Here is a 121,896-nt window from a genome sequence, read left to right as displayed (position 1 = left end):
CCTAAAGCTAAAATTTTCCTCTGGCATTCAGTTTTTGAGTACATAATAATTATTCTACTCTTCATTTTGACCCTTATTGAAAGCTGCACAGTTAAAAGGGGCTAAGTGGACGATGAGTGAAGTCTGGCCAGCAGATATGTCACACACCTGCCTCGGGCCATATGATAAAAAACACTGCTCTGTATTTAGCATCCTACATTATTAACTCAGCTGATGTTATGACATCTGTGACATGTCCATCCTGTCAGCAAGCAGAGCTAAGCGGACACGTTGAGCTACGTTGGGATTTTTAGTTTATTCACTGGTTCATTTGTCGCTCTCTCTTCTCTTCTCTCTTTTTTTTAATTGGGGAGAAAACTCGAATCTCGAGTTGAAAAGCGCGGTTGAACATGAATACCACGACGGCCAAAATGCAGGGTTCAAACCAAACCTTGAAAATCGAACTTTGTTCAAATACTGGGGAGCACGAAGCTATAACAATACTGAAATATGTGATTCTCAGCGCGATTTTCATTACCAGTCTATGTGGTAACTGCTTTGTTTGCTGGGTTGTTTGGAAACGACTTCGAATGCGGACAGTAATGAATTTTTACCTGGTGAATTTGGCCGTGGCGGACTTGGCCTTCACCGTGATATGTATACCATTCGATATACCCGTGCAAGAGAATTCCTGTGTTTGGCCGTACTTTGCGGCACTGTGTAAGGCGCTCTTCCCTTTGCAAACCATGTGTGCTTATGCCTCGGTCTTCACGCTAACTGCGATCGGCTTCAGCCGATATCGCGCCATTGTGCACCCTCTAAAACCTCAGATGGGTCTAGCTGCTACAAAGAGAAGTATCGTCGCAATATGGATCATCTCTTTTGTCTTGGTTCTGCCTTATGTGTTGGTTTTACAGGTCGATCTTGAGACCGGACACTGCGCCGAGAGCTGGCCTGAACCCAAGGACACATACAGCCGCGTATACTCGGTTACCATATTCATCACAGAATACGCAGTGCCTTTGACGGTGGTTTTTGGTTCATATGTGAAGATCTGCGCCGAACTTCGCAAAAACGGCGCATCGAGAGAGGATTCTCCCACACAACCATATCATGCGCACGACGCGGAAAAAGTGTTGAAGATGTCGATCGTCGTCACAGTGGTTTTCGCTTTATGTTCGTTGCCTAACCATATCGTTTGGCTGGCTCTAGACTTCAGTGAAAACAATTGCCCGCAGTGCAATACTTGGGTCATTGTAGCCAATACGTTTGTGTTCGTTAATAGCGCAGCGGATCCGGTAGTGTATACCATATTCAACGAAAAATACCGCGAGGAGTTTAAAAGAGTTATACGCCGAGTAAAACGTCGCAAAACTACAAGAGAACGACACGGAACAATTCTCGAGTTGCTATAAACTATTGTATCACCTGCAAATTTCCGGGTTTTTTTTATTTTTTAATACGTGGTATGGCTCGCCATTCGAGAGGAAAATAAAGGTTCATTCGCCTTTTGAGGAGCTACAAACTACACTCGATTTTGTATTGAAATAATCAGGGCAAGATCCTTTTTGTCACACTAGGGGACATTGTTTCAAGAAGCTGGCACTGGGTAATGTGTTAATAGCTAGAAGTATTTTCTTTTCACTTGTATAAGTTTTTACTTTCGATCATACCCAAAACACACATTTCAATAACAAACGTTTCACAACAGAACAAAAATAACAATTTTACGGTGAAAAAATGAGGATAAGACAGTTTTTAACAGTTTGTCAGCCAGTGAGAAAATTACACTTTTGTCCTCTACTAAGAACAGTAAGCGTGTTTAATGTTTAAGACACACTATAAATTATACATGTAAAAGAGCAGCCGTACTTAACGCTGAATATAATTGGACTTTCTTAGTTATAATAATACAAATTTACCGTGGTTAGTTTCACTGAGTTCAAAAAAAAAATTCTGTAACGGTGACAAGTTCGACAAAGAACCTGACAACTTGATCAGTTATGTAGGCTTTGAATGCGGAGGAGGAAGTCTTTGATTGTTTTGAGCTTCACTCACATACAAGATACATGCTTGCCGATTAATGGTCTTACAGTTGATGTGTTTGTTTTCTCGAAAAAAAGAGAGAGAGAGAGAGATCAAAAATTTAATTCCCGTCCGTCCATTTCTTTCACATTTGACTTTTCATTTTGTTGCAATGATCTACTGTTTTCCTCAAAGGACATAAAGAAGATTCAGGCAATTTCGTCTGGTGAACTACTCTGGCGCCAGAAGTCGATTTCTGTGCTTCTTATGTTGACAAACTCATTATTGATTTAATTCTGCGGAAAAATTAGAGATAAGGAAGTGACTGAGTGCGGAAGGCAATCGAGTCTGAGTATTCATGAACAAAGTTAACGACACCTTTAATTCACCGTGGGTGAAATTATCAACACATAAAACAAATTTATGGACAGTTGACAGTCAAACTATCGCCTTTGAAGGAAAGCCTTATTTAATTTAAGTCATAATAATTAAAATAAAAATCAAGACCATTTAATGGATTTTTTTTATTTCTACAGGGTTCGAACTCTCTTCAAATTCCATGACTATTTCCATGATCTTTTCTACTTATACTACCATTCTTGAAAAATTTCAAACTATCCTTTTTCTAGGACATTTTTGACAAAACTCAGTTCAACAGACATAACATTTAGTGTCCACCAAATAGCGTGCTGTTCGCTCTGTTCGACTGCTTGAAAAATGTTTAAATAATTTGAAACGCAGATGAAAGTAGACTGATTTAAAACAGTGTAGGTATAATTCAACTGAACGTTTTAAAAACCTAAACCTACTTTTTGTAACGGAGAATTCTCGCTTAACACGAAAAACTTCTTCAATAACAAAGTCTGTCACCTTTGCATGCGGTGGCAGCGAGTTGTCAAAAGGAGAAGTATCCATTCAAATGAGTGACAATATATGTCTTTTACTTAACACGACAGAATGTTTTAAGCCTGTTTGAGTACTGTTTTCCAGCGATAAAACACGAAATGTAAAAACATATTTACGTTACTGATCATACCCATCAATACTGAGCAAATTTCTCTTGATCCGAACACCGACTTATCCTGACCACAGATTATCGAGGTTTTTATTTAATAATTCTTCATTATCACAGTATCATCGGCTGCATTTTACACGAAGATTCACAACGGCTCTTGAACTTGCATAAGAGACATCCAAGGCGTTGACTAATTTTCAGTTTAATTTTAATATGAAAACTTTTTCTATTATAGATAAATAAAAATTATCCTCAGCCTTTTAATATTGCTATCTATATCAAAACTAGACTAGAAGAAAGAGCATCTCTCCAGTTTATGAAATGATTTTTTTAAAGCCGACGATCTCTTGGAGCTTTGAGACAATACTGATGAATTTATAACAAGCAAATTTTCGAAATGTCCTCATTGTCCTGCAAGTAGTTTATAATTTAAAGCTTTACACACAACGGGAAACCCCCCAGGCTATTTCACGTTTTTATTGCTTTTTGTCTTTTTCACTGACTCATTCTCCCGAGTACTATTCCGCTCAGTTTAAGACAATCACGAAATTACATACAGACGTCCAAACACTATTCAATAATTATCGTATTCGCATCATTCGCGGAGGGCAAACAACTCGAATCTACCGGATAGCTTTCCCCCGGGGGGGGCGGGTACTCGATATATCCCTGGGTGGTGAGGTGCGGCGCGGCCTCTCATACCCTGACCCTGTTTAAGACAAATATCGCTGATTTTCCTACCCTGTTTAAGACAGAATTCCGATTTTTGATACCCTGTTTAAGACATTTATCCTGTTTAAGACAAAAACTGATAAATCGATACCTTGATTAAGACAAAAAATGATAAATTCGATACCCTGTTTAAGACAAAAATCCCGAAAAACATACCCTGGCTGGCCGCACGTCCCCATTAAGCCCTTATAAGGGAGTACCTCCCCCCCCCGGGGCTTTTCCGCGGCCGCCACGGTTATCCTACCGAATAGGGCTTCTGTTCACACACAAGACGGTTGTGGCGGCGCGATTTCCGTGACGGAGCGAAGATGCGCTGCGCCGTTCTCTGAGGTCACATATTGGATAGGTTTTCAGTCACACTATACCGCCACGAAAAGCTCAGTATCCGGTATAGTATGAACATAGCCTAAAGTTGAATCCGGATGATGTGGAGTTTTCCGCCCACTTTACGGTCTTGAGAAACAGAAAAACTCAATGAAGATGATTGTTTTTAGTTTGATTATGGTTTGGTACTACAGTCGAAACGGCCACCTCTCTTCGAAAGCCACATTTTTTTGGCAGACAGTCCACACAATTGACTCTAGTTAAACCTCCCTAAAATGGCCACCTCTTAGACTGCGAGCAGTCTCTCTTTTTCTTCAGATTTAGTAAGGGGAGTGCACGCGCGCTAGCGTTGAGCGGCGAAGCCGCGAGACGCGAGAAACGAGGGCGGCAGCCCGAGAAGAAAAAAGAGAGACTGCTGGCATAGCCACACCCGCACGTGGTCATTTGCGTGTCTCGGGCGTTTTACTCGATGGACCAAGAAAAAGGAGAGACTGCTCGCAGTCTAGCTACCTCTCTATAAAGGCCATTTTCTTCTGTCCCCAAGATGGTCGTTGGAGGGAGGTTCAACTGTTAAAAGTATTGTTAAAAACAGAATCGGCTCCTGGTTAAAAATAATTCCGCTCAGTAGCTTGTCCTACGACATTCGAACCATTTTGCTAAAAATACAAAACTTAACACCAGCAGTCTCTATTCCAATGTAGCTGGCAGACTTATGGTGGCGGACACGTAACTAGCGGGCGGCAAACAAATACAAAAAAAGCACTCGTCGCTCTTGTTTAAACCTCTCTAAAACGGCCACTTTTGTGGCGGACAGTCCATACTTTGACTCCTCTCTACCGGCAACAGCTACTTTCTTCCGTTCCCAAAATGGCCGCTATGGAGAGATTCATTCAGTTGTATTCCTATCATTTACAGTAATAAGTATAATAACACTAGAAATCCCCTCAGATAATTCTCTCACCTCGCCTCATAGCTCCTCATCCCCAAGTAATATAGAAAAATGCTCTCGGTGTCTCGCTCGAAAGCAGGAACGCCTCAACACAGGCTACTCGCCCCATGTATGAGATATCCCGATTCCTGGGCTTTGGAATCCAGAATTCAGCTCCAGGAATCCAAAATAAAAATTCCCCTGACAAGGAACCCGCAATCCAGTATCTGGACTTCTAATTCACAGATTTTCTTCGATTATCTTACATGACGCAAGGCCAGACTAGATCCTTTTGTAAATGCCAATGGTATAAATCATTTTTCTATGCTATCTAACGCAACAATCGAGTGTTATTTGTCTGCATGTTCTTCGCGTTTTCAAATAACGATAGGTAGGTCTAAAGTTCACCAACACAAAAGCAAGGCCAGCAATGATGTAGACCGCAATGACTGTACTCTCCCGGGGTATAAAACACTTAGACAAGGCGTACCTCTCTGGTGTGATGACACTCTGAAAAGAAACGAGAACACTGAGTGAAAAGCGGGTCCTGATTTACAGTGACGGAGCTTTAATCCTTTCGCTCCTAGAAATGGGCAAAGTCAAAATTCAACAAATTTCAAAATCTCACTCTCAGTTACCAAAAAGAAGGGAAATTATGTTGGAGCTCAAGAGAGGGGGCCAGGCTGAGTTCAGACAGAGATGGTAGAATTTATCGCCTTGCCGTTCCCGTGCTAAAAAAAAAAAATTAAAATTTGGTCATTTCACGTCGTAGTCGTGCAGGGACGGCAAAGAAATGCACAAAAAAGCGTGATGCACGTGCAAAGTTGTTGTTTTGCTATCTAAACTTATTGCTTTTTGACGCTGCCGTATAGTTTCGTAGGGTGCCCTATATTTCTCCAGTCTAAGTAGGGATTGGGGAACTCGCGAGCACGCGAGATAAGCGAGAAGCGCGAGAGAGGGATGATGGGAACGAGCGTAGAACGCATCACTCCCTTCGTTCCCGCTTTCCCTAATAACTAACTCAATTTTCCCCTAGTGATCTCGAGCGACTGGGGACGAGGCAGTTCCCATACCCCTAACTACGACGGGAGGCAGGAAGCGGCGACTTACAGTAATAATCAGGGGCGTAGCCAGCTTTTCGACTTGTTGTAGGCCTGGCTGACTGCAGGTGGGAATTTCATTTTCACATATCCTGAAAAATGCTTGTTCAGTTTATAATTCTATTGACTACACGCATGACTAGTACGCACTGACATAACCAATACAAGCTCTTTAACTCGCACCAACAACGCATAATTTATTACAAGTGGTAGAGTGATCAAACCAAAAAATTGTAGGCCTTACGCCCCTGATAATCATTTTGATCTTGGCCCATTTCCCAAGGTGAGGGTTACCTTGTGACATTAGCTTTGTTCACAGCGGGCAAGGCGATCCCGTAAACACGAAAAGGCAGATTAGCTGTAGAAAATTGGGGAATGGCGTTGTCGATTTTCCCTTTCTATTGCTACCAAGAATCTTGATTTATGTACTAGTTCTCAAAAACTCTGTCGTTCGATCGTTTTCAAAGCGCTGCTTTGAGCTCCAGATATGCATGCTTATTCAAAACGTTTTTTAAATTAAATGCCTTTAGTATGAGGGACTTCTAGCGAACGAAAAAACTAAGTGTATCGCTAGAGTCATAACACAAATTGGCTGATCAATATCCCCTGAAGGAACCTCTTCTTGTCATGTCAAACTGACATGAAATGTTTGGAACTCAAGCCTAAATTTCATGATCACAAAAGTGAAAAAAGATCTCGACAGCTCTTGCTAAAAAGCGAATATTTTCTACAAGCAACATTTGGACAACAATCTATCGTATCGTCATAGAAGTCAAAACATTCACATGGGATTGGGGAACTTGGTAACAGGTCTTTTCGCCCGAAAGTTGATTCGCCTGTCGTCAGTTCGCCCGGACTTAAATCGATTCGCCCGATGTTTATGATAAAACTTTTAACCATTAATAACTTGTTTCCACTTATTGGCATTCTTGCTAAAGCCCCTGGTAGAATGACAACGCCTATCACTTTTCCCCGCCAAAATGACGCTGGTTCACGTGCGCGCACTAGTAAGAAAAATATTGCCCTCGTAATTATCCTTGCCATTGAATCCAAAGGCCTCTAATCAATGCTGCAGTCTCATGTGCACTGCTGATATTGCTAACCACTAAAGTACTTCCTTCACTTACTAGCACAAAACTAGGGTTGTTCCTGTTTCTCCAACTGAACGATGGTATAGTCATTTCTGGGGTCCCATCTTCATGCACCAGATAGCAGCCATGATGGGTGTGGCCACTGAGAACCAAGCGTGGCCTAATCAGTGTCAGCAGAGTATTTGACATCTCCTTAGAAACTACTTCCCATTTTTCTCGATTGGTGATTTGCTTTAGATCAGGGGGAGGAGCATCAACGCCTGTGCAGCTCATTTCTGTTTCACGGTACAATGGGAAATGCTACAGAGAAAAATAAGTGCATAGCCTTTTGAGACCCAATACCCACATACAAAATCTCCAGACTGATCTCTATACACTTCCTTAAAGAATCAGTTGAGAGAATCTAATTAAAGATCGAAGCATCTTCCCACTGGTAATCATTTTATTTATTTGATCGTAACATTCTCTCCTGATTATGAATTGATATTGCTTGGAGAAATTTAATGTTGGTTACCCTAGGGATTTAAATAGTGAGTTTACCTTTGTGTGTTGGAAACAATTACAGTTAATTGTACACATGAAATACATGAAACTGATTATTTGAAAAATGAAAAAATTAAGAAATACAGCCGATCAACCTGACTCTCAAACCCTCAGTTTTCTGAAACTCTCAATAATTGAACCAGCTTCCTTTTCCACAGAATGTTGAGAATTCCACTGTACAGTGCTATGAAAGTAAGGAAGTATTGTACCTTAGGGTACATAAGATTCACGGACTCAAAGGGTGTGCAGGGCTGTCCCCCGAAACAATTTAAATTTGAAGTAAATTTGCAGTAAAGGCACATTGTTTGATGGCTGTGCCCATAAAAAGTCAATTTCTGATTTGCAGTCTAGCTAGACTGCCAAGACGTAGGGATGGTGCTCGATATACCAAGTCAATATATGCACTGTTATGTCGTTCTATTGTGTGAAGTTTATTGTGTTATATTTGTGAAAGGGCTAGGGATCATTGTTGTGTTCTTTGTGATGTAACTCAAGACTTGTTATTCACTTAGTATATGGTGCAGCAGCAGCCAGACTTGGATTATACCTGTATAAGTATTGGTGGTGGAGAATCTTTAGGAAGTTCACAGAAAGTTCTGTCTTGTTTCACAATATCTTCAAAGATTTCTTTCTTGGACCTCCGATAACAGTTGAGCTTATCAGCTACAGCATGAAGTTGACTCATGGCTTCAGAACACATGGAACAATCATCACCTTGCAATGCTATGGAATTCACTAGGACAAATCTAAATTGAAAGAGCAAATTGTTAACCTTTTTAATTAAGCATTTCATGTCCGTAAGAGAGCTGGGGTAAAGCAAGTGCGCTCGGTGCTCTTGGTGTATCAATTTTTCAAGTTGGTGAAATGCTCATTTATCTGTGATGAGTGACTCATTGAATGCTGAGTGACTGGTCACTGAGGTGCAGATTTCTGGTTGATTCAATCAAGCCATATTGGTCAACAGAGGATTAGGCTTGTCATCTCAACCAGATAAAAATACTGCCAGACACACTGCATGACATTAAACTAGGAGAGAAAGCTGTGGGTGGGGTTGGGGGGATTTCTGTAAGTAATTAGCAATGACTAACGGAAGGCTAATAATTTGGAAAATGCTATCCTTTTTCTAGGTCAAGGGTGACAGAAACTTTCAATGAAGTATTTAGAAGGAAATTAAGTACATTAACTCACATGTTTCTTTTGATGTTGATCAGTTTAACTGATGGTGAGTCGAACACAGATGAAAATCTTTCAAACAAGTGACTGTCTCTAGCGGCCCTGAGGAAAGAAAAATTTTGCAACTGGTTAACAAAAGGATCCACGATAATTTATTGAAACAGATTATTATTCATTCAACATATTTACCCGATTCTGATTGGCTAAAAGCCATGCATAATTCAATTAACCAGTTACTGATGACCAAATTTGGAAGAATTTTGTGTTTAACCCGTTCGCTCCTGGAGATTTTGCCGAAAAACGCGTTTTGAAGCTAGTCGAGTGGTTTTCTGGTCACTGTCGTGCTATAAAGAGCTAAAACTTACCACAAACCGGTTTACAGGTCGTACACTTCGCAGCCTTCTGATCCAGATGCAAATTATCAGCTTGCGAAGTTCGGGCATGCGCAGAAAGCAAAATTTCGGGTTTAAAAGTGACACAGCAGTCTTGACTTTTACTTTTCGCTTTCTCTCCTCCCTTCTTTTTTCGCTTTTCTTGCCTCATTTTTTTTTTCTCTTGCTGGGCATTTAGCAGGCTTCATTTTGGTAGGAATAGTTTTTAGGAAAGCTTTTAGGATCTTAGGATTAGGTGAAAGGAAAGGTAGGTGGGCAATGGAACAAGATTTTCATGGAGATTTTCAGGTCCATGTCACGTGGTTTTTTGCTTCTTTCTCCGGTGTCCTTGATTGAATTTTGCTCATTCTGGTATGGTTCGAAAGATCTTTTCACTCTGCACAAGTTAGCGAAGAAAGTTGTCCTTGACCGTTAAAACTGATGACGTCACAAAGGGTAGAAAGGACCTGGATCCGCACGGGCGGTTACGGGCGGTTCAGGGGCGAATGGGTTAACGAGGAAATGACGTCAAAAATGCAGCGTTCTTGCAGGTTAATGCACCGTTAACCGAGAAGACCTGGGGACGAGGTTGAGTTATTTTGGTTGTGAAAACAAAAAATGGCAGACATTTCACTTGTTTCAAGAGTAAGAACTAGGCGAAATTATAGTTAAAAACATGGCAATTAGAACAGCAAGAACACAACTGGAAGGGCAACATCTGCTATTTGGAGAATATTTGCGGAGCTGAACAACCCTAAACGTGCTCTATCGAAGGTGAACTTAACATCGATGGAGGTAAGCATGTTTTATCTTTGTTTTTAAACTAGGAATTATTTTGAATGAATAATAAAACAATTATAGAATTCGGCTTTCGTATCATATGAAGAATAATTCTTCATAATTATTATGGAGATCTCGGAGGGTGTTATAACATCTTCCTCAATCTCCATAATTCTTCATAAGATACTCAGCCTCATTCATTAATATTATTGTTAATTATTGTTAAAATAGACAAATCTCTTTTCTCATAGTAATTATGGTTACACAATAAAAAAAACTTGCGGCCAGTTGCGGTGTATCAATGTGCTTTGTGGACCTTTGTGGTGCCTTGAATTCTTTGCTCACACAGGCAAAGGGGATCACAATTTGTAGTCTAACTGACTGAAACATGAAATAAGAACATCTTGGGGGTAGTGCTCACATATAACTTAGAGATAAGTTACAGTGTTGCATGGTTCCAAAAAATATCCATGCTCACCCTCGCTAAGGATGGCGACTGGAAATTTCAAAGGGAGGGGGACTAAAAGACCAAAACTTTTAAAGGGATATCAGGGAGAGCAGAGTTAAGGAGGGGGGAGGGGGCTGGGTGGCTTCATCCCCCAGAGTTTTCCTGAAAAAAATAAAGACTTGCAAGGAGTCTAGTCTCCTAAGTATTCCCATTTCAAGTCACTTACCAACCCTCCCCCCCCTCCCCCCCCCCCCCCCTTCGCTTGGAAAAATGTTCTGTTCTCCCTGGATGCACACTGTTTGAATCTGAACTGGAATTTTCAGGGGGGTAGGAAATTTTAATAAGACAAGTTTTAAATCAAACCCTTAACACTGGAACCACTCAGCTACTTTAAGCTGCAAGTGGGACGTTTCCCACTGTTTCATGACTGTGACTAAAATATTTCTATCAATCTTCAGTCTATTTTTCTCATAAAGGATTACAGTATATACAAACTAAGCTGTTATAGCCCCATAAAGTAGTCACGCGTTAACTTTGTTTGGTTTTTATCATATTATGATTCAACTTACTCGGGGTGGAATCCAATGTCATGATTTCCTACCACTACATGGAATTCAGTATTTTCAGAATGATCAAACATCTTGTGAAAACGTTGTACATAGAAATCCCATTCCTGATTAATAAATAGGAATAAAAGCATAAAAAATCACTACAATATCTTACTCAAATGAGAAGTGGCCTTAATTTATACACAACTTTTCTCCTTAGAGAACTACTGTTTCCTGATTTCTCACTTAAAACCATTTCCCAGATTTCCATTTCACTACAAAAATCCATGTATACAGAGAGAGGGATGACATTCAGAGAGTTTTTGTATGCAGTACTATGATGTGTAAGAACCTACATGTACAGTCATGTACATTTTACCAAGTTAGCCAAAGGAGGTCCTTATCAAAGTGGTAATAAATAAGCCCAATTTAGGCTACTGGTATTTAGGTTCTTGGATAGGTCCTTATTTTTCTGAAGAAAAAAAATCAAATTGTAGTTAACCCTTTAAGCCCCAATATCCACGAGCAAATTCTCCAAACTGATCTCTATACATTTCTTTAAAGAATAAGTTGAGAGAGTTTGATAAAAGATCAAAGCGTTTTCTCTTAGGTGATCATTTAATTAATTCTCATAACCTCATCTCTTGACATTGTATGGATATTGTTAGGAGAAAATTGATGTTGGTCACCATTGGGACTTAAAGGGTTAAGAGAATGTTGCTGTCTATTAAAAATGACTACAACAAGACAAATAATTTGAAGTACTGATTACATGGATTTTAAAGAGCCCTTTTTCAGAGTAGAGATTATTTTCAATAGAATTTAAAAAATGAGAGCCTGTTACAAACTTAAGGTTAACTAGCTTCTTGTATAGAGGGGGTCTAACTGGCAAATCTTTACCTGTGTAACAGGTTTTTAAAAACTAGTTTCATACTTGTGGGGCAGTACTTTACTTCAGGACATTTAATCCTAAGACAGTATTTGCTGTATTAACCTAAGGCCTACACCAAATGTTGAACTTTTCCTGAGACGAAGCAATCTCTAATTTGGGTCTACATAAATTAAGTTAAGATCATCTGTTGGGTCAGACATCGAACTTAGGACACGTTGAACCAATCAACAGAATGAGACCAAAAAGCAATTTTTGCTGGCCAGTGGATATTCAGTAATAAATTTTCTCCTGAATGAGGCTAAATATACATTATCATACATATTTTTAATTTATTAGTTTAGTTCGTCCCATGTCAAGATCAATGTTTGTCCTGGAGACGATCCTCAGACGCTCTATCCATCTGAACTAGATGGATAGAATGTGTTGGATGATCCAAACTCATTCAGACAAGCTTGACTGACCCAGACATCACACTTTTCATGAACTTAACACACTAAGGGCCTGCTTACAAGGAGAGAGGGTTACCCTTGTGCTAGGGTTACCCAGGTTACCAAGCAGGTTAAAGTTAGCTCTGGTTTACAGGCAAATTTCACAGGTAGGGTTACCCCATCACCTGGGTCAACTTTACCAGTTTTGCTGACGTGTTTCTTCATGCATTACATTCTTTGTAACGGTCCAAGATTTGAATAGCCTGAAATTCATCCGATTGCTTCGAGTCGTTTTCTCCTCTCAACAACGTCTGAATCAACCGGCCGTTAATACCATTCAGTGACGTAACTCACTACCCGAAAACCGGGTAGTGATTTTGATTGGTTGATTGTCTAAACATTCGCATAATAATGTATAATTATGAAAAATTTTAGAGGGATTGTTGCTTGATAATCAGCGGATTGCATCCCTCGCATTCTTTCGTTTAGTTCAAACATTTCGATAAGCTTAATCTGTATTCTTAAACAGCAAAATTGCCCTTGTCTTTGAAACTGAAATGCGAAATTGAACTGTGAATGAAGAATCATTGCAGAAAGTTGGTAGGTTTTTCATTTAGAGCCGCTTTGTGGTTTCAGCCGCCGATGATTTTGTTTACGCGAAGTTTTCGGAGATCAATGTCATAATTTGACCTTCATGCTATTTTTACCGTCAAGTGTAATGATTCTGTTAGCTTTTCTTTCTTGTCTCCTTCCTTTTTTTCTTCGTTAAGGACCAAATAGCTTCTTTTCAATTAAAGCAAATCATCGTGTTTTTGAACTAAGAGTTCTGTGTGTGTGTTTATTTCATTCCGTGACTGCGACCGAGTTTGAATATAGAATTTAGTACAACTGGTTCAGAGTTGTACTGCATGCAGTTGATAGTTTGAACGTTAAACATGAATTACAGTCAAAAAAGATAAAGCAATTCTGTATCATGCAGACATTTCCAAACGATATTTCTCGGTTTGCTACTTGAAAATCGTGTTTTACTTTTTGCATGAATTAAAGCAAAGGTCAAAATATTATCATTTTAGAAAGAAAATAACTTTTTATTTTTCAGATGTTTATGATTAAGCTCAGAAATTGGATAATACCGTTCAAATTTGCATGATTACTGGTCACGAATGACGGTGGAAAGTTGTCCCGGGTCGGTGAGTTATCCCTAGCAGAGTGTTTACAAGGCAGGTAGGGTAACCCTCTTGCTAGGGTAACCCTAGCACTCAGGTAGGGTCAGGTCACCCTAGCGCTAGGGTAACCCTACCTGCCTTGTAAACACGTGGTGTACAAAAAGAAGAAATGTGCAAGTGCTAGGGTAGCCCTCTTGCTAGGGTAACCCTAGCACCAGGGTTACCCTCCCTCCTTGTACACAGGGCCTAAGTTTAGTTTGTCTCATGGAAAGTTCGACATTTGGTCCAGGTGTATTGCCTTAGTACCTCACCTCATCATTACTGTATAAACCCTCATCAAACAGATCCCCAAGTAAAAACACAACATCAGGTTTGAAATGTGCAACAGCTGTCTGAAAGGCTCTCTCCATCTGCCATTCTCGCCTGAGTTTGTCGAACCAGTGGCCATGTTTTGGTCCTAACAAATGTGTATCAGTCAACAACATTATCCTAAGAGGATCGAAGCGCCCTTCTCTTCCCTCTGAGTGAAGTTCAGGCCAGGAGCACTGATAAATGACCAAGTAATAAATCAACCATTCGCAGAACACGAACAGACATAAAGCGACAATCGCCGCCCGCTTTAACTGAGTGAACAGAACATTACTAGAAGTCTTCACCATTTCAAACAAGAATCCTTTCACTGGGCACCTTGACATGAAATTGACCGCCAATGAAAGAAACTATATATTTTCAATATCAATTTCAAAGCTGTTCGATCCATGCCCCCAAAAGAGGACGATATTACAACTCAATATTTCCAGTCAGTGACCACATATAAAAGCAAATGAATCCTCGAAGATCTCCTCGACAACATGAATTGTAAAATGCTTTGTTGGACGTTCACATTGCAGAAAATAACGCAAAAACAGCGGGTTGTTTACAAACGCCGCAGGAATTTTGAGGTAGGCTTTCCTCTAACTTGAAGGAATGCGAATGGACTAGGCTCTAACTATACAGCCCGCTGACCAAAAAATGAGTACGCTATTGTCTGTTGTCAAAGGAAAACCATGTGCTAAGTAAAATTAGGCGTCTGTTGTTGCTTTTTTTCTGATTGCACAATCTCCTCTATCTTTTTCCTCTCCTCCCACACTCAAGAGGTGTGCGCACCGAGATCTCATTGCCGAGTCTTTTTGCACTGTCGAATTACCCCTGCGAATTCTGGCCATCCTCTTTTTTTCTCCGTTTACAGTCGTCCGACCGACAAAAATTTTTGGCACTTTCAAAAAAAAACGTAACGACTTAGTTAGACCATTTTTCACTTGAAATAATTCTTTTAATCTGAAAAATGAGCTTAGTAACAGCATAGAGAAAAACAGGAACAAAAACATGAACATTTTTCACAGTATATTGTACATTTTGTTAATCCAAATATGTGAATGTTAACTTTTAACGTCGTCCTGGGGTACCAGGGCCTACTATTCCGAGACTTCTTGTGATTTTTGTGACATCCAAAAACCGGCTCAAGGGAGATTATCGAAAGGTGTGTCACCTGCAGGATCCCATGGGATCCTCGCATCAGGCTTTTTGAAAACGCTAACACTTTTTTTTAAGTTTTAGCCTCGTGTCCTCTCCAGAACGATCAAAAACGGACGTTTTCGAAAACGCTCCTATAAGTGGAGCCATGGAGGTTTTCGAGTACGTTGACGTCATAGCAACTCTAGCAAGGCGGCATGAACCCTCACAAGCAACCATGCTTCATCCCTCAGCCTCTCGCCTTTTCTACTCCGAGAGGAAGGAAGAGGAAAGACCTTGATATTGTATCGTTGCAGCCGGCCCCAGCGTCTTCTAGTCGTCTAGACCATAATTGGTATAGTCTGACGCTCTATACAGGCGGTTTAGAGTATCTGCGACGCAGGTTATGAGAATGAGGTTGGCTGTAAAGACGCAAGTATGGCTCCAATTTATGGTGAGGAACGTTGTCCAATGTACTAAGGACTAACGGAAACTAATTTTCATAGACGGTCAAAAATGATGGAGATAGACCAGTATGGAGCGACCTTAGAAGCCTCCTTTTTTTCCTCTGTAGTCCCGATATTCACGTGTATGTTCCGGAGCAAATGAGTAAGTGGGAATTTGCTAGCTTCCTATGTAGTCGTGCTTAGGGCTTGAAACGAGCTAGCCTGTTCCATGCTACCCTGATAGCAAAGTCGCTTCGATCTTTTCTAGATAAGTCGGGAAAGGGAAAGCGAATCTGCCGACATTCCTCTTCCCGACTTATCTAAGAAGGTGGAAGGAGACTCTATTCGCAGGGTAGTTCCATGCTCTCTAAGTAGGGATTACGCGCAAGTGTAAGGCACGCAAAAATACAAGGGCGTGATCTCGGAAAAGTGGACCAAGGCTAGGCTCTAGATCAGCGACTTGTAATCGAGCTTATCTTCCATTTTAGCCCGGTCCTACCTATCACATATCACGACGTTTTCTTTTCTGGTGATCATTTCTAGACATTCTTTGCTCTTATAAAATGGCCACTCAAGGGGTTTCCTAGAAAGATGTTTTGAGATGAAATAATTCAATATGGGAATCAAGTATAGTTTCCGTTGTCTGACGAACGAATAACGTAGAAAACGTTTTTCTCAGACACTTACACAGTTGGGAGTATGGGCCTGGGCCTCCAGTGCGGAGTCTTTAGGTCTTTCGTTACATGGTCGTTCAAAGTTCAGTTTTTTTGTTGCTATCATATCCGCTGTTTTAGTTAGTGGAAAGTGGCACCAAATAACGAGAAGAGAGACAGAAAAACCGGGAAAGAAACCCTTGCTGTTTTTTCCTTTCACTTCTCTCCACCGTCTACACCCTCTGAACGCCTGAAATGGGCTCTTAGTTATAAGTGAGGAACAGACATTCACATAAATTGCTAGACTTTGCACTGTGTTTATATGGTTGTTTATTACAAAAACTATAATAAATAGCATAAAGCTAGTGTCTGCGACGTACATGTTCGTCTCCACAAGTACGGAGATAAAAGCAAGTCAATTTGTTGTCAATAATTGATAAGTTATAGCATCATTTTGGTAATGTGACTCTAGCCAAGTATTTAATAGCGGTAGTGCTCTGGCTTGTAAGGGCCGTCAGCAGGGATACCAAGATAATTCGCCTGCTTGTCTGTGAGCTTGGTAATCTTGACACCAAGATGATCGAGATGCAGTCTTGCGACTTCCTCGTCGAGCTTGCGGAGGAAAGAAAAATAATTCAGTGTTGGAAATAACAAATGATCTGTCGCCTGTATTAAAGTATTCAGAACTCTCTCTTATAAAACAGACACCACCACAATTGCGAAACGGTTTATAAAACGTTAGCGAAATGACCTAAGACGTAAGCGAACGGGACATAGGCGAAACGATTCGGTGGTGAAATGACCAGTGGGTCACCAGACAAGAAGCGAAAGCGGTGTAAATCGCACAAAGAGGGTGGAGCAGTAGGTATGTTGAATAGTCACCTAGAGCATCCATGTGCTAGCAAACAATCTCCCTTTAACAGGCAGACAAAGTAAAACAAATCTTTACCGGGGTAACATTTTTGGGAGAGTTAACCATCAAGCAGTGTCATAATGTGTAACCTAATACTAGATCTTACAACAATAAATTTATTATTTATCTTCCTTGACCTACCTTTTTGGGAAGCATGTAAACACCAATTGGATATTCCTTAGTCTTTGTCCAGAGTTCAATCTGAGCCAAGACCTGGTTGGTGAAGGAGTTGCTCATGACAAAAGAAGGGTGTCCCATGGCACAGCCAAGGTTCACAAGACGTCCCTCAGCAAGGAGGATGACATGGCGTCCATTGGGAAGCTCAAAGCGGTCGACCTATGGTTACATTTTAATACAATCACTTTATGAATAAATTTATGAATTTAAAAATTTAAAAATTTACAATAACAAATTAATTCTTGCAAGGAGACCAGAACTAGTGCATAATAATGTCATTTTCCAACCAGCAGAATCTTTTGGACTGCTGCTTTTCTTTTTGTAAAATAATAAGGGTAATAATATTGTTAAATCTAGATACTGAAGCAAAAACAAATGAATAGAAAAGAGAAGTGACGGCATCACAAAATTTAATTTTGTGAAAGTATGGGACAGGTTGGCATATCCAAAAAACACGAGCTGAAAATTTTCGACCTGCCAAAAAGCAGCCTGCTAGTGTATACAGTCGAACCTCACTATTTCGAACTCGGTTCATTTGAAGTCCCCGCTATTTCGAAGGAAGATCGAATGCCCTTGGATTTACCCTTCCCCTTTATGCTTCCCCGCTATTTCGAACTTGTTTTCATTTCCCTTGGACTTCGAAATAGCGGGGTTCGACTGTAGTTGGTGTGGAGATAATAAGCACTGTTATGCTCCGATGACTCCAATGTATTGTAAAAAAAAGTCATCAGAGTGTAACGGTGCTTACATATCCTTGCCAGTTTGCACTAGCAGGCAGAGTTTTAGCAAGGGGGCTTTTTTTTTGGATGCCAGCCAATCCCATAATTTAAAAAATTTAAATTTCTGCCATGAAACACTTTTATATTCAAAAGGCATCATTGCAAAAATGGCCTTGTGAGGGGGTGGCAATAAATTAAGAGTTCAAAACTTAGGCACGTTACAATTTTACAATATGCACTGTATTATGTCACTACAGAATATTAACTGACTGGCAATATCACAATATTATATATCGAGATACATGTAAGTATTTTTAAGACTTACCTGAGGCTTGATGTTATCTTTTTTACAATTGTCATTAAGCCAAGCAACATCAATCTCGCAATCAAAATGACCAACATTACAGATGATGGCATCTTCCTTCATCTGCATGAAGTGTTCTTTGTTGATGATTCCACTGCAACCAGTTGATGTAACAAAGATCTGTCCCTGGGACGCAGCTTCTTCCATGGTAACAACTTCATATCCTATGAAAAGAAGAGGAAAATACATCATCATCAGTCACTTTAAAGTACAAAAAGTTACACAACCAAACTTCTCCCCACAGACAGCTCCATCATATGGACACCTCTTTACAAAGACATTTCTTTCAGTTTCACAATCCCTACCTCTATTATGGATGACTCTCTGATAAGAACAGTTCTCTTAGTCCCCTAAAATTATGCCAAACTTCATGCAACCCCTACCTCTACAATAACAATGCCTCTCTATAATTACAGACTGTTCCACTGATCCCAAGTATCCTATCATTCATACTATCCCTACTTCTATAATGCTAACTCTTGTCTTTATCCCTTTGGTGTTGACCCTATTAAAGAGTTAACTGTAAATTATCAACAACATGCTCTCATTTCGAGAAGTAGTTTCTTGGTGTTATATTCAAATCAGGTAAAACCAAAGATGGTATCTCACCTTCCATGGCAGCTTGTAAAGCATTGATAGGATCAACCTCGGTGACCAAGACGCGGGCGCCAAATCCCCTCAGGGACTGCACTGAGCCCTTACCAACATCACCATATCCAGCTACAACACAGACTTTGCCGGCAAGCATGATGTCAGTAGCTCTCTTCAGACCATCAACAAGAGACTCACGGATTCCATAAAGGTTGTCAAACTTGCTCTTGGTGACAGAATCGTTCACATTGATGGCAGGACACTTCAACTGCTTTTTCTCCATCATCTTATACAAGTTATGGACTCCAGTTGTGGTCTCCTCTGAAAGACCTTTGATACCTGAACAGGGGGTTAGCACAAATTTATTACTCAAGACAATAAAATTATGGTGACATGCTAAAGAGAATTAACCAAAATGACAGACAGGACCGTATTGTCTAAGGCTGTCATTAATTTATCACAAGGGCCTTAGACCCTGCCTGGCTGATACAAATGCACTTGTCTTGGCTTCTTTAGTAGAAACACAATAGAAAATGTCAAAACTTTGGCTTAGTACCTTTCCCATTTTCCTGCCTACTTCAAATGTGATGACAAATGCTAACTAAACAGCTTTAGGCCAGCTAGTCATGCCCTTCTGGCAAACTTTATTTAACTTTGTCTCATTCTGGTAAGATACCGTATTTATTCGATTAACTGCCCTGGGCGCTTATTAAATTTTTGGACCTTGAGAGTGGGCGCTTATTTGAGGTGGGCGCTTATTCGAGGCTGGGCACTTATTAAATTTTCACCATTTTCAGCAAGTGTAGTATGTTTATTTTGCAACAAAACAATAAATGCTAAAAACAAAACACGAAGAAGTAACAAAGGAAGATTTCTGTAAAATACTCTGAAGAAAAGTCCGTCCTCGGGAAGTCTCTTATTAGAATTTATTCACTCAAGTGGGTGGGGTGGGGGTGAGCACTTATTTGAGTTTGATTGGGAGGAGGAGGGGGTGGGCGCTTATTCGAGGCTAGGCACTTATTAACTTTTTCTGTCTTTAGGATGGGCGCTTATTCGAGGTGGGCGCTAATTCGAGGTTGGGCGCTTATTCGAATAAATACGGTAACTCTGCAGTTTAGGACTTTTAAATCTCTGAATGCAGCAAGTTTAGTACCAAGTGCCTACAACTTTTGCAAATCCCCCAACATGAATTCAAACGTAAGATCTTTACTATCAGCTAATCTCCTATAGTTCAGCTCATTCATAAAGTGAGAGTGAAGCTTAGAATTCTTCAAGGATGTTAGCTCCACCAACCTTCCATGTACTGGGGGTACTTCTCGTGAACGAGGTTGGTGAGGTCACCCCCATCGTCAAGGATCATGTTAAGGGGCTGCCCATCAGGGAACACAAGCGTCTGGTCAATGCACCAGATGTACTCCTCATCAGTCTCTCCTTTCCAGGCATAAACAGGGACACCAGTCTTCGCAATGGCTGCGGCAGCGTGGTCTTGGGTTGAGAAGATGTTGCATGATGACCACTGAACCTGTGAGGGAAAACACACAAGCTTACATTAAATAAAGAGCCAACTGGGTATCTCAATTTGTTAGGTGGCTTCAGAAGAGGTGCAGCTGCCTTTTTTGCCAATGGTTACTAAGGCACTTTTAGTCTTCTCAGATGAGGACACCAAACCATAGGCCTCAGCTGTCTCTCCTAGTCACAGCACCCCAATAGATGGTTTTCACAGTGACGTCATCAAATTGTAAAGTCAAAATAGCGAGGTTTTACGAATTCTTATTTACACTAGGTTGAAGATAAACAAAAAGTTAATCTTTGTACAAGTTTTCTGTCCCATAGCATGTTTCATTTCGAAAATACAGCAATTTGAACTTCCGAGTTTTCAGAGTGCGTGACACCAAAATAGGAATGCTGTCTCGTTGGAAAAAAAGTCTCTCCTCTTGATTTTCAGCAGTATAACCATTTCAAGTATTAGAAGATATGTTTATGCGCACGTAGGCTAGTTCTTGAGTGAAAAGAAGGAGCTTTTATAGAACAAGTGAACTCCAGATGTTTTTGTTGATTTTTGGCGGCCATATTGGTGCACCAAAACTGTGCACCAATATGGCGTCTCCATACAAAGCTCTACAAAGATGCGTGAAACGTTTCGGCAAATAACTCAGAAACTGTGGCTCCAAAAAGACCTGAGACTTGGACAAATTGTTTAAAAATTAGTCTTTTATAACATATCATTTTCTTGGCTTCTTTCACTGGACGGTTTTCAATTTATTTTTTTGTTGCGTGACAGTGAAAACGATCTATAGATCAGACTCCCACAGGACTTAGCTAACTCTAGCATAGCCTCCGTGACAGACACTTGGAAGTGATAGGCATAAGAAAAAACACAGTGTACAGGAGAGAGAGACACTAAGGGAGAAGGATTGCCTGCCTGAAAGGCCCATGGAAATAATTTTTTTCTGCTTTCTGAGAGTGCAGAAAGTTCATATTGGTCAAGAGTGTTCCGAGGTGATTAAGTGTTTGAGTTGTGCAAGGAGACTGTCAATCAAAGAAAACATGACATTGTTTATAACAATGTAGATCCTGGCAGTGAAAATCACCACTAAGAGGCATAATCAAAGGGCTGATCTTCGAGGTCAATGTAATAGAACTTTGTGCCTGTAATATGAAAGAAAATTTGGAGTGTTCAAATGGTATTCACAAAGAATGATTTGACATTCAATGAGCATTAATTAGTAGAAATGGTGAAGGAAATTAGAGATCACAAAAGATTTGTTGAATTGTTGAAATGAAGATCAGTGGAAAGATTCCTTGTTCAAAAAGAACTTGGCAGCTTTCATTGCTGATGGAACACATACCATTAAAACCTGGACAGGATTGATGGAGTGACAAACTTACTGAGCGCGATTGTTATTATTTGCTCGATGGTGACCTGATGTCTAGTATTAATGTTTTGTTGTAGTAGCTTATAAAAATCTTGGCTCCCTTCAAAGGTTTGGTGAGGCCATATCACTTCCTCATTTCCAACATACCAGGCATTTCATTCTCAGCAAGGGTGATCTCTGTTGATCTCCTTTAAGTATTTGGTGTGTTATTTATACCTTCTTTTTATGTTTTGCACACGGGTCTTTTAACCTTAGCTCAGACTCATAGTGCTTCCCACCGTTTGAAATGTGACAAGTTTTCTAACAGAGCTAGTTTCATTCCTGATTTATACATAAACCAGTTAAAAATCATGCTACCTACCTCAGCACCCAATTCCGTCAAAGTCTCAATGAGAACAGCTGTCTGAATGGTCATGTGAAGGCAACCTGCAATCTTAGCTCCCTTCAAAGGTTTGGTGGGGCCATATCGCGTCCTCATTTCCATCAAGCCAGGCATTTCATTTTCAGCAAGCTTGATCTCTTTGCGACCCCAGTCAGCAAGGCTGATATCAGCTAACAAGATGACAAGAAATAAGTGTAAGGACTTAAAAATTGTGGCCTGCAAAACGGCCATCTCTCCTCATTCCTCATCACTAGGGACAGTTTGCCAGGAGGTCTGTCCACGCCTCGGTTACAAAAATTCCACACTGATGATGTAAACTCTGTCCAGAATCTGGTCAGGAGTTCTGATTGGTTGATGTAGTGGCTATTTTGGTACAATTTAATTGTGAATTAGCTCTTACTTGAATTTATGTAAGGACTATAAGTATTACGTATTTTTAATCCTTCGCTCATCTCGATGGTGTCATTGAATTTCAGGATCTTCTCTCTATTATTGCGTGTATATGAGTTCTTCTGCTTGCCGATTTTTTAACTTGAGTGCTACATTTGTTCCATTTTCGCCTTTCTCCAAAAGTGAAAAAATCGTTTGTTTATCCTTTATCATGAGAACAGACTGCTTTCCTTGCGTAGATCTATATGGCTGTGATTTGAGTTTACAATCGATTGGTCTTGTGTTTACATAACCAATGCAGAATCTAACATGACATTCCCTTAGCAACATAACTGAGCCAATCAGAATTCGGCTGAATGTATCAGAATAATAGATCAATATATTATTGCTGCTCGCACTTTTTCAAAGCAAAACACAGATTAAAACAGTGTTTATACACATATTTGGAAGGATAGTTGAACTTTTAATCATTTCAGTTTTTCAAGATCACATCTTATTCATATTCATGAAAAAAAAACAGGACTAGAAAAGACCGGATAAACAAAAAGTTCCGATAACCGAGGTCCAGCTAATCGAGATTTGACTGTATTGTTAACCCCTTAAGCCCCAATATCCACTTACAAATTCTCCATACTGATCTCTATACATTTCCATTAAGAATTAGTTGAGAGAATTTGAAAAAAGATCAAGGCATTTTTGCTTTGGTGATCATTTTATTAATTCTCATAACCTTTTCTTTTTACAATGTATGGACATTCTTGGGAGAAAATTGATGTTGGTAACCATTGGGACTTGAAGGGTTAATAAACGGCAGACAAAAGAAAAGCGGTCACAAAGGTCAAATGTAAATGCAATAAACAACTACAAAACAGTCAATATTGGTAGAATATATTCTCCTTTAGAAGAAGCATTTGACTTTTGCTGGAGCTCATTCCCAGAAGAACTCAAAATTTTACCATAATCGACCAAGAGAAACGTATAACTAATAAATTTACATTTGGGACTCCATGACTACTGGATTAAACATTGATTTACGTCATCAGTATAAAATTTCCGTCACTGTGGCACAGACGTCCCTCCTGGCGAAATGTCACTAGCAGTGTGGAGCATGGAGAGTTGGCCTAAATGATGATATTCATTCCAAGGGTGCTTTTCTGGTCTTTGTGAACAATAGTGCATGACAATTCCAGGCAGCTATGCATCACACAACTCCCAGTTACATGAGAGGAATATCACTGGGGATTTTTTACTGAGAAGCATTTGACTCAGGGGAATTTGTCTTGTAAAGTTCCCCTACCCCTGGGGGAACTGTCAACTTCCCTGTCCATTTACAATCCCCCTGGTTGGACTGGGGTCTTACTCCTGGGGGAAGTAAATGAAAAAACAGGGATAGGGTATGAGGGTTGAAGGAAATAGTCAAGGCCTGGTTACCTCAATATTCCAGGCTTCCAAGGTGCTAGGTGTGAATTTCATTGTCCTTTAACTTTTGGAAATTTCAGTTGACAGAAAAATGGAATACTTTGGTATGCATGGATATTTTTCAGTGAAAGTGGTCCACCTCCTAGGTGTTCCTTTTTGAGCAGTCAGTCCAGTGCAAATGAAAATAAACTTTTCATTTGCAAAAAATCTTGTTTGCAGTCCCAGTTCGCTAAAATGTCATGAAAATTTGGGTTGAAAAATGAATGGATCACTTCGGTCTGGTTGCAATGTTTGTCTCATAATGAAAAGCAACCTGGGGATACAGTTTATGCTGACAGGAAGTATAAGTGACTTAGAAGTTCATCTCGTAGTTGTGATCAGTTATATAACAGGCAACCACGATGTGATAATGGCATCATCATTCTACCTGGTAGCCTAGGCCAGGGAGTTCTCTGGGGTAAGAGATGGTGTTCTGGTATTGACAGCAATGAGTATGGGTAAAATTAACCATACCCTTTGCAGCAAAATGGTGTACCTGAAGGTCTCTTCTGTGGATCTCTTTATGTGCATTTGCCTCATGCAAAATCATTTGTGAAAGACCGTGAATATTGATAATTAGGAGCATAATACCTCCGACCAAGCATAATTTTGAGCGCATAAATAAAACTTAAACTTCGTTTCAGCCAAATCTACAGAAGACATAAGCTTAGCCACATACTAGATTTAACCAGCACATAACTTTTCTGCGAATGACAAAACCGGTCTTTTAATGACCTGCAGAGGTTCAGGAATAGAAATTGCGCAATGGTTGGGACGATCAAATGCATGTTGCTACACGAGGTTCTACTACCATCGGAACGCCCACCGAACTACGTACATTTCCGTGAACTGTGATCAAAAAAGCTTCACTTACTCTTGTGAAAGGCGTACTGAAGTAAAGGAAGATAACCTACTATCCTCTATTTAAACACTTTCCATCTGACAAAGCAAAATCACTGAAATGTAATTCGAAGGCAAATTTCTTGACTTGACAAATTATAAAGTGATCAGGACATGATCAGTAAGCTTACTTACATCATCGAGCTAAACAAAGCAAGCTCGCACGATCAACAAACTGGGAATTCGCTACTCAGTTAAGCTTACACAAACCTACCACAATAGCTCTCAAGAAAAAACCTAAACCCTACCTATAAATTGCCACGCATTAATCTAGTAAAGTGGTGAAAGCGTTACGCAAGGCGCTTCGATCGAAGGTACCCACGTCGATTTTCTTATTTTGATTTCAACTGAACTCACCGACTTTGTAAGGAAGTTTTCCACCGTTCTGCATATTGTACTTGGATTGGGTGAGGTTATCACTACCACTTTAAACAGTAAAAATTTACTTTCTACCGATGTGGAGAAGAAAAGAGGTCGAAATTAGCGTGAAGCATGGCTTTATACCCAGTGACCGCCATATTTGGAAGGGTCGAACGTGATTGGTTCATGTTTCGAGAAGATGGTTTACTAATAATTTATTACACAATCTTTGTCGGGCCAAAACGCACCGTATTTTCACCTTTCATACAATTTTCAGGGTAAGACCTTCGTTTAAATAAATAAGCCTTGAAATTCTGGCCTTGTGATAGTTGAAAACCGCGAAGTTTTTGTTCTATACTCTGCGATCCGGGAACTAAGTTAATTAGGATGTCGAAAGGATTTCGTCGACGGGAAATAACGGATCACGTGAAATTGATCGCGTGTTGCGGCTCCGGGGCTGAAACACATGCAACTCCGGTGTACATTCTTGTTTTGTTGCGTTTAAAAAATTTAAAATTTTGAATAGTCATACTTAACCATTTTATTGTCCATTTACGGATCTGTTAGGAACACAATTTCAAAGTAAAGTAAGCTAGGAGAGTACTTAACTCTTTGTTTAAAAAAAAAGTTGTGGAAAATAACTATTCCACGGAAAATCCCTTGTGTTGCGTTACAACATACAACACCACAGGCCACCCAAGCTCAAAGATTGTGGTTCAATCCGGGGTTCTGCCCTTCCACTTGTTGGCCAATGTGGGTAGTTTAAGGCTATGTTCACTTTTCTTCCCAACACGGAAAGCTATATCCAGTATAGTATGAACAGCATACACACAGAACTTGAGCAAATCTTTCACACACATCGAACCAGCTGACCAGGGCCCAGTTGTTCGAAGGCCGATTAGTACTTAACCCAGGGTTAAATTTAACCCGGGATTCTTTTTCTTTTGTTCAAAAGCATTTTCGTGGGTAATTTTCTCCCTTACTTTGAAGAGCATCCAAACATCAACTTAATGACAGAAAGAATATAACTGAATCTACTTTTTAAGCTTTCAAATCTTAATTCAAATTTCGCACTAACCCTGGGCAAGAGCCATGAAGGCTGGTTTTCACTAGCGACGGAGTCGGAGTCGGAGTCGTAAGCGGAGTCGTAAGAGCGCTTATGACCTGGTGAAAATCAAAAATCGGAGTCGTAAGCGGAGTCATAAGCGCGACGGAATCGGAGTCAGAAGAATCAGAACGTTTCCATTTTCTTCCGACTCCGCTTACGACTCCGTCGCTTACGTTCCGCTTATGATCTGGTGAAAACTAGATCGCCGGAGTCGGAAGCAGAAGCGGAAGGATAAGCCAATCAAAATGCACGTTCCCACGCTTTGTGATTGGTTTGGTTCTTCTGCTTCTGCTCCCGACTCCGACAATCTGGTTTTCACTAGATCATAAGCGGAACGTAAGTTACGGAGTCGTAAGCGGAATCGGAACGCTGTTTTCACCAGATCATAAGTTCGTCGACGCTTCTGATTACGACTCCGACTCCGACTCCGTCGCTAGTGAAAACCAGCCTTAATGGCTCTTGCCCTGGGTTATCTAAACCCAGCTTTGAACAACCCGGCCCAGCTGTCCAGCTGTATACTTGGAGCAGCCGCCGTGAGCAGACTGATAAATCGCCTCCACGGGAGGCGGGGGGCGACTAAATAAAGTTTTATACGGGGAGGTTTAGCCTGTGTACAGATGTCCCCCCTCCCTCAGAAAAAAATCCCAATTTTTTTCTAAGGGAGGGGGGATGTCTGTACACAGGCTAGGGGAGGTTTCGCCCCGAGGTCGAAAGCCTTCACCCTTTTATGTACCACATATACAATTTTGGACAGAGAAGGTATCCCTTTTTTATCCCCTTTACTGGCATATGATACCTCTTTTGCATACCAAGTTTATGACCCTGCATCGCTTTCAAATAAATCACTCCCATGACTACACCAGGAAGCTTTCTTGATTACATCAATAATATACATCTATTAGCCCTTATGGGTATACAGGCAACCCAAATTACAGATTTCCCAATCCTTTCAAGGCTTCCGAAATCTGGTCTACCCTTTTAACATGTTTTTTATACCTGAAGCTTGTAAAAGTTACCCCTTTCGGGCACGGATCCTCCCCTTTAAATTAAGGCCACTCTAGGGAGAAACCCCCAGGGATAAATCATAAGCTATGGTTTCATTTTTAAAGAGAACTACAAAGTAGAAACGCCATTGCAGGGTTAACCTGATACCCCTTGGTGATGAGAGAGAAAAGGAGTAGTAATTTTTTTTGTCTAACAAAGCAGGGTTAACCTCTCGGCCACCGAATCCGTCAGTTTTGGTCTCTTTGAATTCCCCTAGCTTGGTGAAACGACACACACCATTAAATAAATTATAAATATAATTAACTATTAAGACCCTGACCGGAGGAAAAGCAAACTCTTATCCACTGTGACTCGGAAAGAGATAGAGAGGGGGAAATTTAAATCCCTTATGGGATCCCCCTCCCCGTTACAGTAGTCTGCGTAGCAGACGTCTAAAGGGGTAGGGGAAGGGGATTAGGAGGAAGGCCGGAAAAGAGAGGAGGGCGCTTTTCTCGCTTTTCACTCGATGTGTGCTGCAAGGTATCTCTGGGCAAAAGCTTAAGCCCCCCAGTTCCCCGGCTCCGCTGTCTTTGTACTGAAAGCAGCGTCAAAAGTCAATATGTATTAAACACGTATCACCTAGGTCCCCCCAAATCGTATTCCCCTCCTTTCGTCTTTCGAGACTCCATTTGTCAAATCCGGAACGCCTGTAAAGGAAATATCTTCAATGGTGGGGATTATTTTGACTACATATCACTAGGTCACTAGCATATACTGGGGCCACAACATGGGTTACCAAATTATCAACTCACAACAGGACTATTCCGTTTCGTAAAGCAAACTTTGCAATTGCATCGTCCTCTGGTGGAGGCCTTCAAATAAATTGACAAATTGACCTCCAAAGGGGGTTCGTTTGAACCCCTCGAACCCCCCTCCTACGCGCCTGTGGGCAAATTTTGCTTCTTCACCATGCTATCTGCATGAGCACAAATGAAATCGTGCAGCTTTGTCTTTTACAACTGCTAGGAGTTAAACCCCGGGGAGTTAAAGGGAGTCTGCATAGGGGTGCTGGAATTGCCGTTGGCTTTTCTCAGTCGTATCAATAATTCTTTGATCTTTAGTCTCAGCTGTCAGTTAATAATCCCTCATTTCTCAGCTGACAGTACTGAAAATGTTGACACTGATGCGCAGTGTATCAGTTTATGTCCTCCACGGGGCCTACTTTAGAAGGTCTTTTTCACTGCACAGAGTTTTTTTTTTTAACTCAAAATGGAACTCTGGTTATAAAATTTGACCAACTTATATTCGCTATATTATTATACGTGAAATGAATAAGCGTTTGGCAACAAACAGTTCCTGCGTAGGGTTCTTTATTTAAGTTCGGTAATTTAAATTGAGTTGCTCTCAGTGGTATACAAAAGTTAGTTTAAATTGAAATCTGTAATGTAGTCATTAGACAAGAAGATGCTCACACCTCCTTTACTTTCTACGTAATGTCTTTTATTAAACGAACAACTGTCTCTATCTTAGTACAATCCATGCTCTACTTTTACTTAGTGTCTGAGTACTTTCACATTTGTGCTGTAGTACTTGTACATCATTTGGTAGTTTCACAGATTTTAGCCATTATAGAACATAATTGTTACTATGGTAATCAGTACACTACAGTATCGTTTGGTACTTGATACAACTGTTGATACTTTGCCAATTCGCCTTAAGGTGGTTCGATACAGTTTTTCAGGGTCAATACCTCTCAAGTTCGAGCATAAACTACGTCGCCATAAACAAAGTTTTGGAAAAATTGCCACCACAGTTGTGTTAGATGAAGATGAAAATTTGTCATGATCAGTGTTGCGACGGCATCGGAGTTGTCATAGCAACGAAATGACGCTATTACCTATTTTACTTGCACCAGTATATCTCGGCACTGGGAACTGTTCTTCGAAAATCATTCATGGGAGCTTTTTCCTCCAATACCAGCCTCGATGCTCGTGAAGTTTAAGCGAAATCTGTAAGAGCGTTATCGAGACTTTTGCGATAATGTTTCTTATTGTTAGAAACACAGTAAAAAATGGACAATATTGTTGTTTGGCCGTTATCTGTAGAAAATGAAGCGCTTTTGACAGGCAATTTCACCTCATAGTAGTTTCAATCTTTTTAAAAGCGTGTGTGAAAGATCATGGGAGATAGCTCCAGCTGATTGCTAGAAAAAAGGGTTTGATTAGTATGTATCGAAGCCCTCTTGTTAGCGATTTCGTAAACATTTTGGTGTTCTTTAACAAACTTAAAGCGAATAATTTTTAAACCGCTCGATAGATTTTTTTTAAAAATTTAAGATTCTTGAGATTAACCTTTCTTTTATATGACCTTTTAGTTTCAAGATTATTGATATGTTGTAAGGCAGTAAAATAAGGGCTACAATTCGTTACTTTTTTATCGGAAGTTTCGTCATTACAAGTGAAAGCCTCTAATTATTCAAGGCATTGTCTCCAAGTTTTATTTTCACGTGAACAGCAGTAACTAACAATGCATTTGAAATATGCAAAAATGCTAGCTTTTGTTGTGCACGAAAATATGAAACTTGGACACCGTACCTTGAATAAGGAGAGGCTCACACTTGTAAACACAAAATTTCTGCCAAAATATTAGCGAATTGTAGCCCTTATTTCGCTGCCTTACAATATACCAATAATCTTGAAACTAAAAGGTCATATAAAAGGAAGGTTAATCTCAAGAATCTTAAATTTTTTAAAAAATCTATCGAGCGGTTTAGAAATTATTCGCTAATTTGTTAAAGTAGACCAAAATATTCAAAAAACCGCTAACAAGAGCTCCTCGATACATACTAATCAAATCCTTCTTTCTAGCAAACGGCTGGAGCTATCTCCTTGATCTTTCACACACGTTTTTAAAAAGATTGAAACTACTATGAGGTAAAATTGCATGTCAAAAGCGCTTCGTCTTCTACAGATAACAGCCGAACACCAAGATTGTCCATTTATTACAGTATTTCTAACCACAAAATATCTATCCCAAAATATCTCGATAACGCTCGTACAGATTTCGCTTAAACTTCACGAACATCGAGGCTGCTATTAGAGGAAAAAGCTCCCGTGAATGATTTTCGAAGAACAGTCCCCAGTGCCGAGATATACTGCTGCAAGTAAAATAGGTAGTAGCGTCATTTCGTTGCTATGACAACTCTGATGCCGTTACAACCCTGATCATAACAAATTTTCATCTTCATCTAATACAACTGTGGTGGCAATTTTTCCAAAACTTTGTTTATGGCGACGTAGTTTATACTCAAATTTGGGAGGTATTTGCCCTGAAAAACTGTATCGAGCCACCTTAAAGAAAGGAATATCTAATTCTTCGATATGGCCTACAACGCCTTAAACACCGTTTGTGCTCGAAGCAACTCACCAGCACTTCAGCATCGTGCGAAAAACGTTTCTGAATTCTTTATTTTCCATCGAAAGATAAGAGGGTTGAATATGGCATTGACAAACATAGCCACGTCGTAGACGATATTCTGCAGTAGCATTTGATGTTTGCAGCCTCCAAGTGATTTGCCAGAGAGGGCTCGGAGGGAAGTAACAACCAGCATAGGGATGATACTGAGCAGACACAGCGCTACAACAGTGATGAAAAGGCGGACAACTTTCTTGTCATGTATGATGATGGGCATTGCTAGAGTGTCGCGACCTCTGACATGTTGTCTCTGCTTGTAGGACACCGTGAAGATGTAGACATTTGTGCATAAAATGATCAACAGGGGGACAAGAAACATTAACGCAGCTGTGAATACAAGACGCCATCTGATGCGGAACACTTGGGAGGTAGTACTGAAAATTTTTCTCAAATCTTCGTGGCCTGATATCCTCTGAAGCACCTCTGGAAGAGCTACAACAACGACCATAGCCCACAGCCACATCATGATGGAAATGATCCGTGCCCGGCGTTTGGTCACGGTGTGGTATCTTGAGGGAAACTTGATGGCGATGAAACGTTCTACACTCATCAAGGTAAGATGAAGAGCAATGACCGAAAGGAGAAGCAAGGTGAAAGTTCCGCTTAAGTCTTTAAGAATATGTGAAGGATGCCCACTATTATACTCAAGGCTTAACTGAATGATATCAAGAATGCTGGGAATCGCTAGTAAGCCGTCGGCGATGGACAAACTCACCAGAATGTTGTTGGAAGCTGTTCGCAGTTTGCGAGATTTGTGAAACGCTCTTAGAACGAAATAGCTGCCAAGCAGGGCAGCAACTATGATAATTCCATAAACGGTCAACAGTAGGATAAATTTCCACTTCGGCAAAGGTGTTTGGTTCATTGCGGGAGGAAACTTGGGACACCTAGTTGATCTGAACAATTCGGAACAATGACTTATACCACTGTTGTTCCGTTTCTTATCATAATCAATCTATTTAAATAGTCAGTGGTCATTAGCCATGGCCAGGTGAACTCAACTGTGTTTATGAAAAGGATATTATATAACGGTATTAAACAACATTTTAAAAATAATATTAAAAAGGTGTTCCTTTTTTCTCAATATCGTCAAAACAAAATACAAATGCATCTGTCTGCAAAATCGAAATCAACCATTTTTACTAACTCATATCCAAATTAACGCGATTGCCCATAGATCCTACATAGAAGGTGATGGCCGATTGTGATGCCGATTGTGGACCAGTAATACTTTTCCCGTCACGTGTTAAAGTGATGTTTCTGCTTAAGATTATGCTAATTTATGACGACCCTCTAATCATTAAGAGGCCACCTGCCGGTACCCCCGTGGGTTGCCGTTTAATGGAGGTTCAACTGTATGCGGTTTATGTTAAGAAACTACCTTAATTACTGACTTCTAAAACGTCAAACTCTAAATTTCCTTGCAAATTCATTGATAATCCATGAAGAAAGTAAATAGCATGTCAAAATTGCATAGTGTAGTAGAGTCAAGGAAACAAAACTAGTTATCACTTATGGTGTGCTTAATTTTATTAAACAGCTGACTGCGTTCAATGGTGAAATGAATAAGTACAATGTCAACTAATTCATAAAGAATGAACCTTATATTTCGCCTAGAAATGAGAAAGACTAGTAAGGGTGTCTTATCAAGTCAAAACACAAGAAAAAGAGGAGTGTTTTTAGACTTGAAAAAAAAACTTAAGAATTGCAGGCTCATTAAAGATTTAAAAACCTCCCCTAAATATTCCTTTGAATTATTATTAATATTATTATTATTACTATTAAATATATTATTTTTATTATTATTATTACTATTATCATTATTATTATTAACGAGGCTTTTAAGTCAGTTTTTGTCATTATCGACATCAGAACCGGTATCAAACGTAATAAATGCATGGCGCGTCCTGTTTCTTTGCAAGCGTGGATAAGTTTCTGCTTATAATAGATTGTTAATTCTAGTTAATTGAAGTAAAGTGAAAGCGCGATTGTCAGCTGAATTGAAATTGTCATCGTTTATTTAAGGAAGTAGACACGCTGGCTCGATCAACGCCTTCGTTTTTGAGCATTACTTAAACTACTAGCAAACGTCAGTTTTGCTTCTAAACTTAACGATGGTGTTATTCATTTTAGGGAAACGTGTGAACAATTATGTAGGCAAATAATGAAATGAATTCATACTTGCTGGCGACTTTTAAAACAAATTAAACTTAGTAAAGAGCGGAAGAAGTTTGGAGCGGAATAGCGGAATAGAGACCGATGAAGAATGCCTATATTTCTACAGGTGTTCATGTAAGGAGACTGAGCGGCCAGACTAAACAAGAAAAATTTGCAAATATCCAAACCACTTTTCTCGTTCGAATTTTGGAACCTGTCTGAGCAAGTTTAGCTAAGTTTCTTTGATGTGGATATTTTACAGAGACTCAGTATAAAAGTAAAAAGGACTTTGCGATCTATTTTAGCTTAAAGAAGGTGCTTAAAACTACAATAGCAAGTTATACTACTTGATTTACTAGAGTTTATTGCGTCCAACGAAGATCGAGAACGGGGACATACTATTCGAGTCGGTTTTTTTCGTGCGTTTACGTATCTTTCTGGATGCATATGCCATATGTTTTCACAGTTGTCACGCCATCTTGGGCTGACTGGTTGGCACATTTGACCTCGATCTCATGTGATAGTTTTTCTCGGTCGGGAACTAGTATCTATTTTGTGCCTCGCTCGTTAAAACTACAGATAATTTGTGTTTTATAGGGGCGGTTTTCGTTTTTTCCTCACGGATTTTGTCGTTCCCTTTCACTTAAGTTTCTTTTCTAGTAAAGGCAGAGATAACTAGATATTGTGTTAACAAAGTGTTCGGCACACTGTATTTGTTTTTATGCATATGAGCTATATCAGCTTAATTTGATCGATCTGTTACAAATAACATCAGTGGTCGTTTTTAAAAACTATTTTCAGCGTTGTACTCGCTTCTGTTCCACATCATTTTTGAAAATGTGAAATATTACTTTGTCGGCCGCGTCTTCTCAGAAATTCTGAGTTTGCGTTGAAAAAGAAGACAAAGTGGTACTCGTTGCAAATCCAGGTTTTAAAATTTCCTCTCAGCCCTTCTTCAACGATAGTCATCCCTCGCAGCCGTTTCGGTGTCGTTACGCAACAATCCTCCGCGTCGCCTGACTACACTGAAACGGTTGCCAGGAAGACTACTTCAACGATTGACTATGAAAAATAAAAATTAAAAGAAAACCGCACTTTTGTAAGGCAATGTCATTTTATTTCTGCTAATAATGGTCTACAAAAATAAGCTTTTAGGTTAGCTAACAAATTCTTTTTCTCGTTTAAATTTTCTCCGAATAACAAAGGGAGGAGTGTTGGATTAGTTATTTTGCTTAATTTCGCTGCTACTAATTCTTCGTTTTCATCCGTAAATCCTGAACAAGAAATAGTCGATCTGATACATTTGAAACAGGAGGCAATTCCACCGAGGGGAGGGGTAGGGGTGGAGACTCCTAAGTAAGGCCTGCATACTGTTTCATTCTGTTTCATAGGTCCTGCTACTGCCGTTCCAAGCTAGCCCGTCTTCAGTACGACTCGAGTACGACTGTAGCACGCCTTGGTTTTAATTCAGTCGTATGGAATAGCTGTTTCAGAAAAAAAAAAACTTAAAACTAAAAAGCGGTTTCAGTGAACTTTTAAAATGTATTCTGATGTATTTTTAATTTATAAATTGAGTTCAGCACCGCACTACGTAGTACGATGTTTGAAACCAACTCCCCCACATGCTACTGGGGTGTAGGCAACGCTTGCCGTGCTACACGGCAGTGGCCCGACTTGGTTTCAAACGTCGTGCTACCACAGTGCTAGTTAAAGTCGAATTGAATTCGATCAGTTGAGGTCCGAACGGCAGTAGCACGGCGAAGTTCGTTTAATTCTCTTTTAAGACTAGACTGATTGAAGATGTCGGTTTGACTAAGTGTTCACGAAGGAACACTTCACTGACACTTACGTACAATTTTTTTACCCACAAGTGTCGCTTAGTAACAGTGCTGAGCTTGAAGAAACAAAGAAAGAAAAAGCCCAAAAGAGGAAGAAATTTGGAACATGAAAAATTGTCTAAAATTCGAAGGCTGTGATTGCCATGATTCAGTGGCTGTCCGCCTGTTTGAATGGTATTTTTACGAGTCGATTAAAGCTTGAGCAACGCCACTAAAACCTTAATAAGAGGGGAGCAGAGACCATGAACACTGTACATTAGACCATGATAAAAGTAACATCTAAATAGCTAAAATTGTCAATAACATAAGAATTAATCTAAATGAAATGATGTTTTTAGCTTGCCGGCTCAGGAGCCAGAAGTAATTCCGCTTCGGAAAGCCTTCTGGGAGATGCAGTTTACATTGTTCAAGCGCCGCACACTTAATTCATATTCTTTTAAATTGCAAATGTACATTTGGGCGCGGAGGAGTCAATGAGGAGTGGGCTACCGTCCCCGCTGTGCGCTTTTTTCTACGCGGTAACGCGGTTTGCCATATTATGAAGGAGCAATTTTTTCCAGCCCAAAAGCGCCTCTTCCTGATTTTTCTGTTTTGATCAGTCTGCCTGAACCGACTGGTTAACATGTCCATTAACACACGAGCTACTTTGCTCCAAGTCGAAAGATCTTGATCTTCCGAAATAGCAGCATCGTTCGCAGACTGTAGAAAGCGAGTCTCCGCTATTCTCAGATTCTGATCTTCTCTGCGCGACATAGTCTTTGATGGGAGGGTAAATTATGCAAACAACAGGAATCAAAACAAACAGCGTGTAGATGACGTAACCCCATGCAGGATATTGAAGGTACTTGATTTCCGCCTGGAACAAGTTAAATATACAATGAGTAGTTATCATGATTTAATTTAGCAAACCTATTTTAAAAATCCTCAATAATTATAATGATCTTACTCAAGCTTAATTAAAAGTTACGGAAAGCCGAGAAAAGAAACTTTTGCTGGCTATTAAGATCACGATTTATTTTCTATTTTGTTACGAGTAGACGTATTTAGTAAAATCCAACTAGTGGTCTATTATCAATGCTGCGTTCTGATTGGTTGAGCTACTACTAGGCAAAATGTTATAGCCCACACTAGTAGCGAAAAGGGCCGGCTTTGAAAACCAAAACAATGGCGGCTGAATCAGGTTTTGGTAGCTAAAGTTGTTTTGTCTCGATATTTTTGACCAACTATATTCTATAACTGAAATAATTATTCCTCTCGCCCTCATGGCCTCTGAGTCAATAGCCCATGAGGCCGAAGGCCGAATGGGCTATTGACTCCGAGCCCATTCGGGCTCGAGGAATAATTGTTAAATACAGCGAGTTAAGGAATGTCATTCGCTGAAAGCTATCAGCATGCAGAATCGAAGTCCCTATATATCGGACAATATTCGAGCATTCAAAATGAAACATACTCTTCATGAGAATAATTCTTTAAATGAAAATAAGAAACAGTTACATTGAAAGCTTGTGCGGTTTCTGGTCGTTTTTTCCATTCTGTGAACAACATAAAATTGCTTCATATTGTCCCTTTCCATGCAGGAAAAATGGGGTACCCCCGACTGCAACGGTGCGGGTCCTGGGGTGAGCTAGGTCTAACGTGGGGTGGAAAAATAATAGCCTTATATTTAGCGGCTTCTTGTAGCCTCTTGAAAACTGGCAGGCAAATAGTGTTCACGCCAGCTGATAGAATGCACAAAACCCTGAGTTCAATAATTAATTTTTTTAAAGAAAATTACCTTATTCCTATCCCAGGCTGTGTATGTATACTTTCCATCAGCCATGTCTCGGATCATCTGTACTAATCCTCCAATTATTACACTGAGTATGATCAGCGGTGAAATAAACTTCCAGCATATGTGCCATCTTCTTTTTACTCTCTTCCCAGTCATTAATGAAAGATCCTTTGAAAATCTATAGGTTCAAATGACATTTCAGAAATATTTTTATGTGAGACTTAAACATGTTAAAGAATTAATGAAATCCTTAATGAATCCTGAATGAATTTTTAGACACACTCAAATAAAATTTCAGTCTTCATCAAAGAAAAGTACAAAAATAATGGAAGGTTTGCAATAAAATACTGACGCTTCCGCGAAAGCGGGCAGATATGCAACCGTAAGATAGTTGGTTACAACAATAACCGGGCTTTTCGACAACTTGTCGGGATAACATCATCAGAGTCAAAATGGGTGTTACTACCTCTCACTGTAGTGGTTGGTTTCCACTATCGCGTAACTTTTCCGTACGAACGCGCGTAAAATTAACGTGCGTAAATGAAACAGTGGTAATGTATGAAAGGTCACTTGTAAACGTAAAAGCTGAGGGAGGTTTAACTTTTATGTTACGCGTGACCTTCCATACATTGCCTCTATTTTATGCACGAGCGTAAGAATAACGCGACAGCAGAAATCCACCTTAAAACAATAAATAACCTTAATTTCCTCAGTTCAGTTTCAAGAGCGGATTATGTAGTACCTGTCTACTCCGTAGATGTAAGTTACACCCACACACTCCACCAGGCCAGTTAGGAGCAGGGGAATGGAACTAGCGGAACTGATAATCTCTAACAAGTAAAAGCCAGTTGACTGTACGAATAATAGGTTGCTGATACACATGGCCAGACAGAATAAGCCTAAGAAGCATGAAATAAAGGAGAAATAATATACTTAAAGTTCGCCCTGTGTATGAGAATCCGAATTCTGGACTCCGGGAAACTTTTGCATGTGGAATGTGGAATGTGGAATCCTTGAATTTGGAATCCGGAATACAGCTCAAGGAATCCGGAATCCCACTAACGATTAGAATCCAGAATCCAAGTACCACTGACAAAGAATCCGGAATCCAGTGCCTCGAATCCGCATTCCAAGACTGTCTTGTCAAATTCCCTTACATGGGACGAGAGATCGAATATACACCGGCGCGGAGTCTCTCTTAGCGCCGATATTAAAAGCCTAGGTCTAGCCGCACGTACCCTCCCCCCGATCTTAAACAGTCCTTTCTCTAACCACTCGCCGTCCCCCATATCAAACTGAATTTGCACTGGTGGATTGGAAGCTTTCGTCCCCTAGCTTTGGTCGACAATGCGAGGGAAGTAAGTGGCGGTGGTCTGCAGACAAGAGAAGGATGGTAAAAGTTGGATGTGTACTTTTTTGCGCGAGATTGCAGGACTGAAGTGTTAACAATCAAGCCTCTCTAAGACTGACACCTTTGGGACCAACATAAGTGTCTGTCTTATAGAGAGTCAAATAGAGAGAGTAAAGAAAGGCAGGGTACGTAAAAAAACATGAAAAAATGAAGGGGGGTGGTCTATCTCTGTAAGTATGCAACGTATTGACAAGAAACTTACGTGAGAGCTTAAACGAGTTGTAAAGATTAAGTCTGAATGAAAGTTGTCAAGATAAGGATCACGTGACTCACTGAGTTATCCAATTACTATTTTGACTTGAGCCCATCTGCAGGAGAACTTATGCACACTTATCTTAACAAATAACGCGCGGAAAGTGTTTTGCGTATCGGACGTATCGGGATGTACACGAAACTAACTGGAAGGCATGTCCAGGTCACGTGGTCATTGAAATGTAATGATTTCTCAAACATTCATCAAGGGTAGGCATACGACCATTCCAGTTAAATTTGGAAAGTACGTTAGTTAGGTAAAAACAACACCTATAAAAATGCCTAGTAAAAGTTTTTTTTACACTGCCTGCAGAATCCTTAGAGAAAAAAATACGGAAGTGAAGCGTTACTTGGTCACGCAACACGTTACCATGGTGATGTCAATCTCAAAAATACTATCTTAACAGGGATAATGCAATGACCACTTCTCACTCTTGCCACAAATTTTTATTTTGAAGATAGACCACCCACTTACATTTCAGACCAAAAAAATAGCAGATTACCTGAGATAAGAGAGAGTCGACTGTAGTAATAATATTAAGTAAATTAAACATACCGCAAAGCAGTTCTTTTCTCCATTGTGACGTAAAAAGTTTTATTTCTTTAAAAGTGATAAGGACGATCTCAATCATACCCAGCATGCTTGAGGAACCAAGTAGAAAGAGAAGAAAATAGAAGAATGAGGACCACAACGATGGCGACCAAGGCATCTTAGGGAATGTTCCGCTTAATCCTGCAAACCCGAGGGATAACCCTGGTGGAAGCTGAAAGACATAACCACGGAGAAACAACTTTAATAATACGCATTGAGAACCCAAGTGTTAAACAGTCTGTCTATTAATACAGGCAAGCTAAAAAATCCTTTCAGAGCTGTCTCTAATATTTAAAGTTGCTGGATAAGAAGTTCTTTTGGTTCTGTTTTCCTCTCGTTTCCTTTGAAAGTAACCTGGAGGGTCATGCTTATATGTAGCCGCGCAGAAATCCCGGCCCCGGGCCCTAAGTGACACCCCTGTGTCTATTTTCCTTGCCGGCTACCCCTGAACCTTTCAGTTCGGGACACTCTCAAGCCGTATCTGAAATTTATTTTATAGATAATCAGAGGTTTACCTACCTGTTTAAATATTTCTTCTTTGCTACAGGAGCCGTTGTTGCCAACAGAAGCGTTTCGACTCATTTCTTTACATTCCTTGACTTCATAACTCGCTTTAAACCCAAATAAAGAGAACATGATGATGCTCGCCCATAGCGATGTCCCACAATTCCCCAGGGCGCTCATGACTGCGTCCATGTAGAAGTTGTTGTTGGGCTTGTGGCCAGTGGAGAAGAGAGTTAAAGTTCCAAAGCCCACCCCTAGAGAGTAGAAGATTTGTCCTGCAGCGTCCATCCATACGACTGGATCTTTGAGTCTTTCCCACTGCGGAAAATGATAAATTTGATTGAGCTCTATTGGTCATCATATGGGGTTGCGCGTCTTAACTGGTCGGTTCTGTGTTTGAATTGTATTATAGGAGAAAGAATACGCCTTCCCTCCTCTTACACCCGAAAGCTTGCCAGCAAGATTGGTTGAATTTTCCTCAAGAATACTTCACTGAAGGGTGAGTTGAGGTATTTTAATTCAGGATTAGATCTGAGCGTCTCTTTACGAATTGCTTTGTTAATGCTGAGGGAGATCTACTCTGCACTAAAAGTCCTTAGACTCTTTCCGATGCATTAGTTATGAATAACATGCTGCTTTGATCATCCTTACTTTTGAATGGTTATTCTAAATGACTGTGCTATTCAGACGACTAGATTGCATCTCAAAGCTTTTCTCTTTTATCAAGTAAATACATTAACTTATTTCAAACTAATGTAGCAGTCGTGTTGGCATGGTTTCATAAAACAAACCGTAAGATTACCACAAAGGATGCTCGCCCCTAAAGGGCAGTATTACTTTAGACCCTATCTTGTTAACCACTTAGCGTGCTGTCTCTATGAAGAAAGCTCGCTTATAAAGTCAGTAATGGCCGATCCCGACTTTGAGGTAAGGCGGGGCCTGCTCTCTGGCCAAAACGAAGCACCTCTGTGCTATGGCACCGCGGGCCTCGGTTTTCATGTAAATATGGGGAGTGGGCGTTATTCTTCTAATTCCGCCACAAATATTGAGAAGCAAACCTCTGGGATGAAAAGTCGAGCTAATCCTTCGGCCCAACCGTCCAGATGAACACCAAGAAAGAAAAAGATAATGAGGCTGATGATGATGAACGTTAGAGTCACGATTAAAATCTGTAAAATAACAAATATATCCGTGTTAATGGATTAATACAAACCCAGTTATGTAATGCGGCGATTCAGTTAATACTCGGTGATATGAAGGAAACGAATTCTGCTTTTGATTATTACTGGAGTCAGCGTGGCCAAATGGTCAGTGCGTCTCACTTGCAATAGAGAGATCGTGGTTTTCAATCCCACACTGATCACTATCTGGATCTGTTCCTTGGAAGTGACGAGCCGATCAACTGCTAGGCCTTTCAGAATAATTGTTTGTGATTATTTTCCTATGTCAGTTACATAATTAAACGTATGAGAAAATCTCCGGGATGAAAAGTAGATCTTGATCTGGTCCGTGTCGCCCGGCCTGTAGCATTAAGTGAATTAAGACCTGTCGCTAATTGTCCTACCCTAGTGCCGTTGATATTGTGGTGTGAGAAATACAATCAGGAAATATCCCTTAGTAACTAGTTGTAAGCTATAAATTGAATCAATACTAGCGAGGGTCCCCTTACACATGACATCTCGTAACATTAGATTTAGCCAAGGCCAAAAACAAAGCCCTCGAGGGATCTTTTAAGGAATGCTTTTCTCAAGCAATTAAACTTTTGCCGTAAGCAGAAAGCAAACTGAATTCCACCTGATTCCACCGTAAAAATGCTGAGCCCGCGATCAATTGAAAACCAAAAACTTATCAGCAAATAACTTCAAAAAAATACGTCACTTCAATGAGTTGTCTACTTGAGCCTGCCATACAATCATGTGACACTGGTCAGACAGCTGTCAATTGACCATAACATGGATGACCAATACCATCCATACCAAGTTAAACACACAGTATATGCCTTGGACTCCAAGCTAGTAACCTTGCCGTTTGACATCTGCTAACATGAAAGAGCGTTCCCACGGACGTACGTACCGCCGATTTCGTCAGAACCAAAATTTCTTGGATGCATAGATGGTGCTCTGCTGCGCGCACTTCGCGCGAGAGCTCTGCTATGAAGATGCATACATTACATGTACATGAAAACATCTTGGTTGTGCAAATTTCTTACTGGCATTTCAGTTCTCAGTCATCATATACACTAACCAGAGTGCCGGAGGTTTATTTTTGTCTTATCTGATTCCTGACAGTTCGCCGCGAAGACGCGACTGCGAGGCGCAAAGCGCCAAGAAAAAACTGTCTCGGAAACTTGATCAAACCGTGAGTACGGTTTACTTCATCCTAGGTATTTTGAGACCGACCTCTGGAGACATGGTACATATACAAACCTTTGAAACGCCTCGAGAGCCCCGCATTGTCAGAAGAAATGACACAGTCCATGACGCCACGACGAAAAGGTACATATACATGTTGATTCCTGTCAAAACAATGTTAAACATTCATAAACAAATAAATGGGAAAAAATGTCCTGATATTTTTTATCTCGTTAATAATCAAGTGACTAATCCAAGCAAATCTAAACATTACAATGGTTTTTCTCACCCTGAAGAAGGGTCATACACCCGAAACGTCTTTTTTTTGAAAAAAAAATTGACACATATTTTTCACGGAATATCTCCTCATCAGACATCTCAACATTATTTATTATGATAAGCGTCCAGAAGGCATATAGCGCAGAGTGGAAAAGGCTATTTACCCACCTAAAATAAACCATTTATAAACCAATTTAAGCTACGGTCTACGCTAAACATCGTCAAAATACTCTTTCCTTAGTTATTTCTGAAATCTAGGGCTATCCTAATCCTAATTTAAAACATCCTGGAGAGTTATACTCTCTGTAATAGTAACACTTAATGAGATGTCCGCCTCATCGCCCTGACTTAAAAACTGCAAGGATCATCCCTAGCTGGCCGTAATTAATTTTGTTGTTGTTGTTCAGGGAGAGTTATTAGTACTTAGCAGCTATACAGAGATCGCCCCATGTAAGAGATCCAGGACAGTCTTGGATTCTGGATTCCACGCCATGGATTCCGGATTCTTAGTCAGTGGAATTTGGAGTTGGATTCAGGATTTCAATCATTAGTGAGAATCCGGAGTCCTTTAGCTGTATCCCGGATTCTAAACTCCAGGATTCCTAATTTTACAAGCAAAGTTTCCCTGATTCCGAATTCCACAAGACAAAATTTCTCGCATTCCGGAATCCGGATTCCCTATTATGGGGTAATATAGAGACTAAGAAAGAACCGTAGATAAATCGAAAGCAGGAGCGAAGAGCAATATAGTGATACTATTACAATGATTTTCATGCAGCAAATCATTTGGTATGAAATAATGTGATGACGTCATCTTCTCACCCGTGCTATTGTCAATATCATCTGCAACGTCTAATGTATCTCTGTACCAGTAGTACTCGGCTGGACTGCTTTTTGCACACTCTATCACATCAGTTTTGGTTCCATTAAGGTCTACAGTAGGACATGTGCTCCAAAAAAGCGTTCTTCTTATTGAATGAACGAAGTAGTACAGACACCATGCTACAATGTAATTGTAATAAAAAATCGTCACCAGGCTCATCAACGCCGCAGAAATGCCAATCCCCCGGAGACTGGGACTGAGATCCTTCCATGATTCGACGACCGAGTTACGACCCAGTCTTTGACCGACCGCCATCTCCAAGCAGAGCAAGGGAATTCCCTCTATGATTAGCATAATGAAGTATGGGATGAAAAATGCTCCTTTAAAACAACACAGAATAAGCAACTTTAAATGACCAGACTAAAAATTAACACAAGTAGCAAGTTGACTGCCTATATTCGAACAGTTTCGGAGAAATGTTAGTCCTAAACAAATATTACGCCATCGTTCTGTTCCTTCCTCTCTCCCTCTTCCTTTCTTCCGCCTTTTTCCCTTCCATTCTTCCTTTAGGGCTCCTCCCCAAGACTGAACGCCTTTAACAGGCTACAATTCCATGGTCTATAATCTCCTTGACCATAACTCTCGACCAATCAGCCCACCAAAAAATGATTGCTCTGTTTAATGTCAAAAAAAAAAGGAAAAAAAAAAACTTTTAAAGCAATTTTGGCTTGGACGAATACGTCTTCTTGTCACCCCCATGTTTTCGTTTTTTTTTTCCGTTCAACAACTTTTAATACTTTTTTTTTCACACTTAAGTAACGAATACAAAACCTTCAAATTACTTCTTAAAACCGCTACAGAGCTACAAAGCACAATACATCCAAACAAATTTCATTATACACTACTTAGTTTCTCACAGCCGTTAAAAATATTTTCGGTTCCTTGGTACGTTTAATTTGTTCAAACCTTTCTTAACGTTTTCTCATGCTGTAAGTATTATTAATTCTAATGGGGCAGTTGGCCATTCCAAAGGGCGACTGTCCGAATCTGCTACCATTCTTACCGAGGCGTTAGCCTTGATAGAAAACTGCTTTAATTGTCCTTAGTAGAGAGACTTCTTACCTCCCCCGTGCTTGAAGCAAAGCTGCGGAAACCTGATGACATTTCCAACTCCCAGCAAATATGTGAGGACGGCCACAAAATAATCGCCTTTGCTTTTCCAAGGTTTCTCGGGGTCTCTTCCTTGAAACACACAGTTCAGAGAAGAACCACAACAGTTTAAATTTCCAGAATGAGATCGCCGTAGCAGTGATTTCACGCCGTTTACCCCAATTTGACCGTAAGGAGTCCCAGGCTTAGAGTTCGCACCGTTTGCTCTAATGTAATAATTATTTGCATATTTTCCGTTCAGTGGTAGGCTCATTCTACCCGCCTGGTACACAGCTCTGTTTTGTGATCCACTTGCACAGGTTTCATACACAGTTTTCGTTAAGTGGCTGCTGGCTAAGGTGCTACGATTTGGAGGTCTAGCATCTCCCCAGAATACTTTGCGATCTTGGCTCTGTTGGCTTGTCGAGGGAATGTTGTTGCGCTCTCTTTCGGGGGCGTTACTCTTTATTTCCGTTCTAGGTTGATTAAAGGTCTTGTACTCGCGAGTCTTCAACGGAAATACTTCACTCGTGCTGACACTGTCTTGAGGTGAAAGATTAGTCATCTTTCCTCAGTGTAATGTCTCAAAATGTTTTGTCTAAAAGAGAAAAAGAGCTCGTCAAAACAACGACGGCAACAGGAGCAACTAAACACAACCATTTGCGACAGAACTGATTTAAGTGTAAGATAACAAAACTATATTATAGTATAACACACCCTATTCTTTCAATCCAACCAAAGGATTTAATTGAAGGGAGTTGTTTACAGTTAAGCTTAGACTGTTACAAAGTTTCACATCTGACCAAGCGAAATATGCCATGAACAGACAAATTGTTAAGATATTCTGACTCATAACATATAGTTAAGGTGTTTCGATACAGTTTTTCGCAGGCCATACCGATACTTTTTAATCGCTTTAAAAGTGATTTATCCTTATACGATCGCTATAAAATTTTCTCCACTGACTGATTTTGGACTGAAGCTTGTCAAAATGAGTTTTAGGTAAAATCTATATCACTAGGACAACAATAAACAAAAAACTTTGAAATCGATAAAAGAATAATTTTGCTGAAAATGCGACACCAAGAACTTAAAGTGTAGTGCATAGCAAATAACCTCCGTGAGAAGTAAACAATTCTTATGTTTGAATTCAGATAAAACGTAAATATATTTCAAACCTTTCATTTTCAATAGCCATTAAAAATTGATTAGTAAAAAAGTTCTAAACGACTCAAATTAATCTTAAGTAGCCTCAGAATACTGCATAATATCTTTTTTTGCTGTTTGGAAATTCTGGTGTATTTTCTTTCTTGCGATCCTGAAATCTATAGTAACCTGTTTTCTCACCGTGCAGGCAGTGCAACTTTATTTAAATCCACGGTTGACTTTTCGTGCTTTTCTGTATATCTCTGAAACAGCTCGACAAAATTCTTTTCAAACCTCATCACATGTTAAATGTTGACGATGTACATGATAATGTCTGAAACTTTCATTAAGAAAATTTCAAGACAAACCTAGCATACGAACCGGCCAAAAATCTTCGATTTAACATTCGTTGTTTAGACGTTATGCTAATTTTTGAAATTAATGCTCGCCTTACATACCTCCATGACTCAACGAAATTTATTGCATTTTTGGAATGTAAAGCATTGAAAGTATTCACATTGAAATATACTAATCATGGAGGTATTTATGGTTGCGATATAATCTCACTGGAAAAATTAACAAAACGTCAAAACAGTGAAAGTTGTAAAGCGGATTTTTGGTAGGCTAGGTTCGTCTTTAAATTTCAAGTTAATCAATTCTAATGAAAGTTTCAGACATTATTATATACATCGTAAAGATTATGTGATGAGGTTCGAAAATAATTCTGTCGAGCTCTTTCAGAAAAATACAGAAAAGCGCTAAAAGTCAAAATTTAGAATAAAGTTGCACTTAGACAAGTGGTGAGAAAACTGGTAAGTTTTGAGGATCGCAAGAAAGAAAATACACTAGAATTTCCAAACAGCGAAAAATGATACTCAGCAGCATTAAAACGCCGTTTAAGATTAATTTGAGTCATTTAGAGCTTTTTTATTAATCAGTTTTTCACGGCTATTTAAATTACAAGGTTTAAAATATTTTTACGTTTTATTTGAATTCAAACGTACAGAATTATAGCAGGTCTAGATCGCGCAAAATTCGGCTTTTATCAATTTCAAAGTCTTTTTGTTTATTGTTGCCACAGTGATATCGATTTTAATTAAAACTGCATTTTCACAAACTTCAATTCATGGTCAATCACAGGTGAAAGTTTTATAGCGATCGGACAGCATTAAAATCAGTTTTAAAGCGATTGAAAAATATCTGTATGGCCTCCTAAAATATGTATCAAAACACCTTAAAATGAAGACATAATTTAACTTCCGTTCATAAATCAGCAGTCACTTCCCCTGCCAAATTTCGTCTTGATGCGAAATTTTTTAACCAAACATGTGTAGAGAATCGCTATTCCGACAATGGTCTGCCACACGCTGCAACTTCAGTGACAATGATACGCTTTCGCCCTCGAGTTTGACTGCTTTATGGAGCCAAGATAACGATGTACTGATTCTACCTCGTTTTAGCTCCTGCCGGTTAGAAACCATGTCTTGTTTCTGTGGGGTATCGATTTGTTAGATGGTATGTGAAACATAATTCCAGACTCATATGCAACGATAAACATACCAGTGGGTTTTGGTTTTCAGATCTAGAATTACTCAGTGGCTTACTGCCTTACTCATGAATTTCATGACATCCATTAATTAACAACTTCTCGTCAAAGACTTTTTCTCACCACATTGAATGCTCAAAGTATCATTTAAAACCACAATAAAATCCCTGTGACGCGATCCTTGGTTAATGGTTTGTGCGTAATGGTGTTGTTTTATTTTCGCAACATAGAAGAAAAAAATATTGCTAAAACAAACAGGGAATAGATTATTTATACCACAGGCATCCTTTGAATTCAGCTGCTAACTTGACCTAAACCACGCAACTTAACTGAAGGCTGGGCGATCGATCATTCATCGTTCATCTTGTTTTGCCTCGTGGAATTGATGTGTTGTTACGGTTAGACACACTAATTTTAAAATTTATTGCAAATGGGAAATTTTATAACACATAGAGCTAAAAGCACGTCAGTTTGTTTACCTAATGGTCCTCCGCACCCCCTTGGAACTCCTTTAATATATGTTTTGCTTGCAAGCTCAAATGTCACCTATACTGACGTGAGTTTAATTTCTTGGCAATGTTACCACGTAAATTAAATTGCGGGCATTATAAGAACGACTAAAGCAAATAATCAAGCGAACGACAGATCCCATTACAAATGATAAACTCAAACATTCGCTTGAATAACCGCGGATTTGAATAAGCGAAGAATCATTATCATCCGCTTTTGGCGAACTATCTATTCAGAGTACGCGTTGGAAGTGAGTTGGCTATAATGATCTCATATCCAACAAGCGCAAGTGGAATAATTGTTTTATTAAAAACGTCTACAAAATATCGAGAATTCTTCTCGACTTTATTTGTAAAAACAACCATATTTCAGCTTGTTTTTAATTTTGAGCAGGCGTGTACAGTCACCATATTTGGAGAGCATGGTATAATAGCTCATATACCATGACGGCTAAGCCAATCAGAGCTCTAGAATTACATTATCCAATGATTCAATTTTGTAATTTTTCTCAAAATCACCAAAACTATTGAGCGAGGACCTAATTGATCCTTTCTTGCCAAACGCCAAAGAGCCCACAAATGAAATGAGCGAAAAAACTGCATTACCAGTTTAATTTATCATAACAAAATTTTGTAACTTCTAGGTCGGTTCATTTTAATAATTGCCATTTACAGTAAACACAAAAAAATGCAAGTATATCGTCGAACTTTGTTGTCCAAGGAAAATGGGAAACCTACGTTGAGGACAGCTTGAAAAACTGAACGATTTGAGCCCGATCACTTCCACCGAAAAGAAAGCGACGAGTTTCATTATTTCAAAAGAGACACTCTTAATTTATCAAAAATAATGAAAACGACTTTTTATTAGTCGATGTAAAAATTGACAACAAAGGCGTTTTATACGTCGCTTGTTTGAGTGTCGTCACTTTTACGGCACACGCTAGGGTGTGATCTAATGCTGGCTCTTTGAAGAGTGAACTAACTCTACTTACTTTCCTTTCCTGGTGAGGAATGCCGACTTACTCGGGTGCCTATTACTCCGAAAAGCCCTCACTGCGTACTTTTCATTAGTTCACGTATACACGCTTTTAAAACATTATAAACAAATATGAGAGTATATACCCCTTGATTGATGTACCTATTTCTCGAAAGTTTTTCTTTTTTTTTTGTAATGCGAGTGATAAATAAATGTATCATTTACCTGGCTTTTACTACTGCAGGGAAAACTTTGCGACGAATCAGCTATTTTAAATTCTTTGGCCTTGTAATGACACATCCGGAGAGCGTTGATGTTCTTACTTTATTGCCGCCAAACGGGCGATTGCAAGGCTTATTGATCTCCCTGTATAACTTCTGGTTGGCTAGAAATAATTTAATACCAATTGGGTTTTTCCCATGCCCTTAATAACTTGCTTCAATCAACAAGCCGACAAGGTGGTAAATATCTTCAAATATATACTTTGTAAAGTAAATTCGGCCGTTTTGTGTCATGACGAAAAAATAAGGTCGGATGGTGTAAGTGTCATTTTTGGCAGTGTTTGGTGATCACTACTCACTGCCAGTGTGGTGACTTTTAATTTTGAAACTTACGAAAATACCCTCAAAAACAAGTCAATTGCCAAAACTTCATTTACAGGAAGGCTAAAATCATTTTTTTTAAATGATAGTCAACTCAGCTGGCTTTTTTATACTTTAGAGTTGATTCACTCATTTGCATGCAATTTTCTATTGATAATGATAATAATAATAATAATAAAATTCAGTGTTATGACTAAGAAAACCATTAGCTGTAATTAATGCGAAGACAAAAAAGGGTAAAAATATAATTGAGTTGATTTAAGGGCGACAATGTGGATTTCATGCAGTTAAATCACTTTAAAGTTGCCTACCCAAACATTCGTATCGAATAAATATCAAATTGTTTTAACAGAATTCACTTAAGATAATCTTTTTTAGATATCTCTACAAAAAGGCCCTGAAAAAATTAAGTGACCGTCCCTCAGTCAGATAGTTTTACTGCTCGGTTTAAGTGACATGTTCGTTTGGCAGGCTTTCATTGACTCTATAAAAAAAATCCTGCACCAATAACTGCAGAACGATTTAGTGTTGTCTAGACAGCTGACAACCGATGATTAAAAAACCTTTAATTTTAACATTTTTGAAAACCTATCTTGGAAAACTCATTTCGCCAAAAGTGCGTTAGTTATTTAAAAATAACTAAATTTATTATAATCGAAATTATATGTCGTTCTTCTCTATTTATAGGGAATGGATTACAGGCATAAAATGCAATCATTTGACTCTGTTAGTTAATGTTACAAACTCGCTTGGCAAGTTGCGACAAAAAAAAAATTACTGCAGAGAGAAGAGTAAAGCGGAAGCTTCTCATTAATTGGAAAATCAGCAGTAAAAAAGAATCACAGATTTCTTGTTTGGTGGTTCTACCAAGGGCTACTAGGGCACTAACGTACTCGCTGTTATACTACTCTACAACCAACATATTATGGTATTATCTGTTGATGCATGAGTACATTAGCTATGAAAGTTTTCTAATAAAACTCAGGAAAATCAAAGTTGTAGTACCGAGCAGCCAGAACAATAAAATAAGACACTTTGGAATGCGAAAAAGTTATTAAGGAACTCGAGAAGGCTCATGGAGTATCAGGAACCGTATAGAGATCGAAAGTAAGTGGATGAGATAGAGCATGCGCACTAATGAGTGTAAGATGGATGAGGTGTGGAATATATGTTATAAGGGACATGTTACATGTCTGACTTATCACTCGATCCAAGCTACTGTGGAGCTTCCATGCATATGCCATATACTACCAGTAAGCGTCAAAGCGGGGTGGAATATTTCGGTTTATTTTTAGATTCTTTTATCAAGGAACAGGAAATCTTCACGAGAAAAGGTTCTTTGATAGGTTCTGATGACTCTGAACCCAATGACGAAGTTGAACGACCATCTCAGAGATGAATAGGAAGAACCACCTTGCCTTTTTGACTCTTTTTGATTCGCCATCCGCCATTTATTTTTATTGGATGCTGAAAATTTTGCTTATCCTGACAAATTGGCTGAGACATTTTAGGCGCGGAAAACAAAGACTGCCTGAAAGGCTAGTACTTTGTAACCCAGTCCTTAAAAGAGATGAGAGATGTAACGAAAATTGTAATTGGACGAAAACAAGATAGAGGCGCATAAGGGGTGGACCATTTAGAAGATTAGGCACTCCGACTATAAGCTCCCTGACTCAGAACCAGCATTATGAATATATAAACCAGAGCAAACATACGCGCATATTGAAGTGCCTTGACTTACGCTAGCAGATAAACCACAGTACAAACAGTGGGTATGAAATAGTAGCCATCGTATGAACTACACAAGTAGTACAACCAGGAGATATAGAGGATCTATAAAGTGGTATAACCAAGAGATGAAATCCTCTATCGGCTACGGGGATAATGCTGTTTTAGGTCATATCTAGACTGTACATTCACAGTCCCCTATTTTTTCCTAAGGCGGTTACTGGTATGGACGGCAATCTTGGTTTCATATGTACCCAGGGGCGAGCGTCGGGGTTTAAAGCGCACGCCAAAAGGGAGGCGAGAAAAATATTTTTCTCGCTTCCTCCCAAACCATCCCCCGCCCCCTAAGTAGTTTTGACACTCATCCAAGATGGCTGCCAGTAACGCAAATCGCTCGATCTCAACGATCTTACAAAAAAATAGTGGACTGTGAACAGTCTAGGTCATATCTGCACTGAAGTCATTTCTTAGTGCCTCTACCTATACACAAAATGCGCCTGCAAGGTTATGAAGAAGGCATCAAACAAATTTCAGAAGGGAACACTAAACATAATTTTTTTTTTTTGGTGATTTTTGCAGGCATAGCTTCCCAATCTTTTCAAATTTCAATCTATTTCCATCCTTGCCATCTATAGCAACAGACGGCAGGAAACAGCTTCAATGCCTAAACTGATAGTCTTAAACAACAAAACTGGGCCACTATTTTTGCAATGCAATTAATGCAAAGATACATTTTAGGTATTTAAATTAGCATGACATAACCTCTTTAAGGTAATACGATGTTGTTTTTCCATCCGCACCACAGCTAATTACTTTTTTCACATCTAATTACGATAGTGTGTTCTGAGGGATCACGAATTGCTCGTGTAACCGTTTGGAAATAAGTGCAATCTTATCTCTTACTCATCAAAAAATGCCGTTTTAAGCCCATACAATTTTCCAAAACAAATTTCCAATATGCCTCCTTATTTACGCCCTCACCCACGATAAGGCAAAAAAGCTGCTCACTTTTATCTCTATGAGCTAAATTAGAGTTTACGGGGAAATACGCAAACACTTCTGTTTAACGTTCAAAAATAGGTGTGTCCAGAATTAATGAAAATGACGTTTCACTTTTTCCACTTGTTCTAAAGCAAATTGAAGACAAAATTAAGATATACTTACTGCTCAACTCCCGCAAATTATCGGATCTTTTTTTTCGTTACCATCCAATCAGTTTTATTTTTCATTAAAATCCTTTACTGTTTTAGATGAGCTTCTTGCGTATATGTTTTAGCCTAATCAACGGATAGGCTTTAGTCGGCAGTACTACTGTCGTTTTGTTATTGCTTCATTGCTTATGCCTCGATTGACACGATTCTACGCCTGGATTATTATTTCAGGAGATCTCGTTTTACGAATGGAAATTGTGCATTGTACTTAAACGTCAAATTATCTTAATTGAGGAAAGAGTGACCTCAGAAATACATTCTATTTCACTACATTTATACAAGCGATGCGTTAGTTTTTGGTTATATATTTTAGTCAAAAAATTATACACATAACGTTTAGTTGCAGCTCAATGACGAAAGTTTCCTATTTTGTTTTGGAGGTTTACATGATTAAATCTTCATACTTTTAGTTTGCAACTGTTGGTTTTTGCATTAACTCAGTCAAATGCTTTGTTTCTAAAGATTTCTTCGAACTAGCTGTTAATAAGTATTTAATGTAACTACGAGGAAAAGAGGCGTACCTTGTAACATTGTAGATTTGCTAAGTAAGGTCTTTAAAGCTGCCGAATTGGCTTTCCAGTATCATGAACTGGGTTGTTTTTCAGTAACAACTCACAGCTGTTTTGACTCCTCGTAGATTAATTTGCATGTGAAATTTATATTATATCGAAGTGTGCTGTGTGTCTCAGCAAGATATGGATTGTATGGAAAGCGATTAACATTTCCGGCGGAAAAGTATCGGTCATTTATATTTCTGGCCTGTCGAAGCGTTCTTTTAATTATACAAGGAAATATTTTGCTTTTTTTTTTCTTTTTGGGTGATTTTAAGACAATTATTTCACATTTTTCCTCGATCTTAGTCGCTTATTTCAGAAAACAAACATGACACTTTGAATCGGAATTGGTTTTCCCTGGTAATATCCGTTGGGCCGAAATTAAGTGATGTAAATCAACATGTCCGGCCTCTGACATCAGATCGAGAATTTTTTTATTGATTTGTAGACATTTTAAATCTTTTTTTTGTGTAAATTGCCTCGATATAATGTTTTCATTTAGAAAGACTGGCCAAACTTTGAGACGGAATGAACTTTTTTAGCAGACCTAGAACGATATTGAACAACTGAAAGGCAGGGTACACTGAGCATCGAATTTAAAATCAAGTACTGTTAAACATTCAAATAATAATAAAAAAAAAACTTTTCAATATTGAAATAGTGAACATATTTCGCCAGTCGCGTGGCCCTTCCTTTTATACATCTACAACTTTACAACCCCGCCTGTTACAAGCATGTACATGTTGCGTTTTCCTTACAGTATAGTGTTACATCAAAGGCTCTCAGAGAGACATTCAAAAAAATCTTTCAGAGCTATAGTAAGGTACAGGGAAGTGAATAACGGCGATATGAACGGAGATATGAACAAAGTCTACGGAAACTTCAGCTTCTTATTTGTTTCAGTATTAAAGTACGTGAAAATATATTTGTCGCCTGGGCAAAAAAATAAATACTAAAAACCAATTCAACAGCAAACGTACGTCTTAGAATTTAATTAAGCACACCAATGATAATGTCCCTATATATTCGATATACTCTAACTTGCACATCGTCTGATAAACAATGTTAGGACCATATACAGGGAAAAATAATTTAGACGCGCTTATTACGTGAGCGGATGCCTCTTAAGATACAAACTGTACAATATGCGAAATAACGTATTAATGTGCCTTAGCTAAGCGGGCTTAAAGTCGCTCCTTATTTAAGACGCGAGATATTTTTTGTGCCACTCACACGAGAAGTTCGAGTCTTATATTTCCTTGTGTAAATAGCCCAAAAGAAGATTCATCAAACTAGCTGTGAGGGAACTTTCAATCCTAAACTTGTGTTTGTTCTCGTTTTACCTTGTATTTTGTCAGTAAATTCTTGACAATTTTTTTTTGGCACAATGCTAAACTAACAACACGAGGTTTATAGTCGATCAGCTGGTCTTGATATATATCTCGTCTACCCGCGATCATTGGCCCTTTTTCAGCCAAATGCATTTGATACAGAATGATATGCCTGACATCGCTTTGTTTACTGCTGAATACGTATAATCCCAATTTAAGATTTCGATTAATTTTACCTTCCGAAGCTTTTATGGGTTTAGGAAAGTTGCTTTAGCTTAAGATAGAATGAAAATGAGCATCTTTCAACCCACGGGGATCACCTGTCAGTCTGTAACGTATTTAAAACGCGAAAGCAGTATACAGTGGAACCTGAATATAACGAAGGGCCCAGGGACTGGCAAAATTTGTTCGCTATAAAGAGGTTTCGTAATATCGAGCTTCTTTTCTATGTATTTTACTATAACTGGGGTAAAGAAAATGGTTCGTTATATCGCGATCGATGACTTCGTTGTATAAGAGATCGTTACTGCATATCCAGGTTCCACTGTAATAAGATTTCGTTATATAGAGGTATACCTTCCCACATGTTTTTCTATTACTGGAGAGGGGCCGGGAATATCGTTCGTTAGTACCGATCGAGAATCGAACTTCGTTGCATATAGCCCTGGTTCTTTAAATCGGGGTCTTACTGTAGCTGTAAACAAACCTTAAACAGGGGACCGGACGGCGGCCACAAACGCATCCATTCGGTAAATCAGGTGTAATTCTTCTCTTCGCGTTGCGTCGGCTTTTGAAGTGCGCATTTGTTCAAACAGTCGAAGAGCTGGTCAGTTATTTGCAAAACAAAACTCAATAGAACACCCGAAATTACCTTGGAAAGTCAAACTACATCTAATACCTGTGTAATTAATGGCAAGGAAATATAATACGGCTGTATACACAGCCTGCCTGTGACAGTTTGTTTGCATTACACTAAGACCAAGAATGTTGTGTATAGTGCAGTTTGGTAGCATGCGATTGTACTGACTCTTATAGTCTTAGGCCCCAGTGTGAACATTTGCGACAAATACGCTTAGCTTTCGTGTTATTTAAGTTTAATTGTGAATTCGAACTAAATGGCCATGGGATATCCATCTTTTTTCTGTGGAAAAACAAGTTCTAAACCTGGATGGCGGGAGAACTAAACAAATAGAAATATGAGACATTTCAGTCGCTGTCCATCGCGACAGCCAAACTGCTATCCATATTTGGAATCAGATGTGGCTGTTTTTCACGTGAATGACTAATCCTGGTCTTAATTAAAGGAGCAGCGTCAAAAATTTACCCGAATGAGATCTAACCGTAGGAACTGCAACCAAACTGGGTAAAACATAATAATTACCGGTCAGAACCTTAAAAGCTGGAATAAATAAAAAGGCAAATACAATAGGCCTTTTTCAAAAATATCATGATAATACTCTTTGTAGTCCCTCCAAAATTTGGCAGATGCTTTGTTTTCAATTTCTAATTCAAAACAATGCTGATGTAAAATTTTGGAGGAACAACAAAGAGTATTATCAAAAATAGGTTGAGTTTGATCGTCCGGGTGAACGTAGTCCTGAATAGGACTGTTGTTGTTGACAGTGACTGACCTTTCGACAACCTGTGCGGTAGTCATCTTCAGACTCTGAAGATGACTACCACACAGGTTGTCGAAACGTCAATCACTGTCAACAACAACAGTCCTATTTAGGACTACGTTCACCCGGACGATCAAACTCAACCTACTTTTGAAATGATTCCTGGGTTCAAACCTTTCACAAAGAGTATTATCATCGTTTTTTGAAAAACGGCTATAAAAAGCTTGAATGGGCAGACGTGAAGAAGATTAAAATGGATTGCAATTGTGGGTTTTGAACTTGGCCTAACAATTTTTTAGAGTAGACTTTTATTGTTTGTAACGCTCGATATACTGCTCGGAAGGCATGCATATTTGTTGGAAATGAAGTTGCGATTTTTGTCATTCACAAGTAATTTCCTCGCCAACGTTAAGTTCTAGGGGTAAATGCTGTACTTGTGGCGGGAGTAGCCATACGAATAAAATTACTGAGGGCAATCAGCTGGCTAAAGTGATTTGAAATAAATAATACACAACACAACGGAGATAAAAAAAAATCCCTAACTTGTAAGAGAGAGCCAATTAGCCAGTTAGAAGTATCCGGTTCGAGGTTTTGAAACCGGGACAGCCGACAAACAAATCGAGCTAGTGCCGGTCAGAGGGGGAGTGGATATCAGGACACATGTTTGTGCAAGTACAACACGCTACTCACTCGACCACGCTGCCTTACTATTAAGAGTAATATTTTTTGAACATTCGCGTCATAGTCATACAAAATATCTGTTTAAAACGTGACAGCCCTAATGCTAAGCAGTCATAGAAAACTGCCGAATATGATACGAACGAAAAACATAAATAATGAATAAATAATGAAGAATTACCGAATGCACGCCCAAATACATGTGCCATATCAGAAACTGTATAGTTGAGCAACGTTTTAAAGAACTTGTTGGTTGGCACAGTATTGACAAGTTCCGCGACAACCGACTTGAAAGGCCTCGACGCTCAGTGAATAATATATTATAAGGCAAAGTAGGCAGATAAATAATGAATGCCATAACAACTTCTGATACAAAATTTTGACGGACCTCCAACAGAGAAACGAATAAGATAATAATAGTTGGCACCTCTGAGTTCCCTTATTTATATAAAGTTTAAAATGATATAACCTTTCATCGTCCCCGCTTTGTTTGAACTGTTTTCACTAACATATTTGTAATCACATAAAGCCTATATATATAGATGCAATGTTTAAACGTCGTCAGTTAGGTGTCAACATTACAACCCATTAAAAAGGGAATTTATTACTAATCGGACTTTCAGCTTTTGGTATTAAGTGCCGTTAAAAATTAAAGAGATTTCATGTTCTACTTTTCTGGCAAAAAAAACTTTGTCCTGATGAAAGAAAGTAATCGAGGTCATGTTTTGCCCTCAGTTGTGTCAGAAGGAGTGGGCGTCTAAGACGACGAACAAGCAAAAAGTTACGTTTTTTTATACGCTAAACACTGGGAAAGGCGGCCAGGCAAGCTACAAACGTCTTTTCTGCCCACACGCAACGTAGCTCAACGTCTACTCAGACGCAACGAAGGGAACCTAAAAATGCTGCAGGAAATAACAGCTTTTGGCCTCTGACCGGGTGGAGAGAAGTAGATCCGTGATGCGGTGGTCACTTGCTCAGCAGTCGAAAGCTGATGTTGATGATGATGACTACAAGCGGGATTGGTAGCATTTCACAGCAAAGTACACATTAGATTAAGCTTACAAGGGTACTAGCCTACCTTCTGAAGTTAATCAGCTAAATTACAATGCTTCCTTCAGTCTTTGCTTATCTCTTAGTAGAGGACGCCTTTTTACAAATAATGGACATCGTGTTTTGTAACTAGTTGAATTGTACACGATGCTCTCTGCTGCCAAACGGTAATAAAAAACAAACCTCTTTGTAAGCTTACGCGCATAAACACACAAACTGATGTAAATTAACTTCTTGCACTAGATAATGGCACTTGGCTTAAGGCCAGAAGATATCATTGTAACAATTGGGGTTTTGAATCGTGTTCTAATTAGTTTTATTGTAAGTCAAGTTATGGAGCAGTATAGCTGTCATAATAGAACTATTCTGGGGAACTGGAGCTCTCGAAAACCTGTTCATTCAATTGTGCTTTTCACTGGAACACCATCATTCACAATGATCAGAAGTGATTAACTTGGCGCGATAATATATTTTAGAATGTTGCGAAATGTAAAGTCTTTGACAGGTGGTCAAATTCAGCAGTTCACTGAGTCTCTTACTTGTAACAAAGAGACCAGATTATAGCGGCACCGCAATAAAATAATGAAGCCATCTAATTGTAAATGAAGTTGGAAATATGTTGTTTTACATCTATCACACAAGCATTCCCGCTGACATTTCGCTCGCCTTTTTTTTTTCTCGCTAAATTTCGGATAAAGAGATGGACAGGCATTTTAATGTCATTCGACTAGAACCGGCACAACTAGTGCAGATTGTATGTGTTAGTTATTTCCAACCTTTGCCAAGCTTGTAGGTGCATTAACTGATTGGAAAATGCGTCAAATGCTTTCTAAAACTTGCCGTGCAACAATATTACTGGTTAAGATTCCGCCTTCGAGAATTCACCTGCAAGTGAAAGTGTGACTTGAATATGTACATTAGTAATTTAAGTCACTATGTTACACATGCAAAATGCCATGACATTATTTACTCATTTTTTTTTCCAGCCCATTGAAAGGATAAGGAAAGAAAATTTATTCTGTTGATAACAAGACGTAAAAAAAACAAGTGAGAAAAGAATAAATCATAGTTAAGGTATGGACCCGGTTGCTTGAAAGCAGAAGAAAGGGGCGGGGATATTCGTTCATTCAGGGCGTAAATTGCGTTTTTTGATCTGCTTCATACCTACCCAAATTGGCCTCCTCTCCTAAGGGGTTATATTCAAATTTTCCGACACGCGTTTTCGCATGTTTCACATAGGTGTCAACCCTTCGAAGAGCGTTACAGTATGTTATTGGAAACCTTTTGATTCTAAGACGAGCACGACTACGAGAATGACATTCAGCTCTCAATCATAGGTAGTGCGCGCCGCACTGCGTGAACCCGCGATCTTTTCGGCGGGAAAACGTGATATCCGTCATCATTTTACTATACGTTTTAGCGGGACAAATGTCGCAGTGGCAGAAACAAGTAATCAACTTGTAGAGTGTTTGAATGCAGAGCGGGAGGTCGTGGGCTTGATTCCCTGGACGAATCATTACTCAGGATCATGAAGGTACTTCTTTCGCCCTGCAAACCGCTAGACCTTCGCGTGGCTGGAATGAACACGTAAAATGGCGGTCCTGTCTCCAGAAGGATACGTCAAAACATTTTCGTTGTACTTTCGTGCTGAAACTCAAATAAAGTGCCTTCTAACGGTTATAAGTTTTATCATGCCTGCATTATGCGATGGGGAGAGGGCCGGGCTTTACCTCCTTCTATCAAAAAACCGTGCTAACTTCTCTAGTGAAAGAAAGTACACAATGAGGCTTTCCGGGGTGTATATTTTTTGAGAATACTTAGTCGCCTTTTCCTCGATCGTAAAAATCAGTAGATCTTTGTTATTTCACGTCAGAAACATTGGAAAATCCGTTGAATCCCACACCCAGGCCACAAGAGCCACAGAAAAACTCTTGGTAAGGCTGGGCCATAGGTTGCTACATGACCTACCTCTTGTTTATTCCGCTAGGAACGAGCAGAAATGTTCATGACTAAGAAACATACGGAATACGGCCACCTATTTACGTTATTGCGCTCACTTTTGTATTTCATGTTTTTGCTTTAAAGACTTTACGAAAATGACATGATCGTCGGTAATATTTTCGTTCATTTAACCAGTTTTTTTATCAAAAAAAATAGCAAGCTCTTTGTTGGTCGTTAAATAATGCTTGAAAGAGAGGTGTAATTCTTGAGGAATTAACTATCACAATTCTTCTCTGAATATTTAGCAGCAGATAAAAACACAAAATTTTAGGTAAAATGACGGTGATCTTCTTTTAAGGCAAATTGACTGTTTACGTTGACTTTAGCGCTTGCCGCCTCGTCCGAGTTAAAGGGAAATCGGAAACATTAAGTAAAATTCAGTACAGTGATATTTCGTAACCCATGTGTGAAATCAGGGGAACATGTTACCTCATTGAATGAGCTAATTGCAAATTAAAAGTTTTCTATTCTACTGAAACGTCCGCTTTCGCGTAACACTCCGCGAAACACTACACTTCAGCTGCGTCACCGATGCAAAAGTCGAGGCGTTATCTGACCATTATACTGCTGTTTGATAAATTGATTATGAAGTTGATTCTTGGCGATAATGGCAATAAAAGGTGAAACATGCCTCTGTTATAAAAAAAATTAAGCTATATAACGTAGTGTCAGTAATCGATCATTACTTCCACTTACTTGCCTCAGTTTTGATTAACTCGACGCCAGGCGATGTTCTATGCCGGGAAAATCTTCTCCTTTAATACTTCATTCGTTCATCTAAGGTCTGTACAATACCCCGCGGGTTTGGAGCTACAAGCTTTTATCGCGAACAGCCCCGGCTCAAGCTACTCTCCACAGTTCAGAAAAAAAGTGAGGGAAATTCCACAAAAGACGACTGACCTTGCTTATTTAAGCCAAATAAGAACGTTTCGTTTGAAATCATCCATTTTTTGTTGTTGTCACGATTTTGTTAATATGGAGATGCAAAGCTTCTTTAAAAATTTCCTTTGTTCACATATTCTGTTTACAATTTGATCAGCATGATTTTGGAGGAGTTGCATTAATCACCTAAATAAGCTAAGCATCTTTGGTTAACGAGACATCACATCCCTGACAAGTGAACAATACGACTTCTTTTCTAATGAAACTTGTGGCGTATTGTAAAAATAACAGCGAGCTGGTAGCTTATTGAGGGAAGCAACGACTCAATGTTAAACTTTGTCGTAAAGACCGTCAGCGTGGTAAGGCTCAAGCCAAGATTTGCCATCATTTTTTCGCAAGAAAAGGTAACTGAAAATGATGCTCACTAGAGCAACGCGCAACAGTGCATCGGTTACATTATATCTACGGCAAGTAAAACCTGCTGTTTTGATCGTGAGCAATACTTTACTTGGGACTGATTAACTTAATGAACGTAACCAAGTTTATGTTTTTTGCATTAAATGTGCTGGTGATTTATTTCGTTTTATAAACAGAAAAAAAAACAGAATCAAACGAAAAGTCTCAGAAAACAAAAAATACTGAGTTTCAAATTAATTTTAAAATTCTTTAAACCATCTTAAGCGGCGGCAAGTAAGTAGTTGCTATCTGTTCTTAGCAAATGATATCTTTTAATTTATACACTACTCGCCTTGTCGAAATAATTATACTTACGCTTCAGTTTCAAATTGCTCTCTTGCTCGACTCACTGGTCAGAATTCGCGAGGATAAATTTTTCTCTCAACTCCGTCGCCCTGGTCCACCTAGGTTTCGTGCGATATTTTTCTTTTTAACATGCAGAGTTTAACGGAACATATGTCAGTGTTTGTTAATTGATTATCCTTGTATGAGCACCTGTCAGGGGGATAAATAAAATTAATTTGAAAATGGCAATTTTTCTCGCCGTTGAGAATGATTGAAATAAACGAAGGGAATTCCATTTAGTCCGTTACGTATGAAACATATTAATTGTTAAATGAGCAAATTGGCTCGTTTTCCCTAGAAGTTGTTGTTTAGCTGCTATAGGAATAAGCAAGGCACCTACCTACCTTAGCTTGCGAGGCACTGGTTCTTCTTATTTGGGGTATGGCGCGATTATATCTAGGCGCGAAGATAACCTGCTCACGGGAAAGGTATATCATTACGCCAACCTATGTTAGATAGTCATAATTATTTTTCTAGGCCTTACGGGTGAGTTTCCAAAAGATTAATACTTACACTTTGCTTTGTTGTCTTCTGCAGGGCAAAATAATGTGAACGTAAGCGATAATAACCATGCTTTAGTTTTAAACTTTAAGGTGGAAGAAAAAAGGCGAATTATGAGACAACGTGAAAGTGTATTCTTTTCCACTGCCGCCACGAAGCCAGGGGGAAAAGTCGTAAAAGTGTTAAAGATTCAGATCATATTAGCCATAATTAAGCCTTTTTATATCTCCAGCAGTTTAAGTCATGAAAACTGAATGGTGTGTAATAGATGCTGGAGATTAGACAGGCGCGTTATAGGCAGCTAGCTCTTTCCTTGAACTAGATGCCCCAAGGGCTAGCCTGGGGATGTAGACGGTTCAACTGTTCGTCATGAAATGACACTGTTATATTAATTGGGCATGACAAGCCCTTTCTGCCCTTTGGCTCCAGAGCTGATACCAATAACTACCCAGGAAATATAGCATAGAATTATGACTTTTACGGGATTTATGATCGCATCTCTATATCAATCAGGCAATCAATATTATCCTATGATTCAGATTTTGAAGTGAAGTATATATGAAATAATTCATTTATGAACCGCGGTTGTAGATGAAATTGAAGAATGATCATCGAAGTAAATTTTCCAATTTAAGCAACTGGAAAGAAGAAGCCTGAAAAAAAAAAAAAAAATCAGGGCTTCAACGGGATTCGAACCCGTGACCTCCGCGTTACAGATTTTAATAAAAAAGTATAGACCATGGCAAAAATGTTTTGTCTAAATGTTTTGACCACAGAGAAATATGGAGAATGGACGCCTAGGTGGACCATTACCTAGAATAATTCATCACTGAAACTGAAAATTGTATCATCAACTAGTTCCTTGTTTCCAAAGTAACTATGTAACTATTCGAGGTTTGGGTGCGTCCGAAAATTTTTTCTCCCAAAATTTATAAATTAATCATGACCCTTGTTTGTTATAAAGCTAAAGCAGAAAAGAATATATCTCTCACATTTTTCTTTCGAAATTTAAAAGTCTGAAAACGAGCAGCAATATTTGTAATATTTAAAACGCAAGGCCTAACCGGGTGTTAAAACGTAAAACAACTCGAACTTTAGTTTATTGTATATTGTGGAAACCATTTTCCCTGGATCTATTCGGACACCTGTTTCGATTTCAAATGAGCAGGGTCGAAGAACGTAGAAATGACAAAATCTTGTCACGAATTCAGACCATCTCTAAAGCTAATGACCGCCCTTTTTCGCTTCACACCAGAAGTGCTGCTCGTTAGGCCTAGGGAGCAAGGTCTCTGAATTATCAAATTCTTCAAGACATGTATTAAGTATTCTAAAATACATTTAACTAAAATGAATTTTTTTTATTGTATTTTATTTCATATTTGCCATACAAAGAAAAAACGCCAACATTTGTCCGTGTGACATTTGAGTGTGCAGAGGTACAAATTACCTTGTATCTCTGTATTGAATTTTAACGAAAGATAACTAGTATTCAATGCTGATAGACCTATATGCGGCCCAGCTTAAGCTTCTTCATTCAAGTTTAAAACTGGCCGGGAGGATATTCAATCACAGTTTTTTTGTTTTATGTACAAAACTGGGTCTTAAAACCACAACAAAAACTTGTAATGTTGATACCTGTTGACCAGTTCATTTACAGTAGTGTATGAGAAAAACTATTAGGCCTTACATTCCGTTTACGAAGCCGACTCCGCATATCATGACGCATATCATGACGGGAGCCGGATGGTTTAGGGGCGATTCTGGTCAAAAATTGGAATACTGGAAAATTGGAACATTGGAAAATATTGGATTCGTGCACTTTGTTTACCCCCAAAATTTTGCATAACCATTGTCTTCGATTTCTCTTGGTACGACCGTAATACTTTGGAGAAATTGGACAGAATGATTATGCAAATGTTTGGTCGGGGAAGTGGACGTAAACAAAGTGCGTTATGGTCAATGTGAAAATGGTGAATTCAAGGGTTGTTGAAAATTAAAATATGGAGGAAATAATTAATAGCGGGGCCTCGCGCGCGCGAAGCGCGCGCAGCGGAGTACCATGGATAAAAAAAATCGTAACCTATAGATGCAATAAAGTTTGGTAATAATGGCAGGATATCTTTGTCAATCACAAAGCACAGCTTATACTCAAACCTAAAGCGATTTTCAACGTCATCTCTACATCACTTTCATGTAAACATTGACTATTTGGGTATACACCCTGCTTAGTGATGTGATAGGGGTACTCTGGGTGGCAAGTGGCCGTCTAAAATTTTCCTTATAATGTGAGTAAATTAGCTCAAACAAACATGAAAAATTAAAAACAAATTCTCTTGAAATGTATAATACTAACAATAGTTACCAATGGCATTGCACAATTTGTTTAAATACAGTCCATTTAACCAAACTCAACGATCAATGTACATGTAATAGAAACTTGTTCACAATAAAAAAATCTGGTCAAACTCTTTATCTGGATTCTAATTTGAATCATTTATATTAATAACATTATTGTCGATCATTATTTTATTGAATAAACGATGTCTAACTTAGACTACCACTAAGATGTGAAGATTCTCTTTTCAAGGAAATTCCTATGCGTAAGTCAATGCCAAACGTAACTATTCCGGGCAGATTCCCGCGCTGATGGCCACCCTGTGCTGAAGGATGCTCCAACAAATCAATGATTTGTGATTGGCTGTTCTACATCTACGACTGTACTTGGCGTTTCATTGTCACCACATTTTTAAATGGATTTGACTCTTTAAGTAAGTCTATTATCAACAACCATTATATTGGAAACTATGATACATTCTAAGTTCTAAAGGAGATATCTCATCCCTTGAAGGATCAATTTGTGATCTGTTTTCTATAAAAAGACAATATGATCATCAACCGGGCTTTAATGTTGCACTAGGTAGCACTACCAAGCAAATAGCCTGACTTCAGCAATCATGCGACTTTTTAATAGTCACCGAGGACAAATCAACAGATTCGGTATATCACTTTTCTCGGCTTCAGAATATCTGCATCAGTACAATGCATGGGTAAAACAGACCCATTAAGTAATGGAATCAAAATCTTCCAACACACACTTAAGGGCAACGCCCAGGGTGTGGGAGATATCGACTAGCAGACACTGAACATTCATCAGATAACGATCCCGTTAGTATGGTTGTTGTCGCGAGATTATGCAATTTTCATGTAGACGATCTTCATAAAAATTAAATTAACATTGAACCAACGTTGCTCGATCTATGTCAAATAAACATTGCCGCACCTCCATTGTGCTGATTCACTAGTTGATAGACCTGTCCATTGGCGGTAATAACACGGTTCAGTGGACCGTTTTTATTTGTGTCCGAACTCTCTGTTGCTAATTTCTCTTCAAGTCTAAATTTTCTCCTGGCAAAACTCAGTTTTCGCATTTTCTTTTCCTTTGGGGCCTTGCCATTATGAAGAGGCTGGAGTTCTGAGGCGTTCAAATCGTTCGAAGGGAACTCGTCTCCCTCCAAGACCACAGCCGGCAGTTCCGGTTTTCCCAAGCTGATAACGCGGAAGTAACGTAAAAACGCCACCGCAGGAATAAAAAATATCGACATGAGAGTGATCAATATCGCCAAGAATTTTCCCCAAGCTGGATAAGGAATGGAGACTGTAATCCCCTAAAAAGGACAGAAATTTATTAGCGACAGATCGACCAAGTGCAAGACACCATTCCTGGTTTACCTGTGTCTCATTTGAGGAATACTAAATGTTTGGTCAATCGCCAACCTTTGTGGCACGTAGACATTAGGAAGCTCAAGCAACGCAACGACGACGAAGTCTACACAAAAAAGGACAAGACTAAATAAGCAGCAGTTTAGTTGAACTCCTTTTCCACCAGTTCATTTCGTAGATAACGGGTCTACTATAAACATTAAGAAGAGTTTTAAGAGCAAATGTCTGTAAAAATCGAGCAAAATCGAAATTTCGCGGCCACAGTCAAAAAATCATTTTCGCTCATATCTTGTCCATAGATAGGTATAAGTAAGAAATTAAACGTGGTGTAGTTTGTTTTTCAAAAGGCAGCTTGGATTTGGAGAAAATCGACAAAATCAATTTTCGTGGTCGGCGACTTGAAAACAACCAAAATTTGAGGCAAAATGAGGCGGTCTCAAAACTTCGCTCGCACGCAAAAAGGAAGAAAGCGTGGTAAAATATTCCCCGATAAATCAATTTATAAAGGATTTTAGCCCTAGTATGGCGGTTAATTCTTATCTTCACGATAATGTGGAAGGTAAACAATTTTATTTTAGTTTTGGTTCTTTTTCAACTCAACGAAGTTTAAATTTAGGCTTCAAGTCGCGATTTAATTTTTAGGCATGTGCTACACCTTGGTTTTTCCTGAAACTCAAGCTATAAGTTATTAAAACACTGTGCTAAAACATATGTGAGAATTGGCCTGGGTAATTAAATTTGTACTTCACACGAACCTTCCGAAGTTGAATAAATTTTGCTTGAAATATGAGACTTTTCAAGAACGTCGGTTGGTTGTTGCTCGACAAGCCACGATGGCTGGACTCTCCAAGAGAAACGTAACACACAATCGCACTTGTATTAAAGACATTAAATGTACTGAGACGCTAATTTTTGTTACCTCACTGTGTTTTCCCGTTCTGGTTAACTGGCATTGCGCCTAGTCCCAAGCTAATCAACAGAAGATCCAAAACCTCGAGGAAACGTGGTGCGTGAAAATAACCTCAAACAGAACATTTCTTGGTATTGCCGGCCTTTCTTTTCCGCAGTCAAACTTTTACGTCCATTGCCATTTAAAAATTCTAGGTCTCACAAAAACTGCGATTTTGATAGTGAAACTTTCGGGCTGCCGATACACCTTTGGTCATAAATGTCTGGTCAAAAGTGTTGCGTGACAGTATTCACAGGCTTTCCAATCTAACCATTTGAGCGATGCCTTTTTTTAATGTTCTTGCCGGAAGTAGCATATTATGCTACTAACAATCCAAATCATGTTTTTTTTTTAAATTTTTTCCTAAGTTTTCTTAAAGTATGCTTCTATACAATACTCAATAAGTCCAAAAATTAAATATAGTTTTTCACGTCAACTTCCCCCCTCTTGCCTTGTATTTGCCTTTGATTGACTTCAGGCTTCAATCTCTAGCTATTACACCGCGTTATCAGGCGGCTGTCTTTTCTCTCGCCGATGTAAGTTCCATTGTTTTGGATAACAGTTTTCGTAAACATTCTGCAATTATCTTTCAGTATTTTTTTCCTGATCTGAACATGGTTGTCCGATCGTCAAACTCTTGTTTCTGTTTATATACAGAGGAACCCCGCCTTTTGACCACCCCGTTTATACGACCACCTCTTGTCTCACTTCCCATAGTCCTTCGACCCAGACATGAAAATCTCCGAGTCATTTTATTATTTTGAAGACCTCTTCAATGCCACCACCTCGCTATTACGACCAGGATTTTATGGCCCAACGCTGGGGTTCCACTGTATATTTTAATTTCAGTTTTCCACTTTATAGAACAAAAAACAAAAAGACGTGCGTCAGCTGGACTATGGCGATTAATGTGAAGAACTAAAATTTAGGCCCCGCTTATATGAAAAAAATTTGTCTCGAGCAGAAGGGTCACCAGCTTACCCGAGCTTCCCTGGAAGAGGCAACTTTTCACGCATTTCTTTACAAAACATGGCGAACCGTTTAAATGACAAAAAGTTGGCTCGGCTGGAAGGCTGACCCACCTTGTCCAGTCACCCTTTTGCAATGGTAGGGTCAGCCTCCTAGCCAGGCCAACTTTTCTCCATATTAAGCACTTTACGCGCTTTTCGGAAAATCCACGTGCCCAGTAGAACGGTACATTCCAGTTGCACCGACCAAACAAAAGCCACCGCGAGTTTGGTTATAGTGCTTGTAAGCAGGATACAGATCAGTGGTCCTGGGGAAAATAATTTTGTCAAATGGAAGGAGACATTTCGGTCCGACCGTCTAGATCAAATCCGATCCGTATCGGTAAAGGGCTTGCATAGCCAAAGCGAGACAATTAGAGCATGCCCAAAGGCTGGTTGGGGTCAGTGTCTTTTTTTTTTTCTCTCGGCTGGGAGGGTGACTCTCCTATACGAGACAGGTTTTCTCCATATAAAGGGGATCAAAATTTTCGGATACGAAATTGTTATAGAGAAGGAATCAGAGAAAATTTCAAAATTCTCGAAAAAAATAATTTTGAAGCCCTTGTAATTTCGATCGAAAAGAATACTCAAGTTGCCCTTTGGATGACCGAACAATTTTTATAATTATATGGCGCCGCATGAAACTTAGTAATTTGGATAGCATGAAAGTGTTTTCAATACAGTTAGGAGGAAACTGACGTTGGGTGCCCCTGTCAACTATCGCCTATCGCTTCCACTACTTTCTTTACCCACAAAGTTTTCTTTTCAATTTTACTCTCGGTCATTTTGCCATGTTCTGAGTGTGCGCTTTAGTACCGGTGTTGAGACTGAAACTTGGTGGCTCGTCAGAAATCCATGATCAGAACTCTTGAAAAGAAAGTCTCCGACCATAACTTTCTCTCTGTCATCAGTGAGACGGATATTGAGGCTGCATCCGCTTCTGGGCCTGTTTCTCGAAAGTCCTGATAATTAACGGGCCCCTAAAGCTGTTCTTGATTACATGCAAGATAGAAATTTCAATAGTTTTGCATCTAACATGATAAAACTATCAGTTAATGATTTCGGGCCCGAAAAGTAATAGGGACTTTGGACAAACGGACCCCTGGGAAACAGTGCCTAAACAGTGTCCTTTTTAACGTGAATTTGAAGACGCCAGGGCAAAACCCATTGGTAAACACGTTTGATTCCAGCTTTCTAGCTTGCTGTATCTGCGGTATATCATCTTAGTGTCAGGTTTTAAAGCTTGTTTGAGTAGCCGAACATGCTGTAAGGAGGAAATTATCCGATATACTTTGAGGTATCCTTTGGTAAAGGAATCAGAGAGGAACAGGTCAGCTTTCTAGACCCCAGGTTTCCTTCATTGTATATATTCAATACTACAAACTGGAACTCACGCCTTAAGTCTTCACACTCAAGGAGAGGTTTGTAGTCTTGAAAATAGCGCTACGTCATCTGCCACTCCAAAAGGCCGCCCTGCCTGGATAGCATTTCTCCAATTACTTTGCAATATTTCCTTAGTTGAGTGTGCTAATGCAAGTTTTTTAATGCTGGTTAGCCTGTGCAAGCATTTGAAAAGGGGGGAGACAGGGCTTAGAGCAAATTGCTTACCGAACATCCTTGAGTAAGAGTTACAGCGTAACCCTTTCGACGGGTTCTTCTAGCCCCTCAACGACCATTCCATGTGAGTCTTAAGAGGTAGTACCAAGAGAGAGTACCTAAGTAAGATTCAGAGCCACCCTTCCTCAAAATATACATATGAAATAGCATAATTTTTTCTTTATTATGATTCTTCACTCAAAACAAAAAAAGCTTCCGAGATCATTTATCGAGGTTTTCCAAAGTAAAACCTACTCACTGTTCGTGTGTATGATTTTGATGTTTTCCAAATCCCTTAGTCAATTCTTTTATCACGCAGGTGTCCGATAAACTGACCACCACTTTACACTTTTAAATCAAGCACTGTTGACAGCCAGACTATGCAACCTTTCAGTTGTTGTATAATTGAACAAATAACTTTGGAAACATCAAAGAAATGTATAAACAATTTTGTTTTCTGCACATTCTTAAGTTCGAAAGATGGTGTTCGTTGTCACGCCACATCACTCCTTGTCTTCTCACACTTAGGCAATACTGTGACTGGCTATATGTAGTAACTGATTCTACTAAATGGTAAGAACATCTTTCAAATCGCCGAAAATGTCTTTAAAACATATTTTTCTCGTGATATATTTTGTTCAACCACCTTAAGAATTTAGATCATAACGCTCATTTGGTTTGAGTGACATTTTAATAACCCTGGCCCATCTCCAATGACCTTTCATTAGAGGTCAAATTACAAAATGCGTTAGCGCCAGCAGAATTTGGAGCTTGAGCGTAGAAAAATTAAAAGAAGTGCTCCGTACTATAAAGGTAAGTTAATTTCTTTTTCGTGTTAGCAAATTTATTATCGTACTACTATCGTACATCAGATTTCTTTTCAGGAAACACCAATGATCCGTTTCGGCAACAGCGAGGCGTTGTTGAATTATGCAAATGTATCCTATTTCACTCAAAAGTTGTTCAAGTTCAGAAGGTTCGTCTGAAGCGCAGATTAAATTACCCAACCCAGTTCTCACATATGTTTTAGCACAGTGTTTTAATAACTTATAGCTTGAGTTTCAGGAAAAACCAAGGTGTAGCACATGCCTAAAAATTAAATCGCGACTTGAAGCCTAAATTTAAACTTCGTTGAGTTGAAAAAGAACCAAAACTAAAATAAAATTGTTTACCTTCCACATTATCGTGAAGATAAGAATTAACCGCCATACTAGGGCTAAAATCCTTTATAAATTGATTTATCGGGGAATATTTTACCACGCTTTCTTCCTTTTTGCGTGCGAGCGAAGTTTTGAGACCGCCTCATTTTGCCTCAAATTTTGGTTGTTTTCAAGTCGCCGACCACGAAAATTGATTTTGTCGATTTTCTCCAAATCCAAGCTGCCTTTTGAAAAACAAACTACACCACGTTTAGTTACTTACTAATAAGTATGTATGAACAAGATATGAGCAAAATTTAATTTTTGACCGTGGCCGCCGGTTGTTCGATATTTACAGACATTCGCTCTTAAGTTCTTATAATAAGAATTGACAATTAAGTAAAAGTCTCACTAAAGTCGCTGCTGAAGCCCCAAATTTTCATTGTCAAAAACAGAATGGCGAACCTAATTATCGTACTAAAATGTCTATCCATGATTTTTTTCCGCCCGGTCTTAAAAAAATCGATTCAATTATATTTCAGTTATTTTTCCCAGATGAGCCACGGAAGGAAGCTTCCCGTCAGCCTTCTTGATCCCGGCGGGCTACATTTCCCGTGCGCAATACAATGTGCAACTTTCTGTAACTTCTCCCTTCCTTCCATCGTGAACATTAATAGGGAGCCTAAGCAACGGCGACAGCGACGTCAAATGTTGGCAAATTTCTTTGGAGTTGAATTCTAAAGGATTATATCAAATTTCAGGAAAATAAAAAGAAAATTGTTGTTTTGTGTTCCCGTCCTCGACAAAACGTGAAATTAGGCATTTCCACGTTGTAGTCGAGCAACGAGGGCAAAGAAATATACAAAAAAGCGTGATGCACGTGCACGTGATGCAAGTTGATATCTTGTTAATCTAAACCTACTGGTTTATTGCCGTTCTCGTTGCCGTCGCTGTCGTCGTTGCTTAAGGTCCCTGTTATACCGTGATCTAACGACCCTCTCAAGGGGTTTATTGACTTAGAACTACCTACCTTAACAGGGTCCCATACGTCGTACTGTGCTGTAGTTTGTGACATGCTTTTAATGCTCATAGAAAGTACAACCAATATAGTGACCGGAGAAATGACTTTCCAACACCACTTCCAAATAAAACGAGGCGGTTTGTTCGTCATGTATTTTATGTCGTCGCTAAATCTGTTTAAAAGTAGAAGTTTGTCATTAAAGGGTTTTCAAAACTACCGTAAGTTTCGTAGCATTGAAACACCAGGAGCCTATCAAATGGAGCCTCCATCTCCCATACAAGCCCTTGGAGTCAACCCTTTCCCGAGTAGATTTATAATTAGAACGGTTCCCAGGGGAGACTCCGCGCGCCGACGGTGGGAAGAGCCAATCACAACGACTAAATGACACTGCTATTGTACTTCATGAAACAGCTGGAAATCCGGTGTTGACAGGCCAAACAAAATCATAAGCTAGTGAAACGTGCCTTCAGTGTTTTCATCCCTCAGAGATTTTCTTTCTTTTCTTTCTAGCGGGTAGATTATACTGTGGAGAGTTTAAAACTCTGACTATGATAATCTTAATTTTGGTTGCTTGTCTCACATTTAAAAGAGGCCATGAAGCTTACATGCGTAATGATTAATTACTACCTGCAGTCTGTAGTTCTGACAGGATTCGTTTTCTTTAGCCATTTTGTTTGAGCGTTAAGGTTCTTATTTCGGCTAAATGACTCAATATTAATCAAATTTGTAGTTTTTCAAGTTTTTCTCCGAAATGCGTTTGTCTGAATAAATACTATTCTGTGGTTGTTTTGTCCGTCAGTTAGTGTGATGATTCCCTGCTATGTTTTGTAACGCCGAGCCCAGCCATTGTTTTCTCGCAAAAAAGTGATCTACGGATGCGAATTCGAAGGAAAGAATTGGCCTAAACTTCTACATTAATTGCTGAGAATTCTCCTGTTAGTCAGTCATAATTCTTTGGGCGCAGATACAATCCATTTTGTTTTTCTTGAGATAAGAGGGTCTTTGGACTGGAGCGCGATGTCACAAATTCCACCGTTAGCAAATTACTTTTGAGTTAGCTTCACGGTAGAGCAACTGTTGTCTTCCGTTCAACTTTTCAAGTGCCAGTTTTATCAGGCAACTCTCATGGTGATACAAGTCAGTTGTAAAGGAAGACTGCAATTTTTCTGAAGCATTCCTCCTGGGTTGCTACTTAGGTAATCGGTTTTGCACGCGGTGCTTAACTGGCGAAATCCACTCCACGGCGATAACAAAAATCAAATGATCCTGGCACATTTTCGGCGCTGATCATCGAAGAGTTTCAAATCGTCCACAGAACGCTTAATCGTCGACTCTTTTCAAGGTGCATGCTTAAATGTGGGATGTATGACGGCAAAAAAAAAACAAACAAAAACAAACACTCGCAAAGAACCTTTCCGTGATCCTCAGTTCGCTGCCTTTGTCCTATCGCTTCATGCTCAGTCTCATTCGGGTAATTCATTAACTTTTATTTCATCCCAGATCCCAGCGGCTGTAAAACTGTAAAAATGGACGTATAGTAGAAAAGGAAAACGGTCGAAAGACGGGCTTCTGAGTTCGACTTCATCCAACTTAATTTTTTTCACGGTGACATACGAGACTCACGGAAATATGACACTTTTCGCGGGAAACAAGCCGTTCTATTTATAAATCTACTCGGGAAAGGGTTGACTCAAGAAATTAATGGAGATGGAGGCTCCATTTGATGGGCTCCTGAACACGGAACTTACAGCTCTCTCACGAAAACTTTGCAACCTACATAGCGTTAACGATCTAGGGTGAGGTCAATGGCGTGCAAGAGCAAGAGAGAGGAAAAGGCCAGAGTGCTACTTGCAGTTTGATATGGTAGTTAAGGTTGTTTGCCATTTAACAATATTTTCTCCGAAAATTTCGAATGTAATTGCCATTCGGAACAAACAATTTAGTTCAAAAGACAAGTTAAGACGGTGAAAGCGAAAACGGCTTGGAGATCGTGATAAAGATATGGTAAATGCCCGGGGGGGGGGGGTACTACTGGAAATTCTTGGTGGGAGTGTGCCGCCCGGTCCTCCAAATCCTGACCCTGTTTCAGACCAAAAAATGTCATTCTCCACACCCGTTTTCAGACCAGGCCTTTAGGCAGAAATTATGTCATCATTACTTAAATTAGGGCGCAAACAAAATAATTCTTTAAATGCATTTCCAATTTGCATATTTCTATTTCGTTCTTATTGATTTGGAATTGAAAGATGACAGTAGGTTCATACGCTCACGCACTTCTCTCGAAAACCATACCCAATTCCAGACCAAAATAGGCAAAGTGTATACCCGTTTTCAAGCAAAAAAGGCCCAAACACCATACCCTTTGGGGGCAGCACATACCCACATACCCACGGCACATATTTACCCCGAGGGGTGAATGTCGATAAATTGAACATGACTTTTCATCTGGAATGCCCAATTCAGAAAACGGGACTAGCGGGTTGGAATGTAGATGCAACACACAATTTTTTGTGCCTTCCACTGAACTCTTTCTGGAGGACGTGGAACTTCTGAAAATGTTTCGCTAGTTTCAGGCTATCTCGCAGCCCTATCTTTACCACTCAAGGAAGGAACGGATGGAACCACTGTCAAATGGAATACCTTCTTCATTGATGGGCATTTCACCGAAATTTCCAATTTCCAGTTTTCAAAGGTTGCTTACCATTTACTAAAAGCTTCCGGCGGAAAATCTGGTCGAAAAGTAAATGATACACGCCTTTTTGGGTCATTCCGGCAGAAAATTTCCGGGAGCAACGGAACTCATCTGATAAGGCAGTCCTGTTTTTCCGGACGGAATCTTCCAAACGGCAGTTAGTGTTCCATTTCTTCAAAGCCATGTTTGATACCAGTTTCCGGCCTTCGCGGCTGTTTTTTGGTACATGGAGCCAATTTGTACAAATGTAAGCCATTCCAGGACGAAATTTACCAGTCCTGAATTTTGCTTACCATTTACCCAAACTGCCAACCGACGGGCTTACTCATGTAAATGGACTGAATGGTAACAACCAAAATCTTCGGGTTTTTTTTTCAGTTGTACATGTAAATAGTAAACAAGGTAAGAAGCCTTGTGTTTATCTCTCACCTGTCGATGCCGTAAATATACGAAACAGCGATGCATTCCACCAAGGCGATGATAAGCAGTGGAATACTGGAGCAGTAGTTTACTATTAATTGCATCCAATATTCCCCTGACTGCTGTACTAAGGGCAGACCCATAACGCTCATCACCAAACAGATAATACCTTAAAAGAGCCAAAAAAAAATGGGTTATCCTTTCAACCCTAATTTAATTTTTTTGGGGGAAAGCAAGGGTGGCGCAGTAGTGAGAGCGCTCGCCTCCCACCAGTGTGGCCCGGGTGCAAATCCGGCGTCAACACCATATGTGGGTTGAGTTTGTTGTTGGCTCTCTTTCTTGCTCTGAGAGGTTTTTCTTGGGGTACTCCGGATTTCCCCTCTCCTCAAAAACCAACATTTCCAAATTCCAATTCGAACAGGAATTAGGTAGACGAAGAACCACTGAGTGGATGTGCTACCTTAAAATCGTTATTTATTTATTTCTAATTTGTTGCTCCTAAACATTTCCGATAGAATTATAGGGTGAGGAAATCGAAGTTGTTGAAGTATCAAATAAATACGCTCTTGTGTAATCATATCCTTTTAAAATTATTGTCACCAAATTTGCTGTTGATCATTCTTTGGGCTTAATTAAGGGTTAATGACTCAACACTCCACAAATAGCTTGAAAGCGCTAAGAGAACGGTCCAGAGGATTCTTCTACCACTGGAACCAGTTTACAGCGACTAAAAATAAATATCCTAGCTATAGCTTGTAATTCGAGTTTGCTTGTCTTAAAACGCCGATATTGATAGCACTGTGCATTCGATACTGATGTTGGAAAGTCCAAGGGAAAATTTAGGGCTCTGTTCACAGTCCTCTATGGTTTCGTAAGATCGTTAGGATCGAGCGCTAACCGGTACGAACTGGCGGCTATCATGGCTTCATGTGTACGAGTGGAGGGGGAGGAAAGGGTGGGAGTCCGCCTTATACCGGTGGGCGAAGAGTGTCCTCCGTCCCTAAGTAGATTTGACCCTCATCTTCAGGCTAAACTAGGAACATTTGAAACTAAGATGGCCGCTCGTAACGCAAAGCGCTCGATCACGACGAACTTACGGAGAACAGGGGACTGTGAATAGTCTATCAGGGAGCTAGAGTCAACACTAACCGGAAATGTATTCCTTCTTCAGCTTAGGGAAGAGATTTTGATCAATGACCGGGGTGACCACGCCTTCCAGCATTCCAAACTCGGTATCAATACCCACGGTGATGAGCATCAAGAAGAACATAACAGACCACAGTGACGCAAAAGGCAGCTTATTTATCGTTTCGGTGAATACTATAAAGGCCAGACCTTGTCCTCCAGGAACCTGGAAGGCAAAAACGGAAAACGCAATTGTCTAATACGTTGGAACCAGAATTGGAAATTGGACACTGAAAATTTTCCCTAACAGTTCGTCTATGAATGCATAGACGTTTTGAGAAACTATGATCAGATCCTCAAAAATTGTTTCATGGGGAATATAGACTCCTTTCTGAGTGTCTGGATTTCAGAAAAAAAATCCTTCCTTTATTTGATAATACCGCCGGCAATGAATGAGGGAACATAAAAAGAATGAAATCTGCCAAAACTACATTTATGTACAGCTTATAAAAACGACCAGCAATATTTGAAATATTTAAAACACAAGGCCTAACTGGGTGTTAAAACTTAAAACAACTCGAACTTTAGTTTTATGTATATTGTGGAAAGCAGTTTTCTCTGGGTCTATTTGGACAAAACTGGAGTTGAAAACTTAGCCGTGTTTTATCAGTCTAGATTACATTCACCACTGAAGCGACTTCTCTTGATTCTATTTATCAGTTGTGAACGGTATTTTATATCTCCCAGATAACCTAAAAGATTTGCAAAGGGTAAACACTGCCCGTTCCTCTCGATCACCTGATACCTAAAAACCGTTCGATTCGTATAGGTAATAGCATGATTTGTAGTGATATTTGGCATAAATACCACGAGTGATATTTCGAAATTGTTATTCGTAATTTCACGAGCCGTTAGGCGAGTGAAATTTGAGACAATTTTTAAATATCACGAGTGGTATTTACGCCAAATATCACGTGCAAATCATGTTATTATTTGTTTATACTACTACCCACAAAGGTTTTGTAATTTTCACATGTAGGTATTTCAAATTAAGCTGAAATACCACTGCTCTAAGCCAATCAAATTGCAGAAATTTCCCATGTAGTAGTATAATACCAGGAATACCCAAGAATGCCCTGCTAGCAAAGGCTTCTCAGCTTTCGGCGTGGTTATGGCGCAAACGGCTCAAACACGACGCAAATTTACCATTGTTATCACGGTAAAACAGGGACACTACTTGGCCTTATGGTTGACAATGCATATTAATCTAAAAGGGTTTTTAACAAGCGAATAGAGCAATCTTCGTATGACCTTGAAAAATGGTTTCGGTAAGTGTTCGTTATTTGTTTTATCAGCAAATGGATGAAAAGATCAAAACATGGCCTCTTCGTTTTCCCGCCAAAGAAAACCCTAACATAAAGAAGGCATTGTGCGATTGGCCAACGGCCTCTTGCAGTATGATGTCAAAGCGAAGTATTAGTAGAGTACTAGAAAGTTTTCGGGCATAAAGCGTTCACTAAACCAACCAAAAGCCACGGGCGTTTGTATCCGTTCGACAAACCAATCAAATCGCTCTATTTCCGTTCGTTTGTTTTTCTGTTTTGTTCGTGCGTTTTCATTTCAAGGTCATACGAAAATCGCTCTATAGATAACTACCAATGACTGATTTACTTTTGAAGGGCATCGCCAGGATACGGATGACAACTAAGGCTATATTCATATTATGCCGTACGGCGTTTCGTGCTGACACAAAAAGCTATCCAGTATAGTATCAGTGAACACCTATCCGATATGTGGCTCTTCCCTTTAAGAGATCGGCGCGGCGCAGCCTCGCTCCGTTCCCTTGCGATCCGACAACGGCGACGTCCATTGAAAGGTCGCTGAAAGATAGACTCCGCAGCCTTTTCAACACTTTCGCGATTATCCTAAGTCGCCCAGTTATTAAAAAGAAGGAAACTTTTGTTGGAGCTGAAGAGAGGGGGCTGGGCCGAGTTCAGACAGAGGGGTAGAATATATCGCCTTGCCGTTGTCGTCCTCAAAAAAGCTTACAATTTGGTCATTTCAAGTCGTAGTCGTGCAGGGACGGCAAAAAAATTTCAAAAAACCGTGGTGCACGTGCAGATTTGTTGTTTTGCTTACTGAACCTACTGCTTTTTGACCGCGGTAGGATTAGCTCAGTGGGTAGAGCGCTTGACTGCAGAGCGGGAGGTCGTGGGTTCGATTCCCGGGGCCGGACCAACACTCAGGGTCTTAAAACAACTGAGAAATGAAGGTACTTCCTTTGCCCTGCAGGCGGCTGGACCTTCGCGTGGCTCGGATGAGCACGTAAAATGGCGGTCACGTCTCCGGTAGGAGACGTTAATATAGTGTCCCCAATTAGCACTTTCGTGCTAAATACATTGACACTCAAATAAAGGTGCCGTCGCCGCCACCGTCATAGTTTCGCAAAGTGCCTTCCGGATTCGCGCCGATATCATCGTTCTTAAGTGTGAACAGAAGCCCTATCCTGTATTCGTTTTCGTGCATGCGCAAAAGCTATCGGATATATAGAGTGTGAACATAGATGAAGTGTAGATGAAGTAAAGAGATTTATATACATCGGTAAACTGTCTCACCTTCAAAAACTTCTTTTTATCACAAGTAATGAGCGTCTCATTAAACAATTTGGACGCATTGTAAAGCATCTCGCGGAGCAATCCACCATCCATTCCGTTAAAGTCTATTGATTCCGGTAAATTGGTGACTCCAGTGCTTTTAAGCAGTCGCAAAGCCTGAACTTTTTGATCATCTAAACATAGGTCCATTTTGTCTTCTGCCTGGACAACGGAAAAAAAGTGTTAGCACAACAGAATATATGAAGTATATTTCGTCTGCCTTATTTAGTGTTCTTTCATTGTCAAGAAAAACTTAACCTGCTGAAACGATATTTTGAGGAAACTGTCCAAAAAACACCCCCATTTTAATGGCTGAATTTTTACTAGAGACGGATAATTAGTCTTGATATAAAACCGGTATGTGGACGAATTTTAGCCTTCTCGCTAGATTCCTTTGTCAGCTTCTTCATTCATAACACTTTTAATACTGAAGGCCATCTTACCATCGAGATAGAGGAGAGAAAACGTTGCCCTGGAAATTTCGTTATTTGACTCTCGACATTACGGGATCCGTCACCCATAACATTATACGCATAATAACTCCATCCGAACATAATTTTGAGCATTCCTAGGTTTCGCTGGAAAGTATATAATAGATTTTACGACTATCGTCATACCCGAATGTTTATGCTTTCTTAATTGCCCCCGCAGGGATTTCACCCAGAAGGCGAAATCCCAAGGAGGCACTCTAGTAACTCGCGTGTATATGAAGGAAAGTACTTAAAGATGAAATATATAGTCAGTAGGCCACAAAAAAATCTCGATTTGCTTGAACAGGGGCCGCGAGGAATCGGTAGGTAATGATGACGTTTCTATTGTTTGCGCCCGCAAGTACGAAATGGTTAGGATGACGTAAAGACAGAAAATCCCCAAGGGACCGCTTACAATTCTGTGTTTTCACTCACGTGGTCAGCATCTATGCAAATTTATTGGAACAAAAGAAAGCGTTTACATAAGAAAAGAGTTCAACTCCGACAGAACTGTAGTTTGGGACACAAACATGGCCCCCGTTTCATTGTTTTGGGACACAAATATGGCCGCCATGACGTCATGTGAAAACACACAATAGGTACATTTTGTGACATTTATTGTGCAGTCATACTTCGATACTCTTTTTGCGTTACGTGTTGTCAGTGACATTCTGGGGAGCAGTTGTTTTGAAAGTTATGGACCAAAAGACACTCGTTAATGGCAGATGAAGTTATAAGGTGCGTATAACTGTGTATATATGAACACTTGGAGAGTTTGCCAGACACAAATCTTTAATTGGAAACCTTGCTAGACACTTTCTCTCTCTTTAACCGGAATAAGACTGATCAGCCCCAAACAAGCAAGACGAGTGAACAACGGCTAGCTTATCACCAGCAGAACGATGGACAATTACAGAAATTCGCCGACAATCAAATTCCGAGCTGACTTACTCCCTGCTCGCAGATGTCCTTCCGTTATAAAGTTTAAAATAAGACTAGAATGCGCGAGCGTGAATTAATCAACCGTCCTTTTAATTTCTAAGGCTTACTTTCAGGCAAAAAAAATAACCGAATGTAAAAAGTGAAAGAGAAATAGCGAAAAATTGAATTTCTAATTAAATCTTTTCTTATTGTTTAGAATAAACTATTCTCGAAACTGAGAATGTTTTCATCAAAACTGTGTAAATCGAACTGAAAAGGTGCATGGAACCTTGCGTTTCCTGTATTTATCTCACCTATTGTATGGAATATGTGTGAAAATCTTCATTATGAATGGGCATATTTCAAAGTGCTACACAACGACCAAGAATGCCATTGACCGACAATATACAGAGCGGGGCAGCTATAGTGTCGACTATTACTAGTTTTATTATGAGGGACAACAGTGGTGGTAGTGAAGCTCTCACGCGCGCGAAGTGCGCGCAGCGGCGAATCAAGTGTAAGACGATTTAGTTATGTATGTATCCAGGAATTTTTCGTTCTGTCAAAATCGTCCATTTGTCTGTCCGTACGTCCGCCCCTTCATGGTAGCGGATGTGTTTTAAATCCAAGGCAAGAACAAATTGTGTTCAACTTGGTATTGGGCATCCATGTTATGATCAATGACAGCTGTCAAAATAGAGAATCCGCTGACCAGTGTCTCATGGCTGTATCGCAGACCCAAGAGTACATCTGCTTGAGGTGACGTGTTTTTTAAAGTTCTTCGTTAACCAGTTATGGCATTCATGTGATCGCAGGCTCAGAAAACTTTCCTTCAGAAAGTAAGTTACCACGAGAGCTTCACTTGTGGCCTTGGCTAAAGCTAGATATTATGGTATTTCTCAAACGCACTATGTACAATTGTTAGGCCCAGGGGCAGAAAAGCAAAATTATAATATACCTGAAAACCTATGAAAGCGAACACCACAACACTTGCGTATATCGAAGTAGCGCAATTGATGAGACAAACTGTTATAGCGTCTCTTGTTGAATCATTTTTTATAGGATTGTAACTGGAGAAAGCTATTAATGATCCATAGGCCACACCCAGAGAATAGAAGATCTGCACCGCAGCATCCAGCCACACAAGTGGATCCTTGAGACGGTCAAACTAACGGAAAAAGAAGAAACATTACGTTTTCCCAACGCTCACTTTGAAAATAAGGAAAGACAACTTCGACAAGTTAGAGCTTGCTCAATTTAATTGCAGGGGATTTAAAATTGAAACTAGCGCCTTACGAAAGTCTTGCTTTTGTTTCCATGTTTTGCATGGAACTTTACTTCTCTTCGAATCCATTTATCGCTTGATGTGGAGGCAGACTCGTTTCAAGGAAAGTCCGAGCACCAAATACCACAGTGATAAACACTTGGTATACGAGTCTGATGTGGAGAGTAATTTGGCATGTACGTAGATTAGTTCAAGGTTTCTTTTGCAGAATAATAGTGCCTAGTGCGCGGTACCACTGAAAGTTTCACGACTGACAGAAGTGTTTTTAGCGTGTGTGTAGTATCATTTGTTTGTTGTTGTGTCTACTTTGACCTTGTAACGAGCTCTTTTATTAAATAACGTCTTACTTCAGGTATAAAAAGTAAAGCCAGTCCTTCTTGATATCCTTTCAGATGAACTCCACGAAAGAAGAATATTATCAACAAGATCAAAGGTAGCGTGGCAGTCAAGTATACGATCTGTGAAAATATTAAATCAAAATGGACGCTGGTATATTAGCTTCAGACAAGAGAAAATGATGGAACCGAGAGGGAAACGCCCACTCTAGCCCTTGGGATAAGTGAATTTCAGCGAACTATTTTTAGACCAAGTGAACTCTTGAAATTAATCTAAAGTTGGTTTCCGGAGAGGTCCTCAAACTTTTATTCAGTGTTGTCAAGAGAGAATTCAACAGTCCCCATCATAATATTCTGCTTTGTTTGCTTTAAGGCAGTCACGCGAGGACTTGGTGACATTTCAAACAATTGATTAAAATATGCACACGTCTCAGGAATTAGACTTCCGTTTAATTACATTCTCTAAAAATAACTTTTGATTAGTGAAATTCTTTCTCTCTCTCGGTTCCATTATTCTCTAGCTTCAGATCAAGTAAGAAAATGTCTTAAGATCTCCTAACTGTTACTAAGTTATTCGTCACGGTACACCCGCTTCCGTTTTCAAAGCACAGATATGATTCATCAATGTAAAAGATATAGATACACCAGCAACCAACAAGAAACCAACAGTAATAACCTGTGTCCTTTTTCATTTCCTTTCGCTCTAATGTTTTTTAAGAATTTTTAGCAAAATTCATAGTCTTTTCATTCCGAAAAGAGAAACGGACAATTTTCTCAGTCCACTCCCTCCGTCACCTCCACCATCGTCAGTAATCGAGTGTAAGCAATCACGACGGCAACGGCAGCGAAAACGCCACTTAGGAAGCAAGTTCGCGCTGTTTCAAAATATGTTACTCTTGCTCCATTTCACACAATTTGTTTAATGTTAAGGAACTCTTCTGGGGTTATATTGAAGTTCAGGAAAAAAAAGGAAATCGTTGTCTTGCGTTCACGTCCTAAGAAGTTCCACGTCTCGGCCGTGCAACGACGGCAAAGAAATGTGATGCACGTGCAGGTTTGTTGTTTTGCAAATCCAAACCTACTTCTTTTTTGCCGTTGTCGTTGCCGTCACCGTCGCCGTCGTCGTTGCTTAAGCTCCCTAATATCTGTTGAGGATGACGCTATCTCCAAATGAATTGATGAAGAAAAAAATTGAAAATACATTCACGAATTCCGGTCTTGTGCAACAGAGTCGCCTGATAGGAAAGGTGTTCACAACACCCATTCAGTTATGTAGTATCTCTTTAAGTTAGGGACTTCTACCTTTCCTGTTATCCTGGTTCCCTTCATCATACACAGCCAAATAAGGACCCATGTTCCAATTAAGCATGCATAAATCTTCCAGTTGATTCCACCGCTGTCCTCAATGTTTGATGATATCTGTAGCGTTGTTCGATACCAGAAATACGTTGTTGCAGATGCGGATACGTTGCATTCATGCACAGGCCCCATTGTAGTAATATTACCGACTGTTACTGGCTCGAGTGGACATGAAGACCAAGGTAAAGGATGTTCAAAGGACTTGAAAAAGTAGAAAACACACCACGCAATAATGACGTTGTAATACAGTGAAACTAAGAAGCAAACCACCACGGATGCTATCCCTACCCCTCCCAGGTAAGGTGAAATTTCGCTCCAGACTCCGACGGAGCCTTTCCGCATTCGTTGTCCAATGCATAGTTCCATGTAATATAATGGTATGCCCTCTAGTGCCAGCATAATTCCGTATGGGATAAGGAAAGAAGCTGTGAAGATATAATTAAAGACACTTTGCGTTAAGTATAATGTTTTTAGTGTGACGGAGGAGAAGGAATGTGCCATTTTTAGGGTGAAAAGCAAACGGAAATAGTAGAGACTACTGCTTTAGGCTATCTCTTGATTTGCTTCTCGAGATAGTCGTATTGTTGAAAGCCATTTGAGTGAAAACTATAGATGACTATGAACCTTTAGTTGGTTATTTTTTGGTACCAGTAAATCATTGTTATCTTACCTCCGCCGTTTTTATGACACAAGTAAGGAAACCTCCACACATTACCAAGACCAACCGTATAACCAATCAGCATCAATATAAACTCAGTTCTACTTTTCCATCTGTCCCTGCCACTACCATTAAGGCATCCTCTATGATGATGGTGATGATGATGGTGCTGGTGGTTCTCATTTCCGCTGCTGGACCGAAAACTACGAAAGCTTGATGATAACTGACTAGCCATTTTACGCAGCGGCGAAGGCGTGTTTAAGAAAACTTCTTTTGAGCGAGAATTAAGCCTTCCGGTTGATGAAGTAGCTCGCTCCATGGTAGGGCTCGGAAGAAGGAGGAGACCGGACATTGGGGAATCGTTGTTGCTTGCCATAGTTTCCAGTGTTGTGGGCGAAGGTAGTCCGCTGGCAGAAAAAACTGGTAAGGAGTCCAGCGACCTGGATTGGAGTACCAAAATTGAATTGAGGAAACATTACACTTCACTGTTTGCACAGTCGATTTTTTCCGGCATAATTTAAGGGCTCAAACCATAAGCTTGCAAGTGAATTTTAGGAATTTTGCCAGCCCGCGGCGACGCTCTGAATGTCTTTCAGAACCTGCAACGAGCTGCCGCATAAACGTTGCCCTACGAAATCCTTGCGCACAATATCAAGGTGTGGAAACAGCAGACTATGACTCTTAACAAGCAGAAAAATTTTACATTGAAAATTTCTTTTGTAGTATTAAACTTAAGCATAAGGTAACATTGTTGTACAAAACAACCTTGGTTCGCGCTCGTACGAAATTTTTGCAATCCTGAACATTTGCTTTTTCAGTTACCAGTAGAGGACAAAGAGCTAATAGCGATCATAACTGAGCGAGGATTGGTTTCTTGGGTTCCTTTTCGCGGTGCCTATCTCAAATAACTAACAGACCGAAATTTCTTGACTGTTTGGATGCATGGAACAAGGAAGATCCTAGAAGGCGGAACAACCGTTTTCGTTGGGTTTACATGCAGAAATTTCAGTCCGTATGGTTACCAATTAGAGAGAGATTAAAGAGGGCAGGTGACAATAACAAACATGCAAACACTAATGCAATTTGGGCCCCTCTGCTTTCTTTGCTAGTGTTAGTAGTGCATCCAGGAGGTAGTTATTCGCTATTAAACTTAATTGTTGTCAAAAAAAATAGTCGTTTTCAGAGCCGACACCATTTTGGTAAGACCCTATTGGTGGGTTAATATCACTTTCTTTTTACTTATTTATTTATTTATTTATTTACAAAAAGTAATAACATAAATAAAGAAGGTTATCGGCAATGAGAACAATCTGTATCGAGACTGCTGTAAAATTATAAAGTGCTACATTGTGCTCAGCAATCTATGTCAAAGGAAGAGCGCATGGACTGAAAGGAGCTATAGCCCGCAAGCAAGCTCTCCATTCACCATTTTTACATAGACCATAATGCACCTTTAACCCCCCCACCCCCCCCCCCCCCGCCGCAAGAAAAAAATTTAAAACCATTGTCTTCGATTTCTGTTGCGACGACTGTAATACCCAGAAGAAATTGAAAACAATGCTTCCGAAAAATATTGAGGGGTAAACAAGGTGCATTATGGTCTGTGTGAACTTGGGGGAGTCGCGAGAATTCACGCGAGAGACGCACGCGAAAAGAGACGATTGTCAGTCTCTCACGGCTCACTTCGCCTGCCATAATTGGAAAGCTTGCTCGCATGCTCAAGGAGCAATGTGACAGTCGGTTAGTTCATCTTTTTATAATGCCAATGACGCGTCTTTATTCCCTGTGGAGCAAGGGTGGCGCAGTGGTGAGAGCACTTGCCTCCCACCAGTGTGGCCCGGGTTTGAATCCTGGCGTCGACGCCATATGTGGGCTGAGTTTGTTGTTGGTTTTCTCCATTGCTCTGAGAGGGTTTTCTGCGGGTACTCCAGTTTTCCCTTCCTTAAAAACCAACACTTCCAAATTCTAATTCGCCGATCTAGAACGCCCGGACACGTTTTAACGAGTTCTTAAGAACTCCACCACACATTTCAGCGTGAACATTATCAATGTTCTATACTCAAAATACGCAATAAAAGTCATACTAAAAACGTACTAGCCACGGAGGTATGTATGGCAAGCATTAATTTGGAAAAATTAGCATAACGTCAATATAGTGAATGTTGTAACGCGGATTTTTGGTCGGTTCGTAGGCTAGGTTCGTCTTGAAATTTCAAGGTGTTGCAGTGAATCAATCTCAATGAAAGTTTCTGACATTAATATATGCATCATGGAGATCTGTCGGGCGGTTTTAGAGATATACAGAAAAGCGCTGGAAGTCAAAATTTAGAATAAAGTTGCAGTTAGACAGGTGGTGCGAAAAAAGGTTAATTAGTGACAGAAAATACACCGAAATTTCAGCCACGCATCGAAATATGATATAAAACAGCCTTCTCACGCTACTTAAGATTAATTGGAGTTATTTACAACTCTTTTATTAAATAATTTATCACGGCTTTTGAAAATATAAGGTTTGAAATATATTTACGTTTTATTTGAATTCAAACATACAGAATTTTTTACTTCTCACGAAGGTTATTTGCTAAACACCACACTTTACGTTTCTGGTGTCGGATTTTCAGTAGCAGGTCTAGATCGCGCGAAATTTGGATTAAATGGATTTGAAAATTTTTTTTGGTTATTGTTGTCATAGTGACATCGATTTTACTAAAAGCTGTATTTTGACAAACTTCAATTCATAGTCAATCACTGGTGAAAATCTTGTGGCGATCAGAAAAGGATAAAATCACTTTTAAGGCGACTGAAAAACATCGGTATGTCTCCGAGAAACTGTATGGAAACACCTTAACAAGTTTTCAAAATCCACAATTGTAATCCGTTGCTGTCTTCTTCAAGTTTGTCCATCCGGCCTCTTTTGTATTTGCTGTGTTAATTATACCGTAAAATTCCGAAAATAACCCCCTCCATGTATAAGCCCCTCCAAATATAAGCCTCCCAAACCGGTAACGCAAAAAACCCTCCGTTAAATCGCCCCTCCAAATATAAGCCCCCCGGGGACTTGTACTCGGAAAATTGCCCTCAAATACAAAGTAAAAAAAAGCAAAAACGGTAAATTTGCTTCCAACTATGAGGCTAACCCAGTCGGTTTTGAAACGCAAATTTCCCTCCGTAGATAAGCCCCTCCGAATATAAACCCCTCCAAAAATAAGCCCCTCAAAAAGGGCCTTTGAAAAATATAAGCCCCTGGGCTTTTTTTCGTAATTTTACGGTATCTTCTTTTAACGTTTTGAGCAGCTATTTTTGTGTTTCACTCAACTTTGTGGCAGTTCCCACTGTTTGAATTTTTTATCAATTTCTTGGCACAGCTCCTTTTATCCCTTAAATCCTAAGATCAAAATTTGAATTCTTATTTGTTGCCCCTATTCATTTCCTACAGAAGTAGTGGGGAGAATTTGGTAAAATATCAGCAAATTCATCTTATGTGATCTTGTCCGTGATTCTCATGACCACTCTGTTTTACAAAGCACTGATATTAAAAGGAGAATTAGATGCTGATCACACTTAGGGCTTAAAGGGTTACCTAGTGTGAATCGGCTCAGCAGGTAAAAAACAAGCAAGTACGGCCTGGTGTTGGCTAGCTAATATGGATGGCTTAAAACCAGCAACACTGTGAAAATCACTTACGGTGCAACTGCAAACAGCTTTACAAACAAAAAAAACTCGCTAGGTCTCCTCAGCAGCAAACAACATAAATTGTGTTCAGCCAGATCAATCTCATTTCCATTTTTTTTTAATTTTTGAACTTCTCCGCGCCGCCGAGAATCAAAATATGTAGTAGGGGTCTCGTTGCCTAGGCTGCCTAATGTCGTTTGTGATATTTATATGCAGAAATCGGTCGTAAAGCTGGCTTGACCCTTAAAGTGGTTCCTGCGATGATAATTTCTTAAATTTAGCTTTAATCATGAAAAATATATGCTTATAAAGATACTCAAGAAAAACACACCGCGCAAAATAGAACAAACGTTCAAAAACAACCACCATTTGGCTTTAAGTTGGCATGTTTGGTCTTTTGTAAGAGAATGAGTAATATATTCTACAAGGTCTTCCAAATCCAAGGAGCAATTTCTACTAAGAAGTGTGTTTACGCACAGCCTTAATAATTAATTGTGAAGCGTGCGACAATTCTGAATCTTACGCTGCGTTAAGTCGAAACGTCATTTAGGTTAACGAAAATCCTTGAGTTTTTTTGGTTAAGTCTGTCTGACTGTCAAATTTAGTCAAAAGCGTTGACAATACTTTCAATCAGGGTTTAGTCAGCAAGCTTTATAGAAGATACTTAGTCGTTCATTGCGGAGGTAAAAATTTCTAGGGGGGGTCATTTTTTCCTAAGCATTCTTACTGAAAAAACACAAGAGTTAAGTAAATCTACTAATCATTGACACGTGGCTAGCGTTGAATATTATCTAAAGAACCTAGTAAATCTTTCAGTCTCCTCAAGTCAATGGAAAAGATTCGTAGTCAGACCTGCCAGGTACAATCTTATCAAAAAGAGAGTGAGTAGTGTTGGACTGTGTTTCTAAAGATCAGGCAACTACGTTTTGTTTTTATGCAAACGAGAATCATACCTTAAACTCAGGAATTACATTCACAATCTTAGATAACTGGATATTGCATCTGTACCATTCTGAGAAAAGTTGCGCATTTATCGACGCTGTACATTTCGTAAACCCATTCATCATGTCAGTCGCTTTGGATATTTAAATAAGGCAAGTCATTTTGGCTTTTTTAGTGAACACGGGAAAAGCAACCAGTGGTGATAATTGCAACATGTAGAATATAACACGGCGTTATTAACAGCGCCAGCTTAGCTGACAAATCACGCGGAGGAATAAGGAAAAAATCATTACTCTTAACAAGGCAAATAACACTCTTGTTAAACACGCAAGCACGCGATATTTCGATAGTGCTGGGAAAACATCAAGACAACTACGCTTACCTTGCCTTAGGCTTGTTCAGTGCACTTGGCATCTTCAAATGTCTGAAAAACAAAGCAAACCTCTTTAAATTTCATTGTGAATATCCTCGCCGCTAAGTGTTATTTGCAGAAGCAGACTTAAAGGAGGCTGGTATTGTCGCTCGCATTTACCCTATTCGATTAGTCAGCGGGAGAGCCTGCGCCTTATAATTTGAAATTTACAGTAGTAACTACAATATGCAAATTTTAACGCACGGTGTTTCTTGTTGAGGGCTGTTTGTTCTGGTTTAGCGGCCTACTTTTTACAGGTGGCGAACATAGCTTAGCTCCAGCTTCGAGACTTTCATTTCTTTTGGCAAAAAACAGTAACGAAACCGGCCTCTGTACAAACAATTGTTCCTTAAAACGCACGCAATAAAAAAGATATTTGTACAAGAATTCTAATGATATAAATATTAATTACCAATTCACTTTTACCGACGCTTCCCTTTTAAGATTAAAATGTAAACTCTTATACATGTCTTAAAATTCTCAAATGCTTTGTTATGTGCCTTGCGGCTGAAAATATAATGAGGAGCATGCAGGATCAATTAAAATGCATAAGCAACTTATAGGCAGGATTTACACTAGTCAGAGCTTTTTTTTTTTTTTTTTTCAATTCGAATGTGTTTCACAACCTGTAAAACCCTACTGACCGAGCATATTGTTCTGTTTGTTAGATACACATATAAATAATAATAATAATAATAATAATTTTAAGAGAAGGCCTCCAATCACCTAAGGGTGATTTACAGGACAAAAATACATAAAGGTAAAAAGTATGTTAAAATAAAACTAAAATACGGCTAAAAACTAACTAAGACTACAAATAGGGTTGGAGTTAAAAAATACTAAGGTTAAAAGTTTTATAGAAAATGTTTTAGTTCACGTCTAAAAATCGTTTAAAACTGAGATAAAAACAAAAACTACGCTTAAAATGGAAACTGTTTCAGTTTGTATTTATAAAATCGTTTATTAGCATCAGTCAACTTGAGCTCAATCGAAAGTAAGGCCCAATCGTTAATTGCTTTATAATGTGTTTTATTTCTGCCCCATTCCGTTCTTGACCCGCTGACTTAGGGCATGTAGCCATTTTGAGTATTATATCCGTGCTCATTGTAGAATTGAACACATGCAGGACATCGAAATGTTCGGGGATCGTTCACTTCAATGCATCTACAGACAATATTAATCAGTGACCGATAGGCCTCGCGTATGGCATCCACCGCAACAATGTCGGGGCCCCAGCTGATCGATGTCGCTTTTGCTTTTACAATCTTTGCACAGCGATTTTGAAAAAAATGCAATTGTTTTATCTGTGTTGTGAGACCTGGCTGATCTCCCCAGACAACATCAGCATAATCCAGGTGTGGTAGGACAATGCCATTAAAGTATGCCATTAGACTTCTCTTACCCAGAGATAACGTTAACGAAGTCATGCAAGCCTTAAACTAGTCCTTTCGAACCACTGAGAATTAGGGATGATGAATTTCTCATTAAAGGGATACAGGTATTAAATAAAACCAATTTTCGGGACGGTAAATGAGTGGATAATCGCATATCCTCCTCAGAAGGAGGTGGCATGCAGGACCGCTTGGAACAGAACGCGATTCTGTGCTAATCTTCCAGCCTCATTCTGGCGTATCTAAGGCTCCACTTGCTGTTGATGCAATCTTCCCATATTATTCTCGGCCCACCTCTTAACTTCTTTTTCCAGTACAGCCTCTTTTCTTGCCTCTTTTATATGAATCCAAAGAACATATTTAAGTTTCCACCCAATGATAGTGTCCAACAGCTATCCTCCCTTTTGCGACTTATTTCTAATCAAGGCATTCGCTCTTCTCTGAGTTGGCACGGCACCCACAAAATAGCATTTGTGTTTGAACGCAATGATCTACTTCGCCACGTACTGTTTTTAAAATGAATGGCCTAGTATTCACAACAGTACGTTGCTGTTGGTAATCTCGTACCCAGATCTCTTTTTGGCGAAGCCGAAAGAGAGGTGGCGACCTCGCCTTACCTACGACTATGTCGACAAGAGATCTGGGTACGAGATAAGGCTTTTGGAAATAACCATAACTCTGAAAGCGCTATTAATTGACCTTCATACTACCTGCCTGTTTCTAAGTTCCAAGTCTGATTTGCCCTAAAAAGAATAATAAACGTTTTAAGATTGAATATACGGGCGATCCTTAGTGCGGTGACGGCTGAAAGGCAGGCGAACGTCACCACGTTAGCTTCATGTTAATTGTCGCTTTCTAACTGAGGCCATCTGTTCCAAAAATGAATAGCATTATCACCAGCTCCGGCTTGGGAAAACACTTACTTAAATCGACTGGGTTCCGATATAAACAAGAGGCGGCTTAAGGATTTTTTTTAATAAATCTTTTTTCTTTGCCAAAAAAAGCTGAATCGAATTGACCATTAAGCCGGTAACAGGCTGTGCTCCTAAAGAAATCAATTCCTTGATCTAGTCTTAGCTTTACTGAAAACTATCAAGAAGTACTGCGGTCAGTATATATATATACCGTTATTCCAAATTTTCGAACATCAATATATTTAGTACTGCAGAAGCCACCTCGAGAACTTTGCCGTTTTAATAAGCTGGCATATATTATTATTCCAATTCTGAGTATTTTCGTTGCGCAGTAATCAAAGAAAATGAATAAAAATACATTAGTCGCTTAAATAATAATTGATGTTTCACGGATATTGAGTGAGCGTCAACGGCATTGGCAAAAAATTCAAAATTTCCGTAATATTTTATCTCAGAGGCGTTAAAAAGTAGTACGCAAATGTTTCGTTTCTTATCTGTTGTTAAATAAACGGAGTTGATTAGCGCCATGCTGTAAAGTTATTATCCGAAATAGCAAAATCCGTTGGCAGTGATTAGATAGGTTGGTTCCATCGTTCGTCGTTTAACGGACTTTTTCTGATTGAAACCAATCGTTTCTTACATCTTAGAATATGGAAAAAGATATCGAAAAGAAAAGAAAGAGCGTGATACTAACCAATGCTGTGTGTAATTACTTCGTCGTTTGAAGTGTATTGAAAAAACTGGTACTGGAAAGCATCCAAAATTCATACCTACAGACAACGCGTAAATGAATATTAGTCAGTGTTCATCGATCTAATACCCATTATGTTAAAGATAAAAGTTAAAATCGGCAGGGCAAGGTTCGCTTTGGGCGTCTGAATAATTTTTGATAAGACATGGATGACTCACACTTTATAAAATTAAAAATAGCCGTTTACCATCCTTGAAAGCGAGCTACATTCCAAAATGAAAAGTCAGATTCCCGTTCTTGAGAAAGAAAATTCCAGTTAAGTGCAGTCGTTAAAATTCCGGAATAGTTAAACGCCTTCAGATATTCGGTTATCTCGAGAGTTATTCCGAGAGAGAATGAATGTCTTATGTGGATTTAAGGTTGAAGAAACTTTAATTTTTTTCCTTGGTTAGAAAAACACCTGTCGATGTGGTTGTTTTTTATTATGAGGTAGCTCGGAGAATGTAATTGGCTGCTGTTCTTAAAAAACACAAGAGCGGGTCTGAAAATGTGTCTAATTAACAACGCGAGAAGTAACTGTGGCTTTTGTTCGATAAATTTGCCATTGATCAATCAGCAAGAATTCTAGCGCTGGGCTCATCAACATGATAACTCTTTTCATTCAATTCTCGATTGACTTGTCCAATTGGGGCACTCAACAAGAATAACATCGTGTTACGCATGGTCTGGGACCATTTCTGTAGGACAAAAAGCCTTCAAATTATTATTCAAATAAAGTAGCTCCAGAAAATTTATGAGTAGACAGTGCGTTCGGAGAGAGGGGGCTTAGTCTTAACAGCTAACTTTAGCACTAAAAAGCAATCACATCATATTCATCGACGGATGAATCGAACGAAACTTGAGAAACAGTGGATTTATGTCCAATCGTTTGACGCATCCATGTGACTAAAACTATTTTTTTAATGATGTCTTGAATCGAAAATTTTAAGTGACGCTCAACTATTGTAAGTACCAACATCTGCTAAAGCGATCTGCGGACAGAGCATTGTGAAAACACCATTCAGATTCGTGTACGATAAAAATTAATTGCACAATCGAAACTGCAAAAAAAAAAAAGATGTACAAACTTTGCATTATAAGATTGAGAGAGGATGAAAAAGTTATTCAATTATTGATACACAACAAGATGTTTTGAATTCTAAATGAAACTCAGTCAGGGGGTGCGTTACCGCCGCCTCCTTGATTGTTTTGTTTTAAAAGTGATTGATAAACAGATATGTTTCTCCCACGCACCATGTAAGAAAGTCAGGAATCCGGCATATTCTTACTTGTGGATTCCGGAATCTAGCCAATTTTTGGAATCCGGAATCCATGGCTTGCAATGCAGAATCCAAGACTGTCTGAGATTTCATTACATGGAACGATACTTAATTCGAAACTGAAGAGAAATAATTGCATAGGAGTGATGGAATGATAACGGAAATATTTATGCCCTTGTTTGGGGTGGAATAATGGCATAACGAAAATCTTCGGAAAGGAATTATAATGGCGTAACCAACACTCCATTCAAGGGGCTGTGTTACGGCAGTCCAGTTCATTTTGTTTAATTTTGCCAATTACTCGCCCTCAATCGCTATGGAACTTAAAGTAAGCAAAGAAATTACATGTAAATGAAAAAATCAGAGATCCGTGACAAGCAAATATGTCTCCTGAGCATTATTTTTGAAAATGCAAGAAGCAGGGATCAACTTTGAAAAACTGTCAGGCTGAACAGTTTTCAAAAACCCTAATTTCAATCCGTTTCAATCTTCTTCAGTTTTGCCCATCCGTGGCATCTGTTGTTTTTGTTATGTTATTTTAACCTTTAAGTTTTAAGCGGTTATTTTTATGTTTCTCTTAATTTAATAGACATTTTGTAATTTCCTAATTTGGCTGAATTTCGTGACACAACTCCTTTAATTCCTCTTCAATCCCCGATACTAAATCATTACATCAGCAATTGAGCAAACCCCGTTGATACGGACACTGAGGGGACCATAAAAAGTGCCCGTATTAAGCGGGTTGAAATTTGAAAAAATGTTAGTTTCTGTGATAGGGGATTTCTTCCCCCAGGGACAAAGCAAACTTTTCGTAATAATGAGGGGTCCGTATTAAGCGGGTGCCCGTGATATAAAGCGGGATTTTATTGTCCTAATAATCATGTTGTTAAAAGATAAAAGAATATGATTGGACAAAGAAATACTCAGCTATGAATATTTTAAACTTCACTTTCGGTATGACAGATTCCAAATCATGTTTTACAATAACTGAGCGAATCCTCGCGCGCTGATTGGTCGAGAGCTATGGTCTATGACTGATACAGAGCATGGAAATGACGTAACATTATCCGAGAAACTTCGCAGGAAACTAAAAATAAACGTTATTGTAAAAAACAATTCGACCACAATTTTCCATAATCTACACTCTTATAGACTATAGAAATGACGCCATAAAATGTTCAAAACTTTACAGTGAAACCACGCGCCTGCGGCTCGCGCTCGTGTTTTCTATGCTCTATAAGAGTGTAGACCATTGAAAATTGTGGTCGATTTGTTAAATATCATGATACGAGTCCTCAAATTCCAAGATGTTAACCTGAACCATTTGAATTGTTTTCTTCTACCTGTGTCTTGGATATTTGCGGAGGCTCATTTCGCAGAATTGCACCATTTATTGGAAACGATTTCTTTAAGCCCTCCTGATTTTTGTGGATAAAAATTCTCAGCGTTCGAGGATATAAGCTTTTGTGGTTTGGAGAAATAAGTTCTTAATCCTCGGACGCACAATTTTTAAATTGTATCACGAGGATTTTCTCTGAGCAACTGTTCATTCCAGTAGTTGTTCTTTTATCTTGGTGAAAATAGCCTTACAAAAATATTGGAGATGTTAAATGACAAGCAAGGTGTGGTTTAAGTATCAAAGGTTTATATCAGCTGCTAAAGTTGAAAAGCAGGTTGAAAAGGGAAGTTCACCTATTATTTATTTTTTTTGTCTTCTTTTTTATTTTCCTACCAAGGTCGATAGCTACTGTTGTTTTGACAAGCAAAAAAAGGATAGTGGATAAAGAGAAAAATCTAAGAACGTCAACCATGTTGGATGACGTCACTGCTACACTCACAAATGACCGCGGTCGTGTCATCAAATGTATCTATTAACAGCACTTCATTCCTCATTCGAAAACTTCGCCTTCCGAAGGCGTCACCATTTGAGACACGACCGTATTCGTTCGTATTCTACGTTAAACAAGGACAGATGTTTCTGTTGGTCTCCCGCCACCATGCTGGTGCCCATCCGGTTAGGCACCAACATGGCGTCTCCATACAAATTTCTATAAATTTGAGTAAACAATATCTTGCATATAAAAGACTGCACCGACCTGAATCTTGGCGAGGGTCTTTGCACATTTATCTCCTTTCAGGTACCTGTTACTGGACTTTGTCTATTGAACATTTTTTTTTTTATTTTGAATTGCATGACACTAAAAACCAGCAATATATGTCTTAGTTTATGACAATAAGAAGCAATGGTAGTGAGGGGGCGCCGAGACGCATCTCGAATGGGACTTGGTAATTCTGTAACCCGTAGAGCTGACAAAATAAAGCATAAAAAGGTATCCTTTTACGAACTTATCCTTTGATCTGAGGACTACTACGATGATCGTTCACTTTTTTCCCTAGTCGATGGAAACCGTGTATGTCCAAGGTCATCTAATGTGTATCTTTCGCTATTCGAAACACTAAAAGTGTTTCGTTTTTGTTTGTTTTCGACTTGCGCACGGATATGAAGAAAACAGATACTCGACGTTTTCCAATTCACTCAATGTGGTAATTTAGAGGCAGTCACGTTTACGTAATAACTGTATGTATGAGCATATTTTTATCCCTATGAATCAATACTATTTAACCTCCAACTACCCTGCGAGCAGGGGCCCTTCGATGTTCCTAGATAATTCTAGGAAGACTCGAAGGGCCTCTGCTCGCAGGGTAACAGCCAACGTGCTTGAGCCTTAACCAACAATTAAGGCGGAGTGGATGACGTCCATCCGCGCGAAGATATTTGTTCGTTTTTTTTTTAATTTTCACGCTTTAAGATTCAATTTACATGTACTTTTTCTCACTTCCTGTTCTGTACATGTATTCGAAACCTGTGTTAATTTTCTTCACCTTTCACGATGATCACACGAAGTCGTCGAAACGTCATGTAACGTTTTAATTTTTACGTCGTTAATTTTTCTCTCAAGAAGCGACCAGCTCGGTTAATCATCGGAAATGGGTTTCCCACCGAGGAAATTTATATTTTTAGGAAAAGTTTACATATATGTCAATTGTAATCGAAAAGAAACCTCGATGACATTTTTGCGTTAAGGAATCGCGTGAAGATCGCGTTTGGCAACGTCAAGACTGGTCCCCTTACATAATCTGTAGATAAGTTAATTTAGACTTGTTGTCGTCAGTATAACTGTGAGGGCCTTTTAAGAGATTCAATTAGCTTTTTCGCCTTCTTTGTTTATTTTCTGTTCGTGTGATATTCAAACGAGAAGATTAAAACAATGATCTCTATTGTCTTATGGAGAGCAGGTGTTTAAAAGTGTATGATCCTCTCTCAGCAGACCTTTGAACAGAAACAGCGTTGACTTTTAGTTTGATAATCCAAGGTAAAACAAAACGAAATTTAACATTTTGGAACTAACCAAAGGGTTGGAAACGAATTGACAGGTAAACTTTTTTCATTTCTATTCATAATGGTAGAAGATCACCTATAATAAGCTTGTATAATGCTTAGAATAATTACTCTACGTCACTGACGCACGCTTTTTCCTTCCAAAGTTTAAAGGTAAAAGATTCTATTGACACATGACCAAACAAGAAGAAGAGTGAAGAATTCACCGTTTGGTTTTAGTAAGTTTTTTGTTGTTATCGTATCGTGTAATTTAGCTTATTTGACCTTTAGTTTTAGATGCATAACTTTTTTGTTCTTGACATAAGCAACCTCCCCCCCCCCCCCCCCCCCTACTTCCCAACTACAATAAAGAAATTTGGGCTCGAAATTGCAGTAAAACGTTACATCCTAGTCGTAATCTCCTAAGTCCCTTTTTAAATGAAAAATTCAACACCTAAAAGTAACGACTTTCACAGCCCTTGAATGTAAAAGTTCTGAAACCTAAGCAACACCAACACTGTGTTGTAAATTTTTCTAATCAGTTATTGTTTACGTGCTCCAAAAACAAGCGGAACTTTGGCGAGGAGCTGCGCTCAGTATTATGCCGTTGGTATAATTTCCGTTTTAACATAACAAAGGAAATTTACCTAAGTAAACAAAAATTGTTATAGGCGATTTTTTTATTTGAGGATCATCTTCTTGTACTCCGGGAATGAAGTACCATCTAAACTGTTCAGCGTCCCAAGAACAGGACAATTAAGGTTTGCCTTTTCCGCAAGCACCCTGAACGGAAAAGACAATCAGCGAGCAAAATATTTCGAATGAAATGTTTTCTTCTGTATTTCCGAGCGCTATTAACAGTACAAGTTTCCTTTTTATTTTATTTTGCTGTCTTGTCTTCCCTACAATTCGCAATTCTTGTCTTTGCTTTCTTAGCGTTCATAACGATTAACCGATGAAAATATTCATAACTTGCTATTTGCTTTCTTGGAAATAAAACTATTTGGGTGTTTGGGTGTTTTATGAAATAACTGACAAGATAGTACGCGCGTTCTGATTGGTGAAGAACCTATGGAATATTGTGCCGTTAAACTCATAGAAAGTTAGGTTACTCGAAAAGCAGTGTTATCCCAACATCCCGAGTGGGTTATCACGCCGGTAAACCCATAGAAAGTGTGGTCTATTGCTTAAATAAGGAACAGCAGCTTTGGGACAATTATAGGGTTATTAATGCCAATGGGAGAAGGGGGCGCTCTATGAAACTTTTGCGATGAAGAAAACGCAATATATTATCCAACTAATATGATATAAAGACATTTAAAAAAGCACTGAAAAAAACAAGGAGCGGGGATTTTTTATCGCTTCTTTTTTAAATCAGTGAGGCCTAGGCCAAACGTCGAACTCTTCATGAGACGAAAAAAATTTAGTAATTAAGTTCATGAAAACTAAACGTTCGACGTCTGGCTGAGTTAAGACCTTATGAATGAGTTTGGATCGTCCAACACGTTCTATGCGTCTGCTTCAGATGGATAGAACGTCTGAAGATCGTCTCTGGGACAATTGTACGTCGATCTTCACATGCGAAGAAAAACTAAACTGAGAAATAAATTTTTATGATTAAGTATATTTAGCTTCGGTGAAAGGTTTGAACCCAGGAGTCATTTCAAAAAAAGGTTGAGTTTGATCGTCCGGGTGAACGTAGTCCTGATTAGGACTGTTGTTGTTGACACTGACTGACGTTTCGACAACCTGTGCGGTAGTCATCTTCAGAGTGAAAGTGAGTTGTATTACGGCAGTTGTATTTAACTTCGTTCAGGAGAAAATTTATTTATGGCTGGTTAAAATTGCTTTTTGGTCTAATTCAGTTGATTGGTTCGATAAGTCCTAACTTCGAAGTCTGACCCAACAGACGATCTTTACTTAATTTAGGTCGACCCATGAATTAGAGTTTGGTTCGTCTCATGAAAAGTTCGACGTTTGCTCTATGCCTAAAACAAGCCCTAGCTGTGTGACATTCAGAATAAAGAACTTCGAGTGATTGTTAAATGATCAATCAATCACTTCCAATATTTGTATAAAATTATCAGTAACTCGTGAAAAGAAAGCAAACACACCAATTCGTGACATTTTCCAGTCTTTAAGGTGGTGATTTCCTCTGTTTGCAACCCATGAATTATTAACAAGTTTGAGAAGTCCTTTTTCCGGTTACTAATGTCTTCCTGTTTTGTTTTGTTTTTGGTTTTGTGCAATTCTCAAAAATAATGTAAAATGAAACAAGTGGAATTCATGATCGGAAACTCATCGATGGCAAATATAGCAACATTGAATTTGGCCAAAAACCTCCTCCTACATTTGACGCTGAGTGAAAAGAATTTGTTTAGAGAAGTGTTATAATAATTTATGTTTTGATCATTGAAAGGTGTTATTTAACAATTAATGAATGAGGCTGAGTATCTTATGAAGAATGGTGGAGATCGAGGCGGGTGTTATGTGGATAACACCCTCTGACATCTCCATAATTCTTCATGTTATACGAAAGCCGAATTCAATAATTTTTTTTATTATTCCTAGTTTAAAAATATGCTTACCTCCATCGATGTTAAGTTCATCTTAGATAGTGCACGTTCAGGGTTGTTTAGCTCCGCAAATATCCATGCCATGCCATGTTTTTAGCTATTATTTCGCCTACTTCTTACTCTTGAAACAAGTGAGATGTCCGCTATTTTTGTTTTCATAACCAAAACAACTCAACCTCGTTCCCAGGTCTTCTAGGTTAACGGCGCATTAACCGGCACGGAAGCTGCACTTTTGACGTCATCGGTTTATTAATCGCAATATTCTTCCAAATTTGGTCATTAGTAGCAGGTTATGGTTAATTATGCGTGTGCTTTTAGCCAATGAGATGATCGGGGAAATATTTTGAATGGATAATGAGTCTCTGCAAAGGTATTCTTTTTAAATTTCTGCACGTCGGATGCCAACCCGGAATCCGAGCTCTGAAACGGGCCGGAAATCTTCCATGTCATCATGTCCAGTATGTGAGTCATTCAGGGTAACCAAACCAGCGACAGGACTTCACCGGCAAAAAATGTCTGCGCATGCTCTACTAAAAATGACACGCGATCTATTTCGGGCAATGTCATTAGCTCCGGGGCAAAAATACCCGCGAAATGTTGTTGAGAAGAAAGAAGAAGCGATGGCAGCTTTTTTTGGCAGTGACAGCGTTGCCAATTCTTGCCACTGTAAGAGATCAAAAATTATTTTGGTCGAAGTTTTGACGGAAGTCTGTTCTCTAGAGAATATAGCGTCCTGGAACTGGCGAAATATCGCAGTGGCATGGTCTGATTCAGTGTTGTTGACGTTGAGATCGCTGGTTTGAGTGTGAAAGACATGCCGGAAAGGTGGGTAATTTTTACTCTTTTTGTTTACTGCATGTTCCGTGAAACTCGGTACAAAAAGAAATTATAAAGTAGTGGAAGAAAAACTATTGGGCTTTGTTTTGGTATATAAATTAGCTTGTACCGAGTTGCATGGAAGCGACAGTTTTGTTAAATGTGTATCCCGTTTTTTGTGTCAAAATTCGACTTTGTGAATCTGACATTCGACGACATTCGACTGTTGATCGAAGAGCGTATTACAACGCTATCCAAAATGTTTTTGTTGTTTAGTTCAGGTTTCTTATCAACAAAAAATGTAGAGGGACAGACATTATTGGGCTTTGTTTTGTTAATATGACTTAGCTTGTACTCTGTTGCTGGAAAAACTATATTTAGATGCTAAATCTCTGTGTGTTTACACCGTTTATGGCAAAAAAGTAAGCTTACGCTTGGTTCAACTTAATCTCGGGTCACTCGATACAAAAGGAAATTATAAAGAAGGTAAAGAAATATCCTTAGCCATTGTCTTGCTGTGTAAATTGTCTTGAGGCTAGTGGATCGAAAGCGGCCGGGTTGCGGCAGTTTTCTAAAGTGCGTAGTTCGAAACGTGATGTTGTCGATCGATGCACATTTCATTGTTGTTGCACATTATTACAGCTTTGTATGTTACAGAAATTTGAGTTTTATCCGAACTGTCGAATGAGAGAATGTGAGAGTGTTGTCATAAAAACGCTTAGACCGTCTTGGGAGCTACATTTCGATAGGTCCAGCAACATCTTGATTTGTAAAAAAAATCCTGTTTACAATGTGCACAGCTGCTGTACATTTTGGCTTGCAATTTAATTGAAGGATCGAAGTTTGGATTATTTTTCTCATAAATTTGGCTTGGGATTATCCACACAACGAGTTACTTGTAACTTTCCTTGTTAGGAACCGCACTTACGAACATTTTTTCCCCGTGTACAATTTTATAGTACTACATTTTTGCACTGTGGGGGATGCTTCTTTGCTTGAAAACTGGATCCGGGAAGGAGATGAACAGGGTAATTTTCCTGTGAATGCTTTTGTTTTTCTGTCCATCGTTTTTGGCTTTATAATTTTTCTGGAGCAAAGTTATGAGTGAATGATAGAGTTAACATGCTATTAAGTATTCAAAAGTTCTTTCCAAGAAAAAAAGTACTAATCACAAATTAAACTTACAGGAGTTTAAAGTTTGGAGTAAACTTTGAGTCTTAATGAAATTTTAGTTGGATCATGTTGATGAATGCAGTTGTGTAGCATATACAGTTTCCAATTTTGATCTTCTGTCAGAATTATGAGAGAACACTAAAATACAGATCTCATTCAAACTTTATAGTTTCATTGTAATTATCGTTTGTTTCTATTCCTATAAACTTATCATCAGGTCTACATTTTGCATGAATTTAATGTGATATATATTTGAAGGGGTTCTTGTTTCACAGTGAAGTAGTTTTCACTTTGTTTTTATGATATGAAGTTCAGTTTCTTCTTAGTTGTTGGCTAAGGCAGTGTTGAAGTATCTGACATGTTAACGTACTTTATTGTTTATTTCTCTTCAGAAAAGACTGATTGATCCTGAATCAAACAAAGTGCACCCTCACAAACAAGATTTCTGACGAACAAATGTGTACTCAACCAAAGCATATGTCCCTGACAGTGTCAATAAAATTTATTAATGGAAAGTTCTGGGTTTTTACTCCTTTTTAGCACTTTTGACTACGCATCGCTTTTCTAACCTATATACTAAAAGGATTTAGTATATACTAAAACAGTGGATAGTGTTTTTCGCGCGCTCTGATTGGCTACTCAATCAGTGAATATCCTGCACTATTCACTGATTCACCTCCAGTTTCTCCGAGCGAGCGACGCCAAACTCGCGTAAGTTGCGAGAAAAATGCCTTCCCGGTTTGCTGCCGTAAACAAACAAAGACATTTCACAACTAATCAAGCAAGCTGTTTCCGAAATATACGAAGAAGGTGACGAAGTTCGGATTGGAAGTTTTAACAGGTAAAGCTTTGTCTTTTTGACACGAATTTATCGATAAAACCGGTGAAAAAGTTTTTTGTTTACAAATGCAAACTAAGTTTAAGTCTTGCGTTACTTTATTTAGTTGAGTTGTTCATAAATAAGCTTAAAACTAAATTTAATAATCTTTTTTTATAGAATGATTTTAAATACAAAAAGAATTCACAACTCCTTTGGAAGAAATTTCGCCGCAAGAGCTAAACAAATGCCTTCAAAAGTTTTAATTGTCGGCAAGAAAAAGCGACGGCCGCGGCCGCCCGGTCATTACGCGCCAAAATTGTAATCGTTGGCAACAGTATTTGAGTTAAAAATCATCACTTTTGTGCTCAATTATCTCACTGTTTTAGTATATACTAAAACAATTTTTCACCTCAGTGTCGGTGGCTAGTCGTGGATATTTACCTCACTGCTTCGCAGTTCGGTAAATATCCCCGAATAGCCGCCTTCACTTCGGTGAATAATTGTTATATAATCAGTATTTTTTCCAACTAACATATTTGCAATCAAAGTTCTCTTCTTTTATGTGTAATATTCCCCTAATTTTAAAAATTTCATTATCTTATTCAGATCAAGCACAGTAACCATTAGAAGGAAAAAAGATAACTGAAAACCTGCTCGGTCATAGACGGCTTTAAAGTTTTGATATTAAAATTGCACCCGTTCACAATGAAAGGAACATGAATGCAGACACTATAGTTCATTTAGCTCAATTAGAAACTTAAGTCTTGCTAAAGAAAACATAATTTTGCTTTATCTTTTCGGTAAAAAAATAATAAAATAACTTCCAAGTCTCTGAGCAATTTCAAAGGACCCGTAGTGTCTTATTTCTCCGCTACATTGAGCTGTGAACGAAGGCCGTTCTTTCTAGTGACCCGGCTTTTTTCAGAAATAGTGTTGTCCTTCGTGATCGTGAAGAGTGATCGCTTAAACAAGTCCAAAGTTGAATCTGGTAAAACGGCCAAAACGCGAGCATCGCAGGGAACAAATCCCATACGAATAGGTGAAAAAGGATAATAAAAAGTCTAGGCTATGCTGAAAAATTCCGTATATGCATTTGCAACTCATATTAAGCCGCAATTAATCTTCTTTCCACAATAAACAAACGATGGAGGTATTGCCACCGTTTTGAATTTGGCAATGTCACGTGGTCGCGCGTCGACCAATCAGACAATTTTCGCCGGTGAAGCAACAGGACAGCGGATGAAACACTGCTCATGCGCACTATCCCCAATCTTTCTGTGAACATGAGGGCTCGGGGTTGGCACGCTTCACTTAACACCAGGATTAAAGCAAGCCAGCCCTGCAAACCGGACTAGCACAGCTCGTCGTAATCAGCTTCTTCGGATGCAGACAACACAATTAAGGGTTTTCACTCACGTGACCAGCATCTATGCAAAATTTTGGGAACACAAAGAATGCTGTTAGATTAGAAAAAAGTTAGCTTGGTAAACAGACACGGCGGCGGTTTCATTGTTTGTGCGCGTGGAAGCGTTCTACATGTGATTCAAAAAGTGTGTGATACTTTTTCTCGGACTTTCTGCTTTGCACTTTAATTTTCATTTATCTTCTTTCAAACCTCATATTTACTATGGGTTTTTAATTACGCTAAAATTAGTTATTTTCATGTCCACGATGACTAATGCGGATGACAGGCTCCTTTACAACCTGATGAATGTACAATCTTAAGAAATGACCAATATCACCTAAAACTGACAAGAGTTAAACCAGTACAACGACTGTTTCAAGTTTACCTGGGCTTCTCAGCGATGTCCTCAATTCGTTTTACAGTACTTTAAATGGTTTCTTCTGAATCATTTGATCGTATTTCAAGAGGAACATCGACAGGTGTATTCACTTATTTAAGAGTCTTTTAACAGACCGGTTAATGTTGTCCACTTTGTACTTTGCGTAAACCACACATGTTGATAATTCTAACGTAATTCGCCTAATTGCTTCCCGAAAGTTAAAAAAAAAAGGAGAGAAAAAGTGTAAGGTAATTTTCATATCGGGCGTCTAGCTTGCAGTTGACTGACTTTTCGTTTTTGAAAAATACTGTACTGATTTTAAAAGATGAAGTTTTACTTCTGAAGTGAAAGTGGCATTTTGCCACTAGCAGAGCATTCAGCACTTGCAGCATTGGATATTGCTTGGATAAACTCGACTTCAGAATGACAGTTTTAGTTTAATTCAAAGCACATTCTGTTTAGTGCCTAGTAACTAATGACTTAATATCTGCATGCGTAAGACTCAAGGATAAATACCGCCACCAGTTGGTTAATTAAGAGCGATGATAGCCAGCGTCACGACGTGTGAGTTTTCATATCTTTGTATTGAGAAAAAACGAAAACATTTTAATTGTTGACTGATCCAGCAGGTCTAACCCAAGCCCGGCAAACCTGCACAGTAAGAGTTCTGTTGTTTTTGGATCACTAGGTAAGAAGAGTCATAAAAATAACCTTTCGTACTTAAGGACGTAACGTTAACATTGGGATAGTTTCTATCTTAACAGCGCTTTAGGGTATGACGATCATCTTTAGATAATCAATCGCCAGCGCACACTTCAGGGGTTGTTATATTTCCAAAAACCAGAATTATCGACTGTGTACCAGATACGTTTCTCATAAAATTTTATATCCTTAGCAAACTTTTATTTGACTTTCAAGGGCAAATTTATTTGACTTTCACGGGAAAAGATATGGCGGAGGTGACTGCAAAGTTGGTATCTTCAATTTTGTTTTCAATTAGTTCCTTCAATTTTGTTTACAAAGTTCCCGCGCGTACGCAGCAATGTAGAACGTTTAAGTAGCAATCTGAAGTTCCCCTTTAATACTCATCAACTGCAACACATGCACACACATGAAACAGACACAACTACATGTATATATTGTGAAATAACCCTGTGCTCATTATTTTTTGTTTTCGCCCACTTCATTTTATTTTTCGTTCAACGGAAATAATATGATAAATTGAAGTGAGGTTATGTCCTACAGCGAAAAATTAAAAAATCGATTTTTTAGTGAATGGTGATTCAGATAGCTGTAGCTATTAACTTGCATCAGCTTAGGGCAAATAATTTATCCGCAGCTGGAAATTTATTCATACTGTGCGCAGTTTGAGTATTGTTTCAAATTCAGAGAATTAACGGGATGTGAGAAGAAGCGCTCTGATAAATACAAAATGATGTCTACATCTTTCGAAGTACCTTTTTTTTTACTTTGTTTATTACAGGGAAACCGGCTGAAAGCTGTCCAAAGAGTTTTCGCACCTGTACGCAAATTTTCATCCCCTTCTTTCACATGCACATGTACGCGGTTGCATGTAAGTAAGAGCCCGTTATCCCAATGTACTTTATTAGCCTTTGTGCTAACTTCAAGAACGTTCAAAAACACTGAAAAAATGGGAATCGAACCGGCAATCTCACCGTGTCTTTGTATAGTGCCCTCAAAGTGTCTTAGTTTCAAATCACCTTAGCTATAATTTGAAATACGATGCTTGAAATGAATTAGACAGGAACCCGCATGTACACTACAAAAATAGCCCCCTGAGGCTGAAATTTGGTGATAGAAGCACGTAAAAAATTTATTGTTCTCAAGAACCTGCTATTGAAAGTCAGGGGAGGCTTCTTATACGCGAGTTTTTCTTAGACTAAAAAAGGTTTTATTCTTTTATTAATTATGCAGTGGTTGATTCTTACTTGTTAGGTATGCGTCATCAATGCCAGTTTCAAAAAAAGCTTGACGTAACAACGGTTTGTAAATTCTAAAAGTCCCATTTTTCGAAGGGAACAATACTTACTGCTTTTAGCTCTTAATTCCGGCGACAGGGAAAAACTGATAAAAAGCAAACCTACGATGTTAAAAAAATTTTTTCGCTATAAGTATTCCGTCAATTTATTCTATATTTCTCTCCGAACTTTCCCGCATTTTTGTGCGTTGCCCCGTCCGTGAGCATTTCGCATTTCTTCACACGTTTGTTCTCATTAAGAGACGCTCTATTTTGTCGCCTATAGGTGGTTTTCATGCAATCTCGGGAGACATAAATAACAATGGTGAAATGAACAAATGCTGGTGGACAAACAAAGAGAGCTAATGAGCGATCTTTTGTTTACCGTCCACCAGTATGGCGGCGACGACGTAACGTGAAAACCACCTATTTGATCGTCTTGCAGATGTTCTTCTATAAAGAAAAAAAACCTTGGAAAATTTGTTCGATAAAGAATGTTGCCTGTAGTTAATAAAAAATTAATTTACATGATATCTTGACTTTCGTCGGGGATAACTCCTTCAAAGCCCTGACGAGTTTTCGTTTACACTACTCTGCGTTTTTCTAATCCATCCTATGTATCGTTTTTTTTGTTGTTGTTCGTTTGCTGAAATAAAGAAATTTGAAACTTGAATCTAAAAAAAGCGAACATTTCTTGAGAAAAAGAAAGAAACAAAAAAAGATAACTGGGAACATAGGAAAGAACCCCTCTTTGCAAATGGGTGCAAATGTTCGAGAATAAAGGGTAAGTTTTACGTTTATTATAATTGATATTCAGCTTTGATCCCCATGTACAGGCGAAAGTTTTGCACACAATCACCACGAAGAAAATAGTCCGACTCTTCAATGGCCGTTCACGGGATCTCTTAAGCAATGCACTCTTGAGCACTTAAACATCAGCAATTTTAAGCTCAGTATCAAACTGTACATTCCAAATTCAATGCATTATATCCTGCGAAGCTGAAAATTAACTTGAACTTGATAATATCAATTTCTGTCAATTTCTGCCAAGACAGGCTATGATGCACAGTTGCATAGTTTAACACCACAGTAGAGTATCCACAGAGAGCTCGATTATGTGTTCCTTCAAACCAGATGTTTTTTTTTAAGTGAAAACTTACACTGCACCACAGGCAGCCCAAGTTCTGGATAATAGTTACAAGTAGTACAATATTGCGTAATCACAATACGGCCGTGGATTTGTATGAGAACTGCGGTAATAGACTTGAGATGATAAATACTACAGGAATTTTAACTTATGTGTTTTTGCTTCCTGTAAGGTTATTTTCCAGTTCCGATTCGATTTTAGCGATTTTTTTCATCTCCGGTAACTGACTAACTCGGGGAGAATAAACGCATTTTCCTTCTTTTGAAAAATTTTGAACTTCAAAAAATATATACCTCTTATTTGCCGAGTTTTCGGTCCGTACTGTCGAATCGTTTGAAAAAAACGAGGATCCGTAATTTACAGTACAGACCGAGAAAACGAGGCTAATAAGATGTTTATTATATGGCTTCTTCCTGTTTGGGGGACCAGAAACAAGTGCAGGACGCACGATTTGACAGTCATTAGACAGGCGTCAAAAAAGAAAGTTTTTATTGGCGCACGAAAACAATGGCACATAAAAAAGGCTTTCCGAGAAAGTAAAAACGACAAATTCGCCATTTTAAAAAAGGTTTATTCGGTGAAAACCAAGAGCACTGTAAGTTAGCTCTTTAATGTAACGCTGGAGTATATTGGAAACCGGATACTGTGTCTGTCTAGAAATCGTTTCCATCTTTCCACTGCGAAAGGCAAAGAAACCTTTCAGGGTAAGTTTGTTGTCATTGTCGAAGGATTCGCTCGTTAATTGTTTTTGGGAAAACCTCTCTTTCTGCCAGTTCATTCTCGTCTTCAATTGTGATCTGCGTTAACATTTTCAAACACTGACTAGAATTCTCTTCCTCGGTAAGGTTACTATTCAGTCCCTACATCAGCTTTGTTCTCATTAAAACAACGGCTAGGTTAAAATTTGGAAAGGCAGAGTCAACCTCCCAGCCCTCAGGGTTTCCAGACAGATTTTAAAGTTTATTCGGTCAAAACTAAGAGCACTGTAAGTATTCACTCGTTAATGTGACGCTGGAGCCTTTTGAAAACTGGACATTGTGTCTGGCTCGAACACGCTTCTATCTTTCTTTCGTTGGTCTTTGAAAAAACAGTGCAAATGGCAAAGAAGCTTGTCAAGATTATCGGGTGCGGGTATGTTTGTTATCATATTTTTCGAAGGAATTACTCATTTTCTCTTAGGCGAAACATCTCGAATCTCTGCCAGTCGATTTTCGTCTTCTTAACTGTGTACTGAGATAAAATTTTCGAACACTGACTAGAATCCTCTTCGATAAGATTACGAGCTAGTTTCTTCATCGCCTTCGTTCACAAATAAATACAGTTCAAAATGTTGAAGGCCAAAGTCAACATCAAAGTCCTCAAGGTTGACAGGCGTCTTATAACTTTATTTAAACCTTTTATTCCGAGGTAAAGAGATTTAGAGCTCCGAAATGAGCTTTTTCTTTAAAAATTTTGGTCCGTATAGCAAGTTACGGACCGCAAATAGACCAATCACGTGGCGAAAACAGACTCAGCCTATAATAAATATGCTTATACTAGGATGTAAGGACTGTAAGGTTGTGATAACATTAATAGTTTTAAACTGACAGGTTCCAGTTGATGAACATTTCATTAGTTGTTAAGTTCTCCTATGATCATATTACATATTTAGTGACGTCTGCATTTGATAGTAGAATATCAACTTAACAGTTGAAAGTATCAGCTTCCTTGGAATAATATCAAAATTTTAAGCTAGAAAAGATGATTTTTCTTTCACTGAGACCAATTAAATTTCCAAGTTTCTTTTGTGAGGCTTTATATAAAAAAATAATTTGCTTTCTGATATGTCATTGACAATAGAAATAACGTTTATTGGGACATATACGATTTTAAATATTCATTATTTCACAGCACAAAATTTAAATAAGAAAGTTTAAACAAAATGAAGCTTTCTTTTTATACCAGTTTATAAAGACTCAAATTGAACATGCAGGAGCACACAATGGATCTTCTCCTCAAAATATCTGTTCTTCAAGCAAATTTTTGCTGGCTGGGAGATTTGGGAGAAATAATATGTCCTTGGAAGGAAAGTGTTGCTGGGAAAAAGGCAATTCAGAGTGTCTGAGGGGATTTGATGTTTAGAATTGCGTCATCTTCCATCAGTCTTGGTGGGAGTGAGGAACAGATAAATTTTTCCCAGCAATCTTCCAAAATGCTTAAAATGGCTTCAAAAAGCTTTATTCATGCTTTGTTGTTGTTTTTAGGTCTTTTTCTCAAAATTTCCTTTTGGGTGCCCCTGTACATGTTTTTGAGCGGGTTTATCTTCGTGTTCCCATGCATACATAAACCCGCAGGTGTTACAGACCCCTCATGCTCCGACTAACACATTAGACTATCCGATTAAAGTTGCACATAATTTTGTGCGACTTGAAAATTTTTTTTGTATACATAATAATATTTTTTTATGAACTGGTGTGCTTAAACACCGCTAAGGTAATATTAGTGATTACTAGAATGCTTGGGGGTAGAAACAAACGAGAAGCAATCATTGTTTGAGTTTTGATGACTTTGAAAGAGACACTTCAAAAACACCTGCACGGTCTACTTTAAAAAAAATTAACGTCTCTTCAATTTTCAAAGGAAGCCATCGGACAAATTAACTTTTTGTATACCACCGTGTAAAACGATAATGAAGGTGAGGACTCGCACAAAATTGGACAAATATTTTCTACGATTATTAATGGGCCAGAAACAGAATCTCGAAATTAATCTCCAAAAAGTTAAGTCTTCTGAAACTTTTTACCCGGCAGGAGACACAACAGAATAATATTTCTATGTATGAATTATTAGGTGTTTGCCAAAAAGAGAATTGTCTATGACCATGCCAAGATTTCTTAAACTATGTAAGCGTAAACCTTCAATGAAGCTGATCACGAAAAACTTAAAAGTTTCTTTTCGCAAAGTTTACAGACTCCAGGTGCAGGTTTATTGTAAAGACCGGTTGAAATGCATTTGAAAACTCGACATGTTTTCTATTCTGTTAGATTGCCTTCTTGAGGATGTAGCTATTCGCCGTATTCGCGAAAGCATGGTTACAACGTATTTATTCACAGTCAGTCAATTTATAGTCGTTTTATTGTTTTCAGCTTTTATTACGAGAAATGAAAGACAGTTGGTTTTAAACTCAAAGGAGAATGAAGAGCAAAAACGTTTTCCTCTTGGGACCATTTTTAATGGTGAGTTCTAGTTCTGACTGTTTTACTATGTTGTGTCGCGAATTACCGGCGGTCGACGATCACCCCAGTCTAATATGTGTCTTGTTAACACTTTACAATTGATATTTGTGCTTTTTGAAGAAATGATAAAGTTGATTTGTACTAACTTCATGTAATATAGCCTTTACATATGGCCAAACCACAGCAATCAAACTGCCTCTCATAGAAATGGTGATGTTTTGTTGAAGTCTTGGCAAAACTCGATCTGTACAGGGTATAATACGCTATCAAATTTCAGTGCTAAATGCTTTACCACTGTTTTACCTCAATGTGTTAAAGCAGCTCATTGTATGGTATCAAATAAAACCCCCATTTTGCTAATATCTACTTGCCACGCGCTAGTGCAAAGATGTCTCGCAACGTCAATCAGCACCCCCTAGTTTTAGCTTGCTGATTAACTCAGCAAATGTTACGTGCTATTTACAAATCTAAAACAAATTCAAGCGCTTAAAATTGTGAAAGCTACTGTTGATATTTAAAATGGTAGAATAGACTACATTCATTGCATAATAGGGTAGCATGGCGTCAGTAAAGTTGCGAGGTAGTAATATTACTGGAAAATCATTCTAAAATCCATTAATTTTTGTAAAATAACCTCTTCAAGGGCATGACCTTCATATACATGTAATTGTTAAATGTTTTTCAGGCATTGCAGTTTACAGCATCCATTGATGGTAAGGATTGTTATTTATCAGGCGTCATTTATAACATAATATATATCCTGGCTCTTTAATAACTAATGTAGAGCCAGCTAGAAACGGTGTCAAAAAATAAGAATAAAAGACACTCCGCGTCTTGTAACTCCTTATCTTGGCGTCGTCGCTCAGGATTGATCAGCTCAATTTGACTGTTAGTGACCTGGTGAAAAATCCCAACGAAAGCCAATGGATGTGCATTCTGTCTTTCCATTGTTGTAAAGCATGCAAATAGATAGACTCTAACAAACTGAAGGCACTTCGTATTTAAGAAATAATACCGCAAATAAGAAAATTTTATACTATGGGGGTTTTTTAAAAAGTGATAGTGTTTATGTAGCTTGTTGCCATGGGCAACGTCCTCCATATGATTTATTGACATCCTCTCTACACATTTAGAATTTGAGAGAAAAGTTGTCGTGAGGGGGACCCTGTTTTCATGCATCGAATGTTTGTCGTTTATGAAGCTTATAGAACGAAGAATATTCATAGCGTATGCGTTCGCATTTCCTGTTCACGAGCTAATTACACCAGTTGCACGACTCGTAGGAATCGTACCACTTGACAGGGCCCCCTCTCGACAACGTTGCTCACAAATTCTAAGCGTCGCCAATGAGCAGCTATTTCACCAGTTGTACAACTCAAACGAGTCGCACCACTTGACAGGACCACCTCTGTACACTTGTCCAGTTGTCGAATGAGATGCAGCCAAGTCATGTACTGCACTTTATTTCACTCAAACGTATCATATTTACCGCTTGAACCAATAGCACAACTTAACGACTCGTACCACTTGATTCTTACACTTGACGACTTGAACAAGTGGTGAGTATTGGACATGTGTGGAGAATTTGACTTAACTATGAAGCTTGTGGACCAAAATTGTCACTCAACGCTTCCTGATTCATCGAAACAATCCGAACAATTATAAAACCCAATTTTTTTGTACATGCTTTGGAAAAAATGCTTTGAGACTTGTCTACATGAGCTATGAATTTTTATTTGACACTGTGTACTTAGTTGTAACCTATCCGAGTACGATTCCGATATGTTATTTAATTCAGTCTATTTTTTTTTAATCTAAAGTGTGATAGGAATTCAAATGACAAATTTTCACGTACTACTTACACATGGCAAAAATTGAATGCTGTAATAAATTGAAATTTGGCTACTGTTAGTAGTGAGGGTTTCTTTTGCCTTTCAGCGCTCTTCAACATCACGGCCAACATTCTAAGAACAGGACAATCGTTCAACTTAACCGTGTCAGACACATGTAACTACGACTATACAATCAATTTTGGCGACTCGTCTCTTGAACAAAGCTTAGACAATCCACAAAAGATCATATCTCACACTTACAGCAGATCAGGCAGCTACGATGTTGAAGTCAAATCAAAGTCGTCATCGTCATCGTCCTCTTTATGTGGTAATGCTACAAAGTCTATTGTGGTCAAAGACGCAATCCAAAACATGGTAAGCTATGGGGCTGGGGGTTACTTCATAGAATGGCCTACACGGGTGGCTCCACACAAAAGCAGTCCTTTTTTAGGCAGGTTTACAAAAGGGTAGGGACTTCACGAGTTCAAGTATCATTTTTATAGTCAGGAAAAGTGACATTTTTCCTTTAGGTATTTAAAGAGTCTTAAATTAAAACATTTCGAAAAAGAGGCACCTTATGGCTGTATCATTTTTTACTATGAAAAACTTTATGAAAATGACTGGAATATATCATGTATTGGCAATTTCTTCATATCAAAAACAATTGGACCAGTTACAATAGTTAAAGAGAAAAGGGATTTGACCTCGGGGGCGGGCCTTTCCCACATAAAACTTTGTTGAGTAACCCCGGAATTTTTAGTCAATTTAAACTCGGCTGCGCTCACTTCTCGGTGTCAGGATCACGCTGCTTGTCGTGTTTGATAAATTGCACGAAACATCGTTGTACATGAAACATCTACTCTTCTTCTTCCTCTTCTTCAGACAACATCACTGAACAGCACAATTTGTAAAATCGGCGATTTCGTAGACATCTCCGTACAGGTGATTCCGCCTCAGGATCAGGTCATTATTTTCTGGCGTCTGAACAAAACGCAAAATTGGACCGTGTCTCCTATCGAATGTTCAATGCCCGGCAAGAAAGATGTATACGTCATGGCAGAGAATGCTATCAGTGTCCTGACTAGCGAGTGTTTCGAGATTTTATCAGGTAATTAGATAGGATAACGGGCCATTTAACCTTTCATTTGACAGGAAACCTGTGAAATACTGTCTACAGTCTTAAACTGCATGAAGAGCTGTAATTTTGAAAAGAAGTTTATTATGTCCGGTTACACTTCGTCTTGTTTCCAGAAATACTGCCTGTACAGAGCCTCCCCTCGATCAGCTCAAAAAAAAATTAGAAGGAGGGGTGGCTGCACAGAGTACACTGAAAAAGGGTAATTATGAGATCCGTTTAATTTCATAACATAAGCTATAGCTAAACGAAGTGATTCTGGTTCCTGAGAAAAACAGGCCGCATGTGTTACTCGGATAAGCAACCGCCTCTTTCACTGCAAAGTAACATCAATTAAACAAAGTGCATTTCTCTTAACAGGTTAGATAATGTGAAAGGTGTTTTTTCAGTCAGTGACACAGGAAGCTCGGCAGAAAAAATCCGAGTATTTCCAATGGGAGTCGAACCTATAACCCTCTGGTTTCTAGTCCAGATGCTCTACCAATGAACCATACGAAACTAGTAAGAGCTATTAGACCACTAAGCTAGTTTCACGTCACAAACATCCTGGATGAGCCAGATAAGTGTAGATAATGTTTCGTACATAAATGTCCCACTACTAGTGAAACCTACGACACGTAGGCCCACTGCTGAGAGCAAGTTTGATGATTAAAAAAGATCTTTTTTCTTTGGACATAATGGACATAATGTTTAGAATGTGAGTACGGGTAAAGAAGGTCACGTCACTGTAGGTGCTTCATATAAACGAGCGTTCGTGTCCGCAAAAATTAGTTCCTCAATAACGGTACCATTGTCTATCACTAACTATTTGAGTTTCGTCAATTTTAGTTGTAGACTTTAATTTCACTTTCAATCCTCAAATTGGTGCAACCAACCAGACAGTGGAAATCACAAAGACTTCTTTAACAGGAATCCCAGCTGAAAGCAACTTTACGTAAGTTACCTCGTTATCTTTACGAAGTCAAACCTCGATAGTAAAAACACGAGATAAAACTTCAGTTAATGTACATAAGCTTTGGCGATGTCCCTTTCGTTGAAACGAATTTAAATATTTTTAGCCGACAATAATTGTACAGTTTGATCCTTGGTGACAAGATTAAGATGATTTGATAGTATTGGTGGTTGTGGTGAAAACGTAGATGAGATTGAAAGTGATATGATGATGATGATGATGGTGATGATGATGATGATGATGATGATGACGACGACTACGACGATGATGATGGTGATGATGATGACGTCGACGATATGGCGATGCCGATGAATAATTAATAATGATCGATGATGGTCAATGAACTGGCAATGACAAAAATTAGGATGCTAACGATGGTAACTACATTTATTTTACAGGTTCCTCTGGGACTTCAGCGATGGAGAGGTGTTAAACTGTCCCAACGAAACAGTGAAAAAATACTTTTCGACATCAAACCCAGAACCCGGCCATTCTGTCACGCTGGCTGTGTACAATCAAGCTGGCCACTCCGCAAAGGTGCAAAGATACATCAAGATTTACGATCCAGTGCGGGAGCCAATTTACGTCAACTACCCAAACACTGCTCAGGCCGTAAACGCTCCCTTAGAGTTTGCTGTCGCCCCTCATGTAGGAGATGGCGTTTTGTAAGTATTCATCTTGAGCAGCTGTCGAATACCTTTATTGAAAAGCGGTGTTTTCGAGTTTAAACGTCTTTGATAGTTTGACACGAAAACTGCTCTAGCTTCAACAAAGAATTTCTTTTAGATTCAAATTTATGTTTTTGAACGTACTTCGATGTTATCCTCAGATAATTCTACTTTTATCATTGGATAACTTAGCTCGCCCTGGTTGGCAATATTTAAAGGTCAAGTTCTTCCAGATGCTTTTTGAGAAAATGTTGACACCACCACTGCCTGAGCGAGCGTACGGTACAGGACGGTACAATAGAATCTCGATTTCTCGAGCTCTCGGTTCTTAGAAACACCCTTTAATTCCTGGTTTCCCTTTACTTCCCTTCACTTGTCAAACACTGTGTCATGGCTCTTGCCTCACTTTACAATGCTTATCGTATAGGTCCTTGGAATAATTATGATATATAATTATTCTTTATTTACACAGATACATGTGGAACTTCGGTGACAACTCCACCGTAAATACAACCAGCCGGAATATAACCCATTCATATGCATCTATTGGCACATACTGTCTGGTCCTTGTAGCTAAGAACGACTTCTCAGAGGCCATCATCAGTTTCAAGATCTCAGTCTCTGAAGCAATCGAAGGCTTTGGATTCGTCAAAAACATTACCCCAGTGGAGACAGGCTACCCAACCAACATAGGCATTGAAATAAGAAACGGAAGCAAGGTCAATGTCTCCGTGTCTTTTGGTGACGGGTCTGAGCCTGTGTGGATTGTCAACATTGACAATATCATGGACATTTTCGTTATTTCAGTCTGGCATAACTACACCACTTCTGACCACTTTAATGTCACTATCACCGCGCAGAATGCATTGCATACGTTAACTGCCAGCACGACAGCAGAAGTGCAAGATCCTGTCACGATTCTTAGCATTCAGGTATACCACAAGGCTTTAAATCTCCCTTGAATGAACAATCAAGAGGCTCTACGCCCAACACTCTCTAACCGAACATTCCCCTAGATCGGAAACTTAGATATGGTCCTTGCCACGTAAATGAAAGGCTACTTTTCTATCTTATTTTCGACTCTTTACCCGTAAACACCGATATGAAAAGGATGCGTCCCTAAAACGGAGACTGTTTTTCCCTAACTTTTTTCATCATTCCGGCCTTTCAATATTTTTACGACGAGAGCTTCTTTGTTACTGAAGGCGAACAATTTGATCCGGCCGAGACACTTTATGTCTTGAAGAGAACTGACCTCAGTTTTAAAAGACCTTTAAAGAAGTCTTGAAAGCCCCTTACGAACAATGACAAACAGAATATTCATGCACTGCTTGTAATTTTTACTTACTATTTCATGGTATCAATTGTATTGAAAGAATAGGAGGGTTGTCGGAAAAGATGGAGGGAGAGGAGGGTAGGGATAGGGTAAGCTAAGTGGGATTTCATTTTCAAAAAGGTACTTGGAAATCTCAGCGGTAAAAGATAAACTGAGGGACTTGAACGTATGGTATGTGCGCTATACTGTCGCATTGTAATAGATGGCTTGGGTATGACACCGGGGGACCTGGGGTATGACAATCCGTTTTTGAGCACGTCAGTATCCCCTCTTCCTTCCCGTTCACGCGCCTGCCATGCAGCTAGGTGCTGTGATTAACAGTCCTATTCAGAGGGTCTCTAGCCTGCGAATATCTCTCACCATCGCTAGCGACGTTTCTTCTCTCACTTCCGAAACGTCACTGGAGGCTGTATTCGGAGGCTAAAGGAGTTTCCAATAGGGTTCTTCAATCCCGTCATCCCGACCTCAGTTATTTTCACGCAATCCCGCATCCCGCACGATCCCTTGTATACTTTCAATCCTGAATTCGCCCCCGTTTTGCTTTCAAATCCCGAATCCCGGCGTTCATAAAGGGCAAATCCCGCATCCCGTGTATTCTTCAGGAGCACCCAACGTCAATTTTCGGAAAATATCTGTTCCGAAGACGAGTAGAGATCGAAAAGGTAAGTTTTGATCCCTATAATTTTCGGATCACTATACGTTCAGTAGACTTTCAAAAAAGTCCTTCGTCGGATTTCATATGGCGCGGGACCTCTCGCGACTTCGTCGCTCGCGGTCGGCCGCTTCGCGGCCAAACAAGGCACGCTCCGCTCGCCAAGAGGTCGACTTGTAGCAAGTCTATACGTTCAGCTAGGAAATCCGAACAGATGAAAACTTTTTAGGAGATAAAAATATGCCAACTATATCTACAGTTTAAATACTAAAATAAGTTCAACAATGCTATGTTTAAGTGGTTTTGAACTATATTCGTTGGGTGTCCCTGATACTTTCAATCCCGGTCGCCATTTTCCTTTAAAACCTCGAATCTAGGCGTTCAAATAGGAAAACTTACGAACCCTGAAAAATCTATGTTCAGGACTACACTCAACTGGACGATCATACTTCACCTACCTACAATAACTAATAATATCGCTATAATTTATTTATAGAAAACTTACCCCACTGATTGTCTGGAGGTTAATGGGACCTTGAATGTTCTACTTGCTGTTAATGGAACAGATCGCCAGTATTACTATGACTTTGGTGACGGAACTAACCTGACATCAAGCGTGTCCATAGCCAACCATTCCTACAGTACTCACGATGATTATGTTCTGAACCTTACCGCATTCAACGATGTCAGCAGTGCTATTAACAGTACCAGCGTGAAAGTCTGCAAACCTGAGATTCCAATTGTCACGCTAGAAGTCACGACATCTCCAACGAACATCAGTGATCCTGTCGAGTTCAGCATGACCATGGCGGAAGGCTCCGATTTTGCATGTTTCTTTGACTTTGGCGATAACAACTTTGAATTCTTCGCAAAGGAATGCTACAATTTGACGTATTTTGCAGACGGTGTGAACACGGAGAAGGCTCCTTTCAGGAATTTGGTGTTCAAAGTCTCACACAATTACTCGAATGTTGGAAGATACGACGTGTATGTGAACTGTTCTAACAGGCTGAGTATGGCGAACTTCAGCTTATTCGCAATAGTGCAGAAGCCAATAGAAGATCTTGAACTCCCTGAAATTCCGCCGAAGATCCTTGGAAAAAATTTTCCGGTCATTTGGACCATGACCAACGGCACAAACGTGACATTTTCTTTACAGATTCAAGGGACACCCTACATTTATTCTTCCTTCAAAACCGACATTGGAGATAACCCACTTGTTAATGTTAGTTTAAATGGAATTTTCCCTGTTACGCTTCAAGCTAAGAATCTGGTGTCAGAGGTGAATCGATCAATCATTCTCATTGTCCAGGATGACGTCACAAACGTGACATTCAACACCTTCACAACAGTTAGTGATTTTGGCTCTAATATTCACGGGTTTGGACCCGACAAAAACATATTTCCCTGTGAACATAAAGTTAACTTTACAGCTACGCCCGACAAAGGTTTCAACCTCACGTTCTGGTGGAAGTTTGATGACGGTACAGAGAAAAACACCACCACCTCCTCCACCACTTATAAGTTTGCCGAAGGTGAGAAAGAGTACTGGACCAACGTGACAGTTTTTAACCTGGTAAGCCGCGTGATCAAGGTGTTTCCGGTTAAAACGGAAAGAAGCGTGATGGACCTGGAGATTACAGACAATAGCCCGGTAAAGATCAATAGTACGACAATTTTTGAACTGAGCTTCTTGAAATATGGCACAAGGACATGCATTACGATGGATATGGGCGATGGACATGGGTTTGTTGTGATTGGAGGAAGTCATTGTCAGACTAATTTTCCAGGCCATAAGTACATTAATCATTCTAGTGAAAGTGAACTGAGTATTACTCATCGCTACATCTATAAAACTGTTGATGATTTTCGGGTAAAAGTCGTCGCCAACAATACCGTTTCACGTGAGGAAAAGGAGCTTAAGTCAGTCACGTTAAAATTAGGATGCTATTATCCTAACGCTTCCATAGTGGGTGAGTTTCATATTTTGCTTTCTTTGTATGTACTACTCCAGTGTAAGGGAGCTTAAATCCCGAGGGAAGACTCCGCATGTGAAAGGGGTGGGGATGCTCGTCGTCTCGCTTAGGGGTGTAAATTTCGGATTTTGGTCTCACTTAGGGTGTTCTTGGCAAAACGCCATCATATTTATCCGTGAAGGTCTCGTTTAGGGTTGCACGCGAAAAAATATAAAAAATATATATTTGATACGTATATTTTTTATTCGTTTTATTTACTCCATTCATCAGTAATCCAAGTATTCGATGACAATGTTTTTGCCATCACTAAAAGTCACTGTATTTTTCATTTGTCTGTGTTTTAACATGGCGTCTTATAGGGGTCAAAAAAAGCTTGGGCCACGCCCAGATCGGTCTCCTTTAGGGGTTTAATTCAAAATTTCCGACGAGCATCCCCACCCCTTTCGTGTGCGGAGTCCTCCCCCCGGGGGCTTAAATAAGCACGGCGTTTTTGCTTGACGGACATCTACCGGAAGAGAGGCGTTTTTGCCTTTTAAACTCAACCCTGTCACATTTTTACTGCTTACTGTCTTCACTCACAGAGACGATCTGCCCGAAAATTTGGGCAAAACGATATACAGTTTACAATGTATTTTTCCTTCTAACCCTATTTGGAAAGCACGGGTGCTTGATGTTCTATGCATTCAGCCTTCATAAATCCCAGGTGAAGTCGGATTGTGCTGCTGGAACCCTTTCACTGTACCAGGCCATGTTCACCTGCAATTTGGCTGCCCTTTTCTAGGCAACAAAACTCCCCACCCTATCTATCCCAGACAACTCATGAATCAGAATATAAACATTCAATAAAGCACCGGACATTATTAGACGAACACTTAGAGCCAGTCGAAAAGGTGACCGTCTTAGAGCTGCAAGAGAGTTGACTGTAACTCCGATTTAAGTCAATAATCTCTGTCACTGAATGTTGGCTTTCTGATAATTGATTTTTTAAGAAAATTGATGTCGTTTTTCTTTCTGTTTTCTTTAGGTGTGGGTTCAAACGTGAGCCACGCAAAAAAGCTGAAACGTTCAGAATCTGTTTTAATCAATACTCAAAATGAGATTGATTGCGAGGCTTCAAAAACCACAACCTTTCTCTGGGAAGTTTACAAGATCTCTAAAGACCCAGTCACGTATCAACAGCAAGCGGAGAAAGCAGTAAACATAAAAACCAATGACCAGTCTTATTTGAAATTAGCAGCAACCTCCATGGAATTTGGCTTTTACAAACTTAACTTTACGATCATTATGGAAGGTATTGCTGGAGTCTCGGGGTCAGCGGTTGCTTTTATACATGTCGTGGCTACCCAAGATTCCTTGCAGGCTTCTATAGGAGGAGGGCCAAAAAGACGCGCCAAGTATGGAAGTACTGTAAGTTTTTTTTTTAAGTTTTATTCTCTAAGCTCATAAGCTAACCCAACGCCTGGTTAGCTCAGTTGAGAGAACGCCGGTCTGCTGAGCGGGAGGTCGATGGTTCAAACCCCAGCCTGACCAGCACTCAAGGTCTTTCAATAATTGAGGAAGAAAGTGCTGCCTTTGTAATGACGTCTGCTAACGGTTAGACTTTCTAGTCTTCTCGGATAAGGACGAAAAACCTTAGGTCCCGTCTCACAGCACTTTCACGTATCTGGTTTTTGTGGGACGTAAAAGAACCCACACCACTGTTCGAAAAGAGTAGGGGACGTAGACCCTGGTGGTATGGGCAACCTTTCCTGGTTTGGGTGGGTTTTCTGTAAACAGAGATCTTAATATAGGGATAACTACATGATCCTCCTTTAGGTGTCGTGATGGCTACCTGTAAACAGTGTATACATTGTGTGTATGTATTAGAACTCCTTTTCTGGTGTTTTCTTTACTTTGCAGTGGCGAAACCCCAGGTGATGGATCAGCTGTCACTATAGAACTTTCGTCCTTAATGCGTCTCTTTAAAGTTAATCGATCTATGATCATTTCCTCTCTCTTCGTTAAAACAAACTCTGTCATGCAAAGTGATATCTCAAATCATATTAACCTGGAAGCATGGAAAAACAACAACAAAAATCGCAGTACCTGCATTCTCCATTTCCTTCCGTCAGTATATTCTTTTGTCTGCTTCAACCTTCTTTGGCCGTTTTAAGCGGCTATTTCTTACAGGAGTTTTTGATAGCCAGTTTTGGTCACTAAATTTAGTCTGAATTACGGAACTAATAGCTCCATTTAGTAATCTATACTGAAGTTTACCTACCTCATGTAGATATCCTTGGACGCAAGGTCCTCTAAAGACCCGGACTATGCAGACATTAACCAAGCGACTCCACAGTACCATTGGCTTTGTCGTAATTCATCAGATCCTTCATTTAACACAAGCGGAAATATCTCTAACATTCCACTTGTGCCTATACCTGACCTAAATACGGATTACAGCAATCAAAATGCTTCTGAGGTAATATAAAGTCATCCATCGTTAACAACCATTAACTGAAAGAGTCATTTTAGCCAACTCGTTAATGATGAGAATAATGGCAGAAGGTACGGTCGTTCAAGAAAATTAATTTGATTTAGAATGTTTGAATTGATTTGAATGTTTGCTTGTTAAAGGGTGCTTTCGTGCTATTTTTTTCATCGTTTACTTTTTTTCACCGAATCGAGGCGTGTATTCTTATTTTCGCGAGGCACAATTTTTGGAAATTCCGTGATGCCATGGTTTTTTTTCCAAACTACGGTGAAATCAGTCTACGGCATCAAATAAGTTGCCCTTTATCCCTGCAACGCGTGACTCATTAATTCTTTGTTTTGCTGATTCTAATTGTTTGGTTTGATTTTGTTTAGAATCTGGGAGGCTGCTTTGGCACAGGTCCCGGTCGGCTTAACTTGACAGGTCCTCTTGTGCAGATTGATTCACGACGTGGAATGGCAGAAAACTCTACGTACGTATCAACATAACCATTAAACTGCGACCAAGCGTTCTAGTTTTTTTCCTCTTTTTTGAACAACTGACAACATTACATTTGTTACAAAAAAGCCGATTAAAATTCAATACATCATGAAATTTTTAAGGCAAACAAGTTCCTGACAAAAATGGTTACCCAGAAAACGCGCGTCCTGTGTACTGTCACAAAGTTATGAACAAAAATATGTTACAAAAAAATTCTACATGAGAAACTACGAGTACTAGTATATTATGAACTGCGTTCAGAGAATTGGCGTTGATACAGGGAACATAAATAGACCCAAAAGTTTTGCTGCTGAATATTCCGTCCTCAGTGTTTGTTTTTGGGATTTTCTTAAAACAGGCAGTCCTTTTCTATAAAACCACACCGTTGATGCTGCTCATGCGACGGGACTATTAGGTCGCGTTCTCCTTTGGTTTACACATTAGCTAGTGCCTAGGCACCTACAGGAAATGGTAGAGTTACGAAAACCGGCCATTTTGCTGGTGACATGGTAACACTGGCTTGCCATTTATTTCAGTTTCATCCAGTAACTTTTTAGACGAATAAGTTATCAACCGCAAGCGATGCGTTTGATCGAAGATTTTCGTTAATTTCAGTTTTCTTCCCAAGCATTTTAAGGATGGTATATGTAGACGTTCTGTCTCAGTAAAATTTGCATCACGGTCACCATTGAACCTGTTTGTCTAGATCTGAAAACCATTTGTTAACGTATTGACAATTTTCTTCAGCTCGCTTTATACATTTTTGACCCCATGTACTTTGATTTACATTACAGATACATCATTACGCTTGTTCTCTATACCTATAATCCCTTCTTTACAAAAAAAGCTGTCTTCAATCAAAAGCTGGAACTTGTTTTAGGGGACCCCCCAGAAGTGAGAGTTGGGTAAGTGGCTAAAAGCCTCATTTTGCCACTTTTAGCGTTAAGATTTGTTGGTAAAAATTGTTTCCTATAATTTAGATTTCCTGACCATTTTCAACGTGACAACTTATTCTTTTCCTTAAGGAAAAAAACTACGAATAAAATTGCTTCCCACGACTTCATTTAGCATTCAAAATTGTGATTATAATACCGAGTTATCTTAGTTTTATTGCCATCATATCAACGGGTAAAGGGATCACATGGAGCCAGCAGGGGTCGGTGATTCCTTGAATGCTTTAATTTATGACAATGGAAGGACCTTCTCTTAAAGACCCCTCTTTATTATTTTTCAAGAACCTTTCAAGCTTAGTAAAAATCTAAATTTTTTGCTCAATTTATAGGGACCGCCATAAAAATAAGGCCCAACGCACGCGAACATTTATGTCACTTCCACGAATTATTGGGGCAATTATTGTCTAACTTGATTTCTCGGACTCTTCGTTATGTAACAAATGTGGAAAGAAAAGATCGCACTTTCAGTGTTATATATAGATAGCAGAAAATTTTCGCTGTTCCTTTAATGTACTACAGTTCATTCTTTTTTCTCCCCTAAATTTCACGCTTTAGTGAGGGGAGTACACGCGCGAGCGAGCCGCGTGGTCATTTTCGTGTCTAGCGCTTTTCGCTCGACAGAGTGAGAAAAAGAGAGACTGTTCGTATTCTAGAAAATTTCATACCATGATAACGTGTTGTACGTTAGGGGTGTATCAGGCCATGTCTTTTGTAATCATTGAATCCTGTTTTCTCTTGATCCGTAGCTGTACTCCGTTGTGCCCACCAAAG

General features: G+C 39.2%; 6 protein-coding genes and 1 long non-coding RNA gene across 10 annotated transcripts in view; 2 read left to right on the top strand and 5 right to left on the bottom strand.

Annotated features, from left to right (window-relative positions):
* Nucleotides 1–330: 330 nt before the first annotated feature.
* Nucleotides 331–1,423, top strand: LOC140926897 (neuropeptide FF receptor 2-like). Its single transcript, XM_073376574.1, has one exon. The coding sequence runs from the start codon at nt 390–392 to the stop codon at nt 1,392–1,394; it is 1,005 nt and encodes a 334-aa protein (XP_073232675.1). The 5' UTR covers nt 331–389; the 3' UTR covers nt 1,395–1,423.
* Nucleotides 1,424–4,518: 3,095 nt separating this feature from the next.
* LOC140928411 (metallophosphoesterase 1-like) lies at nt 4,519–14,484 on the bottom strand. Its single transcript, XM_073378152.1, has 6 exons — nt 13,855–14,484; nt 11,079–11,182; nt 8,926–9,012; nt 8,285–8,483; nt 7,231–7,494; nt 4,519–5,513 (listed from the first exon to the last, which is right to left on the bottom strand). Exons 1-6 carry the CDS (start codon nt 14,236–14,238, stop codon nt 5,331–5,333), a joined length of 1,221 nt encoding a protein of 406 aa, XP_073234253.1. The 5' UTR covers nt 14,239–14,484; the 3' UTR covers nt 4,519–5,330.
* A 1,962-nt stretch (nt 14,485–16,446) lies between these two features.
* LOC140928409 (adenosylhomocysteinase B-like) lies at nt 16,447–25,382 on the bottom strand. Its single transcript, XM_073378151.1, has 7 exons — nt 25,261–25,382; nt 22,135–22,325; nt 20,191–20,419; nt 18,916–19,236; nt 18,268–18,470; nt 17,188–17,382; nt 16,447–16,745 (listed from the first exon to the last, which is right to left on the bottom strand). The coding sequence occupies exons 1-7, from the start codon at nt 25,292–25,294 to the stop codon at nt 16,614–16,616; spliced, it is 1,305 nt and encodes a 434-aa protein (XP_073234252.1). The 5' UTR covers nt 25,295–25,382; the 3' UTR covers nt 16,447–16,613.
* Nucleotides 25,383–28,833: 3,451 nt separating this feature from the next.
* On the bottom strand, nt 28,834–31,681 carry LOC140926896 (uncharacterized). Its single transcript, XR_012164499.1, has 2 exons — nt 30,706–31,681; nt 28,834–29,068 (listed from the first exon to the last, which is right to left on the bottom strand). It is a non-coding gene; the product is annotated as an uncharacterized lncRNA (long non-coding RNA).
* Nucleotides 31,682–34,174: 2,493 nt separating this feature from the next.
* LOC140928408 (sodium- and chloride-dependent transporter XTRP3-like) lies at nt 34,175–60,665 on the bottom strand. The gene is made up of 10 exons (XM_073378150.1): nt 60,561–60,665; nt 43,930–44,554; nt 42,807–43,187; nt 41,781–41,869; nt 40,413–40,523; nt 39,370–39,672; nt 38,815–39,022; nt 37,338–37,494; nt 36,599–36,773; nt 34,175–35,680 (listed from the first exon to the last, which is right to left on the bottom strand). The coding sequence occupies exons 2-10, from the start codon at nt 44,519–44,521 to the stop codon at nt 35,420–35,422; spliced, it is 2,277 nt and encodes a 758-aa protein (XP_073234251.1). The 5' UTR covers nt 44,522–44,554; nt 60,561–60,665; the 3' UTR covers nt 34,175–35,419.
* A 3,460-nt stretch (nt 60,666–64,125) lies between these two features.
* LOC140928407 (sodium-dependent neutral amino acid transporter B(0)AT3-like) lies at nt 64,126–90,533 on the bottom strand. 4 transcript variants are annotated; one of them, XM_073378146.1, is made up of 11 exons: nt 90,468–90,533; nt 87,439–87,480; nt 82,455–82,882; nt 81,728–82,209; nt 80,438–80,548; nt 79,764–79,973; nt 77,376–77,576; nt 74,785–74,986; nt 73,645–73,804; nt 70,533–70,695; nt 64,126–64,756 (listed from the first exon to the last, which is right to left on the bottom strand). In XM_073378146.1, exons 2-11 carry the CDS (start codon nt 87,468–87,470, stop codon nt 64,352–64,354), a joined length of 2,394 nt encoding a protein of 797 aa, XP_073234247.1. In that variant the 5' UTR covers nt 87,471–87,480; nt 90,468–90,533; the 3' UTR covers nt 64,126–64,351. The 4 variants fall into 4 exon arrangements, with proteins under 4 accessions (XP_073234247.1, XP_073234249.1, XP_073234248.1 ...); XM_073378148.1 differs by lacking the exon at nt 90,468–90,533 and adding an exon at nt 89,154–89,251; XM_073378147.1 differs by lacking the exon at nt 90,468–90,533 and adding an exon at nt 87,589–87,811.
* An 18,817-nt stretch (nt 90,534–109,350) lies between these two features.
* Nucleotides 109,351–121,896, top strand: part of LOC140926093 (polycystin family receptor for egg jelly-like) — a gene marked incomplete at its 5' end in the record, with an annotated part of 33,875 nt that continues 21,329 nt past the window's right edge. The window contains 12 exons of the mRNA XM_073375890.1: nt 109,351–109,384; nt 110,610–110,878; nt 111,386–111,611; nt 112,467–112,572; nt 112,989–113,255; nt 113,731–114,190; nt 115,743–117,219; nt 118,247–118,629; nt 119,492–119,680; nt 120,067–120,164; nt 120,967–121,077; nt 121,872–121,896. The exon at nt 121,872–121,896 is cut by the window's right edge and continues 319 nt beyond it. Of these exons, the coding sequence (XP_073231991.1) occupies nt 109,351–109,384; nt 110,610–110,878; nt 111,386–111,611; nt 112,467–112,572; nt 112,989–113,255; nt 113,731–114,190; nt 115,743–117,219; nt 118,247–118,629; nt 119,492–119,680; nt 120,067–120,164; nt 120,967–121,077; nt 121,872–121,896 (3,645 nt within the window). The remainder of the gene's footprint in view (nt 109,385–110,609; nt 110,879–111,385; nt 111,612–112,466; nt 112,573–112,988; nt 113,256–113,730; nt 114,191–115,742; nt 117,220–118,246; nt 118,630–119,491; nt 119,681–120,066; nt 120,165–120,966; nt 121,078–121,871) is intronic.

The sequence above is a fragment of the Porites lutea genome, chromosome 2 (genome assembly GCF_958299795.1).
Source record: "Porites lutea chromosome 2, jaPorLute2.1, whole genome shotgun sequence".
NCBI lineage: Eukaryota > Metazoa > Cnidaria > Anthozoa > Scleractinia > Poritidae > Porites > Porites lutea.
Note: the sequence above shows the minus strand (reverse complement) of the source record. Positions and strands in the feature narration are given on the sequence as shown.

Excerpts from the sequence above, each read along its gene's own strand:
- LOC140928408 (XM_073378150.1), bottom strand. The coding sequence starts at position 44,521 with ATGACTAATCTTTCACCTCAAGACAGTGTCAGCACGAGTGAAGTATTT. Across the intron at positions 40,524-41,780 it reads GCTCTCGAGGCGTTTCAAAG|ATTTTAATCGTGACTCTAAC; the intron begins GTTTGTATATGT and ends GTTATTTTACAG. Across the intron at positions 36,774-37,337 it reads TACATCTACGGAGTAGACAG|ATTTTCAAAGGATCTTTCAT; the intron begins GTACTACATAAT and ends TTGAACCTATAG.
- LOC140926897 (XM_073376574.1), top strand. The coding sequence starts at position 390 with ATGAATACCACGACGGCCAAAATGCAGGGTTCAAACCAAACCTTGAAA.
- LOC140928411 (XM_073378152.1), bottom strand. The coding sequence starts at position 14,238 with ATGTCAAGGTGCCCAGTGAAAGGATTCTTGTTTGAAATGGTGAAGACT. Across the intron at positions 9,013-11,078 it reads GACATTGGATTCCACCCCGA|GGCCGCTAGAGACAGTCACT; the intron begins GTAAGTTGAATC and ends TTCTTTCCTCAG. Across the intron at positions 7,495-8,284 it reads CACCACCAATACTTATACAG|CATTTCCCATTGTACCGTGA; the intron begins GTATAATCCAAG and ends TTTTCTCTGTAG.
- LOC140928409 (XM_073378151.1), bottom strand. The coding sequence starts at position 25,294 with ATGCAGAACGGTGGAAAACTTCCTTACAAAGTCG. Across the intron at positions 18,471-18,915 it reads TTTACAAGCTGCCATGGAAG|GATATGAAGTTGTTACCATG; the intron begins GTGAGATACCAT and ends TTCTTTTCATAG. Across the intron at positions 17,383-18,267 it reads AAGATAACATCAAGCCTCAG|GTCGACCGCTTTGAGCTTCC; the intron begins GTAAGTCTTAAA and ends ATGTAACCATAG.
- LOC140928407 (XM_073378146.1), bottom strand. The coding sequence starts at position 87,470 with ATGCCAAGTGCACTGAACAAGCCTAAGGCAAG. Across the intron at positions 82,883-87,438 it reads CTGAACAAGCCTAAGGCAAG|GTCGCTGGACTCCTTACCAG; the intron begins GTAAGCGTAGTT and ends ACTCCAATCCAG. Across the intron at positions 73,805-74,784 it reads GAAGAAGGAATACATTTCCG|GTATTATCTGTTTGGTGATG; the intron begins GTTAGTGTTGAC and ends GGCTCTTTTAAG.